Source organism: Acanthochromis polyacanthus, chromosome 16, assembly GCF_021347895.1.
Source record: "Acanthochromis polyacanthus isolate Apoly-LR-REF ecotype Palm Island chromosome 16, KAUST_Apoly_ChrSc, whole genome shotgun sequence".
Taxonomy (NCBI): domain Eukaryota; kingdom Metazoa; phylum Chordata; class Actinopteri; family Pomacentridae; genus Acanthochromis; species Acanthochromis polyacanthus.
In genome coordinates, this window is record NC_067128.1 from 24,707,693 (window position 1) to 24,838,854 (window position 131,162).

General features: G+C 40.9%; 1 protein-coding gene across 3 annotated transcripts; it reads left to right on the plus strand.

The window, feature by feature from the left end:
• The first annotated feature begins 688 nt into the window (after positions 1–688).
• On the plus strand, positions 689–71,977 carry jag2b (jagged canonical Notch ligand 2b). Of its 3 annotated transcripts, none has more exons than XM_051960899.1 (26): positions 689–1,065; positions 1,672–1,992; positions 25,093–25,147; positions 32,477–32,734; positions 33,786–33,846; positions 36,485–36,615; positions 38,385–38,504; positions 39,425–39,538; positions 40,383–40,496; positions 46,414–46,527; positions 46,904–46,950; positions 47,036–47,209; positions 54,177–54,339; positions 54,439–54,600; positions 55,671–55,784; positions 55,965–56,078; positions 56,295–56,408; positions 58,690–58,806; positions 62,291–62,318; positions 62,887–62,972; positions 65,382–65,495; positions 65,666–65,781; positions 66,803–67,060; positions 67,168–67,299; positions 69,106–69,256; positions 69,384–71,977. In XM_051960899.1, the coding sequence occupies exons 1-26, from the start codon at positions 997–999 to the stop codon at positions 69,905–69,907; spliced, it is 3,771 nt and encodes a 1,256-aa protein (XP_051816859.1). In that variant the 5' UTR covers positions 689–996; the 3' UTR covers positions 69,908–71,977. The 3 variants fall into 3 exon arrangements, with proteins under 3 accessions (XP_051816859.1, XP_051816860.1, XP_051816861.1); XM_051960901.1 differs by lacking the exon at positions 689–1,065 and adding an exon at positions 1,325–1,549; XM_051960900.1 differs by lacking the exon at positions 46,414–46,527 and having other exon boundaries at positions 692–1,065.
• The last annotated feature ends 59,185 nt before the right edge of the window (positions 71,978–131,162 follow it).

Consider the following 131,162-nt stretch of genomic DNA (forward strand, 5'->3'; position numbering starts at 1 on the left):
GTAAACTGGTCAGTGTTGCATAGGCAGTAGGGGGCGCTCTACACTGCTACAATGTATTGACTGAAAACTGCTGCGTTGTGGGGCAGTTCTACTTTTAATAGGCATGGATGCTGCAGAAACATTAAGGTGAAGGGTGTGTTTCTTTGAGCTCCTACAATCATATCACAAACGGAATACACATCCAGTTTTAAGCTTCATTATAGGCAAATAAAAAGCAGACAGAAATGATCAGGTAAACATTTTTTAATGTGATCACTTTAATAACTGTTAAATCCAGAAATTTTTAAAAGTCTATGAGCATATTGTGCTTCACTGTTTTGAATGAAGTTACACCTCATGGCAGAATGCAAGCAGTCTGATCCGGATCTGTCCCAGAGCCCAATTAGGACTGTAATTAAGCGCTATGCAGCGCCGATAAGGTCCTAATTCGAAGAAAGAAGAAAAAACTCTAATGGCCCGACTCATTATAATATCTGTGCGGCTGCGTTTAATTAAAGCCGACCCCTGCTTTGTTTGCGCGCTGTAATGCGCTTTGTCTAAATGAAGCTCAATAGAGAGCCAGTGTAATTCAAGTTTTGGGAGGAGAAGGAGCGGGAGGAGGGTGGAGGTGAAGGTGGGTGGGGGGTTATTATACTATTGTCCGCCCCTTAATCCGGTTGGTTCAGAGACTGCCCGCAGGCCAATTTGTAAGTGGTTTGCGGATCTGCCAATCAAAGCAGACATCCTCTCCTCAGGCTGTGGCTACGAAACATCTCAGTTGCTGTGTGGAGAGATTTGACGGAGGGACACTCCTGTGCATGGACCATCACTGCGCTGCAATCCGCCGCCTGCTCTCACATGTAATGCTTCGGTGAAATCTGGACGCCTGAAGAACACACGCATGCGAAGATTTGTGTTTTTGCATGTCAGGAGAGGAGGAACTAGTCGCCGGGTCTGCGGCTGTTTGTCTTTTCGTATCGCTTCTTTCCCCCCATGTCACTCTAATTAATCGGAGGCATGTGGAATCGCACCAGGATTAGGAATTGCTTCCCAATAGTGTGCCTGCTGTTGACGTTATGGACGGAGGTAAAAAAAAAAAAAAAAAAAAAAGAGGCTGTAATCTAATAAATAATATTGCACTCCGTAAATAAAATAAATGTTTTAAATGAGCATAGTGAAAAGTTGGTGGGCGTGGGCAGATGTATTCGCTCCGGCATTGCATTTTTGCATCACATTAATCGATAATTGAATTACGTAGCTGTGGAGCATGTGATCGTGTTACCACGACAAGATTGAAGTCTAAGGAACTGATACAGGCTACTCTCCATTTTGGAGTCCTGTGCGTTTCTTTTAGGGGGTAGAATGAGGCCTGAACCAAACAAGTTGGAAGTTGCATTGCATCAATTGGCTGCTGCAGCGGGTAATTTGGTGCTCGTCTCAGAGTAACCTGATTGTCTGAAGAGCCCAGCATGCAAACTATAGCCTGTTCACGAGCTCCATTCATGCTGCTACAAATAATTTTGGCTCATCCACCCAATCTGCAAAGCCCTAATAATGGATTTAACTGCGAGTAAGGCACTGTTTGGACACTTGCCCATCTTTACGCACCGAATTAAACAGCACAAACGCTACTGTAGTCTGTTTTATACTGGCCTATATTTAATAGAGGGTTTTTTAACGTGTTGTTTCCAGGTGTCCCAGTCAACCGGCTATTTCGAGCTGCAGCTGATCTCTGTGGAGAATGTAAACGGCGAGTTGGCGGACGGGGAGTGCTGCGACGGCTCCAGGAGCTCCCAGGACCTGCGCTGCACTCGAGACGAGTGCGACACTTATTTCAAAGTGTGCCTGAAGGAGTACCAGATGGAGGTCACCACCAGCGGTTTCTGCACGTTCGGAGCTGGATCTACGCAAGTTCTCGGTGGAAATATGTTTTCTTTTAAGAGCGCCAAGAATAACCCGAATAAGATCGACGATGCTGGCAAGATTCTGATCCCCTTCCAGTTTGCATGGCCAGTAAGTGTGATCTCTTGAGAGCATCGTAATGAACATTTGTGCAGTTTAGTCCTCCCTGTGTGCTGTGTCTGCCTACACACCTGCAGCAACACATCTCTTTAGTACACGCAGTGCTCTACAGCAGCACTCTGTTTCAGTAAAAGTTCTCCCGTTCAGTCAATTACAGCGCCCTCTTTAATAATTGGCACCTCTGGTTAAGATGTGTTCTTTAGCTTCTAATAAATTCAATTTTTTTCTCAATAATATTGGACCACAATGGAAAAAAGAGGAAAATTCAACCTTTAATTCAAGTGCATGTATTCAGTGGGGAAAAAAACAGACATTAAGAAATAATTCTTTTACTTCAAATCATGTGTGCCATAATTATTAGCACCCCTGATGTTAATACTTTAGGCCTAATCTTCTCCTATAGTACATTTTCTACAATTTTTCAGTGTGAGAGTATGCTTCGAGGGTGGGAAGGAGAGCATGAACTATTGTTTGAGACAATATAAAAAGGCATTTTTTCCATAACTTAAGTTGAAGTAGTTTTCTTATTTTGCACAGACAATATTTACATTTGGAAAGCCTTATTGCATTTGAGAACGCATCACAATAAAATTAGACATGATGTGTTAATTCCATGACAGGAGATGTGATGTTGCCTCAAATTAGTTGAACAGCATATCGGTTGATATCGGCATATCGGTTTTTGGCAAAAAAGCCAATATCGGACATCCCTAGTCATGTGTATGTGTCTTTACAGGTGGAACTGCATCTCATAATTTTTTTTATTCTTTTGATTATCCTGCCAGTTATTGAACTGAATGTTGGATTAACCGAAAATAGTGAAAGAACAGTGAGAAAAGCTCATCAATATCCTAGAAAATAAGGAATCATCAAATGTTTAATTAATGATCCAAAAGCTTCCAAAGTTATAGATTTATAAGAGTGTTCCCAGATTCTCACATTTGAGAACATGGAGCCATCAAGCTGTTTATTGAATAACTCAAATGATTAATAGATTATTAAAGTAGTGTCTTTTAAGCTTTTTAAATGATTGCTTTTTGCTTCCCAAATTGTGTCCATCTCCAGGTACAAAAAGCTCAGTCATGTAAGACTTCAGTCAAAGAGCCTGTCTTATCTGTTTTAGCTTAATAAACTGCGCTTTAGTTACTCAAATTTGTGCCAAACTTCTACCAAGGTCCATAATGGTTTGGTAAAGGTCTTGGGTCACATGTCTATCCAGAGGAGGTGGACCTCATTAAATGGGGGTGCTTAGCAACAAACTGTCCTTATGAGAGTTTACACACATCAGGGCTAAGCGATTGCATGCTTTATGAAGATCCGATTGCAGCTACAATGTTTCACAGTGTCATCTGGGTCATCCTTTAAAGTTACCCTGATATATGAGGATTGGCTTTGTTACATTTCACTCGCTTGCACCTGCCAAGGACAAGATGGGGTGATCAGACTGGGGAAATGCTTTGATATGTAGATCCTGTCAGGGAAACTCTTACTTCTCCTGTGGAAGAATGGTTAGGACGATGCTTTTTATCTCAAGATTTTGCTGATTAATAAAAGTGTTAAAGGCAAATTCATTAATTTCAGCTTAGCAGAATGTAGTCCATTAGGTGACACTTGCTTTAAGACTTAGAGAGTGGTTCACATGACTGGTTTTGTTGGATGACTGAGGGAAGTACCACGCAAAGAAAAAGTAAATTTAATGTACTAGAAAATGTTTTATTTCTTTGAAAGTGAAACATTTTGAAAAGACCGCATCCATGAAATGTCCACATTTTGCAATATTAAACTGACAAGTTTTCCCAGGTGTAGGAGAATGGGATGCAGCCTGGTTTTAGGTGTTGGATGTGCTGTTTCATTTCATTCTCTGCTGTAATGATAAATGAATGACATTATGTCATGAGTTAGAAATATGTGTTCATCTGTAGTGAATGATGCCTCGGGACCATTGGGTGGTGTGTACTGCTGGCTGGTTTTCACATTTCTTTCCACTTCAACGTCTTGCAGCATCCTCTCCTGCTGTGGTTGCCAGGTGCCCCCCTCCAGGGCAGTTAACCTCATCTGACTGCAGATGAATGACTGCTGATGAATAAGGAATACATGCAGTAAAAAAACAATCTAAGCACTTTGACTGTAGCAGTGAACACACTTTCAGTTATTTGATAGAATGTAGTTCTTGCGTCGACAATATTGAGTTTCAGTGCACATTCTGTCACTCGCTTTAGAAAATGTTTTGTTGTACTGTTCTTGGAAATGAAGCTCCTGATTTTATTCAGATTTCTAAAGTAGTGTTGATGCAGAAGTAACTGTACTAGTGAGGACAAAAAAAATCAATCTACAGCTATTTTAATAATGCATTAACTGCTTGTGTCATTTTTGAACCAAAATTCATCTGATTCTTGAGTTATGAACCATAATTTCTTAATTGATTGAAAAACTAGTCAACAGAATGACTGTGAAAGGTAAGTTGCCATAATTCTGGTGATCAATTGAATGGTTAAGGAAATATTTTTAAACAAACTGCCCTAAAATCAGTAGTTCCAGATTCTTCTAATAATGATGTGAATGTCTTTGGCTATTCAGAAAATACAGACCAAACACACTGGTCAATAACAAAGAAAGGCTCTTTGGTAAATTAAGCAGTAAAAGGTTTAGAATTCTGATAAAATGATAAATTACTGTAATATGTAGGTGTTAATGATGAACACTTTACTGTGCTAGTGCTGTCGTCTTGAAAGTAGATTCAATGTTTTTTGAGTTGAAGGCATCACATGTCTGATTCAGTTTGTTTTTAATGATCTCTGGGTTCTTGCAGCTCTTCATGGCAGCACCTTTAGTACATTTACAGCTATCTTAACTAACATTTGTAAGCCTCAGGGATAAATAACAATGATGTGATTTTTACATATTAAAGGCTGTGAGGCTATTGTTAGATCACCAGTTGGTTGAACACCTGAGTTCACTGTTTCTTTGAGGACAACCCTGGATTTATCTGGATTGTCCACTTGGTTCACGTCACATAGAATATGAACCACTGACAGTCTCTTGCCACCTTGACAGACACCTCGAGGCAGAGGTGAAGAGGGCTATTCTGGTGTGTTGTCCTTCTGCTAAGTGCCCCCAGCTGATAACGGTGCACTATTCCAGTGCCAGATGTCACAACAAGCCTGCGGGGTCGCTGGCTGTGGCGTTGTTGCTTTCCTCACTGAAGAAACAAAGATGCAGTGTACTATTGGCTGTGTCATCTGGCCCATTGCCCATTTTTAGCCCCATGGAAATGAGTGAGGATGAAACTCTTCTCTCATCTTGCATGCAGACATCAGCAGCAGTCTGAAAATGAAACCATGTAAAAATAATTTTACTGTAGGGACCTAATTCTGACTCCTAACTTGTGATATGTTAATGTGAATGGTTAAATGCAGCACGGGTTGGCTTTTTAATGATGTGTGCTGAAGTCCATACTTAATGCAGTCTACATATATTATTCTTTATGAGAACCTTGGCATTATTGTGGCATGCATGGTTTTGCAAATGTGCACAAATTAGTGAAACTGGAGAGATATTCATCAATTAAATCAAAACTCAATGTCACTACTGCTGCTAAAGCACACATAAGTACAAACCATTTATGTGTGGGTTGCTCCCTTATCAAACCACTTTTCCAGATCATCTGGTAAAGGAAGGGATTTTCAAATAGACCTTGAGAAGCTGAGTTACTAAAATACCCACTACTTTCTCAACTGGCTTTAAGTCAGTTCTCAAAGAGCTCTTCTTGTCTACCAGTGTGGTATAGTGAGGTTGGGCTGTGCTTCTGGGATTGGCTACTGTTTCTGTGAAGAGACAGACATCATAGCCTCTTCTCTTCTCGGTCCTGCTATCATCACACCAGTTTGATGCAGTCACTGATGACTAATTCACCAAACTGTATGATTCTTATCCTTTCAATGGAAATCTGACAGATTGTCTAGCTCTGGCTTGTCTTACAAGCATGCCAGTGAGGAGTACCTCTGAGCACAGCCTACACTCAGTTTATTTTCTTGCAGTTCAGGATCACAGTATATATGTCCTTATATTTGGATCAATGTTTATTACTTTGTATTGTTATTTCTGTCGAATTTGTTGTTTTTTGTTTTGTCTACCATGTAACAATATGCTAAGGTTTTAAGCACATAAGTACACAACTGGAGCCAGGATATGGTTAGCCAAGCTTAGCATAAACACTGAGCAAGGGCATGTCACATAAAAAGACAATATAATATTAATTTGATATTAGAAAGAGATACAAATCCAAATGATTCCATTTGAGTAACTCTTGGTGACTGTGAGAAGGAAAAACTCCCTTTTAATATGAAGAAATGTCCGGCAAAACTAGACTCGGGGAGGGCAGCTATCTGCCTTGACTGGGTGAGGTGGGAGTGAAGGGAAGATGGTAGGGCTGGACCCGGATATCGGAATATTCGGCCGTTATGGTGGTATCCCAATATTTATTTTGAGATCCGAGTATTTGGATTCAGCCACCCCCACCCACTGAGCGATGTTGCACGATCGGTATTCGGTTTGTCAGTTCGCTCACTCACCCGCAATCAGACGCTGCAAACCGATTGCAATGAGTGGCTCACTCTGTTCTGTTACGTTTCGTCCGTCCCCTCATCACCGTCTGAGGTTCCGAACCAAATATTCGGATTGGCTCGTAACCCCCCACCTCACCCCCACCCGTCTGACGTTACGGACTGAACCAAATGTCCGTCTTGTTCCTCTACATTTTCCTAAATATTTTAACTATTACTTTAAGAAACCGTGCTTGTGTGTAATTGATCAGAAATTAGCAGAGCCTATTTGAATCCAATGGTATGGATGTCAAACATTAGCAAGGCTTGGCAGGCAGTTGACCAAGTTAAGGCTTTGTGTGGCCGTTCTGATTGAGTTTCTATTTTGTTGGCCCTTGCTGTGTGTGCACTTCAGCAGAGAGAGCAAGGCTTATGGACATGTCTTAGTTCCATTTGATCACTAATGAAATTGCCAGTGTAATTTCTCTGCCTCTCCCTCCCCACCCTCCAGCTACATCAGCCGGACGTCCGTTTGATGTGAGCCTGCCTTGTAACTGTAACTGTATCTGATCTGGATTTGTATCAGACCTTCATTCTCACTCTGCTAGTAACTGGATGCATGCAGTTAGCCGGAACTGTAATCCATCTACACCGGCCATCAATCTCATTTATTACTGAGCAGAATAGGTGTAAATGTCAGAATTTCACATCATGGTATTTTAACAGGCAGTCAAGAGAGTATATTTGCAGGAAAATAGAGGTTAGATCACCCAGCGCCTGGAGTCTGTCTATGATCGTGGGATAAAGTGTGTGCTAGGTTGCTTTGTTTGGGCTACTGCTCATGCATTGCCTTGGTGTGTAGTTAGTTTCACGTGTCTGCCCATCTCAACAGTGAGGTACAGATGATGGTATTCTCATTTAAATGACATGTTAATCTGCACAGATGTTCTGAAAACTGTTTTTGCTGGAGCAAGTTCAAACTTCTTACCTGCCACATGTGCGCATAATGTTGCTGTAGTACTTTGTGGTACTGTCAGACATTGTTCTACATGTCTTTTCTTACTTGTTCAAGCAGGTAAAGTACAAGAGCTTGGCTTACGTGTACAAGAAATAAGTCAAGGTCAGACTCCCTAATCTGTCTCAATACATGAATTATACAAATGTAGGTAAGGATACACTCTTTGGAGTAGTTTCCCCTTGAGACATGGTGTTTCATTCATGTAATGCTTGTGATGCAACTAGTGGTGTGAAAAAAAACTTGTTCATTTGTACCAACACCTGGCAAATTGTTGTGTAAAGTGGATGTAATAATGGAAATGGACGGTTTGTCTATCAATTTATGTATCTTTCGTAAACCAATCCAACACCAGAAACTGGATGCATGCAATCTCTTCATGTCCAACTCTTTATGAAGGAGGGAAACGCTGACTGTCTCTAAATTTACAATTGCAGTCTAGGTTTTAATCTGATTTTTTTTTCATTCCATAAAAACGAGTGAATGCCATCTTTTGAAAGCAACCATGTTTGTACTTCGATGCTAGAAAACATGCTGTAATATAAACTAACAAGACTATGTACAGTATGTTGTTTTTAGCCTGGTACTCATAGGTGTGTATATACCATTTGGGACTGGACTGAATTTTTAAAAATGATTTTTCGAAATGCTTATTAGGTTAACTTTTTTGCTTTTTTTAAAAAAAAATTCTGGTTGTCTTCCATTCAAACACTTTCCGTTTTTGTAGATGTGAAAACTAGAGCTGAGCTCATTTGTGTACTTCAGCTCATATACTGTATGTCTGTCTTCATCCCTCTCTCCCCTCTTCTGTCTAGTAGTTAGCTATATTTTGGATGCACACACACTCGCAGAGCCAAAGGCTAATGCAGGCTGCCATGGGTAGCCACACCTGGTATGGAGCTTGTCAGAGCTGTTGCTAGGAGACTGCTGCATAGGCCTCTAGTAAACAATTATCTTCCCTCGCTGTGGTTCCCTCCCCCATCCACCCTCTTCTGGTCCTAGGGCTGCTGTGTGAAAAACCACTCCAATGAGTCTCACCTGTGATTCAGCTCAGCTCTGTATTGATTATGCAATTAGCCAGTCAGGCTGAGCAGCACAAGGTGAAATGACAGCCATTTATAAAAGCTCTCTGATTGGTACTTAGGGTCTCATATTTGTATTTTAGACTTCCCTTGACTTTGTATGTTCTACATAGAGAATGTAGAAATTTAACAGCACACCACACTAAAAAGAATTATCTTCATACCATTGGCAGATTCAGTAAATAAATTTTTGATTTATGACAGACATTTCTGTAAAGTGTTAAATATAAACTAAAACTAGTGTTTTTCAGGCTGCATGTAAGCATTCCCTGTTTTCACATCTCATTTTTAATTTATCAATTCATCATGATAGAATGTTTGCTTTTAGTCTGTGATAATTTTAAATAACATTTTAAAATAAAGCGGCAGAAATAAAAAGGTTTAAAAGGAGGTCTGTGGACAGGAGTGAGGAGACTCATGTGACCACAAGCGCATGTTGCTACTGTTTGAATGAGAGAGGGAGCACGCTTGTTTATGCCACCGAACTTTGTGTTGTAATTATGTGCTTTCATTGTGGATGCATTTGCTATGGTTTTATCACTCTGTCGTGTGCAACTATATCGCAGGGACAGTTGAAATGGACTGGGAGAAAAACTGCTTCTGAATGAAACTTCATGGTCTCTCTAAGAAGTCACGTCAATGTGTGAAAGTACATCCACAGTACAAAGTCTCTTATCTGTCACAAACATGTAGGCACAGTGGAGTATAGCTGACAGTCTGAGGAAAGGTGGCTATACCCAACATCCATCAAGAGATTGGCAAGGACTGTGTCTGTAGAGTGGTAATTGAAGTCAAAACTGAAGTGTCATGACTTTATTGTACCGTTCATTTCGGTCTTGCAGTTTATGTTGCCCATTTTGACAGCATGGGTCTTGTCTTGGAACCATGTTTGATGCTTTTATTTTTTTATGGCCCCACTTAAGCAACAGGGATTCTTTGACTATCCCTCATAGTGAAGGGCTTCAGTGATGCTGATGTGACAGTTTGTGTCCCCTCAGAATAACGTCACTGACTAGATGATTTCAATGCATATTCCACTCATCCTCTTCAGTTACAGATCTGCGATTGCTTGAACCGCAGAACACATTAAATCTCTGAGCTAATTGCACCTACAAATTACGCCTACTAATTACGCCTCTGAGCTAATTACACCTTCATAATGCACTTGTACCTGCAATATGAGTTTTTGAAATTTTTAATAGCAATTTTAAGTTTTACATTTAAGCAGTGTATATTTGCTATCCATTAGGAATAAAACACAGCTGTAGTTTAGCCGAAAGATTGCATTGCTCTCTCCTTTGATCATTTATAGTCTGGTACTGTTGATGACATTCTGTCTTGTTATCTCATGTAACAGACATATGCAACTTATAGCACTGGTCATATAGGGTAATAAAGACTTGCACATCTTACTGACCCCCAAATTTAATAAAACAACCCAGAATTTTCAATAATTTGGTTCTGTGTGTAATTTCTGCCGAAGACTGAGAACTGAATCAGAAATTTAAGTGTAGAAAGAAAGAGAAAGAAGACTGCTAGTGGTTAAATCGGTTCGCCCATGTATATTGCCTCCTGACATTAGTCTTAAGAAGCTGTCAGAAGAAAATAATCATCTCTTCACCTCTTTATTCTGGTTGCTTCCCAACAGACACTGCACATTTTATGCTGTGTAAGGCTTATGTACTACTGCCTGTCATCACAAGTCAGAGATGTGTGTTGTTGTCTTGGTCATTAACAAAGATGCATTGTTGCCAGTGGTCTGGACAGCTGCCCTGTGGATGCCCATGTCATTACTATTAGACTACATTCTTAATATTAAATGGATGTGTGTTAATGTCAGGGAGGAGGGAGCCGGGATTTCCTCTGAGAACGCTTTGTTTTGTTCATTCTGTGATTCACACAAGGTACTGTGTGTACAAGGAGGAAATAACAACTTCTCCATAATTATTTGAAGGCTGTTTTCTTCCTCAGTGCCTCAGGAAGAGAATCATGTTCTAATTTATTTTTAATAACAGTTTGAATCTCAACCCTGGTTGGGTTAGTGAATCCCTCGTTTTGTTAAGGTCAAGCTTCATAACTTGCTATGGGCAATTTTATGGCAACACTGAATTACATCCTTTTTAGCTTTTTTATGATTTTGGACTTTCTGTGGTGTTGGCCGTTTTACTGGTTTTCTGCTAAATTTGGACATTTTTCTGTCTGAGCCAAAATGCAATAATGTCCCATTTGAACTGTCCTCCTTACCTAGATAAATTGTTAAGCAGCTAGACCAAAATATATCAACAGTTCTTTAAAGGTAAGGTGTTGCAGATTCTGGCTTTCATAAAAACAAAATGAAAATACAAAGTCTGGCTACAGGTGTAGTAGAATATATATATATATATATATATATATATATATATATATACACACAACATTGTGTAAAGCTCTCTGTCTCCTGATAGAACTCTACAAAATCTGATAAACTGCCTCAGGTCTCACTAATCTTCAACAGACATTTTAGTTTGAAGCATAGTGAGATCTTTTGGATCTCTAATCAGTCAGTCATGATTACAGTCAGAATGGCTGAATGATTGGGCAGTTGGGGCTTGCTCTGTGGGTTCAGGCATATGGGTTCTGTAAAGCATCTTGAGACAATTTGACCTGTAATTGGCGCTATATAAATAAAATTGAATTGAAAAATGAATCAATTATTGTGCCATTTCTTTTCTTCATTGATTATTTGGCATATATATATATATATATATATATATATATATATATATATATTTTTTTTTTTTTTTTTAAGTGTTAAAATGCCAGTCATTGTTTCCCAGAGCCAACTATGACTTCCTCAAATGTCTTGTTTTGGCCACAGCCAAAAGATATTCCATTTACTGTAATAGTAGAGGGAAAAAAACTAAAAATATGCACATCAAAGAAGCTGCAATCAAAATTTTAATTTTCTCAGTTATTGATTAATCAATTATCAAAATAGTTGATGAGTAACTGAATAGTTGACTACAAATCAATTAATCATTGCTGCTCTACAATCTAAATCTAATCATGATGTCTCTCATTTTAAAAGGAGTCACTATGGCTGTGTGCATGCTGCCACCTTGTCTGCCAAACCAAAATGGATGAGACATCTGGTAGCCACAATGTATGAAAATACACTCATTATTCTTGCTCAGGTTGGTGCCTTGGAGTAAACCACAGTTTGCATAAACCACTGCACTGTGAATGGCCAGTCATTGGCCAAGCAGCTTGGTCATTTTTGAATGTGTAAGCCACCATTCAAATCAATTATAGGCTGTCATGGAGACATTTCCAACAGGATCTGGAGTGCCTTATGTACAGATGATGCCATGTGGGCAGACGTGAATTTGCACAGGCTTTTTTTTTTCTATAGTAAATGTGCAGCATGTTCCCATTAATTAATGAAATTTAAGACTATAGTCTTTTCAATTGTTGATTTGTACATTATAACTGCCTAGAGTACTGCATTCTCTGCTGACAGCATCTGAGGCACTATGTAACTTAGTAAATGAGGTGAACACATTCTTGCTTTTAAAGAGAATGGAGATTAAAACATGCATGTTGTATTGATAAATGGAGGATTTTATGTCTGCTGTGTGCAGAAGGCATGAATCTGTTTTGTTGCAGTGTTGCAGGCTGTGGGTGTATCTTTAAACATATGAGGCCTGATTGACCTGTAGTGGGTCCGAACTCGGGACGCACAAAGAAGCTCCTCTGAATGTTTATGGTTGCTGCATTTCAGGTCAGAATGAAACTGATTTTTTTTTTTTTTGTTAGGCAGAGACTGTAAGCGTACAATGTACCTTTTCCTCCTTATTTACAAGTTTTAAAAGATGCGAAAAAGTAGATTTATCACATCCAGTTAGTATTTTGCTGATTTAGTTTTATTGTGTAATTTTTTTTTCTTTTTGAGATTTCACATTAAAAATTAAGTGCCTCTTTACTGTTGCAGTCATTGCAACATGTCACCAGACTCTGACTAGTGTGAACAATCAGTAAGCATTAGCATGATGGCACAAAATAACTGAATTGAATATTTAAATTAAGGTACAATAGTGGGCCACTGCCAACACGTGCAAATAGTAGGTGCATAAGACAAGTATCGCAGTGAGTTGTGTGTCGCTGCATGTGTGTATTTCAAATGGTATTGAAGCATGGGTTGGAGAACGCTGTACATGTGTGTTGCTGTGGCCCACTGCATCCCCTGCATCTTGTTAAATGAATAATGTGCAAGTGCTAGGGGCTCTTTGTGGGGGTAATTAAAGCATGTCATTACACGGGCAGTTAAATAGTCACTGTACTGTTGACCCTGTTTGAAATGATAATGGTGCTCAGCTGGAGGCGGTGCTGTGTTGCTCTCCAGTCAGGTGCCCTGTTGCTTTGCATCAGGAATTAGCCTGTTAATGTTTCTGAAACATGCTTATTGCTGTAGTGGCTCTTAGACGTCTTAAGGCAATTTTAACACCAGGGGAAGTAATTAACAAATATCCAAGAGTCCTGGATAATACAGCTTTAACTTGACTGGTTGAAACCTTTAAGTTGTTTGTCATATGTATCTCAGCACACATGATAATGAAGTGTAAAGAGCTATTTTTGTTTATTGGTTCTGTCAACCTTGTGTGACTTGCATTTTCAGGTAAGATACAGCCATGTTCTGAAGCAACATGTCCTTGACTGTTTTAATAGCAGTTTACGTTTTAAAGGCAAAATATTTGAAAAGTTTGAAACATGAGTGATTCCTGTTTAAGTCTTGGAAGCATCACTTTCTTCCCCAACTCTAACCACCTCATAGTTTTCAGTGTATTTTTGAGTCATCATTCACTAGTTGATGACATTTATGAACTGTTTTAGCCTTTCTGTGCATATGTTCCTGTGTTGGTGTTTGTTTTACAGGTTGCCACATCTTAGATCATGCTGGATAATTAACACTAGGAAGGGAGGGATTTGTTGTATTGGAAATGCATGCGTAATGACCCTGTTGGCATAGTAGCAGCATGCTCAATGGGCCGTGTGTGTGTGTGCACAGCCGGTATACACCAGCTAGCCAAACGCCTTGCCTTCAGTGCGGCATCTCTGGGCACATGACTCTGGCAAGCGACTTGCATGCAGAACTCATAGCCCTCCACCTCTTTACTGGAGAGATGTGATTGTATCTGCTCCTCAACCTTGCATTTAATCATAATCGGCTAGCAAGATCTACAAAGGAAAAATGTTACTTAACTTATCTGCTGATATTGTCTAAAATCTGTTTAGTTTGGTGCATGACTACAAGCTGATGAGATGAGTTTATGTGGGGAAAAATGGTTGCCATGCTGACTGGAGTTAGCCTCATCTGTATGGATAAGTTTGCTGAATTGAATGCTCCATAGATGTATACATTTAGTATCACTTGTGTGAATATTAAGCTTTTTCCATAACTAGTGGGCAAACATTCAAGGGCGTCTTTGTTAGAAAGCAAAATATTCTTGTATCTTTTCAGCTGAAGAACCAAGCAGGTGTGCCTTACTGCGTGACCCAAACCTTTGTCAAGATTTGCCATTTTCAGTGTTTAGGTTACTGGAGATTTTGAAAACGATCACATGCAGGTAGCAGAAGAGAAGAAGAATGCTTTGTGATATACTTGTTCAATTGCAGACTCATACCCACTGTCTACATCTGTGGAGTCAGACTGGTTAAAATGAGGTGCCAACTCTCACACTGTAAATGCTTGGGATTGGCTTTGAAGTTTAGGAATCAATTTTTTTTCCTCACCAATATGTGTTTTTCGGCACTCTAATATTAAAATCTTAAGCGGTCATGTTTTGATGTGCTTTCTCAGACCTCACCTTCACCCTAATCTTAACCAGCTATCTCTGCATAATTAATAGTATTTTCATATTTAGGAGTAAGAGTAAATGTCCTTTTTAGATTACCTGTAAGGTTGATGCTACAGGTACGGACCCGTACCCGTAGCATCTGTACTAGAGGTACGGACCCGTACCTGTAGCATCTGTACTAGAGGTACGGACCCGTTAAGGTCACTGAAGAGCTGGCGCCAGTTAACTACTATTTGCTGCACATTACAGGCAGTTTATATGAATGACTTTGACGGCGAACATTGTATAATTTAACCAAAAATACACCGTCTCCTCTCACACTTTATGTAGACAATGTAGTTTTTACGCTTTTAGACGCCGTGTCTAAATTGTTTGAAGTCCAGTTCCTATTAATTAGTTTACCGCGTTCAGTGGTGGAAGCGGCTGACGAACTCCATTGCAAATGTTCCCATTTAATTTCAGACGCTAATTTACAAGATAAAGTTAAGGATGTTGAATATGAAACAAACACTCGTGAATGGTGAGGAGCAGCTCTTTAATTCGGCATGAATTTAAAAAACCCACAAACTCGATTTACTGTGATATTGTGAGATTTGTTTGTGGTTATGTAACTTAGCCATTCAACAGAGTCCGCTAACATTAAAGTGACTGACGTGCAGTGTCTGTGTTGACAGACGTAGAAAATACGTCAGGGTTTTGTTTAGGTTGTTAATATGTAATAGTCTGTCGCTACTTTTGAAGGTAAAAAAATACTTGTAGTTTGCTGGCTGTTAGTTCTGCCATTTGTTTTGTTTGCTGTTTGTGCTTTATTAGAAAAGGGTCATGTGAATAAAAAGTTTTGCTATTTTTAATAGTAGTGCTGATTTCAACCCCCAAATCGCTGTCCGTGAAAAAGTCAGATAATGATATTTATAAGACATTATGCATGATAGAAAAGAGAACAGCAGATGACTGACATGACAGGCTCGGCACGCAGATTCACCTCGAATCACGGAAGCGCCTTCATCACTCGGATTACCAAGCCGGCTCATTAATATTTATGTACGTCAGATTACCACCCAATCACAAAGCGCGTTCATCAGCCGGCTCATTAATATTCATGTCCGTCTAATTAATATTTATGATAAGGGAAAGTGCCGTATCCGTAGGCCACAGGCTACGGGTACGGGTCCGTATCTGTAGACACTACCTACCTTTAAACTCCAAATATATCTGCCAGGAATCCTGCAATAAGCAAAGTACAACAATGTTCAGTGCAAATGTCACAAGGCCTCAAAAAACATCCAACTTGTTCTTCTGTCCCTGCCAGCATCATCACCACATATGTGAAGACTTTGCCACTGGAGGTCTTTGATCCTTTCCTCTGAACAGATTGAAGAGCTAGACCAAGACAGATTTCTGTGTGAGTTCACCCTCCCAGCAGAAGCAGTAGGAAGCTGATTCAACTTGCATCCACTTTTTCTATGCGTTACCCATGAGAAGCTGCTTGATCTACCTCCAGACCCTGACAAGCTCCTCTCCATTTGGAAGCCTCTGTCATTGCGCTCTCAGAAGGTCTTTAGACTTTAGAACATTTACCCTTTTCTGTTCTCATGTATTAAATTAGGAGATAATGATACCAAGATATTTCACTCACAGTTGAACTCATTACAATAAGAAATGCAGTAGGACATTTCAGAGTGAATTAATATAATTTACGAGCCTGTTTGTCATTCTGTTATTTCTTGGACAGCTATCAACTAGTGCCAGTTGAGACTGATAGAGCACCATGGTTGTTAAACCAGTTTTTGCCAAAGATAAATGTCAGAAAAAGGTACTTGAAGCATCACATGGTACTGTGTTCACTGGTCCTTCCTCCTCGGTGCAGCTCGATGCCCTTGCTGGAATAGCGTAAAGTCAGCCCTAGTAAAACTAAAAGCTGGGATTGACATCACAGATTAATGAAGATTACATGCAACGATTACTGGCCATGGGATGAATTGTGATGACCTCATGTTCCATCAAAAGGCAATGAATCAAGAGATGTCAGTGGAGCGCCCTGTGGAGGAGTTAGGAACATGGAGGTTGGACATTCAGGTCCCCTCTGTGTGGCACGGGAAACAGAAATTATAATATAGTAATAATAATAATAGTCTGTGAATTTTATGCACAAAAGGCATCAAACCAGCTACTATGAATAATTCTCAAAGCTCAATCGACATCTGAAATCCCAGTCTTCCCCATGAGGCAGAGATGAGTCAATCATAGCTCAGACCAACAACACAGACGCTCCCCTCCAGTGATACTGAATTGTTGGAAGACTGGGATCTTGCATGGGATTACACACCAGGCCTGGATCTCACATTCTTAGTATTCTTCGAATGCAAACACGCACATCGCCCCACATGCAGAGGGCTGACCCCTCTTTTGAAAAAGAAGCATGCGGATCCTATGCTTAGTGACCCCAACCTGCCCTGGCTTCCACTTCCCACTGCCACTTCTCTCTGTTCCCTGTCTTTCTATTTCAACAGCCACCTTCCACCCATCCACCCCTCATCTAGCGTGGGAACCTACACCTGTGGCTCTCCCCAGACATCCCCTCCATCTTCTGCCTTCACAAGTGTGGCCCTTTGTGATGAATTCGAATGACCACCTGAATTAAATTTTTAATGTGATGTGGTGCAAAGATGACACTTGCGTGTTACATCATTACATGAAGCAAATGCAGATTCACAGAGTGCATGACACAAACATCCTTTTTCCTCATGCCCCCCTTCTTGACTTGAAAACTAGGATTTCTCCAAGTAAATCCTCTAATCCATCAGGGGAAGGGTCGGGTAGGGTTTTGGAGATTTGACTGACAGAGGATTCTTCGTAGTCTCAGAGAAACTATTTCACATTGACAAACGTAACTGACGAGTTGGCTCAGTTGAGAAAAAGGGCAGGTGAATAAAATTAGAAGAGCTGAGTATAGGTTTAGAAATTGTGTAAGAACCAGCAGCAGCTTGTTTTGACTTCAGCAATACAACTGTCCTGCTCAGTAGCACACATGCTGACACTAATTGTCCTCGTGCTGACTGTGTCTCTTCATGGACAATGGTTTTGATTGGAATGGGGGTGAGTTACGGTGTTAGGACAAGGGTCTTTGTTCAGTAGCCTTTTCCCCTTCCCTCCCCCACTCCTCCCCTTTATCCCCCTGCCCATCCATCTATCTCGTTTCAACCATTTGGGCAGCTGTCACTTAATCCAGCTAATCACAGACTGGGATGGTCTGTGGGAAACCAGGCTAGTCTGTGGCTTTGCTCATCCCCAATGTACACTGACTCAGGGGACTATTTACCCGAACATTTACAACATGTAGGTATGCATGCAAGCCTGGATTTAAGGACATTCCACAGAGGCACAGTTCATAGTATGACCACCTGTTCTGCCTTTGATCTTTGATTCTGCCTCATGACAAGGTTTGTCTCCTGCATAGTCTCACGAATCAGGCCGCCTTCATCTTCAGATGTCCAGTCACTAATGCATGCATTGCCACTCATAGTTGCTTTTATATGCATTGGCACACACCCACCCACATCCTCAGACTGGGGCAGCCAGCCCACTCTTTTGTAGTAGGGGGAGGGGGGATGGGTGAAAAGGTCAGAAGCCGAGCGACATGTCGTAGGATGATCCACGTTCATGTCAAATAATCCATCTCTAAGGCTGCATCTGTTGTGCGTCTGTGTTTGGATGAGTTGACAGAGCTTCCGGTGACAGCAGCGCTGTCTTTACACATCACCACCCTCTGACTTTTCTGTAACTGACTCCTCTAAATTTCCATCTCTAATATCGCCACCTATTTTACTTTTTTTTATGTCTTACCTGCAGATACAGTCTCGTACACCTGTATTCCCTGCGTCCAAGTAAGACCTAGACTCTTTAGCTCACCCCATACCGTCTTCCTCCATCCCCTTCTCTTGTCACCCTCGGTCTTCCACAATAACACTCCCCTCCCCTTCCTCCCGCCACCACCCACAGCCAGACAAGCCTACTTAATCCCACAGCCCAGCAGCAACCAGCCTACCAGCTTGTTGGCCCCCCAGATCAACAACACAGATCCACAAACACGCATGATCTGCAGTCTTCCTCGCTTCATTCACGCAAACACAACTCCCTCAAATACTTGTTGCTTTATTTTTATTTTTTTCAACCAACCGCCACAAGTCCAACATCCCATCAATGACATTATGCTAGAGGTCACAGCAGTCACACTGCGACTACTACAACTGTCACTGGTAGTGACGTAATGAGCGCTATTTAGGTCAGCTGGTTGCCTAGCAGTGTGCCCTGCAGCACACCAGCTAGATTACTCCTGTGATGCTGGTTAGCTTGGTTACTTTCCATTTGTGTGTGTGTATTTATGTACAAGTTCATATTTGCTTAAACTTGGTCGTCTGTGGGCTGAGTCTGTACAGAATTCTTATATTTTTGCTCCATCGTTGCAAAAAAATTAGTATCTGCAGGTTTTAGACACAATGTATACCTAAATAGGTCAGTCCATAAGAAGTTTGACAGTAGTGTTTTAAGGAGCCGTTAGAGCTGAAATACAGTAAGTGTAGTTAACTGATTGATCGATCAAGAAAGAAAGTCTTTGACTATCATTTAGTCATTTTTTCAAATGTCACTTTCCATGGAACCAGATTTCTGAATATGACTCTGCTGTTTTTGTGTATCATATGAACTGAATATTTTTTGTCTTAGAATCACTTTCCTGATCACATTCCTCTTCAGTTCATTGGGCGGCATAGCTCAGTGGCTAGAGTGGCCGTCTCGCAACCGGAGGGTTGCGGTTCGATCCCCCCCGTCGTGCTCATGTCGAGGTGTCTGAGCAAGACACCTAACCCCTAATTGCTCATGATGGGTTGTGGTTAGTGCCTTGCATGGCAGCTCCCGCCGTCAGTGTGTGAATGTGTGTGTGAATGGGTGAATGTGATGTATCATGTAAAGCGCTTTGAATAAAAGCGCTATATAAATACAACCATTTACCATTGAAAAAATTATCTGCAAATTAATCAGTGCGAAAATTAGTTGCAACTCAGTTAACCATCCATCCATCCATCCTCTATACCAGTGGTTCTCAACCCTGTTCCTCAAGACCCCATGTCCTGCATGTTTTAGATGCTTCCCTGCTCCAACACACCTGATTCAAATGATCAGCTCGTCATCAAGCCTCTGCAGAAGCCTGATGACGAGCTGAGCATTTGAGTCAGGTGTGTTGGAGCAGGGAAGCATCTAAAACATGCAGGACATGGGGTCCTGAGGAACAGGGTTGAGAACCACTGCTCTGTACACCGCTTTATCCTCACTAGGGTCGTGTGTGTGTGTGTGTGTGTGTGTGTGTGTGTGGGAGGGGGGGGGTGCTGGAGCCTATCCCAGCTGACTCGGGCAAAGGCAGGGGACACCCTGGACAGGGCCAGTCTGTCGCAGGGCTACGTATACAGACAAACAATCACACAGACAATTAGGGACAATTTAGATTAATCAATTAACCTCAGCATATTTTTGGACTGTGGGAGGAAGCCGGAGAAAACCCACACATGCACAGGGAGAACATGCAAACTCCATGCGGAAAGATCCCAGGCCCACCCCGGGATTTGAACTGTGGATCTTCTTGCTGCAAGGCGAAAGTGCTAACCACTACCCCACTGTGCAGCCCAACTCGGTTAACCATTCCCTCATACCAAAGGTCAAAGTAAACGACCAGTCCAAAATCATGATTCATCTAAAAAATTGTATAGAAGAAAAAAAAGCAAATCCACATCTTAAAAAAAAAATGCTGTGCCTCATACGTGCATAAATCATCAACTGTTGATCCACTATTTTAATCATGAACTAATAATTTCACCAGAGTAAAACCCATTCATCAATGTACTACTACTGTTATACCAGTCAATTGTAAAGCATAACTTGATGTGAAACAAGATAATCCCCTTAGCTGCTGATTTACCTCTCTGTCTCACAACCAAGGACAAAGCCAGTTCATCTTGCACAGCTAATATTGGCAAAGTGACCTTAATGGGCATCATACCTGCTGAGGCTTATTTTTTCCTGAAAACATGGCAGAACACCCCTGGCCTTTCTGAACATTTCTTAGTGTTTTTGTAATGAGTGTTTTTGGACTGATTTTTGTCAGAGTACAACTGAAGTTCATTTAGGTTAGAAAAGATGTGGATTCTGCTGCTTTCAGACAAAAAAACTGTTCCTGAATCTAAAATGCGGTTGAGAACTCTAATCTACTCTAGCCAGTTACAGCATCTTGTCAGACAGCTAAGATGGTGTCAATACACAAGATTGTCCAGTTGCTAACACTCAGTGTCTAGGAGCAAATTATAATTAACAGGTGTGTGTCAGGGGAATAGGATGGCATTTAGGAAAATATTTTTATCTGTTCTCTTTGTCAGAGATGAGAGGATCACTTCCACCAACTGGATGCAGTTTCATCACCTAAAGGTTAACAGGTGAATAAACGGATGATGAAGCTTTTTTTTTGTGAGCTTTAAAGGGGCTGGTTGGTGGATCTTTTTATTATGCTGACTGTTTCTCCCTGTTTAAAATCATTATGCCAAGCTCAGCTAACCTCCTCTTTGCTCTAGTTTCATATTCATTGTAAAGAGACATGAGTCTGTATGCGTTTGAGTTATGTGACAATTGGCGTTGGTCTGTCTATCCATCCGTATATTAGAATAGAATAGAAAGCCTTTATTGTCATTGTACACGGGTATACAACAAAATTGTATATATTTGTTCATATTTGTTCTGTTTGCAACATTACTTAAAAACAGACCAACAGATTTGGATGATATTTTCAGGGATGGTCAGAAATGACACAAGGACCAAGTGATTAGAGTTTGGCATTGATGCAGCTCATAGTCTGGATTCATGGATTTGTTCAAGAGTTCTGTATCATTGCGAGATAGCGGCATGCCATCACTGTACCTATGACTACAAGTGAACACTATGTCAGCTGCCTGCTGATGATCACATGATTGCGATCCTGCTACAAATCCACCGCTGCGGACTTATCAGGACTTATTGGTTGGAAATTATAAAAGGAACAATTAATTAATTGGGGGGTTGTTTCTGAATCCCATTAATTCCCGCCGCCCGCTACATATTTAGGTCATACTATTTAGTATCCGTACATATCGTCAGGGTTCTCACCAGGATTTTTTTTACAGCGCAACGACGGGCAAAGGGCACCATTGGCAGACCTGCCAATTCCTGTGTTCTATGGCAAATGCTAATCAAGCTCCACAGTGCCAGGCAGTGAGCACAGGGGCCACTAGAGGATGTCAGGCCCTCAGACCACTCTCATTACATCTCTTTTTGATTGTTTGGTCAGAGACATTCACACCAGTGGCCTGTTGGAGGCCATTTTGTAGGGCTCTGGCAGTGCTCATCCTGGTTACTTTCAGAGTAAGGCTGAGGTTCTCCCTGGTTGGTGTGTGATGTACAATTTGAGGGGAGTGGAGTGCTCGATTTAGCTACACAAATTACCAGAAATGTTAATTTTGCCAAATTGTAATCACCTGTCTTGTGACTTGAGGAATACCATGGCCTGATTTTCCAAATGTCTGCTGTCAAAAAATCTGTTCTAAACTGTCTACATCTTTGAGTCATCTACAGCTCTATATTTTCTTTTTCTTGGCTTTACATTCACCATTAGAGAAGCACAAAGAAATGGTGCATATCTTTTTTTTTTCCTGTCAGCATAATTGAAGATGTACTATTCTTGTTTAGCATTCTTGACTGGAATTGTAAGTGGATTGAAACAATCTCATATCCATGGTTACCATCACAGTGGGCAGCTGGTCAGTTACTTGCTTCATCCTTGGAGTCAAAGGTTGCACAAGGGCTGGTAAAAGTGAAGTTGCACTTTGACCTTTTCCTCATTTGACATTCATGATGGTGCTGTACTTGGTTTCCAGAATTTTTGTATTACAACTGAAAAGCTTCACTCACAAGCCAGGAGGGCTACATGGATGTAGGTTCATACTGCTGAATTACATATGTAACTGGTGGAAAATTGGTACATCACAGGCATTTTTGCGTTTTCACTTCCTCACACCTAAGTCCTGCAGCTTCTCTTGGCTTCTTCCCACAGTTGTACTTACCCTATGTTGCACTCTTACTCATGAATATTTGGATTTCACTGGCCACGTAACTAAAGCACGTCTCTGGGTTGTGGGGCCAAGTTGCATATACGAGATGCTCTAGTAGCAATGAAATCGATTTTTTTTTTTTTTTTTGCATCGTGTGTGTGAGAATCACTTGACTGTAGCTGATGTGCTTCCCATTGTTTTGTGTGTTTTAGGAACACGTGATCATTCGTGATGTTTACCTGTCAAACTCTGAAGTGAATTTGGGAACATAATGGCAACAGCTCTCTGTTAAGTCTTCCTCTTTTGTGGTGGAGAGGAGACAGACATCATGTTATTACCAATAGTGAAGATAATTAAGTAAAAAATATTCATCTTTGGATTGGAATATTCAGATGTTTGCAAAAAACAAGATAAAACATTGTTGACTATGACACATATTTTTGCATTCAAATGATTCCTTTGTTCTTTTGGTTTGTTTACCACACTGATTACTTACAGTACTCATTGAAAGAAAGAGAAACTTTTAAACAATAGCAGGTGTTGTAGTTTGGTACTCCCTTAATAATACTAAATGTTGTGTTTTTTTGTACTTCAGAATATCCTATTCATTCTCTAGGCAACTTGAGACATCACTGGAAATTAGGGGTGTAACGGTACACAAAAATCACGGTTCGGTACGTACTTCGGTACGGAAGTCACGGTTCCGTTCAGTTCTCAGTCAAGGGGAAAAATGAAAAAAAAAACCTGCTGGTATGACTTTCTGGCTGAAGTGTGGATGAGAAGGAACTTCATAACGGGGCTCTATCACCTAAAATAGGAAATATATTTTAATGTAATTGCTTTTTAAAAAACAATACCATGGAGTTTGGCTCTTGTTTACCAGCAGGATATACTAGTAGGCTAAAAAAAAATACACAATGTAGTCATTTATCTATAGCGAAGAGCACAGAAATAATGTAAAGTTGATGTAAGCTGACCTTTATCATAAGTTTAAAACCTCAGTTCCCAGCAACGGAGTATGGTCGTAGATCTGCTGCTATGAAAACACCAATGGACTTGGTTATTGCTTTAGCCCATTCTGAATTGCTACATAGGGTTTGATAAAATGATGTTGGGAGCATCGTTTGTACACTTCACGGTTTTTTCCTAGCAACGGGGATAGTTACGCTTGGATGGTGCTTTTTCAAATGTGTGTCTAAGTTTGATGTGCTGCTGGAGGCATAGTTGAGGACTGCTTCACAGTGTCGGCATACGGCCTTCGTCTTGTCCCCTGGTTTTTCTACTTTTTCGTACTTCACTGGGAAACCGAAGAGATCCCAAACGGGTGATTTTAATGACGCCGGAGCGTCTTCCAGCTCTAGCTTCTTCTCGTTGTTGCTAGCATTAGCCATGAAGCGCCGGTGTTGTGCCGAGTTGTGCCTGCCCATCGAGATCTGCATGCAGATCCAAGCTTTCATATAGCAGGGTTCTCGCCAGCGCATTTCAGCGTAACGGGCCATTACGCTGTCAGTTTAAAAGATTACGCTGTGATTAGGGCCGCTACGCTGTTATTTTGACAGATAACACCATGTGCGTTTGTTTTTATCGACTGGGTGCCTATCTAGGTTCATTTGTCTCCCCACCTCAGCTGTACTTTCCTGTCGATTGACCCGTTCCTGTCTAAAATTAAGAGTCTCTTCCAATCTCGGGGTCACAATTAGCATGTCTCGGTTGTTTCCGTGATGCCATGTATGGTGAATAGTGACCTAAATCACGAGCATTTGGAGCATCTGCGTGACGCTCATTGGCTGACATCTGGGCCTGCCACTTGCGAGATTTAATGAAGGCTATTGCGCGTGCGTGCGTGGGAGGACCTGCCGTTACGCTGTAAAAAAAATCCTGGTAAGAACCCTGTGTAGCATCTTTTCATTATCAAAAAGTACTGTGCCATAGAAAACAGATTGGCGTCTCATAGTTTCCGTTTTAGCGGAGCGGGTGCGCTCCCACGACCTGCATGCAGATCTCGGCGGGCAGGCACAATTTTGCACAACACCAGCAGGAGAATAAACAATCTCTCACATCCCGTGGTTCCCTGGAAACTCCTGCTTGTTTTTAGTTCCGCAATACTGCCCGACTGTGAGCCGGAGAAATAAGAATATCCACCGCAACTGTGAGCACTACAAAGTTTTAGGTTTCGCAATTAAAACAATTCTGTACGTTCTTAATAGTCTTAAAATTTTCGTGCTGCAGTACACCTCTGTACCGAACAGGCCTGTACTGAAGGGTTCGGTACGAATACGTGTACCATTACACCCCTACTGGAAATGTATTGATTTTGATCCTAATGAAGGTGGTTGTGTTTCCTTGTGTTGTTGGGGAAAAGGAGCAGCACTACCTTGAAGCAGCACATGGACAGAGCTGTTCATCCTACCTGCCATCAGTCAAGGAAATAAAGGACAGGAATGGCACTCTGTCCTTCATTTACTCTGACACATTTCTTTTTTTCTTTCCCTGCAGCGGACATACACGCTGATCATAGAGGCCAGGGACTGGGACAACGGGACTCGAAACAGTAAGTTTAAACTCTTTCCATCAGTGCTTTGGCTTTGCTACAAGAAATGGAATATTTTAGCAGTTAAAGAAGTTCTTGTAAGATTTGCTCAATATGGCATGAGCACTTGATTTTTGATTCCAGTTTTGACATCAGTACTTTTAACAATACATTAGATGATGCAAACATGTTTGATAAGGATCCCAAAAATATTTATTTTTTATTTTTAAGTTGTCCATCTGTACTCTGTGAATGGGATTTTTCAGGAAGACTTTTAATACATTTTTGCATATTTGGAACAAACATTCACTTGGAAACAAGGATGATCTGATTATGTTTTGCTGACCAAAAGTCACCATAACTTCACAAAGCATGTTTTTGACCGTAATTCAAGAATTCATAATTAGAATAAAACGCTGTCGGACTAAGGATATGGAGCCTCTGAGGGTTGTCCATTGGCAGCAGATCCTTTGGCTCCTGTAGGTTACAAGTTGGAGTCTCTGTGATTTGGGTTTGCTCCAGCACATCCTGTTATTTTTTGGTCATATTGGACTCCAGAGAGGCTGCACAGTGTCATAGTGGTTAGCACTGTCGCCTTGCAGCTAGAGGATCCCTGGTTTGTGTCCCATCTTTCTGCATGGAGTTTGAGTGTTCTCCCTGTGCAGTGTGGGTTTTTCCGAGTACTCCAGCCTCCTCCCACAGTCCAAAAACGTGCTCAGGTTAATTGGTGGTTCTAAATTGTCCGTAGGTGTGAATGTAAGTGTGTTTTGTTGTCTCTATGTGTAGCCCTGTGATAGACTGGTGACCTGTCCAGGGTGTCCCCTGCCTTTACCCTAAGTCAGCTGGGATACGCTGCAGCCCCCCGTGACCTAATCAGGATTAAGTGTGTATAGATGGATGGATGGATGGATGGATGGATAGATGGAGAGACATGAGGCTGAGTCACAAACATTGGCACTTTCTTGTGTTCTTCAAGCTGTTTCTGAGCAGTTTATGTAGTGTGCTGGGGAACATTGTGGTGATAAGTGAGACCTCTGCCTGTGTCTGCAACAGTGTTTAACATGTCATAGTAACTTCCTCATGAATGCCAGGACCATCAATGGTACTGACTTCCCCTGTCAGTAGTTTTAATGTTGTGGCTGATTGATGCATGCCATATATTAATACAGACATGCACTGCAGTAGCCCCCTGAGACACTTCATATAGACTACAAGCCTTGGTTCTTCTCAGCTATGTGGGCTCTGGCGGTCAGTTGTGACCAGCTGTATCCTGTTTTCCCTTGGCTATGTCCGCTGGGTGGACTCCTGTACAACCCCTTTTCCCGTCTAAGCAGTAGCCCAGTCTGGGAGGAAGAGGACTACAATATCTGCATGTCTGGATGTACCTTTGATCTGTGGAGACGGTGGCATTTCTCGTGAACCTCTACTACCTTTCTGTGCAAGCAAGCATGTACATGCATTTGTGTATTTACTGGGCCACGCTGTCCTCTCTTGTTCAATTTTGTACCTTATTTATATGAGATCATGACATCCTGTTTTGTCCATAACATCAATCGCACTTCCACTCATGAATGCAGACAATGGAGGAGAAATAGATTTTGACATCATCGCTCTTTGGTTAGATTGCTGCATGCCCTATGTAGTCTCCTGTTTCTGCAGTAATTGTGTACTTTTACAGTAATTATTCCTGATGTTTCTGATGGATGTAAGGACGAAATATTGCTTGAGAAACGGTCCAATTGATTTCCTGCCAGTTATTTACACTTGAGCCTCAGCCAAATCATTATAAAGAAGCAAAATAGATCCAAGACACAAACACATTTTTGGCATCTTAGTGGATTCATGTCCCTTGGATAACCAGGAAATTGCTTTGGTTTTCATTTTATGCAAAAGCTCAAGCAAAAGTTTAATTTGTATTGCATGCTTTCCTAAAACTGAACTAAGCCTGCAGTTTGGTCACAGACATCAGCTGACTTCAACCTTAGTGTCATGGGTTCAAGAAACAGAAACGTCTAGAACAAATGCTTCTTTGAAAATCTGTGGACGATCACAAGGGAGTCTGTGTGTACTAACAAACTTCTTTAAGGTCACAGTGAGCTACATTGGTTATTGTAGCCTTTGCCTAGCAGGTGAGTTGGACAGGTCACCACTGCTTTAAATATTTCACACTTAATAGTTACTTCAATGGGTCTTGGCATTTCATGAGGAGAAATCAAGACCTTTTTTTTTCTTCTTTTTTCTACAGGTCACCAAATTCAGTTGAACAAAATATGTGCAAGAGCTATGCATAATGGCAGCGTTGTCTTTTTTTTGGCTGTCTGACTAAAAGAATTGATAGTTTTGTTCTATTAATTTTAGCCGGTCTGTTGTCTGCTGATATTCTAAGTCTATCACCAAATTCAGCTGTGTTAGGGAAGTATAGTGGTATGTTTTGGAAGAATGAAAAAAGTAATTTCAAACCAGAAGAGAGCCACAATGGGATACTATTCATCAGTACTTCTAAAATATTAAACTTCATCAAAGTTATAGAACTCTCATCAACAGTCAGAATATTATTGATCAGTAATTACTTAACTTCTCAATTAATACTTACATGTTCAGTTCAGAGCTTGGAACTGTTATCTAGTCATCGAATAGAGTACAGTTTATTGCCATTTGCACAGGCACATCACAGTACAAGTACACTGGAATTCTTTTACGTGACTCCAAGTCAAAGAATTATCAGTAATAGGGATGAACTGTTTGCAGTAAACCTGAGCTGCACTGGTTTGAACCTCACTCAGCAGACCTGATACTAATATGATGGATACATATTAAATGCATTTTTCTTGCCCCTCTCACTCCAAAATGTAATGGTTCTGCAATCCGCTGCACTAATATAGTCACAATGGCCTATAGACTCATTTTATAGTGAAAATTTTAGACAAATGCTCGATAATAATTGATCATTTTTAATAAAAATTTTTTTAAAGACCTGCAGATAACAGGTTTATTTTAAATTTAACCACCTCACTTTGAATTTAGCCCTTTACTTATCAAGGCAGGCATCCAATGATTTTCATGTTAAGAAGGAAAAGCACACTCGGATAGTTAGACAAAAAGGAGGAAGGAATGATCTGAAGTTAATGCACATTAAATAAGGAAAACAAGTGAAACCCAAAGGGTCACAGTAGGCAACTAGGGCAAAGCTGCCACACCACTTGGGGGTTAACATTTCTGGTGGCTGGATTAGATTGATTATCACCAGACAGAGACCCTGCACCCTCCTGTATGCCAAGACCATCTGCGGGTGGAGCAGGCTGCCCCACAAATCAGCTGCCGGTCTTTACCGGCTTCAGCCTCCACCTGTGGGTTTAGATGGTGATGATGAAAGACTTACATGACCTCAAGACATGCAGAGGCCGTTGGAGTGACAGAGGGATAGGGAGGCTCTATTATTAGGGGATATGATAGACTGTTATAAAGCAGGGAGCACATGAGGATTGTTTTTGCAGCCAAACTTTCTATTGTTGGTATGTGATTTTGTGGCAGTTTGCATCTGATCTACTTAAGGAACCTTTTGAAGATTTTAACAAGAAATGATTGCTGTCGTGAATGATCAATCCTGAAGTGTAGGACAGAAGGTGGAGTCAGACTTGTCGTATCTTCAGTTTGTTAATGGCCTTCCAGGCAGCTATTCTTGCAGTTCACAAAAATAATTGTAATAGAGGAACTAAAGTATTGGTGCCTTTCTCAAAGTTAAAAACTGGCTGCCCCTAAGATTATCTTTTGTGCACAAAAAGACATATACAAAATAAAATGTTGAATACATGGCATGCTTAGGTCAGTGAGACATCAGCTTCAACTTGATGTCTGGCCTGAGTCAGCACCAGCACCTGTCTGGTCCTACGTAAGAGCCTACCAGTGTGCAGGTCTGACAGTCAGATTCCTCTCCTCCAGCTTCATGTCCTCCAGTGTGCCTCTCTTCCCTTCCCCCTGTGTCCTCAGGAAAGGCAGCCGGCTGTTTTCCTTGTGTTTATCGAGCAGGAAGTGGAGTGGACTGGGTGGCCGGGCTCAGTGTTTAGACACTTGGTAGCAGAGACCGGCTTGGGCTCGAAGCCCATTGTTCTCTATCTGGCAACAGCCGGGGGTGATTTCTGTTATTGTTGCTTAATTCTGTCTGACATTGTGTCAGTCCCCAGCAGAGGAAGGTGCATGTGTGTATTTGTGTGTATGCATGTGGGTCTTCCTGCTTCAGAATGCCTTTGGTGCATTTAGCCCAAAGCCATGGAGAAAAGGAAATCACAGAACCCCTATTTCCACAGACGTTGTTTGCCAACTTTGGCCCCACTGTAAAAAAGATTGCTTTTTTTTCTGTAGAGTGTTGATGCAGAAAGCTGCACAGAGGCAAACTCTGTTTATTGTGAGTGTTTGCATGCGAGAGGCTAAATGATAGTAACCACCACACAGACCTTCCATGACGAGGCACATGAAGCTTAGTAGGTAATGTGTGCTTCCACCAGAAAATGGATAAATCTGCAGACAATGAATTTCAATTGCATACTTAAAATTCAGTGGGTACTTTACACAAGCACACATATAGACACACACACCACAACGTGATATCAAAGCGTCTGTATGCTGAATAAGAATGTGTAGCTTTTTATCTTAGAAGATGCCATGTACCGTTTTTTCCGCACTATAAGGCGCACTTGAAAGCCTTTAATTTTCTCAAAAATCGATGGTGCGCCTTTTAACCCGGTGCGTTTTATGTGTGCACTGAGTTCCAAAATCTGACTGTCGGACCATTTCCCGCCGACATAGGGACGTAATACGTACACTACACACGCTGACAGCGATAAACCTATTAGAGAACATTACATAAAGCTTCGTACAGTACTGACTATTGTCCGAGCTTTCATGAAAGCCGGCATCATTGCTGATGATGACTGTGTCGTCCGGAGAGTCGACCGCCGCCAGAGCGGGATACGGCCGCCGGCAGCGAGACTGACTCCGACAATGACGAGCATGAACCCGGCAAGTTTGATGTCAAAATAGCCCAGCTGTTCAATTCAGATACAGAAGATGAGGACTTTGATGGATTTGTGACAAGATTGATCAAAAAATAATGTGTGTATTTTTAAATGCGTAGTAGAATAAAGTTCAACCAAACTCACTGTTTTGCTTCCGTTTCCTTGTTTTAGCATGCGCCCAATAAGGTGGTGCGCTTTATATATGGCTTAAGTACAGAAATAAACCCCGTAATCGAGACTATGCCTTACAGTCCGATGCGCCTTAAGGTGCGGAAAATACGGTAGTCTGATTTCAGTGTTTCAAATCACTGTTTGCTATCACCTTTCCTTTCTGTAGGAGTCTCCTGTTGTCAGTCTTTGTCAGAGATGGACACATAGCAGCTTTGACTTATTGCATTAAGACAAATGATAACTTGTAGTGTCTTGTTCCTTAACGGATTCCGACTAATTTTTGCTTTAACCCTCAGAACCCCAAGCAGTTTCTGTGCTTTTTTTGATGACTCCTGCCACATTTTTACACACTGTGTGCCAATTCCTTTCTTGTAGAGACAAGTCAAAAATGTTTTTGTGAAGTACAACATAGTTACAATTCCGGAAATTATAAAACCTAAGAAAATGAAAATTGCATTTCTTAAATTATTTATTTCACAAAAATTTAAATATGCAGAAATTAATGTGTACAACATGTACAGCAGGTGCCCAGAGGTGTTGACAGAAGTGAGAACATAATTCTTCATACCAGATTTCTAATTTGTTTGTGTACTCAACTCCTCTCAGCATGATTGCCTTGATGCTTGCTCTTATAAAGCAGGCAATTGGCTTTTTGGGAGATGAGCCAAACGTGTGTCATACAACCGCCATCTTTTGCGTTACAGAATTCTCCCACAGATTTCTATTTAGGATTCTTTAAATGGCAAGGCTCTGCCTTATAAGGTATCTGTATGAATCCATCCAGATGAAGATTTTTCTGGTCCTCTGATCAGTTGGGTTAGATAATAACAGCTCATGGAGAGGTGACAGCCATCAAACAAGAAATAACTGACTTGTTTGCAATTTAGAGACAGCAGAAACAGTTTGACCCATCATGAACTTTTTAAGTTTATGTAACAAACTTTTTTTGAAATGAATGCTTATTTACATATCTGGTTTTGAGAGGTGGCATTAGCTATTGTGTTTTGGTCACAGGTCTGTTTTTGATCTCTAGATACTCCTGGAGGGAATATCTGGCCCGTTGGTGGCATGGTTGGTATGGCAAAATTAGCGACTAATTTAAATTTTCATTTGATTGTTTAGCAATGGCTTGTTTCTGCGACAAATACCTTCAGTCATACCCTCATGGTAAAAGCGGCAATCAGCACACTTTGAATAGACTCTTCACTTTAATATGTCTGGGTGGACGGCACCATAAGTAATCCAAACCTGTCCAGACAGCAGAGTGACTGCAAAACTTGAATGTCTCCTTTCAAACAGATTTGAGAGAGTCTGTATGAGGACTATATTGTTCTGTGGGTGGGCTTGCTGTGTAAACACTGTAGTGGGTGCTGTGCACCACAGACAAAGGATGGTTAGTAGAAGAAAAAAGCAGACAAAAGCACTATCTGAAGCTTAAACCTTTTACAGTAATTGCTTCTTGACATTGCATGCAGCTTGAGTGCTGGGTTCTACTGCCTTGGACTGCATTGTACTGGGAATGGGATGTTCTGCTGGTCTTTCTCAATGCACTAGTTATCCGAGTGAGGCTGTTTTTGAAGGAAAGGAAAGGTTGTGGTTTCTCCAGACCCATGAGCCAGTCATTAACATGGAGCCATGTGTGGTTAGCACCGCCGCAGACCTTGATGTTTAGATGTTTTCACAAGGCATGTGTTTGGTCCATACTGTAAATGCCTTTGTATGTTACTGGCTTAAGATGGCTCCCGCTGATCTTATAAAAGCAAAATGCACTGAAGACTGGGATCAGCTTCAAATGAACATGTATTAAAACAAGTCGGTGCAGATTGTGTTTTGGTTTTGAACTGATGGAAAATGACAGCATAGACATTTGACATAACTTTGGATTTTTTCCTTTGGTTATGATTGTTGGGAAACAATGAATTTTTGTATGCTCATGATGCAAAATCTAGTTTTGTCACACTGAGAGGAGCTGTTCCACCCTGTGCAGTGGAAAGGAAATGAGTCTAAACTTTATTGGTTCATCTGCAACCTTACTGATATTCACGGTGGGCTCTTCATTCTTCTTAGATCTTCAGCATTGGTAAACTTGGTTTTAAAGTCAAATCACAGCAAAGTATCAACAGCTCAATTGATTTGTCTCCATCTTATTTGCTTTTTTTTTCTTTAGACGAAGATGAGCTGCTGATCGAGCGCAGCATTCACACCGGCATGATCAACCCTGGTGACCACTGGCAGACCATCTTGCATGACGGCCCGGTGGCCCATCTCATGTATCGTATCCGGGTGCGCTGTGACGATAACTACTACAGTAACAAGTGCAATAAGCTGTGTGTTCCTCGGGACGACTACTTTGGCCACTACCGCTGTGAGCCTTCAGGAGCGCAGGTGTGCCTGGATGGCTGGATGGGTCCAGACTGCCGGACAGGTGAGCTGCTCTGACAACATGACACTAAACTGTGTTGCGACTGTAAAATGTTAGTATTCCAACATGACTTTAATCTTTTGAGACTCAAACAGTTTCTCTGTTCTGTAAAAGTGTTGTTATTCATGCTGAAATAATATCTTTGGATATTCAACTTTCCAGTGGTCATTGAACGCATCGTGTGTGAACAGAAACAGTTTGGGGATTGGAGGGTTAATCATCATTTATCAATCTTTTAAACATTTTCTGATTAAAGTTCATAAAAAAAATGTGACGATTTCCTGCTTTTTTAAAATTTTACAAGTAGGGTATGTTTGGTTTTGAACTGTTTGACTAATTTAAAGATGTCACCTTGGACTCTGGGGACTTTTTTATATTTTAAAAGTTATGAGAGGGAGGTACTGAAAAAACATTCATTTTTCATTTCATTAGTTGTTGGTCTTTTTAACCCTGCTGTGCAACGCTTTTAGAGTATTTGCTGCAATTATAGATTTACATAGTGAAAGACCTATTGTAAATGGGCAATCTGAAGTACTCCATTTACTTGGTTGTCAGATCTAGAATAAAATTTACTAAAGACTGCACAGTAGCACAAATTTACGCATGAACAAATAAAGTACGCGTGACAGTAATGCAGTGTGCTTGTGTTAAGCTGTAGCAGTGTTGAGGTCGGGCTTGTGGGTGGTGTGGGAGAGAGTAGGGGGAGGAAGCCTCAATAAATCATCCAATTGACCTTAGAAGATGAAGGATGAAAAGAGGAGGGGAGTGCATAGGAGCTGGGCTTTTTTTAAGAGGGGGTAGTGTTTTACATGCAGGCTATAAAGTTGTCCTTTCCTCGCCTACAGCCCTGTTCAGGGTGCCATGAATTCTCATGTCTTGTTGCACTTGTTAGAAAGATGGCAAACAAACCAGCCACTCCGCCTCCCGGTTTTGCACTTTGCTGCCCCTTTTCTCTCCAATCTCTCTCTGTGTAGGAAGGGAAGAAATGTGATATGTCCCACAAGTTTTCTCAATATGATTTTTAAAATGTTTTTTCTTTTTCTTTTCTTCCCAGCAATCTGCAAACAAGGCTGCAACTTGTTACATGGTGGCTGCTCTGTCCCAGGCGGATGCAAGTAAGTAGAGTGGTTGGAGTCCATTTTTTTTTATATGCAGAAGTGTGACTGTTTATGCATTTTTTTCCCTGCCTTTTTATCCTACTGTTATCTAGAGAAATATCACATTACGTGCTGCTTTGTGCTGGGATTACTGCCATATTGCACATGCATTTTTGATGAAGTCTGTATTAAAAAGTAGTTTCTAAAACACCTAAAAATGCATCTTCAGTAGTGTTACATTTGTTGAAAATGACTTCAGTTGACGAGTTAAATGTGTGAAAGAATGCAGGATTTTAGATTCCAAACAGAGGCACCTTCACTTGTCGAAGCCTGTTGGTTTTTTTATGTCAGCCTTTCTCTCCCTTGTGGGCATCTCCACCTCAGTTCAGAAGAAAAGGGCAACTTCGCGCCTGCCTTCTTGTATTGTTAGAAACCAAAAATCCTCCTCAGAATACCAAGCATCTCATCAGCTCTCTGCAGCTCGGACCGAAGAAAGGGACTTGTCAGTGTGTGTATTTGACCAGTGCAAACGTGCTGGGAATCGTCAGATTCCTCCATCATCCGCATTGCAGTCCTCCTTGAAGGGCAAGGGGCAGGAAAGGAAATGAATATCCCACTGTGTTATGTACATTTCCCAAAGTGGAAATGACAGTTAGATAAAGTGACGTTGAATGTCCCCATGGGTCCATGTTTCCAGGATGTGCTACATCCCATTGTCATTTGTAAACCCCCCTCTCCCACCTGCCAGATAAAGAGACACTTGCCTCACATTATTAAGAAAAGGGGTTTGGCTTGGCGCCGACAAATGAGAGAATGACCAGTTTTAGGAAACTGTTTCACATTTTTTGAGTCATCCTTATTCCAGTTAGCCAACAGACAACAGTTTTATTCATATGAAATGTCAAGTTGCAGGCAACAGGAAAAGTGACATGAATAGAAGCAAAGCAGTAAAGAGTCTTCCTGCAGTGGCATGAATTTAATGATGCCTCAGGTCACAGAAAGCTGGCATTAAATCCTTTGCAATCTCTTTTCATTCCTTTATTTCATCACAGTTTTATGGGCTTTGCCCTGTTTACCACAGGCTTTTGAGAAGCACAAAAGCTGGTACATACCTGTTGTTACATTGCTGCACTGAAGCTTTTTATTAGCCCACATTAGGCCTGTTCTGACATATTTCTCAAGAGGCTTGCCGCTGCCCAAGAATGACTTACATATGCAATGCAATACATTTTTCATCAACATTTTGCAAATTTTGACATGTCAGAGTGTCAAGATTTTGGAATGTTCTTCATAAGAAGTAGAACGCCCACATGGAGTTGATGAGTAATCATGGTGTCAGCATGGACAAAAGTTAAACCACAGAATGACTCTTTTAATACCTTTAAGCTTAAAAAGCAGTAACCAAGGCCCCCTGCGAGACTTCAGCGAGTGTTGTTGCTACATTGCTGTCAAGCCTGCTGAAGCTAATCATATACAGTGGCAGCATGCCAAGTATTCCCCTGATGCCCCTCAACCCCCCCCAGCCTGAAAATGGCAGAGATTTCTGACGGCCTCGTCTCTGAGAGGCAGCGGTGTTGTCTGCAGGCAACTCAAAATAGCCGTCAATTGACAAGACAGCTGGCTCGATGACACAACAGCCTTGGAATAGCAGAGCACTGTCCTGAAGCTGCAGCCTGGTGCACATATACACTGTATACACACAGTAGTCTCCAGCCCCCCGCTCTCAGAAGCACCGTGCCACCCTCGTAGTCCCCAACCTCCCTCACCCCCAGACTCTAACCCAAGCATGGGAGCCGCTGGAAGTATTCTTAACCCCTCTTGCCCTGGAATGTCACCTTCCACTGAGATTAGTTGGCAGGAAACTTTAGGATGTGTAGATACAAAAACAGATACAATAGTAGGTGTGTTTCCATTGCAGGGCAGGTTGTACCTGAAGGCTCACTTCAGCTTCAAAACTCTTGGTCCTTTTTGCACCTTTGGTAGCGATTGCAACTCAGTGGTTTGAAACTTGAATAAGAGGAAAATGGAAATGTGTCTTCTTTCACAGACTAGATTGATTATGATAATTAAAAATGAAACCTTAAACAATTTTAGTTTTGGTAGTTTGTGGCAGCTTCTCAGTTGTTGTTTAGACATTGGCTCATAATTGACTCTCAGAGAACATTAACCCTGAATATGTCACATTTTTATTTGCTGTGGTATTGTTTTTCACTGCAGAGAGAACTCAAAAATGTCTTTTGTGCGGTATAGCAAAATTGTAATCCCATAAATAATATAAAAAAAGAAACAATGAAAATTTGAATTTCTTAGATTGTTCATTTCATAATATTTTCAAAACCTGTAGTCAATCTTTTTCGGCATTCACAGTATTGACACACAGGATTGTCAGTCATAGGTTCCAGTAACAAAAAATTAAATCACAAATCACGCTTTCTTTTAGGTTTGATTTTGATTTTTAAAGAGAACTTTTTCTCTCCAAAATAATACCATGTGGAATATAGTGAGAGTGTCTGTCAATCATCTAGTGTTTTGGAGAATGATTGTGTCACAGTGACTGAAAAGAGGTAAACACAAGATTAAAGCATGAAGAGATAGTTTAGTGAGCAGGTAGAGGGAGTAGATGAGAAAAATGATTTATGGTGTCTGTGTTTGACAGGTGTAACTACGGGTGGCAGGGCCAATTCTGTGATGAATGTGTTCTTTATCCTGGATGTGTTCATGGGACCTGCAATCTCCCCTGGCAGTGCAACTGTGAACGGAACTGGGGTGGCCTGCTGTGTGATAAAGGTATGATATTTTTTATTATTTCATCATCTGTCAGGCTAGACGCTGACAGAATCCCTGCTCTCATTTTATACGTGCCCCGAAGCCAGAGTTGCCTGTATTGAGGAATAAGTGAGTGAGCTACTCAGACAAGAGGTGGCAATAGATAAGTTTTGAAGAAACATTTTCTCACCATGTAACATGTTAATACAGCTCCACTGGGCTTTACATGCAACCTTACTCTTCCTTGCTTGCAGGGTTTTCCCCTATCATTGAGCAGTTTAATGTACTGAAATTGGGGTGTTTTTTGCTGTCTTGCATGTGTAGGTTTTGAGCATTTTTATAGATCCAACAGTAGTACGTATCGAACAATTCATAATTTGCAGAAAACAACGTGCACTGTAGCCACTTAATGCTTAATTTAAACTTTGTTCACATCAAAATGGAAATGGTAATCTCCATTAGCAAGTTATTAGTCTCCTTCTTCGTTTGGTCTCATGGACCTGTAGAATTTGTTTTAAACTATTTAATAGAGTTTGTGTAAGATCTGAATTATCACTACTGCCCATTCTCTGACTGGAGACCAGCAGCTGGATAGTTTTACTGCCTGTGTGATCTGAGCAGCAGCAGGGACACCTGATCCCCCCCACATCTCTCCATCACAGAGGGCTCTTCAGGGGATGAGAATGGATTCTAAGATCCCCAGTGGAGACAGATCCCTGATCATTTATTTACCAGCCTTTAGGGTGACTTGGCCTTTAGCCTGAGGTTGGTGTGCAGAGATCAGTTAGGGTTGAGCTGAATTGTTTTGTATCTGGAAAAATCTAATAATGAAGGAGATAAAAGAAAAAAAAATGCATGCAAAACTGTATTTGTACAGATAAGCAGGCCTATTCTATGTATGCTACCATTCAAAAGTTTGAGATCACTTAGTAATGTCCTTATTTTTGAAAGAAAAGCTTTTTTTCAGTGAAGATAACTTTAAATGATTCAGAAATACAGTCTAGACATTATTAATTTGGTAAATAACTATTCTAGCTGGAAACAGCAGATTTTTATGGGATATCTGCATAGAGGTACAGCAACCATCACTCCTTTGTTCTAATGGTACACTGTCACTAATGGTGTTGAAAGGCTAATTGATTATTAGAAAACCCTTGTGCAATCATGTTAGCAAATTAATAAAAGTGTAAAATTTTATGGAAAACATGAAATTGTCTGTGACCCGAAACTTTTGAACGGTAGTGTACCTAGTTTTCCATACCTGAATAAAAACTGTGAGAGATTGCTCTAAATGGGAACTACTTGGCTGTATCCTGTATGTACAGTACAATCTCAACTATAATACAGTGCAGCAGAGTGGATGAGAAAACACTGTGCTTCCTGTCAAAGCAGACAGCTGGTGCTCTATGGCAAGTGAAGAATACTGCGACAAGCTTTCTGGGAGGTCCAGGGACCGACTGAACAAATCTTGTAACAAGCAACCAGCCTAAACATTGAGTCGATCCCATTAGAAAACGCTGACTGATGGTTGTTGTCGATGGCTCCTGATCCTTGCTTTTTGAGCAGATTCTAATATTGCCATTATAGTTTATATGTATAGGTTCAATGAATTTATTACTAAAGGCATGTTATCTTTTTTTAAATAAATGTGTTCTCAAGCTGTGAGAATCATTGAACCCTTGCAGTCCTTATTGCAGATGGACAGATTTTGTATAAAATCCAGGTAGGTCTGATTCAGTCAATCACTGAGTCAGAGTCTCTAAATGTGTAACTGCTCTTCTGTTGTCCAGATCTGAATTACTGCGGTCGCCATCAACCTTGTATCAATGGAGGAACATGTATGAACACAGAACCAGACGAATACTACTGCGCCTGTCCACAGGGCTACTCAGGAAAGACCTGCCAGATAGGTGAGAGGGAATCCACTCTGCTTTCCATTAACCCTTTAGGCTTCAGTGTACCGCCGGCGGTACACCTACTAATTTGCATAGGAATTTCAAGAATGTCCGACGGCCGCAAACGCGCTTATATAAACACTATACACCGATGGAAAGCTTAGATTCTCATGAATCTGCCGGTATAAACCACTTTCAGATGCGATTACCACAGCGGGTGAGAAAAACACATTTGTCCGACAAAAACAAATATTCATCCATCCGTTCTCTATACACGGCTTCAACGCACACAGCGCGACTCACATTTCCGGGTTCATTATTATACACAAAAAAAAAGATTCCACAAAAAACGGTCATAATCCAACCTTTTACATCCAGATGACACAAGCCAGGAAACTATTTTGTCCAAAACATGTCCTGAAGTCGGTATAAAATCCCCGAATCGGTCCTTTTCAAGAAAATGCACCTCGCGATGCCCGTCCAATATTCCCCGTATTTTTCATAATTTTTTTTATTTAAAAATAGAATATTAGCGATTTTTTTGTACTGAAAACGGCTGGAATTGACTGAAGCTTAAAGGGTTAAGTGGGCAATGTCTGTGGAGAACTTATTGTTTATAATCCATTTCGCATGTACAGTACATTCTCTACCCTCTTCATCCCTACCAGCTTTACTGCTGTTGTTCTGTGACAAGTTCATTCAGATAATACCTGTCAGAAAATTTTGAGTTTGTAGAAAAAATACACAGTAAAGAAAGTATAATGATTTATTAGGATATGATTATAGAGTTTTGAAACATCCAGTGTGAAATACATGACAGTGTGAATACATATCAAAGAATTCAGTATATACAGTAACATATTAGAAATGATTGAGGAAATATGTGTACAGCTCTCTAATTTTTCATCTTGTCCACACCCCCCTTCCTTCATCAGCTGAGCATGCCTGTGTTTCCAGTCCCTGTGCCAATGCTGGTACATGCCATGAGGTTCCTACAGGCTTTGAGTGCCAGTGTCCACCAGGCTGGGAGGGTCCAACCTGTGCAAACAGTGAGTTGCCGCACTGCTTTCAAAAACACTTCCACACTTGTCTTAACAGCTGTGTCTTTCCCTCTTTAGTATAATTCTTCTTTCTCAATAAACATAGTTTTGTGATATTTACTGATGAAGGTTTGTTCATCAGACAGCAGCATTGATTTATTAAACAAAGTCACAAAAAATTAAAATGGAATTTCTTATTTTCTTTTACAAAAGCAAAAAATATCTGTAATAAGTCCAACATTTTTCTTTCTTTGAAACTCTAACAATACTACAGATATTTTACTCCAAGCATGTTTTTTTTCATACTCGTCTCCTGTCCATGTTGAGGAAACACAATCTGGAGTTCAGCTGAAAAGCTCCTGAACTGACTGTTGGCCGTAGCTGAATCCCCCTTGGCTTCACAATTGTGCCAAAGAGTGCTTTTTTTTTTTTTTTTTTTTTTTACAGAATGTAGACCTAAATTATATTTTAGGGGAATTTTTATGATACTTGTAGAGTGAAGTGATCTTGAAGAAACTTGAAGATTTAAGGTTTGATTTGGTTGAATTTTTCAACAAGTAGCATGGCATGTCACAGGTGATTAGTTCAAGGACTGTTTGATGGGTAAAAATTAGATGATTCTTTCTGTTTTCACAATTTGTGGCTCTGATTTATTAAATACTCTTGGAAATTATTTTATGCAATTCATTTTGGTGCTTTTACAACAAGCTGGCAAGTTTTAGGGTTTAACCTATATACACTTCCCTTCTTACCTATCTGCTCTCCTTCTAATGCTCTTTATCTGTTGACTTAATATTTAACAGTTAAATTTACCTCTAAACCGGAAATAATCCAAGTGTTTTTATTTCCTCAGATCTGGATGAGTGTGCCTCTAGCCCATGTGCTCAGGGTGGAACCTGTGTTGACCTGGAGGATGGCTTTGAGTGTGTGTGCCCCCCACAGTGGGAAGGAAAGACTTGCCAGATTGGTGAGTTTCAGTTTTCACCCTTTGTGTACATATACACAAATGGTATTTTTTGTGTTTAGATTTCCGTTTTTTGGCAAGCAGTTCTTCATTTCTGCTGGGAAATGTTTTTTTCCTTCAGTTTCTCCTGTTTGTTCTATTTCTTAAAACAAATAAATGGCCTCTGAGAGACAAACGCAGCATTGCTCACTCAGTATCTGTATTTTTGGATTTAAATTGGCAACTTGCAACCTGAATGCCATGGCCAGAGTACAAGCTGACAATATCCTGGATGAGCTGGCAGCTGCCCACAGCTCGGCCTCCTTTTTCTCAATGACTTTATGAGCTACTAGTGTGTCTGGATCCGGCTGTTTGTTTGTCGCTGGCGGTGGCATTCGTTTCTATATCGCTCCCATCCCAACAAGTGGATGTGACTAGCGTGAAGCCAGGAAATGCATTACGACCAGTAAACAAAGTGTGTGTGTATTGTTGTGGTGGTGGTGGTGTAAAGGCAGGAAAGGGATCCCGAGAGTTCAGTGTCATTTTACCAGCTCAGATCTCAGTTTACAGGCAGCTATAGGCCTCCTGTCTTACCTGGCAATTGGTGTGTGTGGAGTGTTGGGTTTCAGAGAGAAGACAGGTGTGTGAATGAGTGTAGCAGAACTCCCTGGAAACTGCCCCCCACACCCTCCACCCTTTTGATTTGTGGAGGTGGTGAATGTTTGAGTGAAACTGTTCTGTTTGCACTCATTTAGTCTGTATTAAACTGATGAAAACACTGTTCTGTGAAACCATAATGGTGAGGTTTTGCATGACTACAATCTCTGATAATGTGGAATGTTGAGAAATTAATTTTCAATCTGACTTGCAACCTCATACATTACAGTAGGGAGCTATCGATTATTTTAGTAATCAAGTATTCTATCGATTATTCTGCCGATTAGTCAAGTCATCGGATTCCGCACTAGGCATATGCATTACAGCATCAAACTGGAGGTGAACGCGCTACGCAACAGAAATAACCATCCTGGACACATATAGGCTATAGTATAGTACAGGGGCATTGCACATACAGTGCCTTGTGAAAGTATTCGGCCCCCTTGAACTTTTCAACCTTTCGCCACATTTCAGGCTTCAGACATAAAGATATAAAATTTTATTTTTTTGTCAAGAATCAACAACAAGTGGGACACAATCGTGAAGTGGAATGAAATTTATTGGATATTTTAAACTTTTTTAACAAATAAAAACCTGAAAAGTGGGGCGTGCAATATTATTCGGCCCCCTTGCATTAATACTTTGTAGCGCCACCTTTTGCTGCAATTACAGTTGCAAGTCGCTTGGGGTATGTCTCTATCAGTTTTGCACATCGAGAGACTGAAATTCTTGCCCATTCTTCCTTGCAAAACAGCTCGAGCTCAGTGAGGTTGGATGGAGAGCGTTTGTGAACAGCAGTCTTCAGCTCTGCCCACAGATTCTCGATTGGATTCAGGTCTGGACTTTGACTTGGCCATTCTAACACCTGGTTCACAAATAAATGTATTTGTGAACCATTCCATTGTAGATTTGGCTTTATGTTTTGGATCATTGTCCTGTTGGAAGATAAATCTCCGTCCCAGTCTCGGGTCTTTTGCAGACTCCAACAGGTTTTCTTCCAGAATGGTCCTGTATTTGGCTCCATTCCTCTTCCCATCAGTTTTAACCATCTTCCCTGTCCCTGCTGAAGAGAAGCAGGCCCAAACCATGAGGCTGCCACCACCATGTTTGACAGTGGGGATGGTGTGTTCAGGGTGATGAGCTGTGTTGCTTTTACGCCAAACATATTGTTTTGCATTGTGGCCAAAAAGTTTGATTTTGGTTTCATCTGACCAGAGCACCTTCTTCCACATGTTTGGTGTGGCTTGTGGCAAACTTCAAACGAGACTTTTTATGGATATCTTTGAGAAATGGCTTTCTTCTTGCCACTCTTTCATAAAGGCCAGATTTGTGCAGTGTACGACTGATTGTTGTCCTATGGACAGACTCTCCCACCTCAGCTGTAGATCTCTGCAGTTCATCCAGAGTGATCATGGGCCTCTTGGCTGCATCTCTGATCAGTCTTCTCCTTGTTTGAGGTGAAAGTTTAGAGGGACGGCCGGGTCTTGGTAGATTTGCAGTGGTCTGATACTCCTTCCATTTCAATATGATTGCTTGCACAGTGCTCCTTGAGATGTTTAAAGCTTGGGAAATCTTTTTGTATCCAAATCCAGCTTTAAACTTCTCCACAACAGTATCTCGGACCTGCCTGGTGTGTTCCTTGGTCTTCATGATGCTCTCTGCACTTTAACCCTTTACGCTTCAGTGCGTCGTAGGTGTACCGCCGGCGGTACACCTACTAATTTGCATAGGAATTTCAAGAATGTCCGACGGCTGCAAACACGATTATACAAACACTATACGCCGATGGAAAGCTTAGATTCTCATGAATCCGCCGGTATGAACCACTTTCAGATGCGATTACTACAGCGGGTGAGAAAAACACATTTGTCCGACAAAAACGAATATTCATCCATCCGTTCTCTATACACGGCTTCAACGCACACAGCGCGACTCACATTTCCAGGTTCATTACTACACACAAAAAAAAAGATTCCACAAAAAACGGCCATAATCCAACCTTTTACATCCAGACGACACAAGCCAGTAAACCGTTTTGTCCAAAACATGTCCTGAAGTCGTATAAAATCCCCGAATCGGTCATTTTCAAGGAAATGCACCTCGTGATGCCCGTCCAATATTCCCCGTATTTTTCGTAATTTTTTTTATTTAAAAATAGAATATTAGCGATTTTTTTGTACTGAAAACGGCTGGAATTGACTGAAGCTTAAAGGGTTAAACAGAACCCTGAGACTATCACAGAGCAGGTGCATTTATACGGAGACTTGATTACACACAGGTGGATTCTATTTATCATCAGTCATTTAGGACAACATTGGATCATTCAGAGATCCTCACTGAACTTCTGGAGTGAGTTTGCTGCACTGAAAGTAAAGGGGCCGAATATTACACACCCCACTTTTCAGTTTTTTTATTTGTTAAAAATGTATAAAATATCCAATAAATTTCGTTCCACTTCACGATTGTGTCCCACTTGTTGATTCTTGACAAAAAATTAAAATTTTATATCTTTATGTTTGAAGCCTGAAATGTGGCGAAAGGTTGAAAAGTTCAAGGGGACCGAATACTTTCACAAGGCACTGTGTATAGTATAGTACAGGTGTATTGTACATATATGTTGGAAATTATACAACGACTGAGAAGCCTTGGCTGAATACTGCACTCTCTGCGTGCTGGTATGGATTCAAATGCAGCTAGATCTCAATGTCTTTCTAAGACCATCCCTCACTCTACTTCCCATTGGCTAGTGATATTAGTTTGGTTAAGAGCAAAAGCTGTGTTCCCCTCATTCCATTTGTAGATGAACTCGATTGGCAATGTAGTCCTATCTTCTTTTTTTTTTTTTTTTTTTTTTCTGAGCCAAACGCTGGCACCAAACCCTGGAATTCCAGCATGGTGACTGATTACTTACAGAAAACATACAGATACGTGTCCACTAGATGCGCTTTTCCCGCATGTAAATATGCTCCATCTAAAAATCGCATGCATGGTGGGGGGTCACTAGCGGGTCACAACATTGTCACGACACCGCTCGAGCGTCAGCGGGTCACTATGTGGTCACGTGGCCGAGCTTTCAAATTGATAGCGGCTTGGTCACAAACTTTCTCTTTTATTTAAAAAAAACTTCAGGGAAAAGTATTTCTGAAAGCATTTAAGGCGAGAAATAAGCTGTGCAGTAGCTTAATCTGTCCTTGTTTTATTTCACTGATGGCTAGCTTAGACGACTGTTTAGACTGCGAACTGGTTGGGCACTCTTGCTGTAAACAATAGAAAAGCTGCACTGGTTAAAATAGAAGCATCCCGTCACATTTAAGGACCCGGTTTTTATCTAATGAACTCTGTGTCCGACCTCGGACCGCCATTTCGTGTCCTGGGGTCTAGCATGTCATTCATTCAATGAAGCCTCAGTTCAGAGAATTTTTACCTCAAGGAATTTTAGTAATCGCACTATTCGAATAATTCGAGGAATCATTTCAGCCCTACATTATACACTACCGTTCAAAAGTTTGGGGTCTCTTGTCCTTTTTTTTTTTTTTTTTTTTAAAAGAAAAGCATTTTTTTTTTCAATGAAGTGTAGACATTGTTAATGTGGTAAATGACTATTCTCGCTGAAAACGGCCGATTTTTAATGGAATATCTAAATAGGGGTACAGAGGAATATGTCCAGCAATCATCACTCCTGTGTTCAAATGGTACATTGTGTTAGATAATCGTGTTGAAAGGCTAATTGATGATTAGAAAACCTTTGTGCAATTATCTTAGCACATGAATGAAAGTGTGAGTTTTCATGGAAAACATGAAAATGTGAAATTTTGAACGGCAGTGCATGTAATAGAACTTTGCTTTAAGTGCAATATTTGTCCATGTTGCATTAATAAATAATTTGCCTATTAGTCCCTCAGTGTGTTCAACTTTCTTAAAGATCTTTTGTTAAATGGTGGTCGCATTTCTGCCATTATAAATAATGTGATTTTCTAACACAGACTGAATATCAGATTCAGATAAACTTCCATCCCCTTATATTAAATTTGCTTTTAGAATTAATTTCTTCAGGGCCCATATGACATCAAGAAAATTCTGTTGTTTCTGTAGATGGGGACCTGACTACTGTTAGAGGACATACTTTAGAGATTGTAAACAACCTGTTGATTTTATGCCTTATAGTTTGTCTGCAAATCTGGAAAAGCCTTTTGTGACTTTACAACTGTGTAAGGTCAAATAAATTGCCTGATTTGATGTCGTCTGAGACGGCTTCAGTTGGGACTGAAATACTGACGTATGATGATTTCTCCATGACATGATCATTTGACAAAGGCAGACAGGCTAAAGTTAACGGGTGTGTATGAGACTGTCGTCACCATGATAAGAGTAGGAGTAGTAATGTGTTTATTCCTCTATAGGAGCAAATTAATGATCTCAGTAATCAGATAGGAAACATCTGTATGCTTTTATTGTCATTGACATTCAAAGTGAGTTATAAATGATCAGCATATTGTGTATTGTCGGGCTGCTGCTATTTTTTTATCCCTTACTCTGTCAAGTATGTTAGCAATGAGAAATCATGAATTTTCATATTAAGCAAACTGACGGTTTCATTTATGTTGATTTTATTTTGACAAAATTTTAAATTATCCTCTATGAATTGGAAACAAGATTTACATATCTGTTGCAGTGAAAACTACCACATGGTAGAAATAAAATGAAATGACATCTAATTATTGAAGTCAGCACTGCAGCTCCAAAATGATTCAAAGTTTCTACAAAACACCTTACAGAAGTGAAAGTGAAGTTAAATTTGTATATTTAGCAAAGTGCAATATAGATACTGTGAATATTTTATGAACACTGAGCAGCTAAAGCAACCCCTTTTCTCCTCATTGTGCAATTGTCTGACTTTGTAGCTTTGAATTCTATGACAATGTCATGATGTATAAATTATGCTGAATATAGAACAACATAGGTTTAAGAAAGTCATATTGACTATTTTTTAGTTGTCCCTGATTATGCTACTTAATTGTGGTAGCCCTAGTATATTAAACATTTTCCATAATGGAGCATGATCCCAAAGGTCGTAAGTGTAGTATGTTGACAAATTTATCATGGTCCAGAGAAGACTGAGGTATTTTAAACCAACAATGTTTGATTGTGTAATAGCATTGGTGCGAGTTCTTTCATCTTTGAGTCAGTGGGGTTTCAAAGCTCGGAGTTGTGGTGTCTGTTCTGTCCTTGCCTTGGTCTGTTTCAACTGATGGACTTGGTTTCCTTCTACCTCCTGCCTTCACAGATGCAAATGAGTGTGCAGAACAGCCCTGTGTGAACGCTTACTCTTGCAAAAATTTGATTGGTGGATATCACTGCGACTGTTTTCGGGGATGGTCCGGCCTAAACTGTGACATCAGTCAGTATTGCTTCATCAAAGTCACTTCTAAATTGCTGTCTTTCCATTGGCAACCTCTCCTTCTGGCTACTTTCAGATACCTCTGCCCACTTTCATGACACACGGCTTAGGTGTAGTTTAGCGTCACTCTCTTTTCCACATGTGGTAACCTGTTCTTTCTTGTCTTGGCAACCTGAAACTTCAGCTTTGGCATGCATGCCCAGTTAGTCTATACAAGTCTATCTGACACTTTTTGGCTTTACAAATTTTTTTCTTTTCCAAACTTTGATTTGATCTGCACACATTCTGCACTGTAGATTGAACCTAATAGTGGAATAAGGACTAATAATTTGATTTAATACAGAAATGTATTGTTTCTCTTCTTCTTCCTCTTTAGATGTCAACGGCTGCCATGGTCAGTGCCTAAATGGGGCAACATGCAAGGTATGGATGATATTTTTAACTCTAAATAATACCAAAACAAAGGTGAACTTGTGGATTTACTTTTAGATTTTACTTTCTTCTTTAGGAGGGCCCGAAGGGTTACCACTGCCAGTGCACTTCAGGTTTCGTGGGCACTCACTGTGCGATCCAGAGGAATCAATGTGACAGCAGACCTTGCCAGAACGGCGGCCAGTGTCATGCAGTGTTGGACAGTTTTGTTTGTGAATGCCCAGCGGAGTTTGCTGGACAGCTGTGTGAGGTGAGTCTGAGTTTCTGATGCATTAACGCTATATCACTTAGTGGTACGACAGGCATGTTAAGTATTTAATGACTGACAGTTTATTACACCTTATGGCTTAGAAATTGAGAGGAAAATGACTTTGTTTTTGTAGCTTTAAAAAGTGTATAGTATTTATTACTTCTTTTTAATTCTATCTTGTATGCATGCTGTTGTTGTAGATGCACACTGCACTCCTAGTCTTTTAATACATCAAAGAATTGTTGAGCTATTTCAGTGTGGACCGCAGTGGTGAACCTGTCACCAAACCAACCGACTGTGTACAAAAAGCCATGCAGCTAGTATGCCTAAAAATACTAATTAACCCTTTAAGCTGCAGTCAATTCCAGCCATTTTCAGTACAAAAAATCACTAATATTCTATTTTTAAATTTTAAAAAAATGACGAAAAATACAGGGAATATTGGACACGCATCGCGAGGTGCATTTCCTTGAAAACGACCGATTCGTGGATTTTATACCGACTTCAGGACATGTTTTGGACAAAATAGTTTACTGGCTTGTGTCGTCTGGATGTAAAAGGTTGGATTATGGCCGTTTTTTGTGGAATATTTTCATCTGTGTGTAATAATGAACCCGGAAATGCGAGTCGTGCTGTGTGCATTGAAGCCGTGTATAGAGAACGGATGGATGAATATTCGTTTTTGTCGGACAAATGTGTTTTTCTCACCTGCTGTGGTAATCACATCTGAAAGTGGTTTATACCGGCGGATTCATGAGAATCTAAGCTTTCCATCGACGTATAGTGTTTGTATAATCGCGTTTGCAGCCTTCGGACATTCTTGAAATTCCTATGCAAATTAGTAGGTGTACCGCCGGCGGTACACTGAAGTTTAAGGGGTTAAGAAATTTTTGGGCAAACTCTACGAGGAAAACACAGAATGTGTAATATTTATAAACTAATATTCCATTACTAATGAAAGTATGTCTGCTACTAAGAATGTAAATGTGGGGTTTTTTTTGTTTGTTTTTTTTACTGGAGCTTTTCTTCAGGGACTGTTCTTATTTCTTATGAAGACGTGATTCAGATCAGGAATGGGCAAAAATGACATTGCACATTAAAACTTTTATGGACTGGAGAGGAGATACTAATCGGAGAAATATGATGCTGGAGGTGTCGTAGTTTTGGCACTACAGGGCAGGAATGTACACCGTGCCATAGTAGGCATTAGAACCTGTAGTATGTGGGCAGAAATCCAGCGTCACCTCATTCAGAGAGGCTCATATTTATAGTAGAGATGCTAAATCAGGATTGGCTCCTGACCAGCAATGTCCTCCATTCAGGGCCCAAGAGATGCAGTGAAGTGTCAGTTTCCTCACTGCTGACCTACATTCAATCACTCACTTCGTATATGAAGGCTGCAGCAAGAACACAAATAAAATATGGTACAGTAATGGCTGTATGAAAATATACAGTGAGTATGGAAAGTATTCAGACCCCTTGAAATTTTTCACTCTGTCATTGCAACCATTTGCCAAAATCAAAAAGTTCATTTTATTTCTCATTAATGTACACTCAGTACCCCATCTTAACAGAAAAAAACAGAAATGTAGAAATTTTTTCAAATTTATTAAAAAAGAAAAACTGAAATATCACATGGTCATAAGTATTCAGACCCTTTGCAGCGACATTCATATTTAACTCACATGCTGTCCATTTTTTCTGATCCTGCTCGAGATGGTTCTGCTTCTTTATTGGAGTCCAGGTGTGTTTAATTAAACTGATTGGACTTGATCAGGAAAGGCACACACCTGTCTTTATAAGACCTTACAGCTCACAGTGCATGTCAGAGCAAATGAGAATCATGAGGTCGAAGGAACTGCCCAAGGAGCTCAGAGACAGAATTGTGGCAAGGCACAGATCTGGCCAAGGTTACAAAAGAATTTCTGCAGCACTCAAGGTTCCTAAGAGCACAGTGGCCTCCATAATCCTCAAATGGAAGAAGTTTGGGACGACCACAACTCTTCCTAGACCTGGCCGTCCAGCCAAACTGAGCAATCGTGGGAGAAGAGCCTTGGTGAGAGAGGTAAAGAAGAACCCAAAGATCACTGTGGCTGAGCTCCAGAGATGTAGTCGGGAGATAGGAGAAAGTTCCACAAAGTCAACTATCACTGCAGCCCTCCACCAGTCGGGGCTTTATGGCAGAGTGGCCCGACGGAAGCCTCTCCTCAGTGCAAGACGCATGAAAGCCCGCATAGAGTTTGCCAAAAAACACATGAAGGACTCCCAGACTATGAGGAATAAGATTATCTGGTCTGATGAGACTAAGATTGAACTTTTTGGTGTTAATTCTAAGCGGTATGTGTGGAGAAAACCAGGCACTGCTCATCACCTGCCCAATACAATCCCTACAGTGAAACATGGTGGTGGGAGCATCATGTTGTGGGGGTGTTTTTCAGCTGCAGGGACAGGACGACTGGTTGCAATTGAAGGCAGGATGAATGTGGCCAAGTACAGAGATATCCTGGAGGAAAACCTCTTCCAGAGTGCTTAGGACCTCAGACTGGGCCAAAGGTTCTCCTTTCAACAGGACAATGACCCTAAGCACACAGCTAAAATAACAATAAGGAGTGGCTTCGGAACAACTCTGTGACAGTTCTTGACTGGCCCAGCCAGAGCCCTGACCTAAACCCAATTGAGCATCTCTGGAGAGACCTCAAAATGGCTGTCCACTAACGTTCACCATCCAACCTGACAGAACTGGAGAGGATCTGTAAGGAAGAATGGCAGAGGATCCCCAAATCCAGGTGTGGAAACACTTGTTGCGTCATTCCCAGGAAGACTCATGGCTGTACTACCTGAAAAGGGTGCTTCTTCTCAATTCTGAGCACAGGGTCTGAATACTTATGACCATGTGATATTTCAGTTTTTCTTTTTTTAATAAATTTGCAAAAATTTCTACATTTCAGGTTTTTTTTCTGTCAAAATGGGGTGCTGAGTGTACATTAATGAGAAATAAAATGAACTTTTTTGATTTTGGCAAATGGTTGCAATGACACAGAGTGAAAAATTTCAAGGGGTCTGAATACTTACCGTACCCACTGTAAATTAGGGCTGGACCCGAATATCCGAATATTCGTTTGCTACGGCGGTATCCGGATGTTAATTTTGGTTTCCGAATAGAATTAAAAAAAAAAAAAAACAACTGAGATGCCAGCAGATTATTAAATGATATTTTCAGTATGGCAAAATGTCTTTCTAGAGCTGATGTGCACAGCAGTGTAAACAAGAAAAGCACTCAAAGAGTGCAGTACTCCTCCAAGGCTGCTCAGTCATTGTATGATTTCTGGCGGATGAAATCTTGAAACAATTCGTGGTCTTCAGCGGTTGATTTGTAGCACGTTCGCAATCATGTGATCATCAGCAGGCAGCTGACGGTGTTCACTTGTTGTCACAGTTACAGTGACGCCATGCCTCTCGTAATGATACAGAAATCTTGAACAGATCCGTGGATACAGACTATAAACCGCATCACTGCCAAAATCGAATGAGTGGTCCTTGTGCCATTTCTGACCTTCTCTGAAAATTTCTTCCAAATCCGTTAGGGCTGGGCGATAAATCGATTTTATCGATTAATTCGACTTTTTTTTTAATGAAAATCGATTTTCTCATCAACATCCGCCACCAACACCTTCCTGCTGGGCTTAGTTCAGAGTGTGCGCCCCCCTCCCCCTCGCTTGATGCACAAGCAACATGGTGGCGAGCGGTGTACCTCTTACTCCAAAGAAAGGAAATGTATCTTCAGTCATTTGGAATTGGTTTGGGTTTGTGGCATGAGACACAGAACAACCAGTACCTCGCTGCAAAGTCTGTTTAAAGGCTGTTGCTACCAAAGGTGGCAGTACTACCAATTTACTGCAGCACCTCAAACAGAGGTATGCTGCCGAATGGGAGAGGTGTTGCTCCCTACAAAAGGAACAAGACCGCGGCGGCCCAAGCACAGCCACCAAAAAACAACCTACCGTCTTGGAAACATTGACAAACTGTATCCCGTATGATAAGAAAGGAGCCCAGTGGAAAGCTGTCATGGATGCAGTCGCGATGTATATTGCAAGAGATATGGTGTCCATATACACTGTGGAAAAGCCGGGGTTTACTCACTTTCTAAAAGTTTTGGACCCCAGGTACGTGCTACCAGGCTGCAAACATTTTCTGAAGTTGCCTTGCCTCAGCTGTATAACAGCACACACCAAAGGATCACTATGGAGCTGGAAGGAGTGTCATTCTACTTCGCGACAACCGGTCTGTGGTCCAGCAGAGTGATGCAGCCCTACCTAAGTTTAACAGTGCACTTCATAAGCAACGACTAAACTCTGTGAAGCGTGTGCCTCCAAATGGCTTACTATCCCGACGATCACAAAGGGGAAATAATTGCCCAGGGGCTAAAAGATGCTCTGAGCTTGTGGAATGTTGCTGATGACCGACTCAGCTGTGTGATCACTGACAGTGGTACCAGCATGATCAAAGCTCTGAAAGACAATAAGTGACCCAGCCTTCAGTGCTTTGGACACAGATTGAACTGTGCTATAGGTAAGAATCAAGTGATATCTTGTTCCCCATTCGGAAAAGAGATGGAAAGCCTAATTAATGCATCACTTAGTGGTGCATTATATCAAACCAACATATACCTCCAGAAAATCTGCATGATTAAATAAAGTGTGTGTGTGTGTGTGTGTGTGTGTGTGTGTGTGTGTGTGTGTGTGTGTGTGTGTGTGTGTGTGTGTGTGTGTGTGTGTGTGTGTGTGTGTGTGTGTGTGTGTGTGTGTGTGTGTGTGTGTGTGTGTGTGTGTGTGTGTGTGTGTGTGTGTGTGTGTGTGTGTGTGTGTGTGTGTGTGTGTGTGTGTGTGTGTGTGTGTGTGTGTGTGTGTGTGTGTGTGTGTGTGATAAAACACTGAAAATACTAAATACTTTTAAACAATAAAAACTAAACTGAAACAAGGGAACAGATCCTGGAAATTAACTGAAGCTAAACTACACGAACTATTAAACTTAACTGAACTATCAAAAATAAAATTGAAACTTGTTTTGAACGATTTCTTTGTCATCTGCAAATTGATTTTAGGTTGGAGGTAAAAAAAAATTGGATAAATCGTAAACAGGATTTTTTGTGAAAAAAATTGAGATTTTTTTAGGCCATATCGCCCAGCCCTAAAATTCCATTCATGAGTAATGTTCCAGGCAGACAGACAGACGCATAACTCTGCCATGTACCTTGGCGAAGTAATAATGCCTGGTACAAGCAGATTGCACATCATTCTGGTAAAAACTAAATTCTGTGCTCCTTAGCACAACATAGAAGCTATGACTGCTTCAGTTGTGACCAACAGTGTCACAACAGTCAAAACTCTGTGCAACCACCAGATCATTACTGACAACATGACTGCAAATGAAGTAGAACAAGGAGCTCCATTGCAGTGTAAAGACTGACAAAACTGAGTACCTTGCTACTGATTCGCACTTAATCAGAAGACTGTAAGATAACTTAGATCCTTTAAATCAGGGATGTCAAACTCATTCCACAAAGGGCTGGTGTGGCTGCAGGTTTTTGTTCCAACTAAGCAGCGTCACACCAGACCTGACTCATTTAATCAACCGATCTCAGTCTCCAGACAGGTGATTGGTCAGACTGTGTGCTGTAGATATGTTGGAACTAAATGCTGTAGCCTAGAGCACACAGTCTGACCAATCACCTGTCTGGAGACTGAGATCGGTTGATTAAATGAGTCAGGTCTGGTGTGATGCTGCTTAGTTGGAACAAAAACCTGCAGCCACACCAGCCCTTTGTGGAATGAGTTTGACATCCCTGCTTTAAATGGTTAAAGCAGTCATCAAACTTCAATTTTATAGCAGACTTTATTATTGATGTGGCTGACAAGTTATATTAGATGACTTTGCCTGTTGCATTGAAAAATGTCTCTTGTGCTATGAACAGTGCTTACAGTTATGTTAATGTGCTGAAGATTTATTGACACTCTTGTGCCCAGACATGATCTTCTGACCACACACATGCTGCTGAAAAGATGTAAAATAAACTGTGTGTGACCACAAACTTCAGCCACCCTGTTTCCCTTGTCTGCCTCCGTTGTTCAGCACCTTAAATGGCAAAGCAGTTCAACCCAGAGTTTCTACACAGTTGCCCTCTGTTTACATAAACTTAGAGAATTTCTCTCCAACCTCTGTATTGCAGCATGTAGAAATGACAAAAGATGTCACCATGGCCTCTAGTCAGGCCCACTGTGTGCCAGATGATTTATCTTTATTATATTCACTGTGGCTCTGCATGCTGTTGGACGAGTCAATATTTGCCTTCATGATGGGTTGTCTTTCTGTTGCCTGTGCAGTTTCTCAGTCTCTCTTCTGCAAGGTGTCTGCCTTGGAATAATCTTGGAAGATTAAGCAGGGCAAAGATGTAAAACCAAAAGCGTGGACTCCCTTGATGAGCTTAGTGAAACTTTCTGAGGCTTACTTTGCTCGTCCTCTTACCTTCGATTTGTTCTGAACAGCAGCGGTGGCTTGAACCATGCCAAGCTGCTCACCTCCACAGACTTTAGGTCTGCTTTCTCTAGCACTGCTTTGGCTTCACTTGCTTTACTGTCTTTGTAGTGGACAAAGCTTAGTTTAATGTGTTGACAATGTTGTGAAAAAATGATAAACATTCTCATTCCACACAGCAACACAAAGCAAAAGCACTGCACCTCATTCAAGTACTTAAAAAGGTTAAAAAACACCTGATTCAATGGAATCCTGTTTCCAAGATTGGCCTACTGAGGTTTCATTACAAATAATAACTTGTGTCATATAATTCTGTCAGCCAGAAATAGTGGGTTATTTTGTTTGTTTAGCTTCAAGCAGCATTTTGAATTCAGCTCTTCAATTTAAACTGCATATTTTGTAAACTTATATTTCCCTCACCTCTTCATCCATCTAGATCTCTACCTGGTCCTCCTCAGATGCTTGTGATCCAAACCCCTGTGAGAATGAGGCCCAGTGCCACAGCATGGACCAGGACTTCTACTGTGCATGTCCTGAAGGCTACAAGGGAAAGACGTGTGAGCGGCTCAAAGAGAACTGCCAAACCACCCCATGTCAAGGTGACTGGTCTCATCCGTAGTGATGGAGGAGACCTGAACAAACTAGTATACAAATAAAATATAGTGAACTTGAAACATAAAGCTCTTTTTTTCTTGCAGTGATTGACAGCTGCACTGTTGCTGAAGCAACCAATGACTCTGCTGAAGTGCGCCACATATCCTCCAACGTGTGTGGTCCACGAGGACACTGCATCAGCCAGCCAGCAGGAAACTTCACCTGCATCTGTGATGCAGGTTTCAGTGGCGTCTACTGTCATGAGAGTACGTTGAGACGTTGGGGTTCACATTCTGAAGAAACTGTGCTGTTTCAAACTGTTTGGTCATTTATGTAAACTGGATTTAAAATTCATTGTAAAATATTGTAGACTATTAATCTAGTATGGTTTTGAAAGACAGCTCTAACAATTTTGTAAAGCTTTTTCACAATTTTCTGCCTCTCATTTAGCATTTAGAATTGTTTCTAAATCTTTAGTAGATGATTTATAACATGATATTGTTGTTGTTTGCTGATTTATGTGGTAAACACATGAAACAAGTTTCTCTCATATGGAAAACTTTACCAAACATTTTAAATATACATTTCATACAGTCATGTCTAATGCTGTATAATTATACTGTTATTGTTGTGAGATACATTAACTTGCTGAACCCCATATAGTTTCTGAATGCACAACAATTTCTAAATGCCTACAGGTGTTAGCAATACGGATAACAATGTGGAATTTCTGTACTGTCCGTGTTTAACAACTTACATTTAAAATTTATTTCTCTTACCTGCTCCTGTCTCCTGCTGTGCCCACTTAAGCCAAAAAAGTCAAAAAGTCCCTGAATTTTTGCCTGTTGCTGTTAGTCACTAATGTTTGTATTGAGGAGTGCAAAAATTGCATTTTTTTAATGAGATCTGGTGCATTTGGAGATTTTAAAGGGAGACATGTACAATGAAGTAATTTTAAATGAAATCTAAGCATTTTAGGCTTAGTTTAATTATTCTGACAGAATCTCACATCAGGACTATCAAATAGTTCAAAACTCCATTATTCTTTTTGTTTCTACTGAAAGAAAAATCATTTGATTCTTTGATAGATGTTACTGACAATTTTTTAAAATGTATTTATTTATAGGATACAATTTTTATAATCATCAATCAAGTTTATCATATTTTCTTGCAGCTGCATAGTCATGTGTTATGAAACCATGGTTAAGTGAACCTTTGAACAAGATTTGAATAATGTACTACCAAAACTATCCAAATAGAAGAAAACATGACTAAACTTCTTGTGAGCAGAGTTCTGAAGACGTTCATCTAACCTTTCCTCGCAATATTATTTCAGATATCAACGACTGCATTAGCAACCCCTGTCGAAATGGAGGAACCTGCATTGACGGTGTGAACTCCTTTCAGTGCTTCTGTCCAGACGGCTGGGAGGGTCGACTCTGCGACCTCAGTAAGTTCTTCTCCTTCACGACAGATTTTCTGCCTTTTTTCCAACATTTGCATCTTCCTAAACAAAGCCTCATGCCTGGGTAGAGCTTCTGCTGTGCTGTCTTTCTTTGTACTGAATAGAAAACAGTTTATTAATGAGTGAATGAAAGCTGGATTCATGGAAATCTTTCTGCTTCCTCAGATGTCAACGAGTGCAGACACAACCCCTGTAAGAACGGTGGACAGTGCGTTGACCTGGTGAACGACTTCTACTGCGAGTGTGCCGACAACTGGAAGGGCAAGACCTGCCATTCCCGTGAGTTATGTCGACTTTGTGTTAATGTGTGGGTTTATGTTCGTAGCTTGCAGTGGCCCCACTTCCACCTCGCTGCACATCTTTATATGTTAGGACCAGTAAAAGATGTTAATGTCTACACCATAAGGGTAGCGGATCACCACAATAAACTTTTTGTACTAACAGTATGAATTGTCAAATGAAGATCGTGTCTGTGTTTTTCTTTCTTCTGTCCAGGAGAGAGTCAGTGTGACGAAACCACCTGCAGCAATGGAGGCACCTGCTATGACCACGGGGATGCTTTTCGCTGTGACTGCCCACCTGGTTGGGAAGGAAACACCTGCAACACAGGTGAACTACAAGTCTAGGTTCAGAGAAGCTACTAGTTGTAGTTGTAGATTGCATAATAGGAAGGAGTAAGAAATTGAAATCATCAGTGCTGAATTCTTGTTGATGTCTTGTTTGGAGGAAGAGTCATTTTGTTTTGATTTGACCAAACTAATCAGTAGTAGGTTGGATGGATGGATCAGTTAACATGGCTACATTTGTAGTTGAGCCATTAATATTTTTCATGAACTCATCACTATATGTTATGATATTCACAGGATGTTAATGTCTGTGTTTTACTATATTAGTATCATATCACCATAAAGAGTGGAACTGGACCTTTTGCATTTATGCTTGTTACTTCGCCAAGGAACGCGGCAGAGTTATGTGACAGTCGACGTCTGTCCGTCCATCTGTCCATCTGATTCAAATCCGTCTGTCTGTTGGCAACATTACCCAAAAATGGACCAACGGATTTGGATGAAATTTTCAGGGAAGGTCAAATGACACAAGGACCAATTGATTAGATTTTGGCAGTTATGCACCTTATAGTCTGGATCCACAGATTTGTTAAAGATTTCTGTATCACTGCGAGATAGTGACACTCCGTCACTGTATCTATGACAACAAGTGAACACTGCGTCAGCTGCCTGCTGCAATCACATAATGGTGATCCTTCCATAAATCCACCACTGTGGACTTATCGGGACTTAACTGTCGGAAATGATACAAAGAACAATTGATTAAATTGTGGGAGTGATGCCGAGTCCCATCAATTGCCGCCGCCCGCTGCATATTTAGGTCACGCGATTCAGTGTCCATACCTAACGTACACATGCATAACACACGCCTGTGCTCAGCGCAAGGTCATTTTGTTTATGGGTACCTCTTTATTAAATGGCTATGTTTCTGATCATCAATTACTAATAAACAAATGCTGCATTTCTAAAAAAGCAATGCTGCATGTCTGACAATGCCATATGGGGGAATGAACAGCCTTGGGAGAGTATCATGCTCTCTGAGTGTTTTCTAGTTGCGTATTTGCACATACTGGAGTAATTGCAGTGAGATCATTTCTTCACCTGTTTTCACACTCTAGAAGTCTTTTCATAACATAGACCTACCGCATTTCAAAAACACAGCAAATATCTCCAACATAGATCTGCAACTACATCCCACTGTGCATGACAAATATACACAAAATAACACATTTGCTTTTCATTGCAATGATTCAAATGTTGGGGTAAATCAATATGAGTACAGGTCACCTGTGTGCAAGTAGGCAGTGAAGAGTTAGATTCTGGGGGGCCAAAGCAAAGTGGACATTGAAGGCCAAAACATTTGTCCGGTTCTCTTCCTCTGCAAGTAACCTGCTGTAGGTAAACAATACAATTAATAAAATAATGAAATTTACTTATGTTTGCCACTATGCACGTATTTTTGCCAGTTTCTGAGTCATACAGTATCTGTGGTTCTGATTTCAGCAGATTCCAGACAATATTCCTTAAACAAAAGCATATCTCTGCTGGGTATTTCATGGTCAGATGCATGTAAATACACACCAATTTCATTATACAAAAATGTTTTACAGTTAATCTTATCAAATGATGGAAGATCTGGGTATCTTAGACTGCCTTAAAAACAACAAGAGCAAGCATGCATGGCTCTTATAAAAACCAAGATAAGAGCTTATAAGAAGAGGTAGTGAAATTATACTAAAAGTAGCTCAAGAGTGAAAAGGAGCTCATCGGGTTAATGGACACAACAGCAAACCTATTTAAACAAGCTGAAGATGTGAGTGGCATCTCACATCTTCAGGGGTCTGAGACCAGGATTATTAAGACTAGCATTGTACTAAAAGCCAGAATAATATTAATGACTCATTCAGGGATGCTGTACAGTCAGTTTTTTTATTGCCCCTTGGGGACAAATAGTTTTTTTTTTTTATTGAAAATTTGACTTTTGAATCAATCCAGATTATAGAGTAATTGACTATCAATGTAGGTAACACCGACTGTCATGCAAGTTCTTACTGTGAGATTGATTCTAACTTGATGAGTAACTTTTTTGAAGTGTTTGATTACTGACAGGATTGGATTTTCCGACACACAGTAACTCTCAGATATTATTTAAATGGGTTAAGAAACCTTAAGTAAGGTTAAGAAACGTAGTGAGAATGTAATTCTGTCTTTTCCTGCAAGTGCTATTTGATTTGTTGTGTGGCTGCGCCTCTGTTGTGTAATTTTAGATTTTAACAATTTGTTGTACCTCTGTGATCCTTGACTCCTCTTCTCTCATCCCACAGCCAAAAAAAGCACATGCACCTCCAGTCCTTGTTCCAATGGGGGGACGTGTGTGGGAGGAGGAGACACCTTCACCTGCATCTGCAAGGAGGGCTGGGAGGGCCCCTCCTGTGGACAAAGTTAGTTCCTCTGAATTAAACTAACCGGAAAATCACCTACAGTGGGGACTGAAAGTTTGGGCACCCCAGGTAAAAATTTGTATTAATGTGCACAAAAAAGCAAGTAAAGATGGAAAAATCTCCAAAAGGCATCAAATTACAAATGAGACATTCTTATAATATGTCAAAAAAAGTTAGATTTTATTTCCATCATTTACACTTTCAAAATACCAGACAACACAATAATGGCATCTGCAAAAGTTTGGGCACCCTTTGGAAAGCCAACACCTGACAGTGTCATGGATTGTTCAGTCATCGTCTGGAAAGACCAGGTGATGTCAATCTCAAAGGTTTTAAATGCCCAGACTCATCTGACCTTGTCCCAACAATCAGCACCATGGGTTCTTCTAAGCAGTTGTCTAGAACATTAAAACTGAAAATAGTTGACTCTCACAAAGCAGGAGAAGGCTATAAGAGGATAGCAAAATGTTTTCAGATGCCAATATCCTCTGTTCGGAATGTAATTGAGAAATGGCAGTCATCAGGAACAGTGGAAAATAAAGCAAGATCTGGAAGACCAAGAAAAATATCGGACAGAACAGCTCGCAGGATTGTGAGAAAAGCAAGTCAAAACCCACGTTTGACTGCACGATCCCTCCTTAAAGACTTGGCAGACACTGGAGTTGTGGTATACTATTCCACTATTAAGAGATACTTGTACAAATATGGTCTTCATGGAAGAGTCATCAGAAGAAAACCTCTTCTACGTCCTCATCACAAAAATCAGCGTTTGAAGTTTGCAAATGAACATATAGACAAGCCTGATGCGTTTTGGAAACAAGTTCTGTGGACCGATGAGGTTAAAATAGAACTTTTTTGGCCGGAATGAGCAAAGATACATTTGGAGAAGAAAGGGCACAGAATTTAATGGAAAGGACCTCTGTCCAACTGTTAAGCATGGGGGTGGATCAATCATTCTTTGGGGTTGTATTGCAGCCAGTGGCACAGGGAACATTTCACGAGTAGAAGGAAAAATGGATTCAATAAAATTTCAGCAAATTTTGGATGCTAACCATCTGTGAAAAAGCTGAAGTTAAAGAGAGGATGGCTTCTACAAATGGATAATGATCCTAAACACACCTCATAATCCATGGTGGATTACATCAAGAGGCGTATACTGAAGGTTTTGCCATTGCCTTCACAATCTCCTGACCTCAACATAACTAGAAATCTATGGATAGACCTTAAAAGAGCAGTGCGTGACAGACAGCCCAGAAATCTCAAAGAACTGAAAGACTTTTTTATGTAAGGAAGAATGGGTGAAGATACCTCGAACAAGAATTGAAAGACTCTTAGCGGGCTACAAAAAGCGTTTACAAGCTGTTACTTACCAAAGGGGCCAGTACAAGGTATTAATTCTGCAGGGTGCCCAAACTTTTGCAGACGCCATTATTTTGTTTTCTGTTATTTTGAAAGTTTGCATGATGGAAATAAAATCTAACTTTTTTTGACATATTATAAGAATGTCTAATCTGTAATTTGATGCCTTTTGGAGATTTATCCATCTTTCTTTGGCTTCTTTATGCACATTAATACAAGTTTTTACCTGGGGTGCCCAAACTTTTGATCCCCACCGTAGCTCTCAGCTATTATTAATTAGTCTTAACACGTAGTAAGTTATTTGAACTGTCAAGTTTAACAATTTAGACATATCATATTATAAGTAAGTATTTCTTTGTGTTTTGATTATTTGTTTTTAATATGTTTAGGGGATGTTTCAAGGGCTTGAGAGTAGGGCTGCGACTAACGATTATTTTAATCGATTAATCAGTCGATTATTTTTTTCGATTAATCGATGAATCGGATAAAAAAAATAATTTGTAATTTCTGCTTCTTTATTCAGAAATCGAAGATTTGGAATGACAGAGCAAATAAGATCATTGTAGTGAAGCCTTTGTCTTCAACCATCAACAGAGGCTTCATGTCAGTGATGGTCATGTTGAGGATTCTCTGTCAGACAGCTGCTTGCTGTGGTGTACATGATGTCTCTCTCATCATAAAGCCTCTCAAAGCAATTCATTCTGCCTCTCTCCAACACAGACCAATGTCTTCACTCGGACTTTGTCAGAAAATTTAAAACTTGAGGCTCAGTCTTTAAATTATTACCACCCCTGTGTGCAAGTTACGTTTATTTATATGCATATCCAAACCATGCTTAAGCTGATTAAAGTAAAATAAAAAGCAACTCTCACAGTCACACACGCCCTATCACTGTTATCAGTCAGCTAACAAGCAAAAGCTAGCATCAGGCGACCTAACAGAAATAGGCGACTGACGTTACATTTCCTCACTTAAAAGTGGAACAAACGCAGGATAATGTAGTGACTTAAAGTGTGTGTCCACTAGATGACATCCTCTGAACCTCTGAGTGTTGGAGCGTTTTCTTCTTGTGCTACATTTTACTCACTGAGTTCATTTTTCACTGCAATATCAAATCTTGCACCTCTACAGCAAAGCCAAATTCATCCATCCATTCTCTATACACCGCTTTATCCTCACTAGGGTCGCAGGGGGTGCTGGAGCCTATCCCAGCTGACTCGGGCGAAGGCAGGGGACACCCTGGACAGGTCGCCAGTCTGTCACAGGGCTACATATACAGACAAACAATCACACTCACATTCACACCTACGGGCAATTTAGAGTCATCAATTAACCTCAGCATATTGTTGGACTGTGGGAGGAAGCCGGAGTGCCCGGAGAAAACCCACGCATGCACAGGGAGAACATGCAAACTCTATGCAGAAAGATCCCAGGCCCAGGCTGGGATTTGAACCGGGGATCTTCTTGCTGCAAGGCGAAAGTGCTAACCACTACACCACTGTGCAGCCAAATTCAGAGAACTCAAAAATGTCTTCTGTGCAGTATGACAGTTTTAATTCTGTAAATCATAAACAAGGAAAAATAAGGTGGAATTACTAAATTTGTTTTCTAAAAAGTGAAAAAACACTGGAATGAAAATGGACATTTTCCAAGTGCCTCCTGATATTATCCAAAAAAAGGCAAAGATATATTTATTATTTGGTATAAGATATATTTTTGTTTTCATACTTGCCTGTGCTGTGTAAACACTGCCTGCGGTTTAGCCCAGTTCAGCCAAATAGTCTCAGATTTTTTTTCCTCACGTGACTGATGGTCACAGCTAAGTTACTAGAAGTTCCTCGGTTGTGCTAAAGAGTGCAGAATTTTCTGTTTTTAATGGAATGTATTTCAAAGTGAACGTTTCTTTTTGGCAAATTTCTTAATGAGCCATGCAAATTAAAGTGATTTTTATGCTAAGAGTTGGCAAAGGCTCCCTGTGTAATTGCAAGTTACAGATGAGTAGGTAAAGCACTGTTGAAAACTTCAAATCCAGAAATTCTCTGTTGGACTCAGTTTTCTGGCTTTCTATCTGTGCATTTTTTACAGTTTTTTTTTTAAACCTTCTATTTCTTCTTTTCTTCAACAGACACAAATGACTGCAACCCTCACCCCTGGTATGTAACCTTTCATTCTGACACATTCTTGTGGTGTAGCTAAACGCCCCCCCCCCCTCAAAAAAATGTATCCACATTTTCTTGCCTTTCTCATCTCTACACTAAACACAAACCTTGTCGGCTGGAGGGGTGACGGGCCACAAGCAGCAGTGGAAGTTGTCCTTAAATCAAGCCTTAAAGGGGCATCTCACAGAAGAGGGAGCTTGGATGTTAAATAGGACAGTGGGAGTGTTATGGGGTGGACAAGAGTCCCACCTACCCCATGGTGAATGCAGGTGGGGGGTGGAGTGACAGAGGGGGTGTACGTGTTCATTCTTCCCGTGCAACCTGGGGGGAAGCTTGGCTTTGAGGAGCAATGGAAGGGAGGCATGATGAGAGGAGGGGAGGGGAGGGACTGGACACGCCTATTAGCATCTGAAAGGCGGAGGCTTGTATTGATGAGTTGAATTGAGCTTTGTGACCGCCAGCACAAACACGCACACACACAAATCATGTACTTTGCCGCAGCTGGAAAGGATGTATAGCCTCATTTAATAGTTTTTCATCTTTTTTTTTTTTTTCCTCCCAGTTACAACGGTGGGATCTGTGTGGACGGAGTGAACTGGTTTCGGTGTGAGTGCGCCCCTGGCTTCGCCGGACCAGACTGCAGAATCAGTGAGTGATGACATGAGGTTACTTAATAATGGAACATTTCTTTGATGCGGTGGCAGTACACAAGAACCCTGACTGAAATCCTAAACATCCTAGTCTGATCCTGATTTTTCATCATGGCGACCCTAGCGCAGTCACGGCAACTTAGTATGATTAAGAGGAAGGATAGATGGAGCAGGGAAGAAACTAAGGGAAAAGACAAGGAGGAGATAGATACATTGACACCCAGATGCAAGACGGGGACACTGCCCTCTCCCTTTTCTTGTCCTTTAATGCCTCAGAGATCAGAGGTCATCCCTCCTCCGTACTCGCACAGTCACACATTCACACACGGAAGACAAATGACCCAGTGACCCTGAAATTCTTCTTCTCTGCTCCTTTGTTTTGGCCGGATAGCATTCACCTTTTTTGTCAAGCTTAAATTTAAGAATTCTCATCTAGACCGTTTTCATGTGGGTGATGATGGCCAAGAGATCCCACTAAACTGAGAGGGCAGACACAAGTGACAAGTGATTTAATTTTTCCCAAACTTAATGGTTTTGACTGACTGCTATTTCCAACAGTGGTCTTGAAAGAAATATGAGGAATCACTGGTTAATTGAAAAAAGTAACAAAATGCATAATGAAAAGGTACAACGCGACTAGGATGCAATCTTTTTCCCAGCTTATTCTCGTAAAATACTGTAAAGTTTTAGCTCTTCGTGGCTTTCTTCAGAAAATTACTTAAATAAACAAATCTAAATAAAGAGAACATAACTATTTAATATACACAACCAATGAGAATGATTACAAAAATCGATTAAGAGCCATTCACAGTATTTTAAATTTCTAAATTTTGCAATAAAATGAATTCATTTCGATGACTTTGCTGCAGCTCATGGTTTTGCTTACCGGAGCAAAGTAAACCTGTGAGCATAGGCGTCAGTTTAGGGGGAGACGGTGGGGATGTGTCCCCCCCACTTTTTGTCAGGGGTCATTCTGTCTCCAACACATTCAAATTCTTCACATGTAAGCCGTTGTAACCCCAGTTATTTTCAGTAGTATAAAAAATTCCGACGCTCCTGAACACACCATCCGCACTCGACCGAGAGTTGCACAGACATGCAGCACACCTTCGCGAGGTTAAAAAAAAACGCGCAGATGCTGAATTTGCGCCCGTGCCAAGTAGAAGTTCCGACCAGAGGCATGCAGGGGCAAAATTTCGGCCCGGGAGAATTAGTATTATAGCGGCCCACAGACCCCTCCACCTGCATGTACCGATAGCTGAACAGGTTGAGCCTCTGCCTTTTGTGCGGTGGTTGTGAGTTTGAGCCCAGCTTATGGCATTTTGCCGCCATTCTTCGACATTTTCTCAAAGTGCTGTGGTCTCCATCCCCCCCACTTTTAAAAACAAACTGACGCCCTTGCCTGTTTGAGTTTATCATGTTGCAGATTTGTCCTTCTGACCAATAGCAAGCTGTCTTGGCAGTGCTGAAAGGATAGCCCAAAATGGTGTAAACCAGTGGTCGGCAACTGGCGGCCCGCGGGCCAAAACTTGCCCGTCAGGAATAATATCTGGCCCGCCAGATGATTTTGAAAATTTGATTTGGCACAGAGCCAAGCCAGTCCGTCACTGCAACACGAAACTCGTGTGGTCGGCTGCTGCCGGGCATTTCCGTGTTTGCGCTACTGGTCGGACACGGTTGTAGCCAAATTTCACTGAGCAACAGTGTGTGCAAAACGTGTGTGTCTCGGGAGCCATTTTTAATACATCTGTGATCAGAATTGAGACGTGTGTCCCAAGCAGCGGCGATTAGCTGTAAAAGCTCCGCTGCTCGCGGTACCTCACCCCACCCCCACCCGTTCGCGGAATCGGAGCACAACCCCACCGCAGGTTGGCCCGCTGTTCGATTGTTTACAAACATTTTGGCCCGAAGCCACATCTACTTGCCGACCCCTGGTGTAAACAGTTGTGTAGCTCTGGTGTACCATCCACTTTTATGCTTCCCTGCTCTGTCTGTATAAACTGCTCCACAACAGAAAGATTGCTTGACGGCAGTGATGAGACAGGAACTGATCTTGAGATGCTGAACAGACCAGTGCAGGAAAAAACTGAAAGATGCTTGGGGAGCTTTGACAGAATAGTGCTCACAATGTCGTGACTGGCTTCCTGGTGTGCCAGTGCCTTTACTTTGCTATAAAGAGAGGTTAAATTGGGATTTGTGAGGACAGGAAGCCCTTTTCCAGTGAAGCTCTGGGCAGAGATCAGACTGCAGGCAAAAGGAACATACTATTTCTTTTAAAAGACTATTTCTTCACTAGACGGTACCTCTAGTGAGAACTAAACATTGTATTCAGTTCGGCTTTTTTGGTTTTAAATTGGGCTCCAGTCTTTGTTTCCATATTGAATTTGCTGCTGTTTTCTCTCCACAGACATAAATGAGTGCCAGTCTTCACCCTGTGCCTATGGCGCCACCTGTGTGGATGAGATCAACGGTTTCCGATGCATTTGTCCCCTTGGTCGAACAGGAACCCGATGCCAAGAGTGTAAATACATTTCCGTGCTCTGCCTGGAATATTCATTTCACTCCATCGTGTAGTTAATAGTCACTACCTTGTTGCTGTGTTGAAACTACATTGATATACCCATTAATTCAGTCACTCATTACAGCAGACGTCATGCTACACAGGTTCTACATTACTCTCTCTGTTTGTAGTCATAGGTATTGGAAAGACTTGTCACTACGCTGGGCTGCAGTTTCCTCATGGCAGCCACTGGGAAGAGGAGTGCAACACCTGCCATTGCATCAACGGCAAAGTGGACTGTACTAAGGTATCAAGGCTTGCAGTTAAATATCTGCAACTTCAAACAAATTTTGATTATTTGTTTAATGTAAGGGCAAACAGCAACTGCTAAAATTCGGTAGAAAAAATTCTGAAACAGCAACTGCAGAAAGCAACTCAAATACACTTACAAGTTTAAATGTGACAAATGGTCTAAAACGTTGTTGCATTGAGAAGACGGTATTATTACTTCACCAAGAAATGCGGCAGGGTTATGAGACAATCTGCGTTGGCTGGTCTGTCCGTCTGTTAGCAACATTACTCAAAAATGGACTAACAGATTTACATGAAATATTCAGGGAAGGTCAGATATGTCACAAGAACCAAGTGATTAGATTTTGGCAGTGATGCAGCTTATAGTCTGGATCCATGGATTTGTTAAAGATTTCTGTATCATTGCAAGATAGCGGCACGGTCACTGTAACTATGGCTACAAGTGAACACTGCGTCAGCTGGCTGCTGATGATCACATGATTGCAATCCTACTACAAATCCACCGCTGCGGACTTGCCAGGACTTATTCAGCGGAAATGATACGAGGAACAATTGACTGGGATGATGAGAGTATCCCATCAATTCCCTTTGCCCGCGGGAATGTTTAGGTCATGCTATTCGGTATCCATAAATAACATACACATTCATAACGCACGCCTGTGTTCAGGGCAAGGTCATTTTGCTTGTGAATACATCTATATCAAATGGCCACATTCTATGCTGCTGTGATTTCTGATCATCAATAACTAATTAACGAATACTGCATTTCTAGAAAAAAATGCTGCATTTCTGACAATGCCATATGGTGGAATGAACAGCCTTGGCAGAACACTGCACTCTCTGAGTGCTTTTCTCATGTTATTATTATTATTATTGTTGTTGTTATTGAAAGTTGTGGCCCTAAATGCAATGATAGTTAACATCTCCTGGTTGAGATGATGCAGCAAGAACAAGAACAGCAGTACAAATGATTTCTTGGCTGACATGGGAGTGAACATGGTGACCCTTTGCACCAGGTGCTGTGTGGTCGTCGTCCCTGCCGACTCCAGTCAGCAGGACAGGACCAGAGACAACAGTCCTGCCCAGCTGGACGTGAGTGTCTGGAGCACAGCTACTTCACCTGCTTCTCCCCCCCTTGCCATCAGTGGGGAGTTTGTTCCATGGCTGGACCTCCACCTCCACAAGCAACCACCAAGTGCCAGCCAAACAACGGCCATTTGGACAACAGCTGCGGCCGCGTAACACTTGTTTTCAACAGAGACAAAGTACCACCGGTGAGTCATCATGCACATCTCACTTTTCTTGTTGCTTCCTGGAATCTTGTGATGTTCTGGTTTGTGGTATCGTTGCTGATCAGTTCATCTTTGTGTGCATATTGCAGGGAACAACAGTGGAGAATATCTGCTTTGAGCTGAGGTATCTTCCTGACACCCAAAGCTTGGCAAAAGACCATGCCCTTCTCCTGCTCTGTGACCTCTCACATTCAAATCAGGATGCTGTAGAGGTGGCTATAGTAAGTGAATGATCCAAAGTTTACCCTTTTTGTGCTTTGATGATCCCTTTCTTGTCTGGTTAGAGTCATGTATAGTATCACTAAAAGTACCTAATATTAGCAAAGGACACAGTGTTGGAGGTCATGAGTTCCCATTTCCAGTTTAAGTGGCACAGTTTCAGTTGTTGGAACACCACATATCCAGATAGCTAGTGCCTATACAGCACGACCAGCTAAATCAAAATTAAAAAGAAGTTTTTAGGATATTACGACAACATTTGCTCTTACAGCACATTCAGGAGAAATGAAAAAAGGGGAAAAGTTCTCATCTATTTAATTCTAAATGTAAAATAAATCAAATATAATATAATTCAGTATGCATACAATTAAAAGGCAAGGTGAAAAGGTGACAACTGCTACCACTTGCTTTCATGTGTAATGGGACTACATTACATTATATACAACAGAAAATGACAACCAACAATAGAAGATGTGCTTTCAGTGAGATTGTTTTAAACCTCCACCTGCCTCTATTCTGGCAGTGCTTGAGTCCTCCTAACACCTGGCAATCAAAAAAATGAACAAAGTTGGAGCATGACAGGAGCTGAGGTGGGCCATGGACTGTCTTAATAATAGTACCCACCTGTTTAAGGTGTCAGTGCCCTTAGTTATAAATAATTTGAAACTTAATTACAGTTTGAACTTGTGAGTTTCATAAACATTGTCATGAACGGTGAAATTAGCTACAGAGACCAAAACCGTTTATTTAAAAAAAAATTTTTTATTGTTTTGCCAGGCTGTAAACATGTTTATTTACACTGTAAAGTTGGATATTTTCACTTAGGAGTCTATGGGGCCTGACTGACTTTTTAAAGTCACTGCGGAGTCTCAAAGTAGCTTTTTCAGCAGTAGACTGAGACACCTAACCTGCAAGAAGGAGCGCTATCGCAAGTCATTCATTCCATCTGCTATAAGACTTTATAACATCAGTATCACTGGCTGATGTTAACACAAAACTGGACTCTTATCACATCATCCTTTACCACATAATCTGCACAGTTCTTGAGCTACTTTACTTCACATCATTACATAAGCCACACTTTCCATCCTACACTCCTGAACATATTGTGATTGTTATTATGTTTATCATTATATTGTCGTCTATTGTTGCTTATTGTTGCTTTACTGTATGATGTATGCTGCTGTAACATGGGAAATTTCCCCGGACACGGGGAGCAATTAAGGATTATCTTATCTTATCTTAAACCTGCTTAAAGTGGACATTTGAAGAACTGCAGTTTTTGATCCACAAACCAGAATTGTGTTGTTTTTATCTTCCCATCTGATGCTTGGCAAACTTTTTTTCACAGATCCTGGAAAAATTGTGTTCCCCTCAAATGACATAAGGTGCATGTCCACTTGATGTGATTTTCCTGCAGCGCAACGCACCTCATCTGAAAATCGCACTGATGGTGGGTGGTCACTAGAGGACCACAACATTGTCACATGACGGCACTCGAGCACCAGCGGGCCACTAGGTGGTCACGTGACCGAGCTTTCAGCTTGACAATGTTGCGGTCTGCTAGTGACCGCCTACATCCATGCGATTTTCAGATATGGTGCGTTGCCATGCGGGGTAATCACATCTAGTGGACACGCACCTATAGAGGCTTTGTGTCTCTTTTGTTTTGTGTGACTGTGACTCTGAAGAAATGATCCATGTGCATTGGTAGCAGAGGTGTAAATATTTCTCGTGTTGTGATATAGCTTAATGCTTGTTTCCACCTGTTGTCTTATACCTTTTCTGCTCTCTGGTTTTGTTCTCAGTCTTTCCATCCAGAGGACCTTCCAGACCACAGTTTGATCCAGGAAACAGCCAGCGCCATTGTGGGCACCTTGTCTAAGCGGCACAACAGCACCATAATGCTGGCAGTCATTGAGGTCAAAGTGGAAACGCAGGTCATGCCTCCTTCAGTGGGTGAGTAAAGGTGTCCCACCGAGGTTTGTTACAGACCCCTTTTCAGCTTCTGATCAGTGACTTCTCACTTACACCGATTTCACTCTTTTTCTTCTTTTTCCTCCCTTGTGTATCTTGATATCAACAGATTATTTGGTGCCTCTACTGTGTGTCGTCTTCTGTTTGCTCTGCCTCTTCTGCATCATTGTATGCGTTTGGTGGACGCGCAAACGAAGAAAAGAGCGTGAGAGGACCACACATTCAGCTGCCGATGACAACGTGAACAACCAGTGGGAGCCGCTTCGGCTTATGGTGGGACGTCAGCAGCAGCAGCAACAGCAGCTGAAAGAAAGCAACAGGGAGGCTGAGCAGGAACGCAAAAAGCTCATGGGCCCCTCTTATCGGACGTGTGATGAGGAGGAGGAGGAGGAGACGGACGGCGAGCTTGAGCTCGAGGAGTGTGGTGGAGCTGAGGCGGGAAAACAGCTAGTTTATAAGTACTCTAAGACTGCAGTGCAGTCCAGTGGAGGAGTGATCTGCACCCTGCACAGCTCCAGTTCACCCCTCAAAGCACCCCACCGAACCCAAGGCTACAGCCCCAAAGACAACCGCTGGAAAAATGTCAGTGCCGTCTTTAATGGTCAGAAAGACCTCAGAGACCATTGTGTATAAAATAATTTCAGCAAAGGACTCAAGCGAGAGAAGCTGCAAGGCAGCAACTATTCTTAGTTTTGGACTACTTTAGGAAAGGAAAAAAAGGCTTTGTGTTAATAAGCCATTCCTTACTTTGTTTTCATGTTTTTGTCACTGTCAACTGAAGCAGTTTTTGATTCAGGCTAGAACACAGTGAACATCCTTTTTTGCTACTGTTCTCTTATTTTTCTTTAATTGTGTACAGAAGAAATGGAAATGTAACAATATTTCAGGAGGCAAAAGAAGCTCTCTGCAATTTTTGTTAATGGAATTGAACCACTTGAGAAATGCTGAATCGTTGAAATGGAGAAAAACAACCTGTAAAAAGATTTTTGTTTGTTTACAGATGTTATGATTTGTTAAATATTCAGTGGGCTCCTGTTCAGTGTCTGTTGGGGCAGATACACACTTAAGGGACAGAAAAGGAAGGGTTTGGAGAGAAATGGACTGTGGCATCCACAGAAACACAGAGAAACCCTCCTTTTGCTCTGTCACCTTCCAGCTTTGCCCACCGATCCACCTTTGGCCGTCATGCGCCAGCCTTACCAAAACGCTTGGCCTGGAGGGGAGAGGGGACAGAAACCCCAGTGCCTACTATGTGGCCTTCCATTTTTTCTCCTGTCTCTCAGTTGTCTTGGCTGAAAGCTCTGTTTGAGGATTTTTTGCAGTATTTGGGTTGGTAGCAAGTGCCTTTCTGAGAGCTATGTTGAGGCTCCAAGTCGTGCTGCCCAGTTTGACCTCCTTGTTCTCAAATCTTAAAGGGATATGTGTACATTTAGAGTTCAATTTCACAGCAACGCCATTCAAGGTATTTGATCAAAACAGAAATTAATAGTCTGTACATATTTGTAAATACTAAAGGAGTCGCTGTGTATATTTGAAATGAGTAACTTAAGACAAGTCACACATTTTTATTATTATTGTTATTATTATTATTATTATTTTTTTTTTTACAATGCCATTCCTTTTATTTATGCCAGTCGAAATAGGCAGGTTTTATAACACTTAATATCCAGAGTCCCGCAGTTAAGAACCTTTACAATGAGGTACCACCAATGAAGGAATTTCTGAAGGGTTTAAAAATGGTTTGTCATTAAGCTGCATTTCTTTGTTTTGTGACTAATTCTTTAGTTATATGAAGTAAATCGGTGATGCCTATCAATGTTCAGATTATTGTATGCGATTGAATAACAGTCACAGGGCCAAAACATCCCTTGTAATTGTGGTGGTAATCTGGCTTTACGTGGTCCAGCAGTAATACTTCTAGTCCCAGTCTTCAGCTTTTTTGATTATGTCACTATGATTTTTTTTGGCACTGACAACTAATGGAGAATGCCCACTGTGACATCATAAAGTGGGCATGTGGCCAAAAGTAAAAGTTGTTTCTTTTTCATGGCAGTTAATTTTCACTGGTGATCATAATCACTGGTTTTAGTTGTTCAGTCAAGACTTGTTTCAATAAATCAACAGTAGCTTTTGGTGGGTAGTGTTTCCAAACTGCCAAAAATATAGCCTTAAAGTTTTCAAACCTTTTCTAAACCCGTCACAAACCCTTTTATTTTCGGTGCCTTAATGTAACGTGTAATGCATTATTTGTGTTACCAGTGGTCATCTTTTTATGTTGTTGGTTTGTTTTCATTATTAAGGAAAGTAACTCTTTAAAACAATGTGTGGTGTATTGTGGCGTGTTTTATTCGCCTGAGTAAAGCACTCTCCTTGTCTCACTTTGCTATCATGGAGATTCCTGGAATAAAACAATGGAGGGTTAAAAACAAGCAAAAGCAGTCCACCATGGCAGTTTTGAGTGTTATGAATGTGGATGTTAATAGGTCAAATGTGGACATCATGCATTAGCTTCATGTTTGGTTTCGAGGCTTTAATGAAGGGAACAATGTTTGCAGATGCAGATTTGTTTTTGCTATCATGCAAATGTGTTTTTTTAAGTTACCAACTCAGTTTAAAGTTTTACCCTTTTCATATCATGTCATTGTCTCAAAACGCCATTGTATTTCTGTAAATGGGACACAGCAAAATAAAGAATTAAAGCTGCATCAGTGTTGGTGTTAAAAGCTGAATATGCATATTGTATACATTTTATTTTAAAAGGGACATTGGGTAATTTTGTACAAAAGTATAAAAAGGTTTCCATTCTCTTAGTCGATGTTCAATTGTTCTAAATAATCATCCCACTTATTTATTAAAGCAGTTTTGACACCTCATGATCATGCCTGTAATATCTGGTTTGCGGTGGAGATAAAATACTGCTAAACTGACCAATAACTATCACAACTGGAATCTGGTACAAAACAGCAGAGCTCTCAAACACATCACATGGCCTTTATCAGCTGACACAACCTCCTCTGATGTGGAAACATGCAAACTATCCATTATTCAGACCATTTGTAGGACTTCTTGCTAACATGGACTTAATCACATTTTATATTTCATTCCTAACACTGAATCTTCTAGCCAAGATTACCTAGCACTATTCGTAAGGAATAGAGGGGACATTAGAGAGGCTTTAAGGACATTAGTACACTCAACAAAAATATAAACGCAACACTTTTGTTTTTGCTCCCAATTTTTATGAGATGAACTCAAAGATCTAAAACTTTTTCTACATGCGCAATATCACCATTTTTCTCAAATATTGTTCACAAATCTGTCTAAGGGGCCGTTTACACGAGGACGCTTGCAGGTAAAAACGTCAAAATATTTCAACAAAACACCCTATCGTTTATATGAGGACGGCGTTTTGGGGGCTTAAAAACGCAAAAATTTGAAACCGGCCTCCAGAGTGGAAAAGTTGAAAACTCTCCGCCGTTACGTTTCCGTCTAAACAGCAAAACGCAAAACTTTGCCGAGATCTGACCACGTCCTGTACGCGATTACGTCACATACGAGCGCCGGTGCTTTGGTTTGCCGGCCGGTACAAGGAAGTAAACAAAGATGTGATTATTTCCATCCTTCGTACCTTCAAGCAACTCTGGCAGCTCTATGTACACTTCAGGAGTCGTACCAACAAACGTGCAGAATCTGTACAGATTCCATTCATGAACATTTACCGCAGCAGAGAACCGAAAAGGGAGATAGTACGCATGTGCGTAGATATGGCGGAGTTTTATCACAGCGCCACCCAGCTGCCTGGCATGCATATCCAATCGAATTCCACACACTATAGAGTCACCGTATATATGCAGATTTCCTTTAAAACCGCTCGTCTAAACGTGAAATGACAAGACGCCACTTTTGCGTTTTCTGTTAAGATGGTCCTCTTATAAACGTAGCCTAAATCTGTAATAGTGAGCACTTCTCCTTTGCTGAGATAATCCATCCCACCTCAGAGGTGTGCCATATCAAGATGCTGATTAGACACCATGATTAGTGCACAGGTGTGCCTTAGACTGCCCACAATAAAAGGCCACTCTGAAAGGTGCAGTTTTGTTTTATTGGGGGAGTCTGGGGACTCAAAAAACCAGTCAGTATCTGGTGTGACCACCATTTCCCTGGAACTGGTAACGCTGTCGTATATGCCGATCCAGAGCATCCCAAACATGCTCAATGGGTGACATGTCCGTGAGTATGCTGGCCATGCAAGAACTGGGACGTTTTCAGCTTCCAAGAATTGTGTACAGATCCTTGCAACATGGGGCCGTGCATTATCCTGCTGCAACATGAGGTTATGTTCTTGGATGTATGGCACAACAATGGGCCTCAGGATCTTGTCACGGTATCTCTGTGCATTCAAAATGCCATCAATAAAATGCACCTGTGTTCTTCGTCCATAACAGACGCCTGCCCATACCATAACCCCACCGCCACCATGCGCCACTCGATCCACAACAATGACATCAGAAAACCACTCACCCACACGACACCACACACGCTGTCTGCCATCTGCCATCTGCCCTAAACAATGTAAACCAGGATTCATCCGTGAATTAAGCACTTCTCCAACGTGCAAGATACCATCGAATGTGAGCATTTGCCACTCAAGTCGGTTACGACGACGAACTGGAGTCGGGTCGAGACCCCAATGAGGACGACGAGCATGCAGATGAGCTTCCCTGAGACGGTTTCTGACAGTTTGTGCAGAAATTCTTTACTTATGCAAACCGATTGTTTCAGCAGCTGTCCGAGTGGCTGGTCTCAGACGATTTTGGAGGTTGAACATGCTGGATGTGGAGGTTCTGGGCTGGTGTGGTTACACGTGGTCTGCAGTTGTGAGACTGGTTAGATGTACTGCCAAATTCTCTGAAACGCCTTTGGAGATGGCTTATGGTAGAGAAAAAAAACATTCGATACACCAGCAACAGCTCTGGATGACATTCCTGCTGTCAGCATGCCAATTGCACGCTCCCTCAAATCTTGCCACATCTGTGGCATTGTGCTGTGTGATAAAACTGCACATTTCAGAGTGGCCTTTTATTGTGGGCAGTTTAAGGCACACCTGTGCACTAATCATGGTGTCTAATCAGCGTCTTGATAGGGCACACCTGTGAGGTGTGATGGATTATCTCAGCAAAGGAGAAGTGCTCACTATCACAGATTTAGACAGATTTGTGAACAATATTTGAGAGAAATGGTGATATTGTGTATGTGGAAAAAGTTTTAGATCTTTGAGTTCATCCCATAAAAAATGGGAGCAAAAACAAAAGTGTTGCGTTTATATTTTTGTTGAGTGTATATTGTAACCAATTTGTGATATCAATTTAAATGGAAAAAAATGTGAGTACTGAAAACATTCCATCGTGTTTATAATTACAGTGATGGAGTTTAAAAAGTACTATACTGTCAATCCTTAAGTGAATGCGTCCTTATCAGTATGCAATCAGGTCTGATATAATATTTCAATAATTATAATGGATTACCAGTAATTTACTAATAATTTTCATCCATGAACCGACTAGCAGTTTATGACCCTTTGACTTTTGCCTCTAGTGGAGATCTCCACCAAATTGGTTTAGTTGGTTCTGAGCTAAATGTCTAACTGTTAGATGGATTGCCATGAAGCTTGGCTCAGACATTAAAACTGTCTCACTGGATAAATTGTAATAATTTTGGTGATCCTTGATCTGCCATTCAAAGTGATCATCTGGTTCAAATTTCAGTTTGTCCACCCCTGTGCTTTATATAGTCAAAACTAATGCTAAAAACCTCCCAACATTATAGCCTTCAAACAAGTTATTAAACCATTTTAGTTATTTTACATGCCTCAACAGGATTCTGTTTTGATGAGCCAAAAGCCAAACAGAAAACTCCACAGGATTCAGGTTGTGTCAGAAATCTTGCACAGTTGAATCAAAATGTGAGCCAAAAGGATGGAACCATCTGCATAGCTAGATGTCATTACACTGAGTGAGCACTAGTTAGCCACGGAGAATTGTAGTCCTTTCCTGCTAAACGGTGAAACTGCAAATGCATTAATCACGTTGATTCGTTATTGTCTTTCTTTGTGTTCATACATTAAAGTGCTCAAGATTTACTTTTAAACCACTAACTGTTGCCAATTACACAAGAACTGCAATCTTCTGAATCCCTGCAGCACTTGCCCTTGCCCTCGTCTGTGCAGGCTGAGGAGGGCCTGGATCGATTGATCCAGCAACCTCACCATCCTCCCGCCTTCTTGCCATCATTCTCACTCCCACCACACCAATAGATCCTCATCTCCTGTTCTGGGCCGATCCATTCTGCACCAATGGGAGGCTGGCGTGATCATCCTGGCCACGTAAAGATGTGAATGTTTCATGAGTAACATTATGGTGTTAGACGGCGTAGTGCTGGGGTGGGATGCTATTCCTCCAGGCTCCCTTGGGTACTCCTGGCTGGCGCTAATGGGACCTTTCCTTGTCTGAAAGACTGGATCAACTTACACAGCTTTGTGGAAGTGGTGGTGCCATAGTGGGAGAGGAGAAAGGAGCTGAAAATGTCTATGATGTATTAATATGAGGATGACTGTATAATTCTAAGAAGGGTTTGGTCAGTCTGAGCATTATCAGATTCTTGGGAAAGGTTGTGATGGACATAAGCACTTGGATGTCAGTACATGGAGTGTCAATTCTGCAGAAATGCTTCATATATTTATTTTCCTATTGCTATTTCTAATCTCATTATATCTAGCATTTATTTCTCACTTCTCAGCATGCCAGATCTCTTAGTTCCAGTTAAAAGAAATCTGAACTGTATAACACACAGTGTCTTTATTAGACAGTAATGTGCTTCCAGTCTTGTAAGAATCTTCAATCGGAAGATGTTGCCACAAAACTGAAGTTGATGAGGTGCCTGCACACAAAACAAGGTCCTAAAGAAAGGCTGTACTTACTCTGGCCTCAGCACTGTCCAACAACTATGGGATGAACAAAAAGGCAGGCAGTAAGTCAGATCTCATCACCATACCCAAACTCACTCATGCTTTGGTGGATAACTGGCAGCACATTAGTGTAACCAGGTTCCAAACTCTTGTGAAAAAAAATGTAGCATATCAGCACCCATATAGGAGTAATGTCCAAGTGTCATCATAGTTTCCCTGGAGTTTGCATAGTTTTCTTAGATTTTTGATTTATTAATTTTTATTTTATTTACATTTTTGTTTTCATTAGATAGAGACAGATGGCAGAGAGAAGATTTATGATGGGAAAGAGCAGGGGAGTCATATACAGTATTTATTTTATTTATTTCATAGGGACAGTACATATTAATGAACACAAGTGTAAATATGCCAGATTACAGCCAAAGGCTAATTTCCATCTGTTGTCCCTGCCAGGTTGATGTAATGTGACTCATAAAACATGAAATAAAAAGTTCTCAAATACAAGAGGACAAAGGAGGACAGAGGAATCACAAATCACAATAACAATAAAGAGAGACAATATGTAGGACAGACACAGTGAGACAAGACACAAGGACAATTTACATCCACAATACTCCATAGAAGATCAACCAAAGGATCCCCGCAAAGTCACCCAAACACAGCAAAATATCACAGTAAATTGACTTTTTTAAGTGTTTTGGTGCATTGCACACTTGCCCTAAGGTGCATTTAGTGGTGTACATACTAATAAATATAAATTATTTCAATTGGTTTATAAAAATATACAGTATAATTTCTAAAAATACTTCTCTAAAGTGCTATAATGCATTGCACATCACTCTAAGGTGCATTTATTATTTTACATTAATTATGCTCACAGGTTTGGGTTAATCTAAGCCACTCTTTTAGTTTAGTTTTAAAAGCTGTAAAGTTGGGGATCTCCCTCACTGTCATTGGCAGACTGTTCCACTGTACGCTGCCTTTATAAGACAGAACATTTCGACCAATGACAGTTTTTCTCTGTGGAGCCTCACAGTCCACAGTAAGCATCCAGATTTTCGGCACACAAACTCAGAACTCACTTCTGACCAGCTGTCTCAAGAAATTATGTTTCTGTTCAACTAAACTGAATTCTCATCTACATTTAAGGGAAAATGTGCTTTCTGCTGAATTACATTTGTTTCTGGTGTAATTCTTTTAAAATTCACATACTCTTACTATTTAACTTCTTGTTTTACTCCTTTTTAGATAGCATAGGCTAACTATATACAGTATTAGATGAAGCTGGACTTGCCATCCTGCCCCCAAAATAAAAATGCTTCAAATATGCCAGTATTGTAGTGTAGTTATGGTATTTTACTTAATTAGGTAGCTTTGGTGCTTAAACCTAACAAAACTTTTGTCATGTACTTACTGTTGTGAAAGTGTAGATGAAAGGATGAGTAAAAAATACATTTTAATCTACGGAATATAGTTACACATTAACGCAAACCCTGGTCACCTAGTTAAAAGTGTAAACCTGACCAAGGCCTACTTTTATTCATAAACTCAAAAATCACAAATTACAAATCTTTCATTAAGGGGCTTAAACTGTTTTTTCTTGTTAATCTTCAAATTTCAGCTTCAAATGTTTTACGTGCTTCTTTTATTTCTAATCTTAAAGCATAGAGCTTTTTATTTATTGCAAATGCTTGGTATTAAGTAGTAAGAGTGATGCGAAGTTGCTTTCATGCCTGTCAGCATCAATCCCCCCACTGAGCCCAGACTGCATCAGTAAACTGACACCAGAGTCCAAACATGGCTCCTTACAACAGCCAAGGACATTTCAGTCTGCTGCATTTGTAAACATGTAGTACTACGACACTGATCTCCAAAGGGGTGAGAGCACTCACAAGGAAAGCAGGTAGCTAAACTGTAAAGGCCATGACTGTTTCACCGTATTGTTCAAAGATGGTTGCAGGCTCTTGTGTACACACAAGCAGTCTGCAGTAGACTCGCTGACTGTGAGGTGGAATTTTGTGTGTGTTCTGCTGCCTGTCGCTGCTCTGTACATCTGTTGATGTGGGTCTTTGGGACCATCTGACTGTGGAGGCAGCTGGGTGACAGGATTTTAGGCTAAGCCTTCGTCCCTTTAAACACACACACACACACACACACACACACACACCACACAAGTCTACACAAAACACACCAAACATGGAACATCACATTGGCACGTGCTGGTGGACAGCGGCCTGCGGCTGGCATGTGGGCTGAGCAAGGCAGAGAAACAAACCACAGTGTACTGAGCATGTGTGTGGTGTGTTGTGTGTGTGTTTTATACTGGGGTAGTGTGTGTGTATTTATGGCTGGGGGAGTGGTGTGTCTACTGGCACTGCAAGTCTGTCCTGGCACTGCAGTAACCCCCACACATACCCTCTGCACCAGGAGGTGGGGAGGGCAATGTCTTGGCAGAAAGGAGAGGGATGGCTGAGGCTGCTGGAGTGCAATAGAGATCCATAGCAGCTTTTCTGGGACAACTGTTTGATTGTGTGTGTGTGTGTGTGTGTGTGTGTGTGTGTGTGTGTGTGTGTGTGTGTGTGTGTGTGTGTGGTGTGTGTGTGCCCATGTTTTTGCTATATTGTGGGGACCAATGTCCCCACAATTGTTGGAAAACCGAAAACTATGTCACTTGTGGGGACCTCATTTTCGTCCCCACAAGTTTAAAACAGTGTTTTCTTGGCCATGTTGTTGTTAACTGAAAAAAGTAAAAGTGCAAAAATGTTTCTTTAGGGTTAGCCATTGTTTTGGTTAGGGTTAGGGTTTGGTTAAGGTTAGGGTTGGGTTAGGGGTTAGATATGAATGGGAGTCAATGGAATGTCCCACAATGATAGCAAAACACACACGTGTGTGTGTGTGTGTGTGTGTGTGTGTGGTGTGTGTGTGTGTGTGTGTGTGTGTGTGGTTGTGTGTGTGTGTGGTGTGTGTGTCTAAATAAACAAACATTTAGCTAAAACTTCAATAAATTGAGTAAACTTGGCACCTGCACCAAGTCCAAGTGAGAAGATGAAGTAAGATTTTGTCAGTCCAGTATAGCCTTCCTTAACCCTTTCCTCAGGTTAATTCAGGACCAGCTCTCCGTTTAAAAGGGTCAGATTCTATCTGCCTATTAGAATTTCACCTAACAGGATTCAGTAAAGAATAATTAAACTGTGTCGAGGAATACTCACCTAGGTCCTAACTGTCTTCTTCCAAACGTCTTACCCCTCTTATTTCGACAAATACTCTCTTACTAAAGCAGCCCTCATTGCAGTAGAATTGATTTATCGTCACGTTTGTTAACGACAGCTTTCCTCTTAATACTGTTTGCACTTGGTGATATTCCTAGGTTCGTTTTAGAGGTTTGAAAAAACTAACCTCAGGGGTAATGTTTAAAGTAACTAGTTGGAATTAAAGTAACCTTTAAGAACCATTAGATTTAATGCACACAATCAACTTAACTTTTTACCACTATGCAGCATAGGTGAATCCATAATAATCTCATAAGACTTCTCTTAAATGCAATATAGCTTTTTATTAAGCAGGGTTATAGCACAGCTCATGATTAAACAATTTAATTATTTCTGATTATTTTAACTTCCACTAAATTAAACTAAAGCTGAGCGTACCTAAGAATCTTCTCTAATTGTAAATTTAGGAGAGAGAGGACGGACAGCCAGGCCTTAGCTGCCACGCCCGGTCTTGACCTGCATCTAGTTGACTCCTCTGTAGACCAGCAGACTCGGTAACGAAGTCTTCTTTGTGGGCGGAGGGTGTTCTTCCTAGGCAGGGGAGTGGAGAGGTCCCGAAGCCAATCGTTGGTCTGGCAGTTATCTTTTGTAGCAGCAGCTGGAAACACAAGTGCCGGGCCTCTCAGCTGTCTCACTCTCCAGGCTGTGGTGGGTCGCTGGGTCTTCAGCCCTGGAGTGGAGCAGCCCTCTGCTGTTGCCTCCTGCACCTCTCTGGATGCCGTGGGTGCTTGCGTCTCTTCGTCTCTGTAGGATAACTGGCAGACCTCTCAGGACACTCCTTTCAGCAGAGTGTGGTCCTTCTTCTTTTGAACAAAGTTAGAACAACTTTCTTCCAACGACGTTCTCAAGAACTCTGGCAGCCTAAGTCCCTCATTGTCTTCACGTCTCTTGGGCAAAAGGTCCAGTGTCGACTCTTCAGAACTTTGGCAATGCTCTCCGGCAGCTCCGGGGGAGAACTCCGAATTCAGTGTCTTTGACTCTCTCTTTTATAGTCTATCACAACACACACATTATCTGTACGCTCAGTTTTTGCTTAACTATCAGGCTCACAACAACTACCAACATTGTCATGGCCTGGTCAAGGCACATTCAAGGCATATTCAAGGCACATTCATTGAGAAAAGTGAAGTCGTCTTCATGCGCTTCCTATAACCATATTTGGCCATAGGCCTGGGTTCCGCCAGGCACACAATAGCAGTCCCCAACTTCTGCTTTTCTCTTTCCTGCCTGCATACAGCTCAGAACAGCACAGATTACTTCAATTCAAAACTCATTTAGTTACACTGAATCACTTCTTATAATCATTCTTCTTAGCATCATCAAATAACTCATTTTAAATCGTTCTATTCTATAGCAATAATCATTTCAGAATATATATCAGCCTATGAAAATCATTCTTGCATCAAGCATAAGCATAATCATGTGGTTAACTTATATAGTTTCTCATTTTAGCTTTTCATTGGTCTGCTTAAAGCTTTTATTTAGGTAGTGGCTGCTCCTGGGATCTCAAATAACTAGGCCGCACTTGACAATTTTTATTACCGTATTTTCACGACCAAAAGGCGCACTGTACCAAAAGGCGCAGTCTCAGTTATGTGTGCCATTACTGTATTTAACACACACATAAGGCGCACCTGATTATATGTCGAGGGTTTTATATGCAATCCACGCCCACACTTCCCCTTTAACGTTCTCATGGTGTCCTCTACTACGTCGGCCTTACAACAACAACACACACACAAGCATACAAGTGTGCGTATTTAAAAATAGAGCGGGAGCAAAACTGAGTTTGGTTGTGCTTTATTTAAGTATTGATTACAGAGTACTAACATTTTTTTAATCATCAATAGTCGCGGGCATGGTAAAACACGGATAAAACAAGCACACAAGTGTGCGTATTTAAAAATAGAGCGGGAGCAAAACGGAGTTTGGTATTCACATTTTTTTTACCGGTAATCGTCATCAATCAAACCCATGGAAGTCCTCATCCTCTGTTTCTGAATTGAACAGCTGCGCTAAACCTCCATCAAACATGCCAGGTTCACTTTCTTCACTGTCAGAGTCACTTTTCGTGCCGTGCGGCGCCTCGGAAATGATGCCGGCTTTTGCGAAAGCTCGAACAACAGTGCCAGCAGACACATTAGCCCAAGCATCTACAATCCATTCGCAAATTGTGGCGTAACTCGCCCGGCGCTGCCTTCCACTCTTAGTGAAACTGTGGTCTCCATCGGTCATCCATCGCTCCCACGCCGCTCGCAGCCTTACTTTGAACGGCCGGTTCACACCGATGTCCAGCGGTTGGAGTTCCTTTGTCAGGCCTCCCGGAATGACAGCAAGCTCAGAGTTCATTTGCTTCACTTGTTTTTTTCACATCGGCTGTGAGATGGGCACGCATAGAGTCACAGATCAACAGCGATGGTGATGCGTGGAAAAAAACACCTGGTCTACGTCCGCCTTACAACAACACACACAGGACGCACTGCACCATAGGGCGCGCTACACAATTTGAAGAAAATCTAAGACTTTTATGTGCGCCTTATAGTCGTGAAAATACGGTAAATATGAGTAGGAATGAATGAGAAGGGAATGTAGCCACAAGGGGACACAAGCCAGTGTCTTATTGTGCCAGTCCCAAGCCCGGATAAATACAGATGGTTGTGGAGAAAAGTGTCAGGTGTGATGTGTGATAGAAGAGTTTCAGCTAAAATGAAAGGAAAAGTTTACAAAACTGTGGTGAGACCAGCCATGTTGTTTGGTCTGGAGACAGTGTCCCTGAGGAAAAGACAGGAGGCAGAGCTGGAGGTAGTCATCTCCTGGTAGGGCCACCCAAGACGGACAGGTCGAAGGGTAGAGATCAGACGAAGCGCGATCCACCGGTCCTCCAGGTTAGGGGTTGGGCACAGGGCTAACAACTCTGTCCCGGAAAACAAATATGTTACGGAAACGGCAACGAAGAAAATCAACACTACTGGGCGTGATGGGCTGTTAGAGTCATCGGAAGATACTCGTATGAATGACAGTGGTGAAAGCCGAAAGGAAGCCACTGACAGGAAGATGGTAGTCATGAGCGCCAAATCCAAGACCAGAATTGGATTCTGGAATGTAAGAACCATGTACGAGACAGGAAAGCTGGCACAGGTCACAGCTGAGATGAGACGTTACAACCTGCACATCCTTGGAGTCAGCGAGCAGATGGACAGGTTCAGGCAGCACAAAACCAGCACAGGAGAGACAGTGCTATATTCTGGAAGAGAAGATAACCAGCACCATGAGGGAGTAGCCATCATCCTCAAGAAAGGACTCGAAAAGTGTCTGATGGAGTGGAAGCCAATCAACAGCAGGCTCATGAAGGTGAATTGAAAGGGAGACACATCAACACAACCGTCATCCAATGCTACGCACTGACAAATGACAGTGATGAAGACAGCAAGGAGCCTTCTACGAACAGCTACAAGGAACTGGGAAACACCACGTCATGAGATGAAGATAGTGATGGGAGATCTCAATGCAAAGGTTGGAAATGACAACAGGAACTATGAAAGAGCCATGGGGAGAGAAGGATGTGGCACCATGAATGACAATGGAAGAGGCTACTGGAAATCTGTACCACCTATGATTTCGTCATTGGAGGGACGCTCTTTCCGCACCAAGATGTCCACAAGCTGACCTGGTACTCCCCAATGGAAGAGACAAGAACCAGATTGACCACCTGATGATCAACGGGATGTGGAGGCGATCACTGCGGGACGTCAGAGTGAGAAGGAGCTGATGGGAAGTGACCACCACCTTGTGACCGCAACACTGAGGCTGAAGTTGAGGAAGACCGGACCCAGTCAGAGAAGGCGACAACACTTTGATGTGGAGAAACTGGGACCTTAAAGTTAAGAGTGCCTTCACCGTACAGTTGAAGAATCGGTTCCAGGTGCTAGCAGATGCTGAAGACCAGACGCAGCCAGACTCAGGAGACATCAATGCAAAGTGGCAGCAGCTCAAGACAGCATATCAGCAGACCTGCAAAGCCTGCCTTGGAATGAAGGAGGAAGAGGAAGGAGTGGATCACTGAGGATACCTGGCAAGCCATTGAGAACAGAACTCTCAAGAGGAAAGCCATGGAGGCCAAATCAGAGCGACTGAAAGAGAGATACAAGCAACAGTACAAGGAAGCAAACTGAACAGTGAAGAGGATGACAAGAACAGACAAGCAGAACCACATAGACAACCTTGCAAGCCAGGCAGAAGACGCAGCAAGTAGGGGAGAGCAAGGTAGAATCTACAAGATCACCAAGCTGGTGTGTGGCAGGTACAGAGGAAGCAATGACGCTCCGATCATGGACAAGCAGGAGCGACTACTCACGACAGAAGCTGAGCAAGATGCACAATGGTCTGAACACTTCAGTGAAGTTCTCAACAGACCACCACCACCAACAGAGCCAGATATACAGGAGGCAGAGACTGACCTGGACATCAACACCAACCCCCCAGGAAAAGAAGAGACTATAGCAGCCATCAAGTCCCTCAAGAATGGAAAGTCCCCTGGACAAGACAATCTCAGTACAGAACTATTTATAGCAGATCCACAGCTAGCAGCAGACATACTCCAGTCACTCCTTACAGCCATCTGGGAGGGGAAGAAGTTACCTGACGATTGGACAGAGGGAGTCATTGTGAAGATCCCAAAGAAAGGTGCCCTCAGCAACTGCAATAACTGGCGAGGAATTACTCTGCTTTCTGTTCCCAGCAAGATCCTGGCCAAGATCATCACCCAGCAAATGGCCAACGCAGTGGACCAGCAACTGAGAAGAGAAAAGCAGGGTTCCGGAGGGGAAGGGATGCACAGGTCAGATCTTTACTCTACGCAATATCATTGAGCAGTGCACAGAGTGGCAGAGGCAGCTCTACATCAACTTTGTAGACCTCGAGAAGGCTTTCGATAGCATGCATCGGGAGAGTCTGTGGTGCATCCTTCGAGCTTACGGGATGCCACAACAGATTGTCGACATCATCAAGAGCTTCTACAACAACTTCACATGCAGAGTAGGCAACAGCGAAACCAGCTTTAAAGTAAAGACTGGAGTCAGAGAAGGCTGTACAATGTCGGCGATGCTCTTCAACATGACTATCGACTGGGTCATGAGACGCACAACAGAAGATCAGTCACGAGGCATCAGATGGACATTCTTCTCAACACTGGAGGACCTAGATTTTGCAGATGATCTTGCCTTGGTCTCCCATACCCACCAGCACATGCAGGAGAAGACAACCCGACTCAGCACTTATAGACAGCAAGTTGGCCTGAAGATCAGCCAAAGAAGACAGAAGTGATGCTGCTGAACGTTTCAAACCCTGCACCAATACAAGTGAACGGAGAAGACCTGCCAACAACTGAAGAGTTCACTTACTTTGGAAGCACAGTAAGGCATGATGGAGGAGCAGGGAGTGACATCAAGAACCGTCTGAACAAGGCCAGAAACACCTTCAGAATGCTCAACAACGTATGGAGGTCCTCCAAGTACAGCACTAAGACCAAGCTGAGGATCTACCAGAGCTGTGTGTTGTCCACCCTACTGTATGGCTCCAAATGCTGGAGGATGACAGAGAGTGACATCACCAAGCTGTCAGTCTTCCACACCAAAGAACCTCAGGAGAATGCTTCGAATCTTTTGGCCTGAGACCATCTCCAATCAACAGCTACTTGCGCGCTGCAGTCAAGACAGCATGGAGACGATCATCATGCGAAGGCGATGGAGATGGATTGGGCACGTCTTGAGAAGAGAGCAGGACAACATCACCCGCACAGCCCTTCACTGGACACCTGAAAGGAAGCACAAGAGAGGAAGGCCAAAGAAACACCTGACGCTGAATTGTGGAGGCAGAGCTCAAGACCATGAACCACCCTAGATAGCAAACTATGGGTGAATCAATGTTGAATCTATGTTGAGACCTAACGTTGAAATTATACAGAAAGCGCAAGATTGATAAAATGTTGAGTCAATGTTTGCTTACATAGATTACATGTTTGCAAACAAAGATTCAACATTAATTAAACATTGACCTGTCAAACATTTTAATTAACCAAAATACAATGTAGATTCAATGGCATCTTTTAAACACAAACTTCAATGCTGACAAAATGTTGTTCAATCAACGTTGATCCAACCATCAATCTTCAACTGTAACCATAATTCAACCTTCTTAACCCTAATTCAACATTGATTTAACATCTTTTGCTATCTGGGTGAAGTGTGATTTATGAAAAGCAAACGTTGACTCAACATTTTATCAACCTTGCGCTTTCTGTATAATTTCTACGTTAGGTCTCAACATAGATTCAACATTGATTCACCCATAGTTTGCTATCTGGGACACTTGGGGTACCATTCAGAAGCTGGCCCAGAACCGACAGAAGTGGTGATCCTTCGTAGCCGCCCTACATGTCACTGAGGCATAATGGGGATGAGATGAGATGAGATGAGATGAGATGAGAATGTACTGAAATTTATCTGAGATGCAAGTAGAATCCTTAACGAAGAAACAAACAAAACAAAAAAATATGGCAACTGATTTAGATGTTAATTATTTTGTCATTGGTAGAGAATTTTTCAGCCACCTCTTCCAGCCTCATATGAAACCAGTATATTATGAGTACAGTTGTTGCTTGCCAAGATGCAGCATGAAAGTGACAGGTGTTGACTGACTGAAAAGGAGTTCTATGGATCTGTGCACAATTGCTCTTCCTCTATGACCTAGATACCCTATGTGTCTCAGTAAGTTGAATTTGAAAAACATGAACTGAATTTGAATTTTGAAAACTTAATATGGAAATATACAAACATCTTAATTTTAGTGAGAATCTAATAAAATTTCAGAACTACTCAATTAAATTTTAGTGTAATGAAAACTCTAATGATGTTGTTCAGATTCAGTCATTTATACAGCTATTCAAATTAAGCAATTCAAATATGAAGTGGCCTGTGTTCCTCCCTCCTCACCGGGAGATCACAGCCAGGAAGTCATTCAAAATATGCATGTTGGATTTTGCAGGGCCAGAGGAAAGGCAAAAAGGCCAAAGGAGGATAAACAAACTGTGAATCTACATCTTCCCTACTACAGCCAGAAGCTGTAATCCACACATACTGTACATACATGCATACATGTTCATGCTCTGACATGATGCCAATGCATGTGCTTCACATGTTAGCTGTTTGAATATCTTTGGTTAGAATCTCGCTTTTAGCAACTGGTTGTGGAAAACGAAGCACAAACTTACATCCCTAATATAGTACAGTATATAACAGACACACATATGGCTTATGTTTATATAAACAGACAGATGGAAATACTGTGTGTTTAATTTAGTTTTTCTTTATGATCTCACTTTGTAGTTTTCCATCCTGCTTTATATTTGCCTCCACATATTCCATGCATGTCTGTTTGTACACGCTCAAGTGACAGTGTGCCATGCAACCCAACACACTTTTTTCTAGTGATATGCAAGGTCAATTTGCACCTCTCTCAGCCTGAGTGACATTAGAGAGTGTAAAACACCCTCAGGAGCTACTTTGAAGCAAGTTGCAGTCTGTCTATCTGAAGAATGGGAATAATAATTTTTTGAACTGACTTTACTTTGAAAGACAAATTAAGGCTGTGCTAACAGCGCAAAACAGTGAATTAGGTTTTCCAATGTCTCTAAAGGTGTGATTTTTTTGGACAGTTAGGCGCGTGTTTCTATAATCCTTTTCGATAGTGTTAGATATTTATCTTGGCTAGTGCCTTGGCCAAGATAGCAGTACCATATAGACCAAAAGAGAGCTGCTCAAAAACATAAACCACAGACTTACATAGGTTTTACACAGTATACAAAAAGTGCATATAACAAAATAAAAAAACCTAAAAATAATCAATAAAATCTTAAAACAGCCTACACACAATGGACATGAAAAATTCCTAAAAATATATCAAGAAATAATTTAGAATAAGATTTATTTTATATATATATGAAGATTTTTAAATGAAAGATAATATAACTGCATAAGACAGAAAACAGCAATTTCCAGATATTTTCTACCTAATAAGTGGTTTTATTAAAGTTCCTCCTGTTAATGATTGAATCCCCGAAGTTCAGTGTCTAAAAAGTTTTTTTCTAATAAAGTAATTCCTATAGGTGCCCTGAGATGCCAGTGGGAAGCAACGCATGATGAGAACAGCTGTTTCTGACAGCTTAAACACAGACTGACAAGAGGAATTAATTTTGTGCTTTGTTAATTTTGTGGTTGTTGGTGTTTTCAGTGAGCTGCTGAATCTTGGTCTTCTGAAACCATATTGTTTTCACAGAACTCGTTGCTGTGCGGCTCCAGAGAGGCAATTTCTTCTCAAGCCCTGTGCAGCTCTGCCCTCAGCTTTGCCAACATGCAACAGTATTAATTGATTGCTTTCTCCCCTGATATTTAACACAAATTGTGCAAAAATGATTAAATAAACGATTACCAAATCTGAACAGAGGTTAAACAGATCTCCCAATATAATAATAAACATTGATGCAAGAAGTACAATGAAACACAAGCAACTTTGCACGTCTTTGTCCTTGTGCTTGCTATAAAAGTGCAACAGTGCTCCATAGCAACAGATCACTCATAGAGTCTGTTTTTGAGTACCTGGGCTTTCTTTATAGCATGTTGCCATCCAGCTCCATAACAATTTTCTACACAACTTTGAATGTGAACTTTCAATAATTTCACAGATTCATTTGCTCAACGTTGCCCTGCGACAGACTGGCGACCTGTCCAGGGTGTCCCCTGCCTTCGCCTGAGTCAGCAGGGATAGGCTCCAGCACCCCCCGCAACCCTAGTGAGGATAAAGCGGTGTATAGAGAATGGATGGATGGATGGATTTGCTCAATGTTACTACCAAATTGAAACATCAGCTTTGGGAAACAATGAGTCTGTAACAAAGATCCTGACTATGACAAACATTTCGTAAGATTTAATTACTTTTACCTTGTGGAGAGCTCCTCCCATCAGCATAATTGGCCAGCTCCAGTGAAAAGATGGCGGTCTGTAACTGCTCTTCTGCTGGGTGTGGGCAGAGTTTCCAGACAAAACAAAACTTTTTTTCAATTCTTTACATGCCTGGGATTTAAAGATTTTACATCCCTCTGAATTAAAATGATTTTACATTGCTGATATATGTTCAGATGTGGAACATAACACAATCGTGTCTTGCCTGCAAAATGCACATTTAAAAATTGCACAACCCCCTTTTCCCATTTTTTCAGTATACTGCCTATGGGCAGCAAATGTATTATGAATATATTATGCCACTTTTAGTGGCAGATGAACTTTGCCTTTATGGTTCGGCAGGTGCATTATGATGCTTAAGTTATTCTGATTTATGACTTTCTTTTTGTTAACAATGACTATGTCCTATACATTATATTATTATTATTATTTAAGGGCTGAGATTCTAGTGTAACACGTTATCAGTATTGTTATTCTTTTTTGACCAGTTCCCAATACAATAAATGAATTTAAAAATGTGCTACTTTGGTTATGATACAGCTGCCTCCCTCTATTTGTAGTTCTTCTATGATGTAACTGATTACCACTGAAGGATACATGTCTCTTTTGAGTGAACCAATGTAAAACATAGATTATCAGAATAATTTTAATAAAACTTTTCACCGGAGTTTGTGTCTTTCAAAAATTATCTAAATGATTCATCTGCTGAGAATACAGCACATTGAATGCATAATTATGTTGGAAAAATAATATAAGAAGAACATTTAATTAAAACATTTATTGTATGTTCTATGTTTTTGTATTCGTTTAAGGGTAGCACAGTTGCTCAATGGTTACGCCTCACAGCTAAAAGATCCCTGATTCCTGTCCCGGTCTGAAATCTTTCTGTGTGGAGTTTACATGTTGTCATTGTGCCTGCATGGGTTCTCACTGGGTTGTCTTGCTTCACCCCACAGGTTAATTGGTGATTCTAAATTGTCTGTAGATATGAATGTGAGTGTGCTTGTTTGCCTCTATATGTAGCACTGTGATAGACTGGTAACCTGTCCAGGGTGTCCCCAGCCTTCACCCTAAGTCAGGTGGGATAGACTCCAGCCCCTCTTGTCTCTGCAGATGATAAAACTGTGTATAGATGGATGGATATGCAGCTTACAGTGCCTTTGATTTAAACATGCTGCACACAGCTGAAAGAGAAATACAACTGGGTTTGGAAGAGTATTTCAGCGTTTCAAAAAAAAAGCAGCAATACTAGAGACAATATGAGCTTAAAATCTGACGTTTTTCTAATAGAAAGGTGCATGTGGCGTTACTTAAATTTCCCAAACAGCTAGTAAATGGATCTAATGATGAGGTTGTTTTCTCTTTTGCTGTCTCTAAGGTCAAAAATGAACTTTAATCCTCTTTAGACCTGTGTGTTAGAGTCCTTAAGCTGTTTAGAAAAAAACTTCATATTGAGCATCTAAAATTCCATTAAACTTTAGGAAACTGCTTTTTCTGATAAAACACAAGTGAATAAGGGCACCTCCAGTGGAGATAGTTTTGCTAACATTGCATGTTAAGTTTATTATGAATGCTTGTGGTGGAAGGAACAGCCCATTGTACACTTTAGTCATTTAGCTGATCTTTTCATTTTGCCACTCCTGTGTGACTCAGCCCTGACTCACTCGGTTTAGGATGAATAAAGAAGAAATGAATGCGTGACTTTGTAATATCACACATTCCTGGGGTGGTTTGGGCATGTCACAGAAATGTGTTGCCTTGAGCCATGGTAAGTCTGCTAGCAGATGAGTCAGACAGTGAATTTGAGAAAAAAAAATGTGGCAAGAAAGTGATTAAGCTTAATCATACTAAAACCAATTACTCCCTACTCCACAGCTCAATAATTTCTCTTTACTTGTCACGTTTCTAGGAGGTCGGACCCGAGCAGAGAGCACACCACCAAGGCTGGGTGAAATGAAGTGATTTTATTTCTTGAGGTGAATAGTGGAGGGAGGTGAGAGGAACCAGAGTGGGGCGGGTGGTGGTGGAAGATTCCTGACGGCCAGAGGCAGATGAGGGCGAAGAGCCGGTGGGGAGGCAGGTGTGGGTCTAAGCCAGAGAATGGCTGGAGGGTTCAGAAAACGAGCCGGGGGGTCCAAGGGGAAAGGCTTGGTGCCGACAGAGTCCAGGAGGGGTTCGGAGGGATTTCGGGGAGACAGGCAGATCAGGCGGTGTTTCGGGCAGCTGGATCTTCTAGTGGAGAAGAGAACAGAAAGGCATGTTAGTATGGCTTATCTCTGAAACCGCAGAGAGAATCAGTGTGGCTAGAGAGCAACTGACAGTAGTGTCTAGTTTAACAATTCAGAATCTTTAATGTTTAGTCTATGCTGTGGTACTTTCGGCCGCCGGTCTTTTATTGCAGGTTGTGTGTAATCAGCCGACAAGCCACAGCTGCCCGGATCCTGGGAGAGGTGGGTAATCACCTGAGTGAAGGCAGCTGTGAAGCCACACTCCACTCAGGTGCAGCGCTGAGGAGAGAGCAGAGGGAGAGTAGAGCAAGAGAGGGAGAGAAAAAGGAGGGAGATGGATAGGATGGGGTATTTGGGATGCTAGGCAGGAATAGGGTGAGGAGAGGACCCTGACATTACTGGGCCTTTGTTCCACAAAAAGGGAATGAAAAGTTTTTGCAGTACCTTCTTTCACATTTGCAACTCTAAGTTGCCCCAAAGTCATATTTTAATATATATTAATATATATATATATATGTTAATGTTTAATGAGAATAAATGCAGACAAAAAAAAAGAGACATCATGTATTACAGTTTTTCTCAGTCACTTTGGTACATTTCTCGAATCATCCTCGACATTTGCAAAACAGTAAGGGCATTTCTCAAAACAACTCGTACAAACAGCAAAGCACCATGGATTACCTACAAAAGCCAGTCTCTTGCTCAAAATACTTAGTTCATCTCTCAAAAGAAAATATCTGTGTCAACAAACATGTCGGTACCATCAGAATGACAAGTCCTTGTCATTGTGTGTGGATAAGACAGTCAAATTGCTTAGTCATGTTGTCATTACAACAGGGTATTCTGGACGGATGTTCTGATGTAATCTATGACTAAAGTTTGATGACAGCTATTGTAAATTGTAAGTTACACCTTAGTCTATGTGGGAGATAGATTGCAAGAGACTGGACAAGATTCACATTTATGTTTTACTGTTTGTATTGTAATTTCTTGACAGATCACACTACAGTTTTTCTCACTCACTTTGGTACATTTCTCAAATCATCCTTGATATTTGCAAAACAGTGTGTGCATTCCTCAAAACAATTTGTACAAATAGCAAAACACCATGGATTACCTGCAAAAGCCAGTCTCTTGCTCAGAAGCCTTAGTTCATCGGTCAAAAGTAATTATCTGTCTCAATGACCATGTCAGTGCCATCAGAATGACAAGTCATTGTGTCATTGTGTATGGATAAGACAGTCAAATTGCATTGTCATGTTGTCATTATAACAGTGGACTCTGGAGGAATGTTCTGATGTAAACTGTGGCTAAAGTTTTGATGACAATTATTGTACATTACAAATTGCACCTTAGTGGATATGGGAGATTGATTGCAAGAGACTGGACAAGATTCACATTTACTGGAATTTGTTGACACACCACATCATTGCGATGTAGAAAGGAAAAAGACAGCTCTACATAGCACAAAGAAAAAAACAAAAAACAAAAGAAGAAATGTGAACGTAAGACAATCTCCTTAGGGAAAACTGTACATGCAGTGCTGTAGGAACTCCAGCACAGTCTTCCTACACCTCCTGACGTTCCTGTCTGTTGGGCCACAAATTGTCATCCACATCACAACGAATATTATCTCTTGCGATGCAGTGTGGAAAGAATCTTTTAGAGTGTCTTATCCAGCCTCTGCAGGCATCTGCTGTGATGTCATCACACGCTGCATTCATGACAGCCAATCTGTGTATGTGGCTGGCGATCATATACTTTCCATCTCCTTGCTGATCGTTCCTTCGCTGTTGCTGCTCCGAGACTCTGGAACGCATTCCCACTTGAACTTCGACTTATCTCTGACCTGTTGCTTTTTAAGTCCAGACTCAAAACCCACCTATTCAGACGTGCCTTTGACTCCTAGGACTGTTTTATTCTCATTTTGCCCAAAATGCCGCATTTAAATGTTGCTGATTCATCTGTGTTTGGTTTGATCTTTTTTATGGTTTTATGGTTTTTATGGCTTTTATGGTTTAATGATAACCAAATCGTTTTGTTTTGTTTTATCATGCTGCTGGAAAGCACTTTAGTCTTCTTTTATGTTGTTGTAAAGTGCTCTATAAATATTGATTGATTGATTGATTGATTGATTGATTGATTGATTGATTGATTGATTGAGAAAAATTCCTCAATGGGGTTAAGGAGTGGGGAGTAGGGTAAGAGGAACTCCATCAGCATCCTGTTGTGGGTGGCAAACCATTGCCCGATGATGTTGGAGCGATGAAAACTGACATTGTCCCAAACTATCACGAACTTTGGCAAGTTCTCTCCAGTCTGACCCCTCTCTTGTTTAGGGATGAGATCCCTACAGAGAGTGTCTGAAAAGGTGACAAGATGCTCTGTATTGTATGGCCCAATTATTGGAATATAAGTTACCACACCATTCTCAGAGACAGCAGCTCCCTTGGTTATGTTCCTGCCCTGTTGGCCTGGCACATAAACTGTAGCTCTGTAGCCGATGATATTTCGACCCCGATTTCTGCATTTTGTTAGGTTGAAGCCAGCTTCATCCATGTAGATGAAGTTGTGTGGTGGTTCACTTGCTTCCAGTTCCATTATACACTATATCCAGAAGATACAAAATGAATTTTATAAATTACATGCATTTTCATTTTGGACAAGATACAGTTATGTCAAATGTATACAGCATATATTGCATCTTGCATCTACTACAGCCATAGCAAATGTGTAAAGGTCACACTTACTGTACTGTATATCACTTTATGATGTTGTAGTGTTTACTGTGAGGTACAGTTACTGCATGCTCATACATTTTTTACCTGTACATACTGGTAGCACAGCTCCTTCACTCTTTCATCATTTCGTTCAAACGGAACAGTGTACAACTGCTTCATAATCATTTGGTGTTTTTTTCAGCACCCTGTCAGTGGTTAAGATGCTGACTGTTTAGATGTTTTCAAAGATGTTGTTGTCTTCTAAAATGGCATTCTTTATCTCCCTTAGTCTTATGATATTGTTTTCTCAACCATGCTGCAGATAGCCTCCTCCCGTTCAGGTGTGAAAAGAGGCCCTCGGTCACCCCTGTGAGGTTGTCTTGCAGTCCTATGTGGAAAAAACATAATAATGCAAAACACAAAATTGAGTAAGACAGAATGTCACTGTATAACGCATACTTACTGTATATTGCAAAATGTAAGTGGAATATTGTAATATTGTAAGAAGCATTACAAAACATATACAGCATTACAGTACAGTACCTATTGTCAGATTGCATACCTGTTCTCTTGACGAAAAGTCTGAATGATTGAAGACACAGTTGTTCTCCCAACATTTGGCTACACCCTTTGACCAGCCTCGGCCATTGTTAGCCCATGATTAGAACATGGTCTATAAGGGTGGCTCTTATTTGATCAGGAACACACCTATGTCCTCAGCCTCTTCTGCCTCTTCCTTTGTTTGGCCTCCCAACTCCTCCGACACGCAGCCTCATTCCTCTTACTCTTCTTATTCTCTCTGGCTGTTGACCTCGTCCAGTTCCTTGTCCTTCCATTGTCAGACAGCATAACATTGTGTTGTGCTCCAGCTACACACGTGGACAAAATTGTTGGTACCCCTCAGTTAAAGAAGGAAAAACCCACAATTCTCACTGAAATCACTTGAAACTCACAAAAGTAACAATAAATAAAAATTTATTGAAAATTAAATAATCAAAATCAGCCATCACTTTTGAATTGTTGATTAACATAATTATTTAAAAAAACAAACTAATGAAATAGGGCTGGACAAAAATGATGGTACCCATAACTTAATATTTTGTTGCACAACCTTTTGAGGCAATCACTGCAATTAAACGATTTCTGTATTTGTCAATGAGCGTTCTGCAGCTGTCAACAGGTATTTTGGCCCACTCCTCATGAGCAAACAGCTCCAGTTGTCTCAGGTTTGATGGGTGTCTTCTCCAAATGGCATGTTTCAGCTCCTTCCACATATGTTCAATGGGATTCAGATCTGGGCTCATAGAAGGCCACTTTAGAATAGTCCAACGCTTTTCTCTCAGCCATTCTTGGGTGTTTTTGGCTGTGTGTTTTGGATCGTTGTCCTGTTGGAAGACCCATGACCTGCGACTGAGACCAAGCTTTCTGACACTAGGCAGCACATTTCTCTCCAGAATGCCTTGATAGTCTTCAGATTTCATCGTACCTTGCACACTTTCAAGACACCCTGTGCCAGATGCAGCAAAGCAGCCCCAAAACATTACTGAGCCTCCTCCATGTTTCACCGTAGAGACAGTGTTCTTTTCTTCGTATGCTTGGTTTTTGAGTCTATGAACATAGAGTTGATGTGCCTTACCAAAAAGCTCCAGTTTGGTCTCATCTGTCCAAAGGACATTCTCCCAGAAGCTTTGTGGCTTGTCAACATGCATTTTTGCAAATTCCAGTCTGGCTTTTTTATGAGTTTTTTTCAGCAGTGGTGTCCTCCTTGGTCGTCTCCCATGAAGTCCACTTTGGCTCAAACAACGACGAATGGTGCGATCTGACACTGATGTACCTTGGCCTTGGAGTTCATCTTTAATTTCTTTGGAGGTTGCTCTGGGCTCTTTGGATACAATTCGAACGATCCGTCTCTTCAATTTGTCATCAATTTTCCTCTTGCGGCCACGTCCAGGGAGGTTGGCTACTGTCCCGTGGGTCTTGAACTTCTGAATAATATGAGCCACTGTTGTCACAGGAACTTCAAGCTGTTTAGAGATGGTCTTATAGCCTTTACCTTTAAGATGTTTGTCTATAATTTTTTTTCGGATGTCCTGGGACAATTCTCTCCTTCGCTTTCTGTTGTCCATGTTCAGTGTGGTACACACCTTTTCACCAAACAGCAGGGTGACTACTTGTCTCCCTTTAAATAGGCAGACTGACTGATTATGAGTTTGGAAACACCTGTGATGTCAATTAAATGACACACCTGAGTTAATCATGTCACTCTGGTCAAATAGTTTTCAATCTTTTATAGAGGTACCATCATTTTTGTCCAGGCCTGTTTCATTACTTTGTTTTTTTAAATAATTATGTTAATCAACAATTCAAAAGTAATGGCTGTTTTTGATTATTTAATTTTCAATAAATTTTTATTTATTGTTACTTTTGTGAGTTTCAAGTGATTTCAGTGAGAATTGTGGGTTTTTCCTTCTTTAACTGAGGGGTACCAACAATTTTGTCCACGTGTGTATATATATACTTGCAAGTTGATGGTTCATAAGATGCACCTTTAAGCAATTTCAGAAAACCCCATCCTTTCACACATTTACCTTCGTTAGAGAAGGTCAGGTTTCACCTGGGACCAATTTACCAATTCAGGACAGATTTAGAAAAAAAAAAAAGTGTAATGGAAATGTATAGAAATATCATTGACATATTATGATAACTTGTTGAACCATGTAAAGACTTAATGCCAAAATGTTGTGGAGGGTGAGACTATTCAACAGAGACTCATGATAATACATTTTGATCAACATGACAAAAGCAATTGATAATGTAGGAAAACAGCAGAGAATTGTACATAATCATTTGCATGGATGTACCAAAGCATTTGCAACTTGTTCAAATTGATGAGAAACTGTTTTTTGATGTACACAAGTAACACAATGATGTGAAGATTGAACAAATAATTTTGAGAATTTCAATTCTGATCTGAAAAATGTACCAAAGTAACTGAGAAAAACTGTAAAGTCCAACACTGTCTCTTTTAGTTCTTTTTGTTACCAATCATTTCTTTTTTTTCAAACTTTTTTTATTAAACTTTTGCACAAGAATTGTACAGACTTAGACAATTACAATAAGATAACTCACTGAACAATTCCGTATGAGGAGAAAAAAACACAAAGAAAAAAAACGACGACAAACAAACTAGACGTGCAAAACAAAATAACACAGAAAGCCTCCAGCTGGACCAGAAAAGGATATCAATAACTGCACCACACAACAATGCATGTTCAGTAGCCCCCCCCAGAAGCAGACATAAAAAAGCAGCAAAAGAATAACACACCAGGAAACAGGGAAGAGAAGAGGGAGGGCAGGAAAGAGAGGGTTAAGCTGAGACGGAGGAGAAGTCCGTCTGTTCAGCCAGTTGCAGAAACGGTCCCCACAACTTCAAAAATTTGTCGGAGGAGACCCGCAAAGATAGCCTAATCTTCTCCAATTTTAAACAGTGAAGAACATCCCTGAGCCAGTGGATATGGGAGGGAGGCGACAGCGATTTAAGTAAAATGACCCTCCTGGCCAAAATAGTCAGGAAAGCCAAACAATCACTATGTGAGGGGGATAAACATGTAGGGCCAGAAGGTACCCCAAACAAGGCACACATAGCGTCCGGATCAATCCTCCTGCCAACAACCCGAGAAATAACAGCAAACACCTCAGTCCAGAAACCCTGCAAATGAGGGCACAACCAGAACATATGCATAAGGTCCCCAGGGGACTGGCGGCATCTGTCATAGGCAGGGGAAACTGAACTATACATTTTTGACAGGCGCACTTTGGTGTAGTAAACGCGATGAACAAGCTTGCACTGAATTAGAGAATGCCTAGAACAAATTGAGGAGGTGTGAACCCGCCGCAGGATCTGTGACCAGAGCTCATCAGAGAAAGGAGTACAGGAGTACAGGAGTAAGTCATCCGCATACAGCGATACTTTTGCAACCAGACCATGTCGCCGTATCCCCTTAATGGAAGGTTGCGAGCGAAGAGAAACGGCAAGAGGTTCGATAGCCAGTGCAAATAACAGAGGGCTTAGAGGGCACCCCTGCCTAGTGGAGCAGTAAAGAGAAAAGTAGAGGAGCGATTATCATTAGTCCTAAAAGAAGCCAGTGGATCTGAATAAAGCAGCCGAACCCAAGACAAAAAGTCAACCCCAAGACCAAACTTCTCAATCGTATAAAACAGATATGACCATTCCACACGGTCAAAAGCTTTCTCCGCATCCAATGAAATGACAGCCTCCTCCGAACTGGTAGAGGAGTCGGCGTAAATGACATTAAAAAGGCGCCTGATGTTGGAAAAGGAGTGTCTGTTCCAAATAAACCCGGTCTGATCCGGACGCATGACCGTAGGTAAAGCAGACTCCAGATGAAGGGCTAGAACCTTAGAAAGTAGCTTAAAATCAACATTTAAAAGACTAATGGGACAATAGGATGAGCAAAGAAGGGGGTCCTTACCTTTCTTCAAAATAAGAGAGATTAAGCGTCTGAGGTAGAACGCCAAGAGTAAACGCCTCATTATACATGTCTACCAACAATGGTGCGAGTTTGCCCCAAAACCTTTTATAAAACTCAGATGTGTAGCCATCAGGTCCCGGGCACTTCCCCCGCTGAAGGGACTTCATAGCCACCTCAAGCTCTGAAAGAGAAATCGGTCCCCCAAGAGTGCAAGCAGATTCCGGGCTCACAAGAGGCACCTCCAAGCCCGCAAAAAATTCATCAAGCTCAACAAGTGAAGGTTTAAACTCTGAGGAGTATAGTGACCTGTAATAACCCGCAAAGGCTCGATTGATTTCAGAAGGGTCAGTCAGTCATCACTCCGGTGTCTGTCTGAAGTCGGGAGATCTGATGCAAAGCTGATACTTGACGAATCTGGTGAGCAAGCAGTCTATCAGCTTTGTCGCCTTGCTCAAAGAAATGTGTGCCAGACTGCAACAGAAGCTCAGTGGTACGATGGGTCATAAGTACATCAAATTCAGACTGAAGAGACGCATGCGTGTTATACAAACATGGTGAAGGATTAACTGCATAAACTGCATCAAGCCGCATGATACGGTGCCACAGCTCACGCAATTTGGCCTGTCGCAACTTGTTCTCATAGTGAATATAAGAAATAATCTCACCCCTTAAAAAAGCCTTCGATTCCCAAAGAAGAGAGGCAGATATGCCAGGTGTCCTGTTAGTTGAAAGAAAAAGTCTATCTGTTTCGCCACAAATTCCACAAAGCTGTCGCTGGAGAGAAGCCGCGTGTTTCGTCGCCAAATCGGGGGCTCCGATGATGGTATAGAGAGATTAACTGTCATCAAAAGAGGAGCATGATCAGAGAGGCCAATTGCTTCATATTTGCAAGATATCAAAGACGGCAACAATCTATTATCAAGCAAAAAAAGGTCAATACGCGTAAATGTGTGGTGAACAGGTGAAAAAAAGGAATATTCCCTCTGTGAAGGGTTAAAAAAGCGCCATGCGTCAGAAACAGAAAATTCCTGCATAAAAGACAAAATAGCTTTAGCCAACCGAGAAATGGGAGCCGGCCTTGAGGACGAACGGTCCAGTACAGGATCGAGCCAACAATTAAAATCACCGCCCAAGATCAAACGGTGAGGCGATAAATCTGGAAGGCGAGAAAAAAATGCCGAAAAAAGTATCATCATCAACATTGGGCGCGTACACATTTGCCAAAACAACAGGAACATTCTGGAGTGTGCCAGTAACAATACCATATCTGCCATTAGGGTCTCATTTTTTCATTTCATTTCATTCATTTATTATTTTATTTGAATGGGACAGTGCAAATTAATGAACATACAACGATGTAAATATGCCAGATTTAGCTCAAGGCTAATTTCCATCTGTTGTCCCAAGAACCGGTCACAAACAAAAATAAACAGATTTGCTTAACACAATGGCAGTACCCCTGGCTCTACTAGAGAACGATGAGTGATAGATCTGGCCCACCCAGCCCTTCTTCAGCTTCTGATGTTCCAAATTCTTAAGGTGAGTCTCCTGCAAAAAGACAATTTCGGCCCCCAGCTGATGGAGATGATGAAGAACCTTACCACGCTTGACAGAGTCAAGCCCCGAGCCCCTTACAATTAAAACTTGCACACTGGAGATCCCGCCCCATTAAAACAGAGAACATTGCTATTCATAAGCAGCAATAAAGTACAGTCTGGGCGCTAAAGAGACAAAGGAACAGATGACAGCAGATGCACAATAAGATGGAGTGGCAAGAGGCAAACCAACACAGACACAGAAGAAAAAAAACAAAAAAACAAACAAAAAAACAAAAACACACACACACTTAACAGCAAGAAAATCTCGAACATCCCAAACAACTCGCAAAAGTGCCCACCAAAATCAGACGCGCGAGACCCTCCCCACCCCACAAAAACTAACACTCGACCCTGGAAAAGGGCCCACAGAGGCATGACACTAAACTAATGAATAGCCCCACACCTGCTGAAGGAATGCATCAAAGATATTGTCACAAAAGCACCATAGTATTGCGTCTTTAAAAATAAAATAATAATGATAAAATAAAAGAGTATTCCAAAATTAATAAAGTGGCCTCCTAACTAAGAGGTAAACAACCACAACCGGCTCATGTACACAGGGGGAACTAAAAAACAAAAAACAAAAACAAAAAGGCGACACCAGTGCCTCAAAAGTCCCTAAATCAAGTATTATTATCACATTAATGCTATTACTGTTATTGTAATCAAGCCCAACTCACAAACGAGGCAAATACAATACACATAAGGCAGTATAAAACGTCAAATAATCAGTCATACCGCGTCAGGTGGTACACCAGTTTTAACGCTGGATTCAGTCAAAGTCCATGGCAGCTGAAGGATCTTCAAACCTCTGGACACGTCCATCCGGGAGAGTAATCCTCAGGACAGCTGGGTAGAACAGCCCAAACTTAACTCCCGGGCAAGAGCGAAGCTCCTTCTTGACAGTGGTAAAAGCGGCCCGCTTTTTCGCCACCGCAGAGGTGCAGTCCGGAAACACCGAGATCCGCTTGCCATTGTGAATGAGTGGAGCGATCGCTCCAGCCTTGTGCAGGATTTCATTGCGTTGGTGAAATGAAGGCACGGGGGGGGGGGGGTCCTCCGTCTCCAGGCTTGGGGCGAGGAATGCGGTGAGCCCGGTCCAGTGTGGGCTTGTCATCCAAACCAAGCAAATCTTGCAGCAAAGTGGCCAGAAACTCAGTTGGTCGAGCCCCTTCCAGTCCTTCCGGGATCCCCACTAGGTGAATATTATTCATTCTCGACCGTCCCTCCAAATCCTCGCAGTGTCTGGCAAACGAGTCAGCTCGGGCAGTCAGGCTAGCCACGGTAGCCTCCAGGCTAGTTATCCTCTCACTGTGGTCGTCAGCAGCGCCCTCCAGATCCGTAATAGTTTCACCGTGCGAAGTAACTTTCGCATCCAGCGGGCCAAGGGCGGCCGTCACCTCCTGTTTCACTGTGTCGGACACAATCTTCTCGAACCTCCCCACGATGTCTGACCGCATATCCTCCATCATCTGCGCCATTCGTGTCAGCAGTCGTTCATTAGCGTCGGGCTCGGGGGGGGACTCAGGCGGGGCAGGTTCCTCAGGTGAGGGCCGAGGCTTACCGTGGCCTATTTTAGCAGTGTCGGACTTAATGCGAGAAGCCATTGTTATGGGATACCACCAACAAAAACAAAGCAAAAATCACATCCAAAAAATAATCCAAAGAGCTGGTGAGAGAAAAGTGCGCAATAGAAGGTGCAAAAATTGTGAAAATTATTGCATTCCAGAGGAGCCCAGGTAAACGCGTCCTACATGACAACGCTTCACAGCGCCCCCTCTTTGTTACCAATCATTTCTGAAAGAATATCTTGAAAACAAAAAAAAATTAAAACATGGTAACTGGAAATCAAAAATGTACATTCATTTTCTATTTTTTTTTTGTCATTTTATCAAGAAATGTCACCTACATAGACATAGGATAACAAAACTGACACAAAAAAAGTAAGATTAAAGGTGAGATTAAAATTGACTAAACTTCACACTAGACTCATTTTATCTGAAATACACAACCTCATTACTACCTATAACCACAGTCCGAATCTTCAAAAAACTAAGTGAACAAGTCCGGACTGACAAAATATCCTCTCTCCTGATGATTTTCCTCATTCTGTTATTATAAGGACCATACCCCACAGTGGAGCCAGTTATTTACTCACTCGCTGTCCCTCTTCCTCCCCCATCTGTCTGACTGAGTTCCTGTCCCATCTACCCAAAGAGCTGAACCACTGGACGTACTGAGAGAAGAAAAACATACTTTGTGTTTTACATTAGAGGCAGGCAGTCATGCCACAGAGTTGCTGTGTGTGCTGCCTTGTTTGATAGGCAAATTGGATCAACACTTGAGTAATGCAGTTAAAGGTGTCATGAAAAGCCAGCTGTAACAGGATTTCATTCTCACTGACTGCTGCCGTGAGGCAAGTCGTTAGGGAAAAAAATGTGTGTGTGTGTGTGTGTGTGTGTGTGTGTAGTTGTCTGCCTTCATGTTCATAGTCTATGTTGAAAGTTATACTTTACTTTGTGCCTGAGTTATACCATTGCAGAGAATGATACATTACATTATATGTGTGTATATATATTATGTGTGTGTGTGTGTATATATATATATATATATATATATATATATATATATATATATATATATATATGATAGATAGATAGATAGATAGACAGACAGCCAAGTGTGGTGTGCACCTATCAAATTCAAGCTGAAAATTCTTTAAAAATCAGAATATTTAATCGAAATCAATTTATTTTGCATCTCTAATTTAGAAAATCATTAACAATATGTACCAGATCTGCAAAAACAAAGAACAAAAATACTTATAGTAATGGTTGTGCTGTTTCCACAGAGGTGCTGTACTTTATGTTGTTGTGAAAAAATACCCCACAGTGGGTTAAACTGTGACAAGATGAAAATCAAACAGAAATTCACTAATGAAGAAAATGGTCTACAGATAAATAAATATTAATAGACCAACAATTGGGGTGTTGCCCTTCAGTTGATATACCATTTAGTCACAGCAACAATGCAATTAATTAATGTGGTATGACATTGTTGATATGTGGGAAAACAGATGAATAAATAGACCCAATACATGGTGACTACACAAATTTAACGATATAGTGATTTGGTAGATCGATAATGATAATAGGTCCAGATAAAGAGAGACAAATAATGTGAGCGAGTAGAGCGATTAACACATAGATCTCTTCTTTGTTTTTAAGTTAAAAACTATTACAGAAACATGTTTTGTTGCACACACCAGTGTGTTCTTGTGTGCCAAGGTGACTGTACATATGCGTGTTCACTGGAGAACAATTTTAATAGCTTCTTGCCAAGGTCAGAGCCTTTGCTGTGCTATGTGTGGAATGAGTAAAGGCCTTCACTAGCAGTGCCTTCAGCAGACTCCAGAGAGTCGCGTTCATTGTGTGGCAGCCGAGGGGGAACAAAGACATTTCCACTGGAGGAACTTTGGTTCCTGTCGATAAGACGGGCAGTGCTGTGAGCCCAGGCTGTGTTTATATGCTTGTGTACAGTGGGGATCTGTGCAGCAGCACAGACTTGCACTTTCCAGACAACAAGTGGTGACTGTATAAATAGTCACCCTAGGAGAAACATCAAAGGGAGTTAGAAAATTCCACCCGATGATCAAGATTTCCAACCTGAATGAGGCTTAAGTGCATGCTGGGGTTGGGATGTAGACTGAGATGTGTTTTAAAACAGCACCTGAAATCAAACCTGATGCAGTAATGTCTGTGTGATGTCTACAGGTTTTAGAAATATATAAAACTGGACTGTTACTGCTTATTTATTTATAAATAATGTACTATCAGTACTGAAAAGTGCATTTACTCACATATTTTACATATTTAAGCAGTTATCATTATTATAAGTGGAAATATCTGACACATAGTTCAAAGTGTTCTTCAGCTGAGAGTGCCTAAAGTCTACTGAATCAGTAACAATAAAATAACCCCATTAAAGATATACCATTTTAAATTAGGAAACCTTTATCCAAGTCCTGCTGCTAACATTAAGACATCCATCCATCAGCATGTGTATATAACTGTGTGTGTCTTTTGAGGGTGCCTCCACTTTTAATAAATTGATGAAAAAATAACCGCTCTGAAATTCTGAACAATGAAAGAACATCATTATCTCTACAGTAAAGTAAGTTAAGGACACCGTGTCTGTTAACTCTGTCTTCCATACTGTTAAAGCTAGATTGGCATTTAGTTAATACCCTTTACAAAGGAAGTGATCTCATGGTTGTTCACAGATCCATTCATACATTCCATCTGTCTTGCCCCCTTAAAAATCATGCATGTAGCTGTGAGAGTCGACAGACGAAACGTTGACCTATGTAAACTTAGCATCACTTAAAGGTTGATAAAAATAATGTAGCAAAATACTGTATACACTACCATTCAAAAGTTTGGGGTCACTTAGAAATGTCCTTATTTTTGAAAGAAAAAATATTTTTTTCAATGAAGATAACATTAAACGAATCAGAAATACATTCTAGAAAATGGTAATATGGTAAATGACTATTCTAGCTGGACATGGCTGATTTTTAATGGAATATCTACAGTGGGGTACAGAGGCCCATTTCCAGCTACCATCACTCCTGCTTTCTAATCGTGTTAACTGGCAGCATATGCTATCAGTGTTGTTATTGGTTGGCTGCAGCTACCACAAGCTGTACTTTTTTGTGTTTGCTCCATGACTCTGATTTCATGTGCCATATTTTTATCTCCAAAATTGTATCTTTATTTGTCCAGGAAGTGAATCCTTACTATTCTGTCAGTTGTTTGAGCTGCATTCTAAAGTGATACATAGAGACATGAAATTGCACACATTTTTTTAGGTGCTTCCAAGCTATTACTCGTGGGTTTTTTTGCCTGTAAACTTGGAAAATCAACCACGGTCAAAGGCTGACAGTACACCAAAGGACAAGAAGCCAGTGACTTTGCCATTACTGAATAGTATTCAGACTGGATTTACAGTGCCTATCATAAGTATTCACCCCTTTTGATGTTTTACCCTTTTATTGCTTTCATAAATCAATCATGGTCAATAAAATTTAGCTTTTTTAACAAAAAAATTGATTGGAAAAAACTCTTTAATGTCAAAGTGAAAACAGATTTCTATAAAGTAATGTTAATGAAAGAAAATTATATAAATGAAAATAATTGTTTGTATAATTATTCACCCCCTTCAAGTCAGTATTTAGTAGATGCACCTTTGGCTGCAATCACAGCAGTGAGTCTGTGTGGATAGGTCTCAATCAGTCTTGCACATCTGTCCACTGCAATTTTGTTCCATTCTTCTTTGCAAAACTGCTCAAGCTCTGTCAGGTTGCGCAGGTATCGAGCATGAACAGCCCTTTTCAAGTCCAGCCACAAATTCTCTATAGGATTGAGGTCTGGACTTTGACTCGGCCACTCCAGAACATTTACCTGGTTCTTTTTTATCCATTCCTGTGTAGCTTTTGCAGTATGTTTTGAATCATTGCCTTGCTGGAAAATAAATCTTCTCCCAAGACGTAGTTCTCTTGCAGACTGAAAAAGATTGTCCCCCAGGATTTCAGTGTATTTTGCAGCATTCATTCTGCCCTCTCTCTTTACAAGCCTTCCAGGTCCAGTTGCTGAGAAACATCCCCGCATGATGCTGCCACCACCATGCTTCACAGTGGGGATGGTGTGTTTTGGTGATGTGCAGTGTTTGGTTTCCGCCAAACATGACGTCTTGTCTGATGGCCAAAAAGCTCGATTTTGGTCTCATCAGACCAAAGAATCTTCTTCCACTTGACCATGGAGTCTTCCACGTGCTTTTTGGCAAACTCTAGTCCAGATCTAATATGACTTTTCTTCAACAGTGACTTTCTCATTGCCACTCTCCCATAAAGCTTTGACCGGTGAAGAACCCGGGCAGCAGTTGCTACATACACAGTCTCTCCCATCTCAGCAGCTGAAGCTTGTAACTCCTTCAGAGTAGTTGTAGGGGTCTTGTTGGCTTCTCTCACTAGTCTCCTATTTGCACGGTCACTCAGTTTACGAGGGCGGCCTGATCTAGGCAGATTCACACAGGTGTCATATTCCTTCCATTTCTTGATAATTGATTTCACTGAACTCCGGGGGATGTTCAGTGCCTTGGAAATTTTTTTGTAACCATCCCCTGAATTGTACTTCTCAATAACCCTTTCCCTGAGTTGCTTAGAGTGTTCTTCTGTCTTCATGGTGTAATGGTAGCCAGGAATACCACTCTCTGGACCCTTCAGACACAGGTGTTTTACAACTCAATCACTTGAAACACACCCATACCACTCAGGTGATCTTCATTTCACTAATTGTGAGACTACTGGCAACAATTTGATGGACCTCTATTGAATTAGACCATTAAATTAAAAGGGGGTGAATAATTATGGAAACAATTATTTTTATTTATATAATTTCTTTCATTAACATTACTTTATAGAAATTTGTTTTCACTTTGACATTAAAGAGTTTTTTCCAATATTTTTTTTTGTTAAAAAAGCTAAATTTTATTGACCATGATTGATTTATGAAAGCAATAAAATGGTAAAACATCAAAGGGGGTGAATACTTATGATAGGCACTGTACATTGAGCTTCATCTTTGCCAGTGTTTTTTTTTTTTCCAGATCATCTCGTTGATGAAGTTTGAGGTACTGTAGCTCAAGGGAATTTCTAAAATATTTAAAAATATATATTTAAGTATTATTGACCATTGTCCATGGTTGCAGCGGTGTGTCTGATATTTAGACGGCTCGACTGTTTGTGTGTGTGTGCGTGTGTGTGTGTGTGTATCATTTACCTATTAAATCATCTGTGGTGACAATGAACCACCCATCACCACAAGTAAATTCTCAGCCTGTTGGAAACACCGAGATATGATAAAGCAGCCAACATCATGCTCTACATTCATTGCAGAATAAGCCGCCGAAACATATGGAACAGAGCATTGACATTCCAAAGTGAAAGCAATCAGCATCAAACCAAAGCAGGGAAGAAAATTAAATATAACCACTTGTAGCATAAAATATAATATATTTCTTACGCCCAGATCATGCTTATTATAAATGTACAAAACATTTGTCTACACTTTTATTCTTGTCTAGGGTCATTTATAAAATACCATAAAGCTCAGGGGGATATTGTGGCTGCACCTAAAAAATTAGACACACCACTGTAGCCAGTGTAAGGATTCAAGATTTTTTATTAACCATTTGTGAATAGAACCAACAGTCCAGACACATTGGAACTCTTGTGCAGGGGCTCTCAGAGTCACAGTTTGAGTAACAAAATATGTAAGAAGTTAGACTGGAGTCTTGTTAAATTGAAGTTAAACTGGGTTTAAATTTACTCCAAGCAAACTGCAAAGTTTCCTCTGTTGTTGAAGAATGACTTTTAATATAATGGATGTTTGTTATATTAAATTAAATGCAGTATTTCATTGCCACCATACTCATATAACATTTGCTTTAGTTGAACAAAGTAGATAAGGCTTTTATTACTCCCTTTAGCAACCTCCCGATCTTCGTGTTTCTGTGTGTGTGACAGTATTAGATCCTGATACTCTGTTTGAACCACTGTCCTGTATCTGTCTGTAAGCCCTCTGATGACATTCACACACTGTCTGCTGTCTTTCCTGCTTACATATCAGCAGCTAATTGCCAATAATTTCGAGGAGACTACGCTGCATCTGAACTGCTCATTCACTTATCCTGGTGTTGAGCCTCAGGCTTTGATGTCCTCTATTCCCACGGTTGGCTATGGGACTTTCCAATCCTGGCCGTTTAGCATGGAACATTTTCAGTTACACTATGCAACAGTAGCCTTCCAAGCAAAGCACTAAGCTGCCTGTCAAGTTTTGCATTTGTTTAGTTCAGTGATTAGGACTTAGAATAGTTTTGCTAACACATCTGCTACCAATGTACTTCTGTGAGCAGCTGGACAAAAACACTTGAATATTATAGCGGGGCTTGGATAGTTGAACCTTTATGAATGGCCATCTTTGCACATATATTACCTCTGACTCTATCTGTTAGCCCCTATTTGTTGATCAATGTGTTTTTTCCCAAAAAAATGCAGATATTGTCAGTGACATTTTTATTTCTCTTGTCAGATTACTGCAAGAGTTTGTAATAAGTTAAGCCGCAAAAAAAATAAAAATAAAAATAAAGCCCAATCAGTGATTGAGCGTGTTACTGAGATTTTTTTTGGTTTTATTGTTTTAACATTTTGGTGTGCATGAAATATTTAAATCAGAAACAGATCAAATAGTGTTAGTGTGAACATAGCCTCAAACCAGAAAAATACATTTCAGTCCTAACTTATCCACTATAATCCAAAGAAGAAGTCAGCTATTTTTAGTATTCATTCCTCTACAGAGTGCTTTAGTTTTAGCTTTTCAATAGCCGTCCTGCCAGTGGTCCTTTGTGGTCTTTGTAGTAAAGCTCAAAAAGCAGTATGAATGGAAATGGTAAGAACTTCAGTGACACCAACCCACGTCTGACACCTGATAAGGAACTTGAGTGAGGCATGGACACCAGCAGGCGTGGAGCCAAAGATACTCCATGGCGGCACATTCATGATGAGAGCTGAGAGTGCTGAGAGGTGAGAGGCATGTGTGGAAAGAGAAACGGCTGTTGTCTTCACATTAGGCCTATCAGACGCTTCCTGTGCATGTTGAATTTGTCTGAGTGAGTTTTATTACAATGAGTGAGTTAAATTTACAATGTTAAAAAGATGTCAGTTTACTTCGGTCATCATTATTTTTTTCAATCAAGTGCATAAGTTTACTTCAAAAGAAGGTGTACTACAGTTTATTTATAAATAGATACAAGTGAAATCACACCGAGCACCTTATTTAGATCATGGTCGCATCCTCAATAAAACCTCTGCTGATGGTTTTATAATGTTACCAATACTCCTTCCTTCAGTGGCTGTTTTGACCTGTGCTTATTGATTTTTCTCTACAGAGGGAGTCAATGCAGGGATGAGCACTACTGCTGCAGCAAGCAGGGTCAGTAAGTTTACAGCCAAAGGATGGAGGGAAGGATTTCTACTTCACACAGAGGAGAAAAGAGGAGACAACAAGCAGGGCCTGTCTCTCAGGGGAAACAAGTTTATTTGGAAACTATGGCCTGATTTAACTTTTTAAAAAATATTAGAAAATCTCTGTTTTGGGTTGCAGTGAAGAAATACATTTAATTTCATGTGAGACTTGCAGCTGTGTGTTTGTTTGACAAATCCAGGAAAATGTGATCCAGACAAGCATCTACACTGTTGGATTATGCTGTTCAAGGGGTACAGATGCTCTCCCACTATGGATTAGTTACTGGTATTTACAGGAAATAGCCTATTTAAAGAAGTAAGTACTTAGTCTGTGTCATTTTATCCTGTTAAAACAGCACCATCAGTGGAAAATGTAATGGCCCATAAAGCAGAACAAACACACCTACACGTGAATCACCTGATGAGTGTCATGACCCAGCTGTTTGATCTAAGTAAGTACTAATAACCATGCTTTTCTTGTGCAATTCCAAGCATGTAGCTTTACCATTAGGCAACTGGTTTTAAGATAGAGTTTTAAATTCGTACTATACATACATTGAGAAATTAATGTCTGATTAACAAGCTAATGTAACAAATTTATGCTTATATTTTTGGGCAAGCAAACACTTCTCTTTTGTGTTGACTCTATTACTAATTATGACACTGGATAATGTAAAAAGTGCAATAATGTATGAAATATCTTCCATTTTTCCATTTCATTTACTCTCAGTGTGTGTGGGCTAAATAAGAGAAACAGTTGAACCTTCACCAAGGGGAGGATTTATTGCAGAACTGCTGTATTGGACTGCACTAGCTATAGCTTTGTGTACCTAATAAAATGACAGCTGAAGGTACAATGGCGCTTGCTACAAGAGGAGTGTGTCAATAAGATGATACTATATAATGTGTCTCCTGTGTCATAACTCTAGGATGTTGATTCAGTGTACAATGTGTGGTGAAGGCACTATAAAATGCAAATTTACCACCTAAATACAGAATACACTCACCAGTCATAACACAGGTCAACTGAGAACATTGATCATCTCTGTGATGTTCAACTGGTAAACCTTCGGTTCTGTCATCCGTGGATGCTACTTTAACACATAGCACCCAACAAAACATATTTCCAAACCAAGCACATCCCCTCCAATGGTAACGACACTCCTTGAATTCAGTCGCTTCCGATAGGGGTAGAATGTGCCTGCCAGACAGCAAAAGCTGCTCATGAACTGCTTGAGGAACATGACCAAGAGACCAAATCATTAACCCACCCTCCAACTCGAACATCCCAATCTGGCCAAGCATTCCCAAGATGTGCTGGAACAAAGTCTGATCCATGAAGGCCCCATTCCACAACCCACAGGACCCACTGCCAACATCCCGGTGTCAATTACAGGACCTGTCCAGAGGTCCTGTGTTCATGACCTGACAGGTCAGAGCTGTCTTCATGGTACAACAGACTGCAGGTTTCTATGCTGTGTTGGATCTGTCAATATCTACTAAGCACGCATCTGAAAACATTTGTTTGAGGCATTAATATGCTGCTGCATGCAAAGCTGTGCAACAAAATCAAAATCGAATGTATTTGTTTTGTGTTCACTGTCGGCTGACAGAAGAGGCGGCTGTGATGTACATATACTGTTAAAGCGAGGACAGATAGCATTGTCAACATGCAGTTAAAGCACTGATAGAATTCTATGTAATATTCAGGGAAGGTTTAAAAGGTCTTACTATTTGCTATTATACCATAGTCCATAAACTTTGGGCTTGTGTTTGTTGTGTCAACACATACTTATACTGACCCCTGCTGGTGGACTAGAGCTTCTACAACTTTTCTTTGTCATGTATAACAAAAGCTCAAAAGAGTCTGCTGTCTTTGGGGTTCAGCAGTCAGAAAAGGTGCATATGACTAAGGAAAATATATATACAATGTATTAAACAAGAGTTTAAAATTACAGGAAAATGAATTAACCCTTTATATTCAATGTAATCTGAATATGTTTTGCTTCTGTCTCACTGTGGGCTAATTTCTCAACTTACTTACAGCATGCTCCTTTGCATACTGTTCTTAAATCATATTTATTGATCCCGTACGATTTAATTTTTCTCTCATTTTCACTTGTTGCCAACTCTCTTCTCTGGGTCAACACAGCCTGCAGTTCATTCTAATAGTTTCTTAATGTTCATCAGCTGAATCAGTTATGACTTCCTAGTTGTTTTTTTGTTTTTTTTTTTTACAGGATCGGGTGAAATGATTTATTTTTGCCAAATTGAGATGTATAGAACAAAAGCATGATATAGTCACGGTCGGACCAAGGTAAATAAAAAGTGACAGATTATTTTGTTTTTCATTTTTTAATCTAACACAAAAAACGACAAAATGCCTGTTTTTTTATATTTCAATTTCAGTATCAGATCAAAAATACAAAATGGAAAAACGGGCCAAATGAATGAATTTGATTTTAATATTTAATTGGTTGGATGTACGTGACCCGGAAGTTTTGTAATGAGCGTTAGCAAACATAGTTACGCTAGCTTGCTAGTCGCAAGCATAGACATAAATAAAGAGTAGACGCCGCATTGACCGCTACTGCCTATTGGGGCTGACGAGTGGTGGGGCCGCCATCTTGGTCCGGTCACCCGCTCCACTCAGCGCTGTTTGACAGCGCATTTAATCCATCTTAACTCTGAATATTAAACTGATTTTCACGTGTTTTTTATTTATATTTTTTTGCTGCAAACGTCATACATGTAGCTATGATACAGCTATGATCCATATTAATATACACACGTGGACAAAATTGTTGGTACCCCTCAGTTAAAGAAGGAAAAACCCACAATTCTCACTGAAATCACTTGAAACTCACAAAAGTAACAATAAATAAAAATTTATTGAAAATTAAATAATCAAAAACAGCCATTACTTTTGAATTGTTGATTAACATAATTATTTTAAAAAACAAAGTAATGAAACAGGCCTGGACAAAAATGATGGTACCTCTATAAAAGATTGAAAACTATTTGACCAGAGTGACATGATTAACTCAGGTGTGTCATTTAATTGACATCACAGGTGTTTCCAAACTCATAATCAGTCAGTCTGCCTATTTAAAGGGAGACAAGTAGTCACCCTGCTGTTTGGTGAAAAGGTGTGTACCACACTGAGATGGCCACCAGGCCATCTCTCAATTGTCCTTCGACCTTCAAAAAATTCCTGGATCCAGACGGTGATTCGGATCACCTCCAAAATCTAACCGATTCTTACTTGTGCTCTTCCGGACATACTGTAAAAATTTGGTGAAAATCCGTCCATGACTTTTTGAGTTATGCTGTTAACAGACAAACAGACAGACAGACAGACAGACAGACAGACAGACAGACAGACAGACAGACACACACACACACACACACACACACACACACACACACACACACACACACACACACACACACACACACACACACACAAACTCCGGTGATTACATAACCTCCTGGCGGAGGTAACAATGGTCATTAACAACTTCACAAACTCCTCCTTGTGCCGCTAAAAGAAGGTCCAAAGCTATTCTGTTCTGGAGAGCCATTTGCTTGATAGCCTCAAGTTCAAGATCGTTTTCCAGTTGGTTAGTTATGTCAATTAGTGTGTTAGTGAGGTTCTTAAGAGAAAACCAAAGTTTATTTACACTTGTGGCCAAATTTGCTGTACCATACGAAGGAATTAGAGTCATAAAAAAGCGTCTTGTTTTACTGAAAGCAGGTTGCTGTTTTTCTTAAGTCTTACGTTTTTGGATTTGGTGTGTGTGTGTATACGGCCTATTTTCCAATTGTTGGTCAGTAATGACAATTACAGCAGGTTGCAAATGAACTAAAGTACAGGTACCACACCAGTCAAATGGCAAGTACCAATAGAGAAGTCCTCCACATTGCCACATCATTCCGGGTGGAGTGGAGATTTTTGGTCCGATATTAAAGGTTGTTATGTTCTTTCCAGTCCTATATTTATCCTCAGAAAACCACCAAGATGCATTAAATCCTGCAATGAAAGGGACTGATGATGAGATAGCAGACGAGTTACTGGAAAGTGATACTATGTGAATGCAGTTAGGTATTCCTGGGAGGTGATGCCTGTACATATTGCTACATGTGCATTGGAGACACAATGGAAAAGGAATGTTAGCTCGTAATGGTGCAATCCCTACCCCCAATGTGGTGTTCGTAGCCTGTGAAAAATTAGTGGGATCCAGCCATTTTCCTTCATGAATCGTACAATTTGGAAACCAGTATGACATGTTACCGGTAAAATTTGTTCTTATCACTCTGAGCGTGCTTTCCCCAAATATACACATTGTTTCTGATTTATTAAGTCCTATAGGAGTGAAAATGGTCTGATGTGTGGCATGATGAGGTAACTGTGAACACACATAACAGGTGGTGACATTATTCTGTTGTGCTGTAAAATTCATAGCTTTATACCAGAGGTTCTGTTCCCAAGTCGCTGCCATGGCGTGTTCGTGGGTTTCAAGTTCAAAGCTCCTGCTGATTGGAACAATCTTCCTGCTGACATTAGATCCCTCCCTAATCTAAGTATATTCAAACGTGCTTTGTCCTCTTATCTTAGGGTTGAATGCTTTTGTGGTTGAGGAATCTTTTTATTTCATCACCTCCTCATGTTATTTTACCACCTTGTCCATTTCTGAGTCACTGCAGATAAAGACTGTATTATGGTAGTTTGGTTGAATATCCTTTGTATTTGTGTTTGTATGTGAATGTGCTTGTGTGTTGTATTGTATTGTGTTGTAATATTGTTGTACTGTTGCCTAACTGGACCCCCTCGAAAACGAGGTGACACACCTCAAGGGGTTATTCCAAATAAAGAATTTAAGAGAGAGAGAAGAAGGTCACAGAAGTGACAAAGTCACCCCTGCGACCAGCAGGAGTCGCCAGAGAGCCATTCTAAAGTTGGGCGCGGATCAGTTGGTTTCTTCACCGGGTTGAGACGTCAGCACCCTATTGTGCTACTGACCCCTTTGTTTCGGACTTCCACCGCTACCCCGTCGGTTGAATTGGCTCTGCTTCCAGTTGTATCAGCTTACAGTAAGATTGGTGAGCCCGATCTCACGAGGATTCGTGAAACTGTCACGTAAGTTTTAGTTTCGGTTTCGTGCGCACCAACACGATTTCGTCATGTTTTTCGTGCCGCTCACCACGAAATGCGCACCAATGTATTTTAAACGGCGGACTTTTCGTGCCACTCAGAACGTATTTCAAAAGAATGTGTATATTATATTTTTAATGTAAAACCGTGGCGAATCCAACCCTATATTTTGCATGACATCGTCCCTAAACATAACCCTAACCATAACCTAACCATAACCTAACCATAAGCCGGTGGTACACTTACCAATTTGCATAGGAATTTCAAGAATGTCCGGCGGCCGGCGGCCGCAAACGCGATCACACAAGCAGTATACGCCGATGGACAGCTTAGATCGTCATGAATCCGCCGGTATAAACCACTTTCAGATGTGATTACCACAGCGAAAAACATTTCGTGGTGAGCGGCACGAAAAACATGACGAAATCGTGTTGGTGCGCACGAAACCGAAACTTAAACTTACGTGACAGTTTCACGAATCCCCGTGAGACCGGGTTGGATTGGTGGATCCACGAGGGCCGTTCAGCAATTTTTACTGCCGTGGGCGTCGTCAGCAGTACTTGATAGGGCCCTTCCCACCGGGGCGACTTCCAATTCTTTCTCCTCAGGACTCTAATCAGGACCCAGTCTCCAGGCTGAAGTTTCTGTGTAGACAAAGGAGAAGAACACTCTGGCAGATTATTTTAACTCTGAACTTCTCTCATTTTCAGTGTGTGTGCCATCCAGTCAGCTAAAGTTGTTTCTCTATCACTAAGATTCAGTGGGTTGTTGTGATGTGGGAGAGGAAAAGGTCTCCCATGCACTATCTCAAACGGTGTTATTGCTTTGTCTCCCATGGGCGTAATTCTCATCCACAGTTTAACCAAGGATAAACAATCTGGCCAAGGTCTTTTAGTTTCTTCCATGGTTTTGGCTAGTCTGTTTTTTATTGTGCCGTTCATTCTCTCTACAAGGCCAGCACTTTGTGGATGATATGCACAGTGATTCTTTAGTGTGAAACCCAATGTTTGTGAGCAATGTGTCATAATTGCATTTACAAAATGTGTACCATTATCTGATCTAATTATTGCGAGAATACTATAAGTTGGAAAGTAATGGTTGCAGAGCGCTTTTGCTACAGTTATGGCAGTGTTATCTTTGGTTGGGTATATTTCAACCCATTTTGAAAACGCATCTATAACCACTAAACAATATTTTAGTCCTTTTGATGCTGTTAGTTCAATAAAGTCCATATGAATTGTATGGAAGGGATGTTGTGGTGGAGGAAATTGTCCTCTCTTTGGTCTCATATTTCCTTGCGGGTTGTTTTTACAACAGATTAAACATTTTCTACAGTATTCCTTGGCAAAGTCAGAAAAATTTAAAGCGAAGAACTGTCGCTGTATCATGTGTACCATCCGTCCCGTTGAGACATGGGTGAGACCATGGCTCACCAGGGCAGCTGTGGGAAAAAGGGAACGCGGGAGGATGGGTTTGTTACCAATGTGACAGAGGCCATCTTTCAAAACAGCTCTGCGCCTGAGCCAAGAAGATTGCTCAACCATGGGAGCACTTTCATGCGCATCTGCCAAGATGTTTAGGTCTACTGAGAGGAAAAGTTCGTTTTCAGAACATTGTGTGCTGATTGCGTCTTGTTTTGCAGCAGAATCGGCAAGGTTACTACCCTGTGTTATAGTGGAGTTGTCTGTTTGATGAGCTTTGCACTTACACAGCGCTAACCGAGCGGGAAGTTGCACTGCCGAAAGAAGATTTTTTAATAAGGAAGCATGTGTGAGAGGTTTCCCACTAGAAGTTATCATGCCCCTGTTGTGCCAAATATGAGTGAAGTGGTGCACAGAGGAATAAACATATGGACTGTCTGTGTAGATATTGAGTGATTTCCCTTCAAACATTTTACAAGCATTGGTTACTGCGACAAGTTCAGCTGTTTGTGCAGAATACGTGTGTGGCAGGCATTCTGCTTTCAAGACTGTAGTTGCTGTTGTTATTGCATAGCCTACACAGTTATTCCCTCGAATGTCTTTTGAAGCGGAACCGTCTACAAAAATATCAATGAAACCAGGTTGTGGTAAATCAAAAATATCAGGCCGTGGTTTTGTTTCTTCATTTGTTGTAGTCACACAGCAGTGTGGTTTACCATCGCCTTCAGTGGGTAAAAGTGTGCCTGGATTCAAAGAGTTACATCTGTGCACAGTTATGTGTGGCTGTGACAATAACAGTGATGTGTAGGCAATGTGACGTGCATGAGTCAAAAATGGAAGATTTGCATGTAGCAGTACTGCTGCCACAGAGTGTGGAACATGGACCGAAAGCGTAGGATAATAGGATAATATCAGCAGATGCAGAAACCGCAAGTGCAGCAGCAGCACAAGCTTGCACACACTGGGGGAGGCCTGCTGCGATATTATCTTGTCGTTTAGAATAATATGCTACAGGCTTAGGTGTGTCACCATGTTTTTGCGTAAGAATAGAAGTCATGTGTCCATTTCTGCAGTCAACAAACAGGTCAAACGGTTTGTTATAGTCAGGTAGAGCCAAAACAACATCAGTTTGCAGGGCTAATTTCAGATTTTTAAAAGCCTTCTCAGCTTGTTCAGTCCAAGTAATTTCATCTGTTAATGACATGTTCTTGCCATATATCAAATCTTGCAGTGGTTGTGATAACACTGCATAATCTGGAACCCAGGATCTGCAGAAATTACAAAGTCCTAAAAAGGACATCATTTGTTGTTTTATTCGCGGCTTTGGAGCATTTTGGATTGCAGTTTTTCTGTTAGTGAGTAGAGCTTTCCCATATTTTGAAAGTATATGGCCTAGATACACTACTTGTGGAGCCCATAACTCAAGTTTGTTTAATGAAACCTTATGACCTGTTTCATGTAAGTGTCATAACACTGCCATCTTTTTGCAGTGTTCCTGCGTGTCTGCAGTCACAAGAATGTCATCAACATACAACAAAATTTGGCTGTGTTCTGGAATTTGAAATGTTGACATTGAGCACCTGAGCGCTTGAGTGTATACATGGGGGCTCTTTGTAAAGCCTTGTGGTAATCGTGTGTAGGTGTACTGTTTACCTTCAAAGGTAAATCCAAACCAGTGTTGTGAGTTTGGGTGTACTGGTATAGAAAAGAAAGCATTACTTAAATCTATAACTGAAAACCATTTTTTATCTGGGGTCACTTCACTTAACAAGGTATGTGGGTTTGGAACATCAGACGTAGTTTTCTGTACAGCATCATTTACCGCTCTCAAGTCACCTAATTTTAATTTAGGAGCCATTTCATTAGTTGAACCTGTAAAATCGAGCACGATAACACAGTTGAATTTGCCACAGACTGTTTGGGTTTTTCTTTTGGAAATACCTTCAGTTACATTAAGGTCTCTCAGTCAATGACTTTTCCTAAATGTATTTGTTTGATGGTTTCTGAAGCTTACAACTCATTAAAATGAAACAAACTTGATTTCTGAGCATTTATACCTAGAATGGCCAGTAGTTTCTCACTTGTAAAGTTTTCATTATTTTTACCAGTAGCCTATATATGTGAGTCGGGAGTGAGCGAGTGAGCGAGCGTGCGCGCGCCGGCACGGTTACAAATGAAAAGAGAGAAATCACAAAATGTAGCCTAGAGGTTTGGGAGACTCCTCGGAACGTGACTGAGGGAGGATCGGATGATGGCTCGTGACAGTTTCCTCATATAGCCTAACAATGAGGAAATTGTCACGAGCTACACATCTGTCAGCTGCACTACCTGCAAGCAGGTGTGCTCCATGCAGACATTTCTCAAACTTCGTTTTGTATGCTAAGGACAGACTATCATGATTGTGTTGGATATGAAGTGCCATAGTCACCCTTATTGATTATTGATTTATAACGTAAAGCCTAACCTAATAAATCTCTGGGCTGCTGTCCAGCCCGGTAACTATACGTCATAACTATATGTCATCTCCAGGTAGAACAACCGTAAAACACCTGGAGTTGATAATAAACTGGCCTAGCAAAAATAAAAATCCAGTGAACAGCAACATCGACTCTTGACATCAGAGTGTCCAGATCATAGCCTTAATAATAAAGAGTAGACGCCGTTCGGGGTGCTGCGCAGCGAGAAATACAGCTGCCATCTTGGTCCGGTCAGCCGCTCCACTCAGCGCTGTTTGACAGCGCATTTAATCCATCTTAACTCTGAATATTAAATTGATTTTCATGCGTCAGTATTTTGTTTATATATGTACATGTAGTGTAATCATATATTGTCTCTTCAAATTATTAAAATAATTGACTTTACTGCCATTATCTGCTTCTCTAACATGTATTAGTGTGTGTTTACAGTGTTTGCAAAATACCTGTCTACAGTCGAGCTTAATATCAGAATATTCTATTACCTGTTATTATTATGATCTATTATTCCCGCTAGGATTATTAAAATACGCAGAACCATTTGTCCTGTATCATAGCTACATGTATGACGTTTGCAGCAAAAAAATAAAAATAAAAAATGCGTGAAAATCAGTTTAATATTCAGAGTTAAGATGGATTAAATGCGCTGTCAAACAGCGCTGACCGGACCAAGATGGCGGCCCCACCGCTCGTCAGCCCCAATAGGCAGTAGCGGTCGATGCAGCGTCTACTCTTTATTATGTCTATGGTCCAGATGCTTTAACTGTGTGTCAACTACAGACGCTGTGTGACGTAAGTGCGACAGCTGTCATATCACTCAATCTGAGGTTACAACTCAAAACAATGTAGCCCAATTATATATGACGGCGGGTCTATTGTTAAAGGACAAGCATCACGTGACGCCGGAATTCATGGTACGGCTGATGGAGCTCTCTTAGGGCTCTTCCAACCCGACCTTCTCCTGCATGCAGCCCCCCCAGTGTAGACAGGTAGCTGGTCATGAACTTCTGACCATATGATGGTCCTGTCTATCATAAGATTACACATTTACTGGTAGTGTTTGATATGTAATATTTGCAATATACTGTAGAAATCTGAATGAAAACTTACCTCATTTATGGATTGAACCAACGCGCTCTCAAGCTCTGCATCTGACAAATGTCTTTTTCTCCGCAGATTATTTCTGGCACAGAATCTTCTGACGCTCATTCCCGAGCATTGCAGAATGGTAGTGTCTACAGATACGGACCCGTACCCGTAGCCTGTGGCCTACGGATACTGCACTTTCCCTTTCCATAAATATTAATGAGACGTACATGAATATTAATGAGCCGGCTGATGAACGCGCTTTGTGATTGGCTGGTAATCCGACGTACAGAAATATTAATTTCTGTATATTGAATACCCTTTAACTGCCTCTTAGTGAGAAAATGTGTTGAAATGGGAAATTGAGTGAAGAACAGTTTAAATATATCTATGCTCATCACAATGAGCCGGCTTGGTAATCCGAGTGATGAAGGCGCTTCCGTGATTCGAGGTGAATCTGCGTGCCGAGCCTGTCATGTCAGTCATCTGCTGTTCTCTTTTCTATCATGTATAATGTCTTATAAATATCATTATCTGACTTTTTCACGGACAGCGATTTGGGGGTTGAAATCAGCACTACTATTAAAAATAGCAAAAATTTTTATTCACGTGACCCTGTTCTAATAAACCACAAACAGCAAACAAAACAAATGGCGGAACTAACAGCCAGCAAACTACAAGTATTTTTTTACCTTCAAAAGTAGCGACAGACTATTACATATTAACAACCTAAACAAAACCCTGACGTATTTTCTACGTCTGTCAACACAGACACTGCACGTCAGTCACTTTAATGTTAGCGGACTCTGTTGAATGGCTAAGTTACATAACCACAAACAAATCTCACAATATCACAGTAAATCGAGTTTGTGTTTTTTTTTTAATTCATGCCGAATTAAAGAGCTGCTCCTCACCATTCACGAGTGTTTGTTTCATATTCAACATCCTTAACTTTATCTTGTAAATTAGTGTCCGAAATTAAATGGGAACATTTGCAATGGAGTTCGTCAGCCACTTCCACCACTGAACACAGTAAACTACTTAATAGGAACTGGACTTCAAACAATTTATACACGGCATCTAACTGCAATGTCTAAAGTGTGAGAGGAGACGGTGTATTTTTGGTTAAATTATACAATGTTCGCCGTCAAAGTCATTCATATAAACTGCCTGTAATGTGCAGCAAATAGTAGTTAACCGGCGCCAGCTCTTCAGTGACCTTAACGGGTCCGTACCTCTAGTACAGATGCTACGGGTACGGGTCCGTACCTCTAGTACAGATGCTACAGGTACGGGTCCGTACCTGTAGCATCAACCTTGCAGAATACCCCTCTGCTGCAACGTGGAGGAAATTTCCGCGTGGATCAATCCGCTGTTAAACAGCTGTTTGATTAAAAACGTGTGTGGTTCCAGTGCTGCCACGTAGGCTGAATCCCAAACCGCCCCCTACACACTATCCCTACACACTACCCCTCCGTTTGCGCGTTCCCGTGGAGGGTCCTCCATATTAAGGGCCATCCCAAACTGCGTAGTGCGGAGGGAGAGTGGACTGTTCAGCCCTTAAATAGCGAGTCTGCATCGATGCTCACTCTGGACAACTTTTTCAGGAAGTGCAACGTTGAAATGGAGGAGGAAACAACATATCGATGTGAGTTCCACGTGCGTCCTTTATTTCTCCCATGCCTTTTTCACACTGACAGAACATCACAAAAAGAGTGGTGAAAAAAGATAAAACAAAAGAAACAAATCTTCTTCTCTGCTGACGTTTGATTTAATTGTGCACCCCCTGACACCTTAAAATTTGAACACAACTGACAGAATTCATTTATTCATTTATTGGATTTGAAATGCCAGATAATAGGATTGGAAAACATGTGAGTGAAAAAAAAGGGGGATGCTTTCGTATTCTGGAAGCAGCAGCCATCCTTGTTAGTTGCAACCTGTGCCACAGCGCTACAGCCATGCACAGTAGGTGTCTTTGTGTTACCATGGTGATGACGTCTTCTGTTTTCCGGTGAGGCGGCAGGGCGTCCCATTCCTGACGATCGTATTTATACCCTCCCCCTTCAATAATAGGTGCCCTCCACAGCTGCGAGTGTGACTTCTTTTGGAGTGACACTCGGTAGTGTAGGGGGAGTGTGTAGGGGGCGGTTTGGGATTCAGCTGTAGTCTTGCCTGCTGCACTACCCGAACTGCCGCGCACAGAGCCATTTCCGGGGTCACGTAAACCCGATCAATTAAATATTAAAGTCAGATTCATTCATGTGGCCCGTTTTTCCATTTTGTATTTTTGATCTGATCCTGAAATTGAAATATAAAAAACCAGGCGTGTCGTTTTTTTGTGTTAGATTAAAAAATGAAAAACAAAATAATCTGTCACTTTTTCATTTTTTCATTTTTGATTGCCAATTGAAAATAGAAACAACGAATGATGGCAAGTTGAAAATCTGAAAGTCTTTCTGCTTTTACAATTGTGTGATTTTGGTGATTTCATTCATTTACTTATGTCTTTCAAATCTGCTTTTGGGTTTGGGGTTTCAAGGTTCTTCAAAACACCAATTGAATAACCTCTATATTAAAAAGATGTTTTTTCACAAACTTTATGTGGTCCTTTAAATTCCCTGAGGGTCTTCATTTTTATTAGTTATTTGGTTTGGTGGCATGTAATAGCATGAAATTTGAGCTGCAACTAATGACTATTTTCATTATTGATTAATCTACAGAATGTTTTCTCAATGTATCAGTTCTTTTTTTCTCTATTTAACATCAGAAAACATATTAATATAAGTTAGCATCTTTTAGTGCACTATTGTGTCTGACCAAAGTCCAGATTCCAAAATTTAATATTTTTTTTTTATTTTATTAAATGTTTTTTAATTTAAAAAAAAATCCACCACACCTTTAAGGAATAAAAGGTAAAAATGAAAAGACCATTATCCATTAAATTTACACTCTATTGTGTGTGTGTGTGTGTGTGTGTGTGTGTGTGTGTGTGTGTGTGTGTGTGTGTGTGTGTGTATACGTGTGTGTGTGTGTGTGTGTGTGTGTATACGTATGTACTTGTTTCTGCTATACCGGTGGGGACTTTGACCTGACTATTTGCTATAAAGGTGGGGACTTGTCTTACGGTGGGGACCTAAAATGAGGTCCCCACGGGTGGCAACACCGTTTTCTTGGCCATATTGTTGTTAATAAAAAATGTAAAAGTGCAAAAACGTTTGTTTAGGGTTAGGCATTGATTTGGTGATGGTTAAGGTTAGGGTTAGGGTAAGGGTTAGGAGTTAGATATGAATGGGAGTCAATGGTAAGTCCCCACCGGTATAGAAAAACAAACATGTGTGTGTGTGTGTGTGTGTGTGTGCGTGCGTGCGTGCGTGCGTGCGTGCGTGCGTGCGTGCGTGCATGCGTGCGTGCGTGCGTGCGTGCATTCATGTATGTGGTTACAGGCTAGCTTAATCATTACTAGTGTCTCTGTCCAAAAGCACAGCTAACCTCCTAATTAATGGAGCGTCCTGGCTTTTATACTGATACACAAAAGAAGCTCTTTTGTGGCTCGGTAATAAATCAGTGGCTGCTGTCAGTCAGTGACCCTCCAGCACAATATAACAGTGATGTGGACACAGTGATGTTAGTGACTCCAGCGACACACCTTACTGACCTCTGTGGTGAACTGCTTTTTAGAAATTTGTACTAACTATAAAATCAGGCGTGAAAAAAGGTTAACTGTTAACCAGCAGCAAAGCGAACCAATCAGCCGATGTTTTAAATGGTGTCCTCACTGAAGTATCCTGTAGCAGACCAGTGCCTGCTAGAACAAATCCACTTCAGAGGATTTTTGTTTGAGCTCTTTTTGAAAATCTGGTCTAAAAAAATCAAATGAAAAATAAACAAACCTGTGAGGGCAAGTAAATTATTTTAATCTTGAACACTAAGCAGAAGCGACATTCATTTTAGCTTTCCATTAACTTGTGCACCTGCAGTTTAAGCCTCAGAGGGGAATACAGTGCACTCAGGCACAAGCACACAGCAGGCTGATCTTTAGGCCAAACATCTCCCTCTGAGTGTAGGTTATGATCAGAACAGGCAGGCTGTGAAAGCAGCACATCAGACAGACCAGAGTACCAGATTTATTTCCAGCTGGTCAAGGACTCAAAGTGTGGTCAAATAATCAAACGTAAAGAAGGTCATTCAGCAGAGAAAAACAAGTGTGTGTGATGGTGTTCTAGTAGAATCAAACTGTTGTTATCTGTTTGATGTTATAGTTCAAACTAATGAAATTCATTGTAGAAGTAAAACGTTTGGTTGAAATAAACTATTATTTGATGGCAGGAAAAAACTGTTTCGATAATGGAGTATTTTTTTCTCACCAAAATGACAAATATATTTTGGTTTCCACTTTTGAAGTGTGAAAATTTATGTTTTTTGCTGATCATTTAGGATTAGACTTCTAAAATATGTCTTTTTAAAGTACTTATTTGGACTTTGGTACTTTGTGACGGAGGCCTTCAGTATTTTCTGCTATTTTTAGGCAAAATCATTTTGTGATGAAACTGTAAAATAACCAATATATTAACCTAAAATTAAAACAATTGGACACTACCCTGATTGCAAAATATGCCTAAAAATATACTAGTTTTAATGAAATCCAACAGAAATGTCATAACATTTACAACCACAAGGGATATTGAACTTATTATATTGATAATTGACTTTCAAGTTTATGAGTTCATGAATTTGTTAAGAAATAAATGTTTTGGTCAAATATTGTAGCAAAAGATCTTAAAATAAGACATAGAATGATAAATCTAGATGAGTGTTTGACAGCAGCAGATGTGATCATCCAGAGGGGAGACATTTGGTGTGTGTCTGGTGACAGAATGCTGTCACCTCCATCGGCCTCTTTAGCTAATTAAATTGTCAGGGATCCCATTAGTGTTTTTACAATTCACTGAACTCTCTTTGTATCAGCATCTTGTGTGTGAGAGTGTATGTCTTTTAAGATCATATAAATGTCTGCCCCATAGGAAAAACTCCTCTTCTAACAACTCTTTTTGTTTGGTTTTGCTTACTTTTCATTGAGTCACCAACGTCTTTTCAAGGAGAAGTAGATTGTTTTTGTTAATATGCATAAAATGTTCATTCTCTAGTAAATAAGAGGCAAAGGTAAAATGAACATAATATGTCACAGTAAGGTAATGGATCACCACCGGCGAATACAACAGCTCTGCTACTTGATGGTCTTGATTCTTCAACTCTGTTGAAGTTACAGGTTCATTATAATAGATATGTCATTTTAAAATGTGCAAGGCCTTTACCTTACAATGTGAAGTGCTTTGAGGTGACGTGTTGCGAATTGGTGCTATATACATAAAACTGAATTGAACTGGATTAATAATCTTGATTCTGTTTTGATTAGGTGTTAACCAATTATCTACCCAGCTGATTATCAGTCCCATCCATCCATCCATTCTCTATACACCCCTTTATCCTCACTGGGGTCGCAGGGGGTGCTGGAGCCTATCTCAGCTGACTCGGGCGAAGGCAGAGGACATCCTGGACAGGTCACCAGTCTGTAGCAGGGCTACATATACAGACAAACAATCACACTCACATTCACACCTACAGACAATTTAGAGTAATCAATTAACCTCAGCATATTTTTGGACTGTGGGAGGAAGCCGGAGTGCCCGGAGAAAACCCACGCATGCACAGGGAGAACATGCAAACTCCATACAGAAAGATCCCAGGCCCAGGCCGGGACTTGAACCGGGGATCTTCTTGCTGCAAGGCGAAAGTGCTAACCACTACGCTAATTATCAGTCCCAATATATAATATTTTTCCAAATGTCAATATCATTTCTTCTAAAAAAAAAAAAAAAAGATTCTAGATTAAATTACTTTCACTCTGAGCCACAACTCTCTGTCACCACTCTGTGGTCCCAGCAGTGACCTTCCTAAAGTTCTGTCTGATTAGTTAAACAACACCAGAACCATCCATCCATCCATTCTCTATGCACCGCTTTATCCTCACTAGGGTCGCGGAGGGTGCTGGAGCCTATCTCAGCTGACTCGGACGAAGGCAGGGGACACCCTGGACAGGTCGCCAGTCTGTTGCAGGGCTGCATATACAGACAAACAATCACAATCACATTCACACCTACAGACAATGTAGAATAATCAATTAACCTCAGCATATTTTTGGACTGTGGGAGGAAGTCGGAGTGCCCGGAGAAAACCCACGCATGCACAGGGAGAATAAGCAAACTCCACGCAGAAAGATCCCAGGCCCAGGCCGGGACGTAAACCGGGGATCTTCTTGCTGCAAGGTGAAAGTGCTAACCACCACGCCACTGTGCAGCCCACACTCTATATTGATTTTATTTATTTTTATGTATTTTAATGTTCACTATAAGATAAGATAAGATAAGATAAGATAATCCTTTATTACTCTCCATGTCAGGGGAAATTTCCCGTGTTACAGCAGCAATATACAATGAATATAATAATTATAATAACAAAAATATCAATATATACAATCATGAAGGATGAAGATGAATAAATAGAGTATTATTACTCGATAAATAAATGACATCAGCAAAAAGTGACTTGTGGAATAAAAAGTAAAGTGCAGAAAATGACAGCAGTGCAAGGAATTGTGCTTATGTGTTTATGTTAGCATCAGCCGGTGATGCTGATGTTGTACAGTCTGACAGGAGATGGGATGAAGGACCTGCGATAGCCCTCCTTCTTGCAGGGTGGGTGTCTTAGTCTGCTGCTGAAGGAGCTGCTTAAAGACCCCACAGTGTCATGCAGTGGGTGAGAGGGATTTTCCATGATGGATGTGAGCTTTGCCAACATCCTCCTCTCACTCACTTCCTCTATGGAGTCCAGGGAACAGTCCAGGACAGAAACAGCCCTCCTGACCAGTCTGTTCAGTCTCTTTCTGTCCCTTTCAGTGCTCCCCACTCCCCAGCAGACCACGGCGTAGAAGATAGCAGACGCTAATGATAATAAAAAAAAGTGGAAATGAACATAAGGCTATTACAAAAATATAGATTATCATCAGTGTAAATTATTTTGCAGAGCTCTTCAGTAATGAAAAAAAAAATGTTTCAGTGTTTTCATGTCTATGACATGTGAATGTTTCTACTGTCACATCAAATTTGCCCAAAGCTTCTGACTGATGTGTTGCATTTTTTTCAACCTTCAAAGACCTGACTGGTGTACTTCTAGTTACAATCTTCTCAAAATCAATCCTAAAACTATTCACTGTCATTTTAAATAATATAATAAGGCTATGTAGTCCTGCAACAGACTGTCGGTCTGTCCAGGGTGTTCCCTGTCTTCACCCAAGTCAGCCGGGATAGGCTTCAGTCCCCCTGCGACCCTAATGAGGATTAAGCAGTGTATAGAGAATGGATGGATAGATGGAAGACTACTTCATTGAAATTGTGGTTCAGATTAAATGTAAATAAGTAAACTGACCACTAGGGAGCAATGTTATTCTACTGGAAGATTTTGGCTCATGGACAAATGCATCCAAATAGTTTAAAAGCTTTACAGAGGGCTAAATGCATCAGACTGGACCAGGAAAGACAGTATCTAAAGGAAGTTAAACAAGCTTGATACTATCATTATTGGAAATTTCTTAATTTTCAGATGACAGGATAGATACAGACATAATGGAACCTGTTCACCATAGCCATGTTTTTAGGATGGGGCAGTTTTTTGGACAAAAATATATTCTTTTAAATTACAACTTCCCTTCAAGTGCACTGTTTTTCTCAAAGGTTTTATCGATTAGATGTACAGTAGTCATGATTCATCATTTGTCACGCTTGAGTTGTTAACAAGCCTGCTGGTGGGTTTGAAAGTCATATTGTCTTTTCTAAAAATCACCAAAACTGCACACCTATATGTGGCAGAAAATGTGAAAAGAGAAAAGAGAAAGCTCATCCAACTTTCCAACCATCCATTAGGTAATCTTGTGTGACATGTAGTTCTTATTGGAAAATTAAGCAAATCTAAGCGTTAAAGCTGTGATATTTCATCAATTTTACATGTCTTATTTGAAAGTCCAAAAACAAAATTTCTTAGACTCTACAGAAGATATTTCAGAGTTCTCATTACTTCTATCTGTGGTTGTTCTGTTTCCATGGAAGTGCAGGACTAAAAAAACTAGCCCACAGTGAGACAAAATGTGACTGACAAAAAATATTTACCCACAACTTAACGGATATTAAAAGATAGACATTCTTAAAAAATTAACTGTCAAAGAAAAGAGATCATTTTCAGTCAAAAACTGCTCTTCACCAAAAAAAATTTAGATAAAATTGCATATTCACAAAAAAACTCTGTCCACCTGTATTACCACTAAAACTGGAAGTTATAGAACAAAAATGTCAATATTAAGAATATTAACATTAACGTTTTCAAAAATTTAACAAAGTGAACAAACCTTACAATAGGCATATATTTCAGAATAAAGCTATTCTGTATGAAAAAGCACCATCAAGCAATGCTAGCCATGAATGGACAAAAACGTTAATTTGGCCGCAGATTTTGTAAAAAGTGTGGCAGGGTTTTCAGGCAGTCTGTCACTCTGACAGATGAGTAATACATCCAGCCAGGCACACTTTAGTCTGGAGAAGTGGTAAAAAGCTTCTGGTCAATAGTGGGGGAGTGCAGGAGATGGCTGAAAATCATTTATTGTGTGTTTCTTGATTCCATTTTTAGATGCTGTTAAAGTGCTTTGCGGGATTTTAGTTTGGAGATTTTAATATTAATTACCAAGCAGATAATGGGTGTTGACCAGAATTAGAGCGCCCAGTGCATACTGAGGTGCTGTGGTCTGTGAGTGTCTGAATGAACTCCTGGAGACTCTCTTACATATGTAACCATATATCAGCTGAGTTTGTGGGGAGATGCTGTGAACACATCCCTGACATATTATCTTTAGAAATTCATTTGCAAACAGCTGGTTCTGCAACAATAATACTCAACATTCATTATTCATTCATTCATTCATTAGAAAATCGAGGCTCCCACAAGGACTCCTCACCAACCTCTACCAGTGCAGCATAGGAAGTGTCTTGAGCTATGGATGCACGGTGTGGTTCTCCAGCTGCACCTCAGAAGAGAGGACAAATCTGCAGAGGATCACCAAGATCGCAACAAAGATCATCAGTGATCCTCTCCCACCCTTGGAGGAAATATACTCAGCCTGGCTGACAAACAAAGCTGAACAGACCAGGTTGGACAACACACACCCTGGACAATGTCTTTTTGACATCCTCCCCTCTAGCAGGCTCAGGGTCATGAGGGACAGAAAGAATTTAAAACAGCTTTTTCCCTAGGGCCATAAATGCCATGTTGTAAACCTGATCTGGATTAGCACTTTACACTCTGCTTTGTTTTAAACTATTTTATATGCTGCTGTGACAAAGAGAATTATCAGACATCATGCAATGAGGTTCAAATCCTGTCCTGGGCCTGGGATCTTTCTGCATGGACTTTGCATGTTCTCCCTGTGCATGCGTGGGTTTTCTCCGGGTACTCCGGCTTCCTCCCACAGCCCAAAACCATGCTGAGGTTAATTGATTATTCTAAATTGCCCGTAGGTGTGAATGTGAGTGTGATTGTTTGTCTGTATATGTAGCCCTGCGACAGACTGGCGACCTGTCCAGGGTGTCCCCTGCCTTCGCCCGAGTCAGCTGGGATAGACTCCAGCACCCCCTGCGACCCTAGTGAAGATATAGCGGTGTATAGAGAATGAATGGATGGATCATGCAATGACAATAAAGAATCTCTATCCATCTATCCATCTATCTATCTATAGTCATGTTTCAGGACACCTGATGATTGTAACTCTGTTTTGTTCTCAAATCCTGACAGAAATATCTGGCTCTTCTGCTGCTAAATTCTGCACTATGTTCACCAGCTCAGTCCTTGTCTCTACATCAGGTAGTGTGTTTTTCAAAGCTTTTTTGTTATGAACAGCAGCTGCTGCTGGAAACAAGGCTGATGTGAATGATGAAGATGAACTGTAAAAGTAGAGGGCTGAAAGAATAAAGCAATAAGCTGAAAGAAGCTCGGCTAAGCTGAAGGGAAAAAAATACTTCATCCAGGGTAGGTACTTTTTAGAAACCCTAAAAGCTCGTGTGCTGGGTTCAACTGATTGGTTACGCTCAATAAAAATAAATTCTGATTGGTTAAATTTGGGGAGCACAATCTGTCTCATTTTTTCCTGCCCACTTGATGTCCTCATTGAGTAGCATTCTCCTCCCACCTCTCACCATCAACAGTGTACAAGTCTCCATATAGGTGAACTTACAAACATGCTCATAGAACTGAAGTTACATCCAATAACTACTTTTTGTCATTCTTGCTGGGAGTGCTGGGAGTTCATCCATCCATCCATCCATTCTCTACACACCGCTTTATCCTTACTAGGGTCGCGGGAGGTGCTGGAGCCTATCTCAGCTGACTCGGGCGAAGGCAGGGGACACCCTGGACAGGTCGCCAGTCTGTCGCAGGGCTACATATACAGACAAACAAGCACACTTACATTCACACCTACGGGCAATTTAGAGGAACCAATTAACCTCAGCATATTTTTGGACTTTGGGAGGAAGCCGGAGTGTCCAGAGAAAACCCACGCATGCACAGGGAGAACAAACAAACTCCATGCAGAAAGATCCCAGGCCCACCCCAGGATTTGAACCGGGGATCTTCTTGCTGCAAGGCGAAAGTGCTAACCACCACTCCACTGTGCAGCACTGGGAGTTCATATCACAGTTTAAGTCCTGCAGCGGAAAACAACCTATAGCTGTGTGATATTGTTAACAGTCACACAATATGACACAATGGTCACCAGTACTGACTCTAGATAAAATTATGAGATGATGCAGTTCCCTTATGTTTTAATAAGTTGTTCTTGATGAAAACCTTTAAAAAAAACGGCTTGATATAAATTCGCAGACACAGTTGTTCGTCGGACACCATAGTGGAGCATTTGGCTGTTGAAGAGTCAATCAATCAAAGTTTATTTGTAGAGCAATTTACATCAATGTAACAGAATACCAAAGTGTTTTCCAACAGCAGAATATAACAACACAATACAATTTGATTACTATAAAACCATGGAACCCATAAAAAAACATAAAACTACAAAAACCATAAAACCATAAAAACCATAAAACAGTCCTGGGATTGAAAGGCACGTCTGACTAGTGGGTTTTCAGTCTGGACTTAAAAAGTGGCAGGTCGGTGATAATGCGAAGTTCAAGTGGGAGTGCATTCCAGAGTCCTGTGGCGGCAACGGCAAAGGACCGACCACCCCACTGCTTATACTGGGACCTAGGTGTGTCCAGCACCATCTGTGTGGATGACTGGAGGGCTCTGCTGACGCGGTGGAGCTCAGATAGATATAAAGGAGCAAGGCCATCAAGGGCTTTAAAAACAAATGTTAAAATATTGAACTCAAAGGAAGAAGGCTGAGATTTGGGTTGCACAAATCACAAGAACTCACTGTTTTACTGTTTGGAGAGAATATATTGTGTTTCTTGCATTATCCAAGGTCAGTCTAGAGTCTTGCCAGGAGTCTAAAACTGTACAGAACTATGTTCAGCCTTTACAGCACAAATGACAACACTGTACACTAAATTAAAGTTAATAATTGTAATACATTATAATACTAACTTTAAAATACATTGTGTTTTATTATGCTGCAGATGTCTCTGTGTTTGCGCCTTTATAAACCCAGCTGTGGTCAATAAGCTCTTAATCTGTCGAGAGAAAACAAATCATGGACTAGAACACGGTCACATAAAATTATCTCAAGTCTCAGTCTCATCCTCAGCAGTTGGAAATTTACGTGATTCAATTGCAAAGTGAAACTCAACCACACCATTAAATGGCTTTTAAGTTTGCTTGCAGGGAATCACAATTGCCTGATTTTATGCATTCCCAGGACATGTAATAGAGGAAAAAACATCTCTGATTTAGCTGAATCTAATTCAGAGATTGTTGGTTAAATAGCTTTTCACATTTCATAATGAGAGTCTTTTATTTGAAATGGAAAGAAGAAAATGAACGGATGTTTTTGCTGCAGAAACAATGAATTTGATGTTCTGTTTGTGGCTACAACACACAACCAAAAGCAAAAGGAACATGATTTTATTCTCTGCACATGGTACCTCAAACAAAATACATCTTCTACACACAACCTACATAAAAAGCCTAAAAACATGCTTCTAAATAATAGTGTGGACTGTGGGGTTGCTCTTTTTTCCTTTTTTAAAAAAAATCCTGGATGGTTTTAATTGCTTTTTGGAAGAACAGCATTACTCCCACATCACAACATGTACCGAAAGAGAATGCGAG

Bases quoted from the DNA above. Each gene is read 5' to 3' on its own strand.
- jag2b (XM_051960899.1), top strand. From the start codon at position 997: ATGTGGAATCGCACCAGGATTAGGAATTGCTTCCCAATAGTGTGCCTG. The intron at 33,847-36,484 runs GTAAGTAGAGTG...TGTGTTTGACAG, and splicing joins TCTGTCCCAGGCGGATGCAA to GTGTAACTACGGGTGGCAGG. The intron at 56,079-56,294 runs GTGAGTTATGTC...TCTTCTGTCCAG, and splicing joins GGGCAAGACCTGCCATTCCC to GAGAGAGTCAGTGTGACGAA.